A 140,677-nucleotide genomic window follows, 5' to 3' on the forward strand; every position below is an offset into this window, starting at 1 on the left:
CATCACCCCTATGTCACAGAATAGACGTAACCCGCAATGACTAGAAACCAGCCGGCATCAGATAAGCTGCCCAGAGTGAATACTTTCAATGTTAGCGTGTAGTGCATCGGGTTGGGGAGAATGCTATTTTGTGACATTCCTTCTCTCTTTCATCAATATATAATGCTCCCTTGGGTTCCTTCTAAGGGATCAGTCTTGCTCGCTCTGTCTCTCTCCCATTTCCTTCTGCAGAGGAACACACTGGGGTAAGGAGGACTTAATATTTATTAGTGGCATACGTGGTTACATTTTTGTTCATTTGATTTACAAATATTTTGTTTGACTTTTTTTGCATGTTGGTGGGATGTCTATGATCATCAGAAACCTTCACCATGTCAACCAAAATGGTCGTTCAGCAGCCCAAGCCTGTGGTTATGACAGCAGGCTTGGACGAGTGGAGCAGCAGCATTTGTGAATGTGACAGTTTGAATGAATGTATGTGAATGAAAAATGAAGTGACCGAAAAGGATTTATTTTTATCTTTAAGCTATTTCAAATCACTTGCAGTTCTTAGTATACAAATTTCAGTTTAAAATGGCTTGATTAATCTATTCCAACTTGGCTCTTACACATCTGTAGGCTGCTTTTCGGTCTGGTGCTTCCCCTGTTTCGCCTGCATCACAGCCAGAGACCATGGCGAGTGCCTCTGTCTGCCTCTCCTGGACTCCTTTGGCTTCATCCCACCAATCACGCTGTCCATGAGAGTGTCCATGCGTAGGCGATACGGCATCACGGTAAGAACCATGCAGAAACCAACCATTTTGGTTATATAAACATATTTAATATATGTGTACATTTTAAGTTACACATAGGTGAAGCAAAAGTATGAGCACATAAGAAGTCCACACTTGCTTTTGTTCTTCTTCTCCAGGACACCATTTGCAATGATTGTGTATATGCCTGCTGCTGTGGACCCTGCTCCTGGTGCCAGATGCGGCGAGAGATGAAAGCACGTCTCCACCCTGTAACCTTGTTCTGCAACAAGGCCAACTAAAGGTCAACACTGCCTGGCCACAATCACCAACCACCATTATCATCATCATACTACATTATAATCATTGACAGCAACAAGTGAGGTCGGTTTACTCTGAGCTTTGAGCAAGCAAATTTCTGAACTGGAGCGCAGAGTTCGGCTTCTTGCCCATCTGCTCATGAATGAAGAGTGGAACCCTTTCAAACCTTGCATTCATGTGAAGGTCAGCCTTTTTCTGCCGGGTGTTAATTGACTCTCTTATGCTGATTACTGGATGGATTTCTTAGAAAATGGCTGAATTGTTTTATTTCAGAGGCTTGTCTCTATTTTGTTAAATTCATCTTTTAAATCATAAATTGAGTATATTACAGAACCATTATGACCATTATTCTTCTACATATAGATTTCACATGAATTCATTTGTATTTTTGGCTCAGTGCAATGGCACTGGAAGTGCTATATTTATTGTGAACATGATTAAAGGACAAATCTTTATTTTTTTTAAGTTTGTGTGCAATTTGAAGATTGTCATGGGTAGCAAGTTAGCTATTAATATAATATAATATAATATAACATTTATACATTATTTAACAGTCTGATAAATGTTTATGAAATTGCTGCAGAGTTTATTAACTAAAGTTAGTCAAACATCAGCCAAACATCAGCATTAAAGCCAACCCATGGGCTGAGAAATGAAAGCGATCATAATAATAACTGAGCTGCTATAAAGGTTTCAGTAGGATTTCACAATGCACCAAGGGACCAGACAGCCATAACATAAGGTGAGTAAATGAACTGAATCAGGCGCAAATGACAAATATAGGACGTGGCCTTTTTCCAATGCACAAACAGGGAGTAAAACCCAAAGTGAATGAAATGCATAGTACCTGTGAAAATGTGAAAAAAGTAGGATAAATAATAATATTGTTTTATAATGTACCACACTCAGTGCAGCAAATCTATCCATAAAGAATTCATTTGGGCAGTGGTGGCCTAGCGGTTAAGGAAGCGGCCCCGTAATCAGAAGGTTGCTGGTTCGAATCCCGATCCGCCAAGGTGCCACTGAGGTGTCACTGAGCAAAGCACCATCCCCACACGCTCCTGTCATGGCTGCCCACTGCTCACTAAGGGTGATGGGTTAAAAGCAGAGAAGCAATTTCCTAAAGAAAAAAAAAAGCATTACAACTCTGTACAAGATGTTCACGGTGTTGAGACAATCAATAGTACCAATAATAAAAGTTTAATAAAGTTTGGCCTGAAGACGTATAAACAACAGTGTGCATTATTCTTACCTAACTCAAAATTGTACAGCTGTTCCAGGAGACCAGAGAATTTCCTCACACACTTGCCAGTATTTGTATGAGTCTTGCCTAAAAACACATGTTTTCTGGACACCACTGGATAGACTGACATGTCAAAGTGTTCTATGAACCAGAGGTCATTTGGCTCACTTATCCACACATCAACAACATTCTGAGTTCAGGATGAACTGGTTGCTGATTAACAGCACAAAGAAAAAAAAAGTGTAAACCTAGAAATGAGAGCGTGGGAAAGACATCTTTGCAAGGTAACATGACTCTAGAACCATAAGACGATTGGTCCTCTGGGACATTGCATACAATGAGCAGCTGCCATTGCCCACTACACTTATTTAAGGGCTCTGCAGGGTTCATAAATTTACACTGAACACTATTGTAATATAGAACCATTCATTGCTAGTATTATAATTATGATTAGCAAAACTCTCATGGCTCATTAAACTACATGGAATTAGCTGTATTAACAAATGGAACAACCAAAGATTATCTGAGGCAGATCGCAGAAAGGCTCTGAGATTTTTTTCTAAATGTCATGGTAAGGGCCAGGGATATTTTCCAAAGAGGAAAATACTTTGTAAATGCTAGATCCACAGAGACATCACATTTCAACTTGCATCAAGTGTTACCTAATAGTTAGGTACAGCACACAAATGTCGCAATATTTGCCTTTGGCTTCGGAATCTTTGGAAAGAGATAATCAAGAGCAGGAGCTTCTGAAAAGTTGCCTATACCAGATGAGAAAATGGGACGTTTAATTGTTTCTGACAGCTTTTCTTTCATCCCTTCACTGCACGTTAAAATGATTTCACAAGCGCCCCTGCCTGAAACAAATACCGATTACAGTCTTGTATAAAAGCTGCAGCATTCTAACCATCGCACAGGATTACAAGTAAAAGACAAGTCAAATACTTAAGAGCACAGACTGCCCTATCAAACCAGAAACAGGAGGGAAAAGGCAACAGCATCGGGTGAGTTCATTCCAAGCAAACAAGAAACAACTGAATCCAAGAAAGCAATCAAAAACTACTATGTGTACACTATGTGCTATTTGGTATAGCGTGGTACAGTGTTGTCTGGAACTGAATGTGTTGTGCATTTTAACAGAATTCACAGCATTTTATCGCCTCTCAAAAGATCTGCTGGATCTGTTTGCTTGCTTTACCTACAATATGTGTGTTATTAGTAGTGATTTCAAGTCTGTTAATTGCTATTATGTGCTCATACAGTTGTAGGTTGTACAGCTGTACAGTTGAAAATTTGTGAATATGTTTCAATAACTCGCATCTGGATACTGTTGCATCAGCACTGCATGATGTCATAATCGTGAAAAAAAAAAAAAAAAAGCACAGATTGTGCAGATACAAAACATATTACATTTACATTTACATTTACAGCATTTATCAGACGCCCTTATCCAGAGCGACTTACAATCAGTATTACAGGGACAGTCTCCCTGGAGCAATTTAGGGTTAAGTGTCTTGCTCAGGGACACAATGGTAGTAAGTGGGATTCGAACCCGGATCTTCTGGTTCATAGGCGAGTGTGTTACCCACTAGGCTACTACCACCCTATGGTGGTAGTAGCATATTAATGTTCCAGTACTACTAATGCTTGAAATTGCAGAGTTGGAGCAACAATGGTTGATATAAAAAGTGAGACATGACTGCCTCCAGCATAATAACATTATATGTTATTCTTTCATGATTTAATTTTTTTCAAAGTGGGGGACAGAGGACCCAAGCAAAAGACATTTTTAGTAATAAACACTGAAAAACAAAAGGTGTATGCCTGACAGGCTGGATCAGATATAAGTTCTTCTATGGGGCCATCTTCTGGTGAAGCAGAAAAAGATTCACTTTTCACTGTTCCCTGCAGTGTTACAATTTCTTTCCCTGAACAGGATGTACAATTTAGACATAATTTGTCAGAGCAACACTGGTCAGAGCAACCAGACATACTAGCAATTAATGCTCTTCTTGGAATAAAAAGAACTATTTGTGCTGTCTCTGGCAAGAGAGTACTGACAGTAATGACCGATTATTTTCAATTAGAAATTAATGAATGCCCTGGAACCTCCAGCGGAACCTCCTGATGAATGTTTTGCTTTCTGATAGTCATACTAAACCTTGGACAAGTCTTTTGGCCCTTGTGTGCCTGTGTCATGCCAGTCAGCATATGGCTCTTGGGAATTTATTATGACCATTTGGGCTGAACTTTTTGATGCAGTTTTCTGCTCTGTGATTTGTATACAGGTCGTCTTGTTATGGCTCAGTCTGGTACAGAATATTTCTATTCTTTCTTATACTTTTGTCTCCTTTCTCCCCAGGTTGCAGGAAGATGGGTGTCCCTGGAAAATTGATTTTTGCTGTCGCTTGTTTATTTCTGGCTGACAGATTTTACTGTGGAGAAATCTTGGTATTTCCAGAAGATGGAAGTCATTGGGTGAACATGATGGTGATCCTGAAACAGCTTCATTCTAATGGCCATACCCTGACAGTGGTACGGTCTGCTAGGAGCTTGTACATCCAGGAGAGGTCTTCCTTTTATACATCCATCACCATCAACCCCAGTCAAATGGAAGATATTGGCTCTGGGTTATTTGATGCTCTTCTGATACGATCACTTGAGCTACGTACAATGTCTCCACTTTGGCGATTCATAGAGCAACAGAAAGACATTACTGCTATTTTAAAAACATTTCATGGTGTGGCTCACCAGATGATCTGTACAATTTTGGAGGACACTTTGTTAATTAATAGGTTGCACAGTGCCAAGTTTGACATGATGTTGACGGACCCTGCTTTCCCTGCAGGTGTACTTCTGGCCAACTATCTTCATCTTCCTTTGGTTTACAATGTGCGGTGGCTCAATGCAGGAGATGCTCATATGGCCATAGCCCCCTCTCCACCTTCGTATGTGCCAACATATAATTCTCTTTTTCATGACCGCATGGGATTCATAGAGAGGGCTGAGAACCTTCTACGTTACCTCGTCATCCGTTTCCAGGAGAACTTTGTCATCCTGCCAATATACAGTAATTTGCTTGCTCGTTATTTCCCATCTGACTTTGACCTTTTATCCATGCAGCAGTCAGCTGATATCTGGCTGCTGAGGGTAGACTTTGCCTTTGAGTTCCCACGGCCCACGATGCCAAATATAATCTATATAGGAGGCTTCCAGTGTCAGCCTCCACAGCCCCTGCCTGCAGATCTGGAATCATTCATGCAGAGCTCTGGGGAGCATGGTGTGGTGGTGATGTCCTTGGGTGTTATGGTGGCAGCACTTCCCATGGAGATCACAGAAATCATAGCTGATGCCTTTGCCCAGATTCCTCAAAAGGTTGTTTGGAGATACATGGGTGAACGGCCATCAACTCTAGGCAACAACACACTTCTGGTGGACTGGCTTCCTCAGAATGATCTCCTTGGACACCCCAAAACACATGCTTTCGTGTCCCATGGAGGTACAAATGGCATATATGAGGCCATCTACCATGGAGTGCCGGTCGTAGGCCTGCCCCTTATGTTTGACCAATTTGACAATATTCACCGCCTGGAGACGAGGGGAGCAGCACGGCTGGTGGAGGTGGCCACTCTCACCTCTGAAGGGTTTAAGGAGGCATTGCTAGACATACTGCAGAACCCATCTTATAGGCAGAGCATCCAGAAGCTTTCCCGCTTGCACAAGGACCAGCCCATTTCTCCACTCAACAATGCCATCTTCTGGATTGAGTACGTCATTAGGAATAAAGGAGCAGGACACTTGCGCTCTCAGGCAATTGGCCTTCCTTGGTATTCTTACTACTGCATGGATATATTTGTGTTTTTTCTGGCCTTGGCTTTTACCATTGTGTGGACTGCTTTTACTTTCTGCAGGCTAATCTGTTTCAGAGGCTCCCCAAAAAAGAAAGTGGAGTGAATGATCTGTCTCAATGATCTGTCAACTGTAGTCTTAGAAATGAACGTTTTGAATCTCATAGATGATTCATAGATTGTCAATATGCATCCATTTATCCATTTAGTGCAAAAATCGAATTAACATTAACGAAAATGTACAACCATAGTGGGGTCAAATAAAAACAAACATTCCGAGGAAGACTGTTCAATAAATCATCCAAAAATGGAGTTGGAAAAGTGTTGTGTGGGGAAACATAGCACTGCTCATCACCCTAAACACACCATCCCACTGTGAAACATGGTGGTAGGAGCATGGTGCTATGGGGATGCTTTTCTTCAGCAGGGACAGGGAAGCTGGTCAGAGTTGATGGGAAGATGGATTGAGCTTAACCAAGGGCAATCCTGGAAGAAAACTTGTTGGAGGCTGCAAAGGACTTGAAACTGGAAAGGAGATTCACCTTCCAGCAAGACAATGACCCTAAACATACAGAAAGAGCCACAATGGAATGGTTTTGATCAAAGAATATTCATTTGATAGAAGGGCCCAGTCAAAGTCCAGACCTAAATCCATTTTAGGGATTTCTGTGGAAATACTTGAAGATTCTGGTTCAAAATTGGCAAACAACTGATCACTTATACAGTGGTGGTGGTGGTGCAGGCCATTGCAGGAGAAGGATCAGGGTGGACATATGATGATTGAATTATTAAGTCAAAAGACAAGATATGGTGAATGAAGCAGACAGGCTGAGGATGTGACACACATTAAATCACAAAGGTCTTTATTGTGTGATGCATTTCCATATATGGTATTGAACTTAACAATAACCTTGATTAAATTGCATTGCATTTTATTTCATGAATTACTCCAAGTGTTTTTCTAACAAACAGAAATATAATTGATGCATTTCCACACTGCATGGTGGGATGGTAAAATGAATACGCATGGTGAAACCGATGTCATACACTGTTAAACAGTGTATGATGTCAACAATGTTAATTGAGAGTTGGAGTTGCTCTTTCTGGGCCACATTTTGTGTTCAATTTCTATTTTTTATGCTCTACTTAAATGTTCAAATGTACTTTGACACTTGTTCAACTCCAGTTATCAGAATTTCATTATTGCTGTGACACACACTCCTACAGTCTAGTTTTGTGATTATGTTTTTTGACCAGTTATCTGTGCTGTGTGCTGCCATAAGTCAACTGTAACAAGGGATGCTGGATGATGTTTTAAAACATGTCTACGGAATATAATATTATCCTTAATTGCAAAATAAAAAAAACAAGGCTTATATGCAAAAACAAATTCAAACTCAATGACTACAGTGTCCCTTTCCTACCACATAATGGTCATTCTCAGGGTGTTTTTGTTCTGTGGAGAGAAAGGCATTCTCTCGACCCAGGATGTGGCTCAAAGGCAGGAGAAATGGTTTCCTGCCACGGGAAGTGATCAAAAAGGCTGACAAGCCCTGCTCTGGACCAGGACGTTCTTGCAACTCACTGGCAGGTCAAAGAGCCAAGGGCTTCTCACTCAAAAGCAAGTAAGCGGTAAGTTAATCTTTCTTTTAAAGTGTTATTCTATAACTTCCACATTGCAAATCACAAGGTCTATGGGCTCCAATTTTTTTTGAATAAGCAATTTATGATAAACTATATGTGTTTTAGAAGCAAAATGGATTGTAGAAATGACAGACATTTAATGCTACATTTTCATCAGAAAGAGTTTTCAATGGGAGGATTACATAAATGAACATTATGCTGCTGAGTAAGTAAAATATTACATTGCACATTTATCTGAGAAAATATCTCTTTACATACTGGAAATAATATCTGTTTTTATTTTTAGATCTTACAAATGGAAGTTGCCACCTCCCCTTGGAGACTGACAGGGATGGCTTGACCTTCATCTACAGCCTAGCTTTATCTCTGGGTCTCCCATCCAATCTACTCTCAATATGGGGACTCTACCAACTTGGCCGCTCAGGAGGGGGTGGCTGTCAGCTGGTCTACATCCTTAACCTGTTGCTGTCAGATTTGCTGCAGCTTCTGACCTTGCCTCTGTGGATTCTCTACCTACAAAGAGCACACCACTGGCTTTATGGATCCACAGCCTGCCAGCTGGTGGCCTACGTTTTCTATGTAAATGTCTATGCCAGTGTGGTGTTCCTCTGCCTCATTGCCATGGACCGATTTCTGGCAATCGTGTACCCACTGAGCAGCCGCAGGGTGCGGTCAATGAAGGTGGCAGCACTCTCTGGCATATTGGTCTGGAGTCTGACTTTCCTCTTTTGCCTGAGTGGGCTCTACCCATCAGTGTTCGAGCCCAGCAGGGGTCTCTGCCTGGAGCAGTACCCAGTCAGCCCCAAATATGCCAGATTCAAAATTGTTTCAGTTGTGCTGGGGTTTCTGCTGCCCTGTTGCATTCTGGGGTAAGAGGGGCTACAAATGTTTTTGTACTGAGAGGTCATAAATAGCTTAAAAACAGAAAAAGATTACTTTTGCGAAGGGACCAGAAATTTGGCAAATGTCTTTGGTTTAAGCACAAGGAATGTTGAAGCACAAGGAATGCAAACCAATTTCATCATAAGCACAGACACAACATGATGTGAAACATTCCTAAATCAAAATAGAACTTTTCTTTTGAGATCATTAGTACAGATATAACTTCATTCTGTAAAGAATGTTTGTATTTTTTCTCTTCTTTCTTTGAACCTCCTCTTGCAGATATACCTCAGCCAGGATAGGGATCACCCTGCGCAAGTCACCCTCTGTGTCTAACCACGAACAACACAGAATCATGGGAACACTCATAGTAATCACCGTCATCTTCTTTGTCATCTTTGGCCCCTATCACCTTGTGGGCTGCTACCGGTTTGTGACACTGCTGTTAACCGATGACCCCTGTAGTCTGGAGCGCTCTGTGTACCTTGCATACCGCCTCTGCTATGGAATCACAAGTCTCAACACCCTGCTGGACCCGCTCTTCTACATTTTTCTGTGTCATGACGCTAGACACAAGCTGCGAAGATCTCTGTCCTGCCTGGGGAGAGATAAAACTGGCTCTAAGTCAGGCATTGTCATGGCCACTGTTTCTCCCAGAAGCCAGATTGACCAGGGTGACACTGTGTAGCAGGAAACGTGCAATTTATACACGTGCAAACGCTTATCTCAACATCTCGGTAAGTCTCCAATTGCTGAGGGTGAGGACCGAGTCTGAGAGCTTTTCCTTGTAGCTGTTGTTGTTTTAACCAAAACCTGGAGACATTTTGTCGTTAAACAGCTGGCTGTTATTTGTTAATTTTTCATGTATCAAATTTCCATTAAACTGCTTGACTAAATAATGAGGTAGAAATATTTTCAAATTTGTCATTATGTCATATTATTTCAATTTAATTGAAATTTTTGGCAAAAACAATCCCACCACCAGTCAGTACTGAAAGGATGTAGTCCATTATTATTAATGGCTACATTTCCACATTGTACATTACACATCTTACAAAATTAGTAAACTTTAGGCAAATTTTGCTATTTTTTAGTCCTGAAGCAAAATTAGAGTTACATGATTATTCAGGTTTTCAGATGATCTGGTATACACTCACTTTATTAGGTACACCTTGCTAGTACCAGGGTTGGGCCTTCTTTGCCTTCAGGATTGCTTTAATTCTTCATGGCATGGATTCAGCAAGGACAGATTTGGCTATATATTTGACATGACAGCATCACACAGTTGCTGCATAATGTGAATCTCCTGTTCCATGACCCCCCCAGAAGTCCTCTAATGAATTGAGATCTGGTGACTGTGGAAGCCTTTGGAGAACAGTGAACACACTGTTTGTCATAAAGGGATGGACATGGTCAGCAACAATACTCATGCTGTGTCTATTCTCAGTTGGTACAAAATAAGAATCACTAAACTAACATTTTGTGTTAACAAGCAATTGTGCCTAAGTGGTCAGTGATTGTATATCAAGCTAGTAATATTATATTAATGTAATTTTTGTTCCTAAAATAATCATCAAATTAACTGAACTAATGAATTCTAAATAAAAAAAAAAGAAAAGTATTAAATTTCAGGTTAAATTTCAGGTTAAAATGCCATTTAGGTTAATGAATTTTTATCAGTTCATTATTTTGTTTCATGTTGTCTAGATATATAAATATGAGTTATTGTGTGCAGTAGAATAATAGTCTGAAATCCCTGATTTGCATTAGATGAATTAGAAAGTAGATCAATGAAACATTATATTATCAAGATGATAACTTCATAATAAAGCTGGAAAATGACACAAGTTGTTACTGTATCTGATTTTTAACCTTGACACTGTTTTTTTCTTGTAAAAAATTAAGGTTAACAAAGTGAATAGTTTCCTGATCACTTAAGGTGACTCAGAGCTCTGTATCACATGTACTTCACAAAAAAAAAAAACCCAGAAGTATCCGAATAGTCCACCATGTATCTGCATCTGTCAAAACCAGATTATGAAGCAAATGCCACTCTTCAAGACTGAGTGTTAGTACAGTGGCAGGCATTCTGGGCAGTGATGGTTCAGTAATTGAGGAAGGTTCAAATTCTAACCCACCAAGGTTCCAATGAGGTCCCACTGAGCAAGGTACCTCCCCACAGGATTTCCCACTGCTCAGTAAGGGCAATGTGTTAAATATAACTAATGCAGCATCTCATGCTTCTCACTGCTGTACCTGAATTTTACCCATATGGCTAAAAAGAAAATTTATATTTACAAAATTATATTATTTTGTTCTTGATGAAGAAAACTAAAACAAGAGTGTAATTAACATGAGAATACGTTAAATTTGCCACCTTTCAAAATGTTAATGTTCAACTCAATGACTGATTTCCTAATGAAGGTATACTGATGCCCCCTTGTGTACATAAATGTAACAAGCTGCTTCTAACCTTTAACACTCAAAGAGCCATTTGGACAAGCACATGGAATTATTTTTCAAAAGAACATTTAAAATAAAGATAACACTGCATATATTGTTTTTGCTTTTATGCTATCTATAATTTTATTCATGCAAAGAAAGTATTTTGAACATTTAGAACTCTAAATTAATTAAATAAAAATATCTAAAGTATACATGGAACAAATTAAACTGTACTGTGTATAGTGAAGTTTGGTGGGGGTGGCCAATGACATTTCAAGGTTGGACATTGCTTTTTAATGTTATAATAATCTTCTATAATCTTCAAATTTTAAACCAAAATAATTTTGTGTTATAATCTCAGCAAGTTTTTTACTACTTTACTTTAAATGCAATTATCTTCACTTTTGCATGTTATACAACAGTTGTTTGTCCACATCGAGAAAAATGACAGATTTGCCCACACATTTAAAGATTTAAACTTTTTAGGCAGTAGATTTAAAACAAGGCAGTAAATGCATATAAATGCCAGAAAATAGAAATCTTTTTTGTTGTTTCACAGGAAAAAAGCAATTGGTTTAATTTCCTGGTTCAAAAAACTGTTGATTGTTGGATATTTAGGTCACTAATTGCAGTTTTATCAAGGCATGGGATAGGTGTAGCTTTTCCAAATAGGAAAAATCCTTTATGACAATGCTAGATAGCTTTCCACCAATAACCTTAATCTTGTTGTGCAGAGCAGACATTCCTTGGATAGTTTCTCGCTTATTAGCAAGATTCACGTTAACAAAATCCCGGTACCCATTACAGTAACACTGATTTCATTAATGTAATGAGCTGTTACCACCTTCTATGACATGGACATGGGTTGGAGGCAAAATATATTTACAGAACTTACCAATCAAATGCAACCAAACCAGAACTGCAATAAAAATATATTTTTACAAAGGGCTAATGTGAGGTCAAAACTAAACACTGCTCAAGTTTAACAGAAACATGTATAAAAGCCATAAGTTGTAAAGAGGAATAAGGAATTTCTGCATTATGTGCTTATGTGCGCCAGTTTATTATTGCGCCTGATGTTTTCTAGTGGACTTGCCTCCCCCCACATCAATATCGTGCTCCAGCAAATGAGACTGTGTCGGTGTATCATTGATAATACCAGGAAAAACTTTAATGAGCAACATCAAGTCTGTACGTGCCCGGGTACCAGATGGGCCAGGGTACTCCCCAAGTTCTCCAAAGCTTGAGAGATTTTTGTTGCCCTGACACAAATCACCTAATCAGGTGTCGCCAGGTCCTACCACGCCTTCCCTCTACCTACACGCCTTCCCTCTACCCGGCAGCGCGGCACTAGCGCCTGCTGTAGAGAACTTCCATCACCCTCCACGCCACACGGGCTAGTTTAAGTTCTCCCTTTGTTACCCCTGTTTTCGACCCATCGTGCCTGGTTTTGTTTCTGTTGTATTAAATAACTGTTTCCCACAATGCCTGCCTCTGCGGTTACTTCCCTTGCCAACTTGGCTTGGGTTCAGCCATAATAATATGCAACATTTGCTAAAGTATGGTTGAAACCTGCAAAGAACATGGCATCAACATGGTTTACAATGCAAATAAATTTGAGAGTAAATGCATAAGTGACTCCATCCCCCACCTGACAAATCTCACTTTGACCTCTGGCTGTGGCAATTTCATCCAGGGAATCAGCCAACCATGTTTACTCACCATTAGACATGGCTGAAAGATCCAGTTCTTAGAGTGAAGCCATGCCTTCTTTATTTTGTAAAATGGATACAGTAAATTGCATTTTAAAAACAATGGCCTTCAGCAACATGTGTGTTCTTTAGCCTAATGGCAATGTGTAAGTAAAGTAAGTGAGTTCTTGAGTCATTATTGCAGTCTTTGTTTGTATAGAAGAGTTCTTTGGATTGTCACTTTATAGTCCCTGCTTTTGTCTGTCTGGACTTCTGCCTTTTAAAACTCAGGTGTCTGAGTGCTTTATTTTTTGATGTTTCCTCATATCCCATAATATATGAAGTGATGTGAGCATTATTTTCCTTTTAGCTACATAAATGTAATTCAGTACCTAGTGAAACGACACAATGTTTCTCCAGATCCTGGTGCTACATGTAACATTTGAACAGGTTACATACTGACATAAAGTGCATATGTGTTACACAGACAAACGGGTAAGTCCGCTGTCTCCTGAAGTCAACAATAATCTCTTTCGTTTTGTCCACATTCAGAAATAGATTGTTGATCTTACACCAGTCCGTCAGTCATTGCACCTCCTCTCTTTTTGCTAAATCATTGTTCTTGCTGAAGAGACCCACCACGGTCATGTCATTGGCGAACTTGATGTGGTTGGAGCTGTGCATCGCTGCACAGTCGTGGGTCAGCAGGGTGAACAGCATTGGACTAAGCACACAGCCCTGAGGAGCTCCAGTGCTCAGTGTGGTGTTGCTGGAGATGGTTTGGCAGCATTTCCATGGGGTACCAGTACCCAGCAACACCAGAGCCTTGAGGCCTGCTCTCCACAGCAGTCCCAGAGCGTCCGGTTGTTCTCGTAAGTCATCCTGTAGGTGAGCAGGATGACGAAGCTGGAAGAGTTTTATTCAATTTTAGACATGACATAGTTTTCCCCTATTTCCATGTGTCTTTTCTGGTGTGCTGAAAAAAAGCAGCATTATGAAACTGGAGAGGCCGCTGTGAGCTACTGTTGCGGTGCCATCTTGGAACCGGCATAAAATCACAAGCTATTATAAACACTTCACATATGCCCACAGGCCAAACTATATCTACAACAGAAATAGAAACAGAAACTGACAGAAAACAACGGTGCAAACTTACCCCAAAGCATTTAAAGCTATTATTACAGCAAACGATTTCTGTATGAAGTATTAATGTGTGGGAGTTCTAAAAGGAGGCATTGTCAAATGTTAATCTACTTTATTTTTCTCACATACATTTTTAACCACTCAAACAACTTCACTTCAAAAGAGTGTCTAATTTTTCACACATTTTGCAAATTTATGGCTGTGTATTCAAAGATAGAAACTAAGGACTGGGTGACAAAATATCTATGATTGTGACCATCTGTTGGGGTTAAAGTTCACCCTTTCTAACAGCGGGCTGGGTTAAAGTAGAACCATTACATCCACACTGAAATGACCTTCGCAGGCGAGGCTGGACTCAACTAACATAATATCATAGCAATTTAACAAGACTATGAGTTTCACTAGCTTTTGACTATGCTTTTGATTGTGTGTGTGTGTGTGACAAAGATCCAAGAATGAAACACACTGTTTGTAGTGATCTATTCCTCTGTAGTTCTTTAGTCGAGCCCCTTATGCTGCCCTCGCTCTGGGTTTTCTAGTCTCCACCAGCTAGACAGCGAGATAACGATGCTCCAATAAACAGACTTGTGTTTGCTTTTCTGTGCTGATTTATTGAAGAATGGCCTCTGACCATTGCCTTCTCTTTGACCATCGTAAAACTGAAAAAATACAAATGTGACTATCAGCTAAATAACATAGCAAATTAGCTCATTACATGCACACAGCAAGCTAGAACAAAATGCACGTTTCTAACGCTACTAATATACAAATAATTATACAATTAACCAGAAGTGGGACAAAGTCATTGCTTTTCAAGTCACAAGTAAGTCTCAAGTCTTTGCCCTCAAGTCCCAAGTCAAGTGCCAAGTCAAGACAGGCAAGTGTTGAGTCAAGTCCAAAGTTAAGACTGATAAGTCTCAAGTCAAGTCCTAAGTCCTGCAGTTTGAGTTTCGAGTCCTTTCAAGTCTTTTCAACCGCAGAATAATAATATATTTTCACCGATCGTGTAAAATCTATTGTTTTATTAAAACTGCAGAAATAAATAGTGCTGACATTGCACTATTAACTTCATTTTTAACATTTAACTCATATTTTTTTATATTCTTAATTTTAAACCACTGCTTTACAGAATAAATGCATCTGAAAAAACAAGTGCAACTGTAATTATTTGAACAAAAAGTGCTAACATTGTATTTCCATGACATATTGCATTTCAATTAGTTCCACAGCAGTTTATCCTGTCCTGTAACAAATACATGAACATAACAGACTTAACCGCGGGAAGTGGAAAATAAGATGTACTTGTGTTTACCAACTGTTTATTCCATTAAATAGCTGCATCCATGTTACCACGTCACGTTTGATGTGGTAATTTCACAGTTCGAAGACTCGTTCTCGCCCCCTACAGTGCAATTCGGCTAGGTATACATCCGCGCTAAAATATCAAGGTGAAAGCCATCATGGTGTAGCGGTTCTTCTTCTGCGTTGTGTAACTTTTTGACTTCGTTTCTTGAACCACAAATCATGAGCTGACACCCAAGAGATTTTCTGTGCAAAGTGTATTCTATGCAAAAAGCAAGGTCGCGTCAGAACGTCGCGTCTTTCTGCACCTCTCTCTACAATATACAGTATTAAAAGAACATAAAAAATATTCACAAAGTAACACACATGCAAAAAATTAAAATGAAAGAAATAACCTTTTGCACACAAACCCGACGCACCTCACAACTCCCGCCATGTGTCCAAGAGAACTAAACCGGGTCTCAAAAACAAAATAAAAGTCTTTAGAAAATAAGAACATAAAAGACACAAGAAAGAAGAAATATACTTATAAATCTAACCATTTAACTCCGGCACAATAGCTTGCGTAGTATAGACCCAGTTCCCAACCCAACTTTGTGAATAGATTAACGGCGATATTTTTTTTATCGCCGATAAGAGTCTCACGTTAACGCAGCACGTTTTTATCGCCCGATAAAGAGTCACACACAGCACGTTAAGGCCGATAACGGCTCACCACACATATGTATGTATTGTATGTATCTTTGTAGGTGGCTACAATACACGTTGCTGCTGACCGCCGTCTACAGTGTGCGATACTGTACATTGGCTAATGTTATGTATAAGTACCTCATCCTACCAGGTTTAAAAAAACCTTCTACTGAAGCTTCTACTGAAAGTGCTATATATTATACATACATAAAAGTGTGTGTGTGTGTGTGTGTGTGTGTGTGTGTGTGTGTGTGTGTGGTCCAGGCTTTCAGCAAGCCAGTGATATGCAGCAGTTAGAATGATGGGGATTTAATTCAGGTATTTAGCAACACAGCACCATCTACCGGTGAAAGAGAGAGAAAGTGAAAGATATCTTAAGTGAATAAAGTGTAAACTGTTTAAATATTACAAATGGACAGGAAAACCAAAATCCCAGCGAAAACCAGTCTGCACAATTTATACTTCCTATAGAGACATTTAACCATCAGCCCAGTGATGGTTACAGTGATATCAAAATAAGGCTTAAAAATGCTCCAGACTTAACAAGCATAAAATCTGCATTTAAAGAACAAATACATTTACAAATAGCCTTTGTCTTATTTTGGACTAAACACCCAAGGACACAAAAGAAACATAAATAAGACCCAGATTTAAGAACAGAATCAGTGGCAAGAAAATGTCATTACACAACACTGCTATTTAATAACATAATTCTCAATTACAAAACAGGGGTCAGAAACAATTTGAGTAGTTGAGGGATTTTTTTTTATTATTCATAGCATAATGAGGTTAAAAAAGGCTCTAAAAATAATAAATAAATAAATAAATAAATAGATAAATAATAAAGGCTCTATGAACTATATACAGTATAAACATTTTTTACACACAACTGGACTCGAAAAATACTTGCTCTTTATTGCCTCAAGCTTGCTGTGAGAAGGTTTGGACAGCATGTGGTGAAGCTTCCGCACCACAGGAGCCAGGTCTCCCACAGCATAACTGGAATGGAACTGCAGGATGGGTGTCTGGATTGCAGCAGAAAGAACCAGTTATGCATTTATGTTTTGGACATAACATTCCCGGTTTAAGGTTTTTTAACATTTTTTGAGTCAAGGACCTTACCCATCCGCCTAAGTCTTTGGTCACCAGGGCAATCAGCAGACAGGCGGAGGCCAGTAGAGATCCTCTTACTGGTAAAAACACCATATCCTGCAGGCTCAGCTCGCAGAAATAGCGGGCCAGTGTCAGAGTCTCCATGTTACCACCAACACACTGTTCACAGAGAAAAGAATTCAGTTGTAAGCATGCACTTCTGGACACTCAGGCTACTTTTATAGACAGTGCTTTGCAGACTACACACACTTACAAGCCAGGATTTCATCACTGCAATGTATTAAAACACAACAATGTACTGTATAAGTCAGTCTTTAGGACCTGTTTTTTTTATCCAAAAATTGAGTCACACTTATGTCTAGACTGGTATAATCCTTTTGACTGTGAGCCACCCCTACAACTGACATGTTAAAATTTACAGCTCCAAATGCATCTCATGCACTAATACAATAATAAATGTGTTTGAATGTAATTTCAATGACTTTCAGATTTCCAAAACTTCTCAAGACCTGAAGTTCTCTTCAAATTCCATGACCTTTCCAGATTATTAATGACCAAGAACCCTGTGTAGCAATCTTATATCAATCAATAATGAGTTAATATATTTTTAAAAATAAATAATCATTGCAGCATTGCTATGTAATAAAATCCATTCTGCTATGGGGTAGAAACAAATGCAGAAGAATTCTTAGCACAGCCTAAAATAACAAAACCCCAATATAGTGCAGCCAGAAATGAACCTTTGCATATCTGCAAAGGAAATGGTAGGGCACAGGGATATTAATGTCAAAGTTCAGCACGTTTAGGATGCTGACTTCCATCGTAATGAGCTGTGAACGCTTGTAGGCGTCATCGCAGGAATGCAGGAAATCATCAATAGAGGGCGGAATTCGCTCCTGTGGGAAGAGGAGGAGGATGATGGGTAAGCAAATGGACAAACATTTTGATTAACAGCAAAAAAATAAAAAATACTAATATTAAACATTAGTTAAACAGTGAGTGGTCACTAATGCAAAGTGTTCAAATGATACAACCTAAAGGGTTTGCTTTTATATAGGTTTTAGTGGTCCCCTAATACTAAATCTGAAGTCTCTTTTGGAAATTCAACCTTTGTGAAGAATTACAGCCACTTTTAGCCATTCAAACAATGTGATTTTGCAGCTTTAAATAATAATAAGCAGGAGAGCAGCCAATAAGTGAGGGGGGTACGTTTTTTAGGGGAGGGGTGGGAAATGCATGAGAATCGTACACCTATCACCATTTCTAGCCACCACAGGACCACAGTCCTGCTGCAGAACTAGTAGTAATGTAAAATAATCTCACAAATTCTACTGACACAAAAGGTGATTGTGTTAATTAGTCTGGGGATCTAAGGAGGATCTGTGATGCTCCCATGAAAATGTGCAGAATTACATCCTAAGAAGAGTAATTAACTACTTATTATTTACAATAGAGTGATTGTCAGGGGTTTAACAGTCTAAAACTGAGCTCAAACAGTGATGGGTGGGGTGGTCTCTAGAAGAGGTTTCTAAAGACCATGACTGCCCGCCTCCCAAGCACTGCAGGCTGTTGAGCTGTTATTAGGTTACCAGTGTAATTTCACATGTAACAGCACTTAGTGGGGGCAAAACCATTCAGCTCAGGATGTGTAGTGCAGCAAATTGGTGCTTATTGCGATCAGGATAAACACAGATTATGAAAACTTCAAATCAAATCCACAAGAACTCATAACCCTAACACTTTTCCCTTGAGCACAAGATCTTCAAAGAAGGCTGCATTGATCTTGAATAAAGCAGTGATCCTCACCTCAAATTTTGAAGCGATGAGCATGGCTGCGCAGCCGACCAGCTGGAAGAACTCTTCGTTGGTTCCCATTCTAGACAGATAGTGGTCGGTCAACTTCACAGCCAGATAAAGTGTTTCATGACTGAGTTGGTAATTCTCCTGGAGTCAGGCATAACGAGAAGAGAGAAACTAATTTAAATTAAATAAAGCATTAAAAAGGGAAAATTCCTTGAAATATGAGAAAATGTGAAGTCTTTTTTTTTGTATTAAATTACTGAAATAAGATAATCATAATAAAATTAATTTATGATAACTTATTGACTAACTGTGTTTTATATCAAAACAGTCATTTTGACTCCAAGGAGCAAAACCCGGTTAAGTGTGGCTCAGCATCATATTAGCAAGAAGGACATCTTATCTCACCTTTAATACGAGAATAAAGTAGACCATGCTAATCACTAATTACCGATGGTTTTAAGAACAATTATAAAAAGAGAGTGTTGAACACTACATACCTGCATATTCTCCAATACCATGCCAAGCTATTTTATTTTCAAGCTATAAATCATTACAAGGCATCTAAACTATCCAAGGTGCAATAAACCAAAAGATAGTTTACACTTAAAGACAACTTGCGTTTTCTTACCTAAACCTCAACCAACCAGTCCAAATGGCCAAATGGCCCTCATGTTTTCATTCAGGAAAGGCTGAGTAGCCATGTAGTCATGAAGGATGAATGTGTCCTGGAAAGACGTCAACAAAACAACATTCACCAATGAACAGCAATGTTACACCAATAAACAGCAGCAATCAAAACCAAGCATAAAATGAACAGAAATTGGTACTATTATCAATATAGGTCCCTCACCTCTCTGCTTCTGATGTTGACATAAATCTCTTTGGCATAACCTGCACTAAAGATGCAGTCGCCTGCGTGCTCAGAATCAATGTCAAACTCTGGAGGAATCTGAAAGAGATTACATCGTTATAAGAATGGTTGACTGAATATTAACTGCAATCAGGGTTTCGGCAGGTTTAAGGAAGATCCCTAAGTCTTACATTTCCAGGAAACCCTGGCAATGGATAATTATACTTTTAAGCACATAAAACTACAATAATAACACTACAAAATATGCGGAAAGGGGCATATGCAAAGAATGTATAGGTTTGCACTATAATGGTTTTGAATAGAGAAATATAATTCAAATATCATGGCAGAAGGTGACCAGAGCAAGAGATGCCCACAAGAATCCATTGTTAAAAACTGAACAATAGTGTATCTGTGTGTACAATACTGAGCTTCCTTCATAATGCACACACACTCCACACATAATAAGGAGCCATAGAACATGTAACCAATATCATTACAGTGTAGTGGCAAGTCACAATATTCAAAGTGATATGAATGGTCATATTCCGATTATGTTTGTCAGAATATTACCTCAGGTGATTGCAGGTGTACAGGAAGAGGGTCTTTGCTTCGTCAGCCAAGGGTTCCCTTTTCTGCAACTCCTTTTCTTGTTCCTCAGAAGTTATTGACCTTGAAATAAGGCAAAAATAAATAAAGCAAGAACCAATCAAAGCACATTTCAATTATTGAACAAGTCTTGTCTCATGTAAACGGCTTAACAATCCGAGACAGGGACATTTTACCACTAACAAAGTAACATAATGAGAAGTCACACCATTTTAGTGCATGTACCACAAACACATAAATGCCGCACTGCTGTTATTACATACATACATACATACATATATATATAGAGAGAGAGAGTGTGGTGAGCCGTTATCGGCGTTAACGTGCTGTGTGAGACTCTTATCGCGCAATTAAAAACGTGCTGCGTTAACGTGAGACTTTTATCGCCGATAAAAAAAATATCGCCGTTAATCTATTCACAAAGTTGTGTTGGGAGCTGGGTCTATACTACGCAAGCTATTGTGCCGGAGTTAAATGGTTACACTAGATTCATAAGTATATTTCTTCTTTCTTGTGTCTTTTAGTTTCTTATTTCCTAAAGACTTTTATTTTGTTTTTAATACCCGGTTCAGGTCTCTTGGACACATGGCGTGAGCTGTGAGAGCTGCGTGGGGTTTGTGTGCAAAAAGTTATTTCTTTAATTTTAATTCATGTACATATTAGGAATATTTTGCATGTGTGTTATTTTGTGAATATTTTTTTATGTTCTTTTAATACTGTATATTGTAGAGAGAGGTGCAGAAAGACGCGATGTTCTGATGTGACCTTGCTTTTTGCATAGAATACACTTTGCACAGAAAATCTCTTGGGTGTCAGCTCATGATTTGTGGTTCAAGAAACGAAATCAAAAAGTTACACAACGCAGAAGAAGAACCGCTACACTATGATGACTTTCACCTTGATATTTTAGCGTGGATGTATACCTAGCCGAATTGCACTGTAGGGGGCGAGAACGTGACGTGGTAACATGGATGCAGCTATTTAATGGAATAAACAGTTGGTAAACACAAGTACATCTTATTGAACATAATTTATTTTCATCACCAATTATAATAGTAGAACAGCTTTCTCAAGCAGTTTGTGATGCATTTTGGAAACAGGAGATGAGCCCCTGGTTTAATGCGCCACCTGTCTTGAGAAACCCGTTCTCAAAGACTTACTTTTAGTCATTATTTGGGTAGCACACATATTCTGAATGCCTTCATCAGAATTCAAATGAGCCATTTTAATCTAGATTAATCTAGATTAATTTAAAATATAGATTACAGTGAGATTAATCTAGATAAATTCTAAGATTACAGTGAGATTAATCTAGATTAAGAAAATTAATCTATGCCCACCTCTAATATATATATATATTGCTTGCTTGTTTCTGGTATTAAATGTCAGGCGGCTGAGTTAGAAACGTGTGGGTGTTGCCTAGCAACGCTAAACAAAACAATCGAGCTTCATTAACACATGGCGTGGATATAACGTGAAAATCTTCCTACTGAAGCAAATGTTGGATTAAAAACCCCTGCAAATTCGATGCTGTTGTTCGTCTTGTACCGGGTTAAGGCGTGGGGTACACTGGGTTACTAATATATTGTGAGTTGTCTAATATATTTCTGCTGATTTAACATATTTCTGGCCCACAGAAAACGAATATGGCATCAGTTTTTGTAGATCAGGTCAGGTTTTTCAGCTAAGTTGATTTTATAATTGTGCGATTTTCTGTCTCGAAAAATGTTAATTTACCACAAAATTAACTTAATATATGCAAATTGTATGTTCAATCATCACTGTTCAAAACTTGGGGCTTAAAGTTCTGGAATGTCCAGCGGCAGGGATGTCTCCAGTCAGATTCCAACAGTAATCCGCCATCATTACTGCATCCCACCGACCTTGGTACCTGTTCTCCATCTCCTTCATCTCCTGATGGAAACGCTCGCCCTGTTTATCACTCATAGATCCAAGATTTTCCAGAAACCGATCCATATGTGAGTATAAGTAATGCATACAGAGGCATATAGGTTGCCATTGTGCAGCAAAACACATTTCAGTGATCTCTTGCTGCTGTCAATGAACAGTCTCCAATCTGTGGGTTCGTATTGTGGCACTCCAAGCTTGTGTAGAAGTTGTGCAATATCTGAACAGTACACCAAATCCTTCTCGATGTCTGTTGCGGTAGAATGTGATGCGAACGCTGTCTGAGAGTAAGTTTTTGTCCTTTAATCTGGATGGATAGTACACCCATAACATCAGAGAGGCAAGATTGCATTAGTTTGGACATATATATACACGAGAGACACCAATTATGTTGTAAGGAGGATGCTGAGGAAGGAGTTGCAAGGCAAGAAGAAATGAGGATTTATAGATGTGGTGATAGTTGGTTGGTGAGGACAGGGTTAAATTTAGAAAGTTGGTCCTTTGTTGCAACCCCTGCTGTGGCAGTAAAAAAAGTTTAAGATTATGTATCAACATGTTGTCAGGTGAGCTAGTCAGGTGACTGCGAGGAAGAGCGAGGATTGGTTAGGACAGGATATAAACAGGAAGTCCTGGCACCTGGTCCTCGTTCAGAAATCGTGTCTCCTTCATATTTTCAGATTATACTGATTTTGTTGGATATCGCCTCCTTCTCATTTTGGTGAATTTTTAATCATTGCTTTTACATTTACTTACATTTTTCTGTTCATATGTTCTTGAGTTAGGCCTCTTTTCCCACTTCTTCTGATATTTTTGGGTTGTACTTCACATGTTGTTCCTTGCTCCATTGCAATGTGTTTTTTGTCCACATTGTCCTAATGTCCATCATCTCCATCTCATTGAACTGGCTGACTAATTCATTGTTTGCCAGTCCTTGTTCCTGTGTCATTCCTTTTAACTTTTACAAACTGACAATTTACAAAATTAGTTGAACTGTATTTAACCATTGTTTTTTTTCATCTTAAATGACACAGAAAACATTATTATGAGTGCTGTGTCTACAACCAGCTATCACTCCATCAGTCACAGAACAACCTCCTGGATCCTAACCAGTCGGCGGTTACCGAGCAGCTACATGCAGCCAGATTGGCAAAACTGTCATCGGTTCTTATTCTCCTCGACCTCTCTGCAGCATTTGACACCGTTAACCACAAGACTCTCTTGTCAATCCTGAAGAGGCTTGGAATTCATGGCTCAGCACGGCAGTGGTTTGCTTCCTACCTTGATGAGCGATCTTACCAAGTGACTTGGAAAGGATCCACCTCTACCTCACGTAGACTCTCCACTGGTGTCCCTCAAGGCTCGGTGCTAGGTCCTCTCCTTTTCTCCCTCTACACGAGATCACTTGGTGAGGTCATTTCCTCACATGGATTATCCTACCACTGCTATGCTGACGACACACAACTCTTCTCCTTTCCTCCCTCTGACCTACATGCTGCTTCCAAAATCTCTGCATGTCTAACCGACATCTCGTCTTGGATGGCAGCCCATCACCTCCAACTCAATCCCATCAAAACTGAACTAATATTCATTCCAGCAGATTCTTCACCACATCAGGATCTTGCTATTTACCTAGACAACTCGCAGCTCTCTCCTTCTGCAACAGCCCGCAACCTTGGCGTAACAATAGACAACCAACTCTCCTTCTCATCTCACATCAGCAATCTTTCCCGCTCATGTAGATTCCTTCTCTACAATATCAGACGAATCCGCCCTTATCTGTCAACCCAGGCCACCCAACTACTGGTTCAGTGTTTAGTAATCTCACGACTGGATTACTGTAACTCCCTTCTAGCTGGTCTACCACTATGTACCATCCGACCTCTACAACTAATACAAAATGCAGCAGCACGACTAATCTTCAACCTTCCCAAATTCTCCCACACCACCCCTCTGCTACGCTCCCTCCACTGGCTCCCAGTAGCTGCACACATCAGGTTCAAAATACTGATGCTGGCCTACAAAGCCAAACATGGAGTAGCACCATCCTACCTCACAGCCCTTATTACACCTCGCACTGCACCTCGTTTACTCCGAGCCTCCAGTACTGCTCGCCTGGTCCCTCCATCTCTGAAGGTAAAAGGAAGACGTTCATCTAGACTCTTCTCCGTCTTGGCCCCTCGGTGGTGGAATGAACTTCCCCTCAAGGTCAGAACAGCTCAGTCACTGAGCACCTTCAAACGACAGCTCAAGACCTTCCTCTTTAAAGAATATTTAGATTAAATTGTAATTTTCTTGTTGTCGAACTTGTGTACAGAATCTACAACAGAGTGAATAAAATAGATGTATTCATTGTTGGGGTCCTAGTGAACCAGAATTGATCTCTTCATCGATGGTAACTTAAGCATGTTGTAAGTCGCTCTGGATAAGGGCGTCTGCCAAATGCCGTAAATGTAAATGTAAAATGTAAATGTGAAAATGTGCAATGCATCTGAGGGACATTGTTCAGGGGCTCTTGTGACCATTTTCCGCACTTCTCTGTCAGCATCTGACAAGGGTTAATTCCTCTGCTTAAATTGCAGTCTGTTCAACAGCTCAGCATAGGCCATGTCATCCTTCTGACGCATTATTTAAACTTTAAAACTGTCCTTCCAAAAGTCCAAAATATGAGGTTCAACAACACAGAGAGGTCTTGCCTTTCCAAGCGATGGTAACTGTAAGAAAATCACCCATGGCCAGTATAGAGATTCCACCATAAGGTCTTTTGCTCCCTTTGATCTGCTGTAGTCTCCAGTTCACATATGAAAACAAAGGTTTTGACGCCATAGAAATTTAATCCAAAGATTAAAGCAAAGAGACAGAAATGCTCGCATTTCATCCAAAGAATTTCCAAGACCCTGATTCAACTTCTGGCGAGGGGTGGTAGTAGCCTAGTGGGTAACACACTCGCCTATGAACCAGAAGACCCAGGTTCAAATCCCACTTACTACCATTGTGTCCCTGAGCAAGACACTTAACCCTAAGTTGCTCCAGGGAGACTGTCCCTGTAACTATTGATTGTAAGTCGCTCTGGATAAGGGCGTCTGATAAATGCCATAAATGTAAATGTAAAAATGTAAAAAAAACTTCTGGGGAGTTTTAAAAGGGAATGCAGTGTTTTTCCATTGATATTGAAAGCGGCTGTTAATAGAACTGTGGACTGTGACATGTCCATCTCCTCACTTATACTTGGCAGCTTTGATATGAGCTTTGTTGCTTCAGCATACACACATCAGGTGACTTTTGATCAGGTGACTTTTCCCAGTGCCTGCGGTTCCTGATACATACCAGAGGTTCTGGTACATTTTGCGCATCTGTGCCGAATTAAGCTCTGGACACGCAATTGCTAATGTAGCATGACAGCTACTATATTGAAATCAGGGATGTCATCCTGTTCCTTTTCAAAATCAGGACCAGTAGATTCAAGTTCCATCACACTTTCCAAATGGATGAGTTCACCTGACCATTTTGTTCAAATGCATGTGAGTCCCTCCAGTGAGGTAGATTGAACTTCAGAAGAGTTCCGTAGAACTTTTCTGCATTTCTTTCTGGTGAGAATCGTGCATATCGAAACTGTGTTGTTCACAAAGGAGATATGCAGTCAATCATACTGTACATGATCCCCTAGTCCAAGGCTTCTATACAGCAACCTGTCTATCATTTCATTTAAATCAGAAAATACCAGCATCACAAAAGAACCACTCTCATTGTCACCAGGTGGCAAGCCTTCAGGAGTTCTAAAGTGTGGATCAATGAATCCAAAATTGACATCACAATCTTTGAAAGCAACAATGCAGAGGCCGCCACATTTCAGTGTTGTTGCTAGATTCACACACTCATCCATTCCATCTGAGGGAGCATTTACCAAGCTCCCAATCTTAAAAGGAATGTCTCAGGATATTGTACGAGTGCACACCTGTGTGAATTACAGATGGCAGTTCATCAAAGTGAAGGTGGTCACTCATATTTTCCTTCAATCTGCAAGGCCAGTTTCACACCTGTGTAAAGGTTATCACCCTGCTTTAGAATGCTGTCAAGATCCAAACTTCATGGTGTCATGGTGTACAGCAAGAAATGTCAAAGCATTACATGTGCACTGCCGATTTCGAGAGAAACTGGCTATCACCCTGCCTATGTGAAGCAAGAACAGATTGGTATTTACGGTGTGGTCTTGCACTTACTTGCTCTGGGTGGCTGGTGGTAGCATTCAAATTTGTTCTACTTTTGTATTCTGTCTCCACAAATATCTGCTGGTTTTGAAGCTAAGCAGGATTTTCCTTTGACATGTCGGTAGTTTGCCTCCTGTGAGATGACTTCACAGTCTCACGCTGCTTTGCTGCTTGTGATCGTTTCCCTTTTACAGCGTAAATGTAAAGATCGTATCAGAAAAACGTATCTGTGATGATCCTTATGGGACACAGATTGCGTTTTTGGAGACAGGAATGTCTCAGACAAAAGGCATGTAAAACAGAGGTGCCGAATCTTCACGCACAACCACCGACACAGGAACGTCACACATCTTCTTGTAGACATCTGCTATGCAAGACAAAAGCATGGTCCTGTGACACCCAATCTTACATTGGTGACTAGTTTTAGCTGGTAAAGTGATTATTTTTCTTTCCACAATTGGCAATATGGGCTTTTAGCATACAGAAAACAGTTAAAGTCATTTGACAACACATATATTCAACCTAATTTAACCTCCTTCCACTCATTTACCTATCCTGAACTCTTCCTGAACCACAATTAGCTAAACTAATAATGAATGCTGTGCACCATTTCAACAGCCAGACCCTTTTCTACAGAACATGTGTGATGTTGCGCATGCGTGATCGATCACTCCCGAATCGACTTGTTTTCCATATGGAGTCACATTATTCAGATTCGATCGAAAGCAAGGCATCAGGATACAAAAGAGTTGAGGTACAAATTAAGCATTCTGAGCAAATAAAAAATATGAACTGTCATTGTGGTATGCTAGATTGTTTTTGTAAAGTTATCTCGAGTGTTGTGTTAGAAGAAATACATTTATAAAATCACTTATCATCATTTGACCATATGTCCTCTAGCTCCTGTAACTTATTTGCACGAGGTGCTTCATTTATATTCATTATACTCTTGTACAAGTATTTAAAGTTCACAAATTTCAAACTTGTCCTGTGTGGAAAAACAAGACTACTGTCATGGGGCAAATGCAAGTGTTCAGCTAATCAGCCTCTGAGCACGTGGTTAGCATTCATATTCAGCAATAACTGCTTACAACAAAAAGCAAAATATGCAATGTTTATGTTCCTTATATGATCTTTAAAAACAGTTTTATGTTTTGTGACACTTCATTTTATTTGAGCTAAGTGTTTCAGTTAACTAGAATGTGTAGATAAAGTTGGTGAAATTATTTATAATTCTAATCGTATAATATGAGAACCGATTCCATTTCACAAGTTAGTCCACACAATCATATCCTTTGGCAGTGAATTCTCCCCTTTAAACGTAAGGGCACAAACAAAATTTGCATTATGTTTGCCATTCTTGACGCGTTTCAAAGTCAAAAGTTTTTTCTTTCTCAAACCTCTGACAATGTCTGCTTTCGAGATTTTGTTCAAGAAATTGTTCTTGGCAATGAAATGATTACTTTTTGAAAGGCTTTTCGACCAGCAGGTTTGTGGGACTTCACAATTATTTTATGTGAATTAACTTCACAGCTGTATTAACGTATATAAATCCCGTAAATACAGTACATGTTAAAGTTTTGCAGCTTTTCAGACAGTTTGGAAAATAAAATCTCTCTACATACAAGCTTTAACAGTTCATGAATCAGTTTAAGATGAAGTGCAAACAGGTGAGCATGTTCACTTAGCAATCCACAGAGGCTACAAAAATTCCACTCATTTGCAAACAAATGCTTTATGAGGGTTAACCCTAACATAGATTTTAGCGTCTGATGAACCCTCACTAGAGCACCTTGTGAGGCACTGAACACCACATGCTTAATCTCCAACTGATTCAGTACCTGTTTAAATAAGCGGAAAATGAAATTGGTTCCCTGTTCAATTTGAACCATCTTTGGCAGCCCCAACATTGAAAAGAACTGCAACAGCGTTTAAGCGGAACAGCCTCCAGGAAGCATGTAGCTAAACACATTAGTGTTTACCAGAACTGTTGACCATCCTTGGTCTGAGGCATTAGTACCACACATTCAATAGTGACACGCTCAAGCGGCTTATCCAGCAGCAGAATTGGGTGCAGGAGGTTTTCCTGCAAGCTGACAGACATGACACACAGCAATACATAACCACATCAGCTTTCAGGCTGGGCCAAAAATTACATAATAAAATATGTAAAAATAAAAAACAACATTTAACACCTAAATGATCTGAAAAGTAATGATCATGATGCATGGTCAAGACCTGTCCCTGAAATTTCTCTGGAACTACTAATTGATGCACAGTATCACCCTGAGGGTGGGCCCATTTTTGTATCAATAACCCCTTATTCTAATAAAACCTTATTGACCAGTTTTCCTGAGCCTCGATTTCCGGCTGCCGCAGCACAACATGGCACGGGCACAGCTTTGCGGTGTTTCTAATGTACAATCTGTACTTTACGAACACCAATGGTTAGGCTTCAGGTGGCACGATGGACCTAAATTACGAGAGTACTCATTTAGAGAGCTGAAATTACAACTAAAAGGAGCTAAATTGCGGGCTGAATGCGAATGTCGGGTGTTTAAGGCTAAAGAGTTGGACAAGTAGATTTCAGCTTTGTACATTGGTGTCACAATGGCTGGACATGGCGAGGAAGAAGGACGCGTATGCACAACATCACAAGACAGGGGTTTTATACATGGTACACACAACAGGGGAAACCACCAGACAATGACCTGACGATGAACACACACAACAGGGCAGCTTTATACAATCATATAATTTATACAACAGGTGAACACGACCAGAGAACATTGCACATGACAAACATGAAACTCTGGTCCGAACTCCGGACCCGGAGTAACCCCTGCCGGACTGGATCATGACAGTTGGAGATCCAAAGAAGTTGGAGGCTTTGCTTAGTGAACATGAGTCACCATGAGCGTGAACTTGAGCTGGCCTCTCAGACCAACACATATCTGGTAGAGGTTTTGAAATTAATGGTATAATCAATGCATCGAAATGCAGACCTGCATCGATGCAGCGCAGAACATAATTGATCATATCATAATGACTTTGCTTGGTGATTTTCGCTGCTTTGGTTCGGAGTTTCATTCTGCACGGCGTGGCACCCGGCGGCCGTGACATATTTTTTGCATGACCAATAGAATCCAAGCAGGCGGGTTTTCTTTCTTCCACTTCGAAACACACACATACACAAAGTGGCAAAGGAGAAAAAATTATATTTCTATGAGTGTCCAGAGATTTACAACACGACAAAAACACACATTTCCACACTGAGCAAGCACAGCACATTCAGTCTCAAACAATCTGCGTTCAGTACGCCTTCAACTGAAGCCGTGGACGGTTTTTTCGACTAAACACAGACCATTTTTCTGCTCATTGTAGCAAATCAAAATGTCCACACAGCCGTACAGTTCTCACACGGTTGGATTTTTTCCCACTCAGTATTGCTGTTCACTGTTTATATTTGATAATGTCAGTTCAATTCTTTACCTTCTGTCACTGCAGTGAAATTATACAGTAAAAATTCTAACGCTAACTGCTATATGGAACTAGCGAGAACAAACTTCTGGCGGCAAACAAATTCATGGTATTGAATGTCTTTTTTCTGAAGTAAACTACATTTTTAGTTTTCTATTTACATTCTATCATTTATTTATGTCACAGAACAGAAAGGAAGAGGAGGACCCAGGCTCGGATTTAGTACAATAAGACTTTTACACTTTTAAACTGGACAAACAAATGTATGGTGCTCTATGCCTTTTACCCATTTTTTTTTTACCTTTTACAGAGACATGCCACTACATCTCACACTTAGACCATCTGAATGTTCACTGTTGTCTGTCTCATCACTACCATGCAATCTGTCACTGCTTAATAGTGTAGCAGTGCTTTTTAAATTATTTTGTTCCCTACAATAGTAAATGTCATCTCTCTTATTGGCTCTTTTTCCAAAATCAGGCATGATGACCAAACAAGGGAACAGAACATGCAAAAGGAATCTTGGGGTCCTTTCATTTTAAGTATCTGTACTTTCATAGTGCCAGCATGACCTGTGTGCTGTGAGGGTGCATCAGTTCCCTATAAACCCCAATCAGTAACATATCAGTAACAGCCTAAATATGCAGTAGTCCAACCTCTGAATAAAAAAATAATCTTTCAATCTGCTTTTCAATGACATAGTAACAGACTCTGGTGATCATATTATTCTAATGCTTTTAGAGTTAACAGCTGCCTGTGACACAGTGGATCACCAAAATTTAATTTCTCATTTAGAGTGAGCGTCAGTGGAATAACACTGGAGTGCTTTAGATCCTTCTTGGCAGAGGAAACTTTCTGTGTTAGCCTCAGCAATTATGTCAACCTATGCGCTGATCCCACAGGGTGCCATGAATCTTTGTACACCTCTTCATCTTAGGTCAACCTAAATTTCTCTTCCACCCACTCCCACAACCACGCATACATTTTTTCTCACCTCTGACCCACCCGTGAAGTACAGCCTATCTGTCATTTGTCATAGATAAGGCTTGTTGTCAGTGAAGCAGGGGATGGATGCATAAAATGGCAAAGGATTTCATATGGAACAATGTTACGTCCCATGGTCATGTGATGTGCTGTCTGTGTTCTCTGTCTTGTTTGTGTTTTCCTTTTTGTAGGAGGAGCCTGTAATTTACAGAACCATAGCTGACCGATTTGCACTCCCGTCGAGTGAGGCGGTTAAAGATGGTGTGGGTCTGCTGCAAAGAGGGGAAAGGAAAAGGGAGAATGGGAAATACGCCAGACAGATGCCCTGTTTCCAGTAGTCTTTTTCGTGGCCTGACTGTTTTCTTGTTTCAAGGCTGGAAATGTAAAGGTCTGCCCACATGTGGAAAAAGGGACTGAGCTTTCAAGCTCAGGGGTTTTTCCATCGGAAGCCGGACCTTTATACCCCTGGCCTACAGGAAGTTGTCACTGGCCTACAGGAAGTTGTCACTGACCAATCAGAACCTGTTGTTTCTGATGTCACGCCCCCGGTGCCTCCCATTTGGGGAAGACAAAGAGAGTGGCGGTCCTGACGGCTGACACTTCACACGTTGCCGTCAGACAAAAGGCATGTAAAACAGAGGTGTTGAATCTTCACGCACAACTATTGACACAGGAATGTCACATATCTTCTTGTAGACGGTCGTTATGCAAAACAAAAGCATGCTCCTGTGATGTCCATTCTTACAAGACTAAAATCTTTCGACACCCCTGTTATTTTAGCTAATGTATACTGTCCCAACTGGGACAACCCGTAATTTTTTTTTACATGTTATAGCTAAGCTGCCACAACTTATTTCTCACCATCTAATTATGGGAGGAGACTTTAACTGCGTTCTCAGCCCAGCACTGGACAGGTCTGGGGTCAAACCTAATAACAATGTTTTAAAGTCCAGGGAGGTCATTTAATCCTTCCTCAACAATTACAGACTGTGTGATCCCCGGGAGAAATGCTAATCCAACAGCTAGACAACATTTCTTCTACTCACAAGTTCACAGATCTTACCCAAAAATTGACTATTTTCTTTTGGACAACCTGTTTCTACCCTGTCACAAAATCTCAGTATCATAGTATTATCATCTCTGACCATAGTCCCCTCCTGCTGGACCTCCTTTTAACAAATAGTAGTGTAGTCTATCGCACTTGGCACCTTTTTTTAAATTTTTTTTATTAACTCCACCCCAGGTATGTCAAACAGTACAATCTGGGAGACTTTCAAAGCATACATCAAGGGGCAAATTCGCTTATATAGCCTATTCAAGATCAACACATACTAAAAACTCACCAATTTGTGAGTTCACCAAAGATTTAGATCAGCAGATTGCCTCAGACCCTGTTCCATCCTTATATAAAGAGTGTGTGATATTACAATCAGAATATCACTGCCTGTCCATCAAATAACAGCTACACACTGAATAACAGCAGGATCTTTCATATTCATCATAAATCTATGTGCACATGAGAAAGGTGGGGGCCATGCGATCATGATGTCAGGGCAGCATAGGCGCATGTGTGCGCAAAAAAAATTGCAGATGCCCGAGATGTTGCCCCCACCATGATGCCGCCCTGGGCAACCACCTATGTTGCCCGTAGCAAAAACCGTCACTGCTCTTGAGTGAGGCCTCTTGGCAGGTAAAAGCACATCACGTGGGTTGATGCATACTGCAAACAATGCTGTAGAAGCTGATGCAGGGCTTCCTGAGAAATCTTAGGGCTGTAACTTCATCTGCTCCAGTAATTTAGATCTGAAAGTCTTCAAATCTTATTTGAAACACCTTGTATGTAATGAGAAAAAGTAATTCTAAATTTTCCATATCTTCTTGGACAAAATATATATATATAAGGCAGACTTTGAAGTGGTTTTAGGGCTGATTCGGAGGAGTTTAACATCATCATCTAATTAGCCCATATGTGGGAATTAAAAAAAAAAACAAAAAAAAACACAGATAATCTTCCCATTAGAGCCTCTTTAATTAGCAGAATAATTTATAGTCAAATAATTTAGTGCAAAATGTGCTGTTTATTAGTTAAAAATGTTGTTGGCAGTCCTAATGTGATCCTAATTTCTTGAGGTATGAAAGTTTGTATTTTCTGACATTGGTTAAACTGCAAGATGCAAAAATCTCACCCTCATCACTTCTGAGGGTGCAAGGGGGAAGAAAGCCAGATTAATGTCCAGATTAATGGTTTGCTGCTTCAGTGTTTTAATATCTTTTTGTTAGTTGTTTTTGTTATCTTGCGTTTCCAGTCAGATTTGCAAATAATGTACCCGACGTCACTGATCTTGGCTTCGACTGAATACGGTCCAGAAAAATCAGCAGCCAAAGCAGAGCCAACAAGGGGTAACAAAACCAGACCCTGATCACCAGGCTGCCAGTGCGCAATGGATCCAATGTCATATAGCTGTTTCGTGTACGATTGGACCAATGTCAGGACTGTATGAGCTGCCTCACACCTGGCGTGAAAGAACTCGCAAAATGATCTAACATAATGTAAAATGTTATGCTGCACATCTTTCTTTCTTTCTTTTTTTTTAAACTTTGTTTATTGGAATTAGAGCATGAGCAATAACCCAGAAACAGAAGGGAAATTCTTATTCTTAACCAGATCAAGAAAAGGACCCCAAATCTTTTTAAATGTCTTAAGGGAACCCCTAAGTCAAAGTCTTATCCTTTCCAGTTTAACGAAATAAAGAATATCTCATATCCATTTGGGTGGGAGGTTCAGAGGATTTCCAGTTTGTCGTAATTAATCTTCTTGCCAGTAAGGTAGAAAAATCCAGCACGTTCCTTTGATGAGAAGACAATGAAATAGGTGAGGAGAAAACCTCAAACAATGCCCCAAGTGGGTTGGGCTCTATTCTTTCCCCCACAAATTCTGACAACATGTCAAATATTTCAGTCCAGTACTGGTGTAAAGAAGGGAAAGCCAGAACATATGAATAATATTGGCAGAGGACTGTGTGACATCGGTCACACAATGGACTGACGCCCTCATAGATTCGTGACAATCACACCTTAGTGTAATATGAACGGTGTAAGATCTTAAACTGTATGAGGCCAAGTCTTGCGCAAATGGATGATCCATTAACTCACAGCAGAACCTCCTCCCAAAACTCATCAGGAATTTCCTGTCCCAAATCCTCCTCAGAGGGTGAATTAGCGCATAAATTAAAAATCTGATTATAAATATAAATACAGATTGAGTGAAGCAACTGAGGTCTGAGTGTGTTCAGGTATGATCAATTTGCCTCCAAACATTCTGTCATTGTAATCAGTAATTGTTTTTGTATTTTAGAGGGTGATGGAGCTTGACGCTGATGAAAACCATCATAAATTCTTGTTTTTGGATGAGGCAGGCTTCAACCTAGCTAAGACAAGGAGGAGAAGTCGGAATTTAATTGGCCAGCGAGCAACCGTTGAAGTTCCTGGACAACGTGGAGCCAATATAACCATGTGTGCAGCTATATCAGAAGCTGGAGTGGTTGGACACAGACCTTGTGTTGGGTCATATAATGCAGCTCTCATCATAGCCTTCCTTGATGAGCTAATTCAGGTCTGTAGAGCTGATGGTGTGATCTATGTAATAATTTGGGATAATGTTCAGTTTCATAGTTCTCGAATGGTCCAAGCATGGTTTCAGGCCCATCCACAGTTTCTCGCACTGCATTTACCTCCATACTCCCCTTTCCTTAACCCAATTGAGGAGTTTTTCTCCACATGGAGGTGGAAGGTCTATGATAGGCACCCTCACGAACAAGTCACTTTTCTCCAGGCCATGGATGATGCTTGCAATGACATCACAGCAGATCAGTGTCAGGCCTGGATTCGCCATGCCAGAAGATTCTTTCCCAGATGTTTGGCGAATGAAAACATCCATTTACAGTATACAGTATTGTTTTCTGTTATTTTTGTTTTTTTAAGTAATCTACAAATCTTATGTTGTGATTTGATTTGATCAGTAAATTCCACATTGCAGGATTTCAATAATGCCACTGTGTCTGTACGATTCTCTCTAGTCTTCAATAAAATAATGAAACCTAAATCACCTATTTTGTACACCTATATTGAATGATTGTACTAACGAATACACAATGAAGCTATGGGTATCTTGTGTATGGGTGATCTAAAGTAATGTTCCTATGATATTTCATAAAATAAATGTGATTTTTAGAAACAATGCTTCTGCAAAAGCACACTACCATGCTGTATACACTAATTTCACTGCAACAGTTTGGAGTATCTTAAATTTGAGTAGATTCTAAAGACTTACCGGGTTTCGTTACGGAAATTTCTGATAATGGAGGCCACAGAAGATCTTCTGAGGTTTGGTTGAAACATTGTAGCTGCTGCTGTCATCGTCATGCCATGATTTATGACAGTCTACAACCATAGCCCTGATTTCATTCGACACCCTTTGCTGCTGCTGCTGCTGGTGTCTAGGTCTATGGTCTTGTCCTCTAACACGTTCACCCACACCTCTCAAATGAGACCCACGGCCAACTCTCTGGTGAGGCCTAAGCCCTCCTCTATGACGAGGCCCATGGCCACCTCTCAAAAGGGGTGCTTGTCCCCTTCTATTCCTTTGACCACTATGTATTTCTAGCCTTTCACCTTCCACTTCTGGTTCCATGTCCTCACTGTGTTGAGTAGGCTACTACAGTGGGATACCACTCATCTTACTTATATATACATACAAACATGTGAAATCAATCAGCAGTAATGAGTGGCCATTAACTCATTAAAACCACAAAAGCAATCATGTAAAAAAGTGACATCTTGCAAATAGTAATGTTGAATGTTGAATATGAAAATGTGTTCTGTAAAAGTGGTCTAAGAGAAAGTGAAGTGATTGTCACACGTGATACACAGCACACAGTGCACACAGTGAAATTTGTCCTCTGCATTTAACCCATCACCCTGAGTGAGCAGTGGGCAGCCATGACAGGCGCCCGGGAAGCAGTGTGTGGGGACGGTGCTTTGCTCAGTGGCACCTCAGTGGTAACTTGGCAGATCGGGATTCGAACCAGCAACCTTCTGATTACGGGGCCGCCTCCTTAACCACTAGGCCACCACTGCCCCATAGACACTATATCTGGTAAAGAAAGAAATATGACATTAATAGATAATGTAGTCCACCTGGGGTCATATTCTGTGCTAATTGGTATCAAATGATCCTTCCTGAAACTGCAATAATCTAAACATACACTATTATTAATACATTTTCATAAAAGCGGCCCAGTAATCAGAAGGTTGCCGGTTCGAATCCTGATCTGCCAAGGTGCCACTGAGGTGCCACTGAGCAAAGCACCGTCCCCACACACTGCTCCCCGGGCGCCTGTCATGGCTGTCCACTGCTCACCAAGGGTGATGGGTTAAATGCAGAGGACAAATTTCACTGTGTGCACCGTGTGCTGTGCTGCTGTGTGTCACAAAGACAATCACTTCACTTTATAAATATCACCTGAGGCGTTCGTCTTTACCGTGGTTGTCTAATGCATTTTTTTTCCTCCTAAAACAGTTTCCTATTTTTTTTTCTAACAATAGTGTAAAGAAACAAGAAAAAAAGGCAACAACAAAATGAAAATGTTTACACGCAACCTCACCACAACTGCGTGTCTGGAATATCACTTCTCTGCCCAGACGGTAGAACTGGATGCCCTCGCTAAAGCCTGCCGCCATGCAGTTTGCAACATCTACACCCATTCCAGGTATGCCTTTGGGGTGGTGCATGACTTTGGGGCACTATGGAAGTGTCGCACAGCTCATTCGGGCGGCCGCCACCTGGTTTCCCTCAGCAATGACCGTGCTAATAAAGCTGCACACACTGCCACCTTGCAGCCCCTCCCGTTGTCATGCACCCCCCTGTTGATTCCTGAACCATGTACTCATGGGCTTCCCAATATGTTTAAAGGGGGGATCTTATCTCAGCCTACAGCAGTATGGTTCACCAGAGGTTTTAGTGCTTTTGCCAATGCGTTTTGCAATAAATGTCTGGTGTGTGCAACGTCTAACGCAGGTTGGCCCATTCCCACCTCCCAGGCTGCTTCAAAAAACCCCACAGCAGCCCTTTGACCATGATTGATTTCATTGAACTGTCTCCGTCTGAAGGAAGACGAGACTGTCTAGTCATTGTAGACATGTTATCCAAGTGGGTTGAAGTGTTCTCAGCTAAGCATGCTGACAGCAATGCAGTCTCCAAAGCCCTGATCATGGAAATCATTCCCATTTGGGGCATTCCACTCAATCTTCAGCGATGATTCAACACACTTCGTGAACAAAGCATTAAAACACTTGAGCGACATGTTGGGGTTTCGGTTGAAAACACATTGTACCTACCACCCACAGTCTGGGGGTGCAGTAGAACAGAAAAATGGCACTCTGATAAACAAACTAATGAAGTGTTGTGATGTGCCCTGCCTCTCGTTCTGATGGCCATGCGCATGTGAAAATGACTATGACTAACAAGTCTCTCACAGGTACGTGCCGTAGTGAGCACTGCCCGGCCTGCAGACGGTCCCCTCCATCCCATCAAACCAGGTGACTGGGTGCTGGTGAAGGAGCTCCAACAAAAGAATTGACGCTCCAAGTGGTGCCGGGGTCCTTATCAAGTGCTACTGGTCACCCACACAGCAGTAAAGATAGCAGAAAGAGCGATGCCAGCCACTGCAAAAGATTCTACGGAGACCCTCCTGCAGGACCAGATGCAGATACTGGTGTCCCAGCCACAGGGCGGAATAATCCCTGAGACCAGTACCGTTGAAGGTAGTCCACCTTTCATGCGGCAGCAATAGCCCGTCTCACTGGACCCCAGTTCTGGGGCTGTGTCATGTTGGTGATGGCAGTCCGCTTGTTCTTCACTCCAGTCTTCTGGTCCCTGCAAGATCAACGACGGACGCACAACATCACTCGGCGCAGGTCCTCAAGAGTCCACACACGCCACCCACTGTAATCTCCATGGGTGCAGAACAATCTGTGGTACCAGTGGGCTAAAGGGAAAGAATGTATAATGTATTTTTTGTTTTTTGTCATCCCAAATTCCTTCTATGGTAGAGTCAGTCCCTAACAAGGATAATATCACTGAATGTATATCATCATGCATTCCATGTGTCCATGGTCTCATGGTCAAAGCTATCAAACGAGGCATCACAACTCAAATTGCGTATGTGTTAGCACCTCTGTTGAAGGCTAAGGGCTCAGATAGTGATGAGGATTTTGTGATGAGTCTGTCTCTTCTTTATATGTTTGTGATCATGTAATCTAAAGGGGGGAGTGTAATGGAAAATTATAATGTTTAATATGCTTGCTGGATTTTAGAAGAGTATAACAAAACGTGTTCCTTTTTTGTGCTTTTTTTCTATGCATGTACAAAGGTGTATTTTGATTTAGTATTTGCAGGAATCAGTTTGTGCTTTTGGAAGGTCAGCTTCGGTAAAAAAACAACAGTATGGAAAAACATGCTTATCAGGGTTTTGTCCCAGCTCTGTGAGCTGGCCACAGAAAGCGGGTTGGGGTGAGAGATAAATACATGTGTGTACATTAGTCAGACAGAGTTTTCCAGCTCTCGATAAAAAAATGTCCTTTCCTCTGCACCATTTGGCTGAGATTGTGTATCGCAATCACTTCATGTTCACTGATTGCCACATCTGGTGGAAATAGCCCACTTAGAAATCCCATTACTGAAAAAAATGCTGATGTGTGAAATACTTATTTTCCCCACTGTACTATCCAAGGATGAATTTTGGATCACTATTGGTTGTGTAGACATGTGTAGACTTTTTTTCTTGAAAAACCATCAATAATTCCATTAACATAGATTCCATATAGCTTTAATTTGTCACGCGAGTTCAGGTGCCAGATTAAGTTCTGGCCTTTTGAGAAGCATTTCCTTCGCCAAAGACCTCTCACTTCCCTTAATGAGAATCCTCTGGGATCCAACTCCTTCAGCAGCAAGCACACGTTCTCTTTTATTAACGTGTAGTCCATGCTCTCATCATTTGGTGTACATCCATTGATACCCGTGAAGTTGTCCAGAGAACTGCAACTCGAATCCCGAACCGCCAAGGTGCCACTGAGGTGCCACTGAGCAAAGCACCGTCCCCACACACTGCTCCCCGGGCGCTTGTCATGGCTCCCCACTGCTCACTCCGGGTGATGGGTTAAATGCAGAGGACAAATTTCACTGTGTGCACCGTGTGCTGTGCTGCTGTGTATCACATGTGACAATCACTTCACACTTCACTTCACTTTTGATGTATTCAGCCAGTTCAGTCTACACTTCAGTGTACCGTCTACACTGCGACAATGAGTGTGTACATTTGCGCTTAGATTTCTCTGAAGATCTTTTACAGTTTTTTTTGGATCGCTTAAGAACCATTTTCAAAACAGGGCCCAAGTTTTCAAAACAGTACGCATAATTAGCACAACCACACACCCAATTAGCAAAACACTACAGATCCTTTGCATAATTAAACACTCTTGTAAAAGCTATACACACATTTCACATTTACCATTCATCTTCACAAGTTACATACTCCACTGTGATAAATCTAAAACACTTTTTAGCACTTCTACTTCCCTATGATTAGCGTACGCTACCATCAACAAAGTACAAATATAAAGAAAATCCACCAAACACTACACAAGACCAATGTTGCACACTGAAGAAACTCATTTATTTCTCAACATGCCTAAAATGTTGACATGGACATTGTCTCTTCGCCTAGCTGGATCTGGCCATTTTTCATCAACATCGCAGGCAATGTTGTCATTAGCAAGACACCTTGGAAAGAAACGTTTTGAATGAAAAACCCATCCTTGTATTGCTGCTACCTCCATCTGGTCTCTGGCCTCCTCCATGGCTTGGATGAGGGGTACCTCCTGTGGCCAATGACGTTTCTTCCCCTTCTTCTCATCAGGTTGAAACCAGCCTCATCTACGTAAATGAACTCATGCTGGATCTACTCTATCCATTCGTAAAACTGCCTGAAGAACAGTGTCAGGTAAAATTGTGTAGTTCAGTGTCGATGTAGTATACATATTATAGTACAGTAAAAGATTATGAGACAGTATGCAAGATCACACTGCTAAAGCGAATACATACATCAGTCATTTCACACTTTTGGAATTGCGCTCGAAAGGCACTCGATAAATTTGCTTCATTTGAATGTTTTTTTTTTTAGGAATGCATGCAGTGTTGATATTGAGACCTGATGGATATCGTTGAAACTGGCATGATTATTGACAATGTTAACTTGGAGCTGTTTGAGTGTTATAGCATTGTTGGCCAAAACCATGTTTACTATGTCCCTGTCTTGCTGTTCTGTGAACATAGGAGGCCTTCCCCCGTGTCGTTCCTGACCCTCAACAGTAAACAATAGTACAGTAATTTCACAGGACAAGGTAACAGAAGAGCTGATACTGCACAGAATACAGTACTGTAAGCAGTTACTGAAACCGTGCAGATGTTTTTGATATGGTGATTTTTATACAATACCTATTTTCAAGCCGAAATGTTCTTATCACACTTGCCAGTGTGTATCGACATAGATTTAGCTGTACTCTCAGTCCAGCCTCCCTCAGCGTCAGGTTGTGGTCGACAACGTGGTCAACCAGTGTTGCGGGGGATCTCATTTGTCATATTCGGTCCTCTTTGAGCACCTTCTTGTCTTCGTCTTCCTCTTCTTCTACCTCCAGCATGGCCTCCATCTCTTCCTCTGTTGACTCCTCTTCCTCCTCGTCCTCCTCTTTCTGTGACTCTTTCCCGTCACAACCATGGTGGCATGGTTGTGTCGATTAATCGTAGACTCTGGAAAAAAAAAACAAGAAAAGCATTCCTTTCCAAACCTTTATTCAAAAACAGAACTAAAATCTTTAGAAAGTGCACAAACATGTTGCTCCTTGAGCTGTTATAATAATAATAAAATAAAATAAAAATGGACTAACACAAAAAACATACACATGTATGCTTTACATCTGCCAAATATATAGACTTTTTTAAAATAAAGTGCCACCTGAGCTGCACAGAATATACACTGCAAAAAATGCTTTTATAACTTAGTAGTTTTGTCCTGTTTTCAGTCCAAATATCTAAAAAATCTTAAATACAAGATACATTTACATGAAATAGCATGAGAAATGATGTCTCGTTTTCTGAAAAACACCTCAAAATTAAGTGATTGTTTGCTTAAAACAAGCAAAATAATCTGCCAATGGGGTAAGAAAACTAATCTTAATGAGATATAATCTCAAACAGAAGGTTTAAGCATCACTTAATTTTCTCATGCCATTTTCCTTGTCTAGTAATCTTGATTTAAGATTTTTTAGATATTTGGACTGGAAACGAGACAAAATTACTAGTGTAATTTTGCAGTGTAGCTCTACATGACAACAGATTTAAAAATGAATGGTCCAAAAAAGGCTAGTGAATAAAAACATGTCTTTTAGTCTTTTAATGCAAAGTGCAAAGTAACTAGTAAAAGTAAGTAAAGTGAAGTGATTGTCACATGTGATACACAGCAGCACAGCACACGGTGCACACAGTGAAATTTGTCCTCTGCATTTAACCCATCACCCTGAGTGAGCAGTGGGCAGCCATGACAGGCGCCCGGGGAGCAGTGTGTGGGGACGGTGCTTTGCTCGGTGGCACCTCAGTGGCACCTTGGCGGATCGGGAATCGAACCGGTGACCTTCTGATTACGGGGCCGCTTCCTTAACCGCTAGGCTACCACTGCACCCCTGCTTTACTACTGTTATTAACAAGCTAACGCTAACTTGTCATGCCTGTCAAGCTGGATAATGAGTAAACACCAGCACCAGGGACATTAACGTTCCTCACTTCAAAACGGAACAAAAGTAGGATTCTGTAGTGACTTCCCCTGCTGCTGAACTCCCTTCTTCCTCCTCAAACACTCCAACATGTTTGTGTTTCAGGTGCTGGATCATTGCCGTGATGCTACCGTGCCGTGCCATGTCGCTTTTGCATATTTTGCAGTTAACACATTTTTTCTGTTTATTTAGTGTGAAATGCTGCCACACCTTGGATGACTTGGGTCGCACAGATTTCTCTGCCTCCGCCATGTATCTGTCCTCTACCTCCGCTGTTTTTTTTTTTTTTTTTTTTTGCTCAGCGCTGTCTATGAGGCGCCAAACTCTGCTAGCATCTGTGCGCAAGAGAGATCCAGTGTGTTCACACTGCTCCGCGCTCAAATAAAGTTTTTTTGTTTTTTTAATAATGAAATGTCTCCGCGTCGCGCGACACAATGAATCGATTAGGAAATTCGATGCCAACTCTTTTAGTAATCGATTTTTATCGATTTAATCGATTCGTTGTTGCAGCCCTAATGTTAGACTTAAAAGTCGAGACGAGATCAATATCCGAGACCAATCTCAAAATAAAACTCAATGAAGCTCTTCATCTGATGTGTACTCTTGTGTGTTTCCATGCTATCCTGCAGAACTAACATGCATATTACCTTATAAAGAACTTTTGTGTAAAACAAAAAAAGGATTCGTTTTTCGAGATATCTCGATGTCATCTCCGGGGCTCAGTTGAAAATAGCAGTGTTGTATCTGGGTAAAATACAAGAACAACCAGTGAAAACGCATCCTGTAATTCTTCCATGTTTTTCTGATACTCGTAATGAAATCTTCTGAAAATTTTGTTGATCCCATGTATAGGAGCTCTGAGCATCCCTTCAAACACAAAGTAAGTCATCTTTTATGTTACAACAAATTCACAACTTGTTTGACACAAACAACTTGACTGCTGTTAGAGAATGTTGCCCACAGACTTAGTGTCTGTAGCCTAAACCTTTACACCCTGTTCACTTTAGAACACCCCTTTAGAACAAGTAGTCTAGGTCATATTTCAGTATCACAGGATGACTGTCATTCTGAAATTATAATAATATATGAAAAAAATTGTGAATAGTCTGTACCATGTATCAAATGTCACCCTGACCTGTCTTCAAAACCTGAGATCCATGCACTTCATATATACAACAATTTGTATATGGTAAGATGGCAAAGAAGTTCACTTTTAAGTTGACTTCATATAATTTTTTTCACCTATAATTTGCACTATTAGACCAAGGGGGCACAGCAAACAGTAAAAAGAAAAGGATACTGGTTAATCCAGAGTCTGCAACTATGAGGAGGTCATTGGTGATCAGTAAGAGCAGTTTCAATACTGTGATGTGTTCTGAATTCGCATTGTAAGGGTTCAAGCAGCTTATGTTAGGACATGTATCGCTGTAGTTGGATTGCCCTTTCCAGGAGTGGTAGACTGGAATATTCCGGGTCCAGTCCAGGGTTTTTTAGGATGGAGGAGACAGCAGCCATCTCGAGCACTTTGCACTGTCCATCTCCACCCCTCTGCTACGCTCCCTCCACTGGCTCCCAGTAGCTGCACGCATCAGGTTCAAAATACTGATGCTGGCCTACAAAGCCAAACATGGAGCAGCACCATCCTACCTCACAGCCCTCATTACACCTCACACTGCACCTCGTATACTCCGAGCCTCCAGTACTGCTCGCCTGGTCCCTCCATCTCTGAAGGTCAAAGGAAAACATTCATCTAGACTCTTCTCTGTCTTGGCCCCTCGGTGGTGGAATGAACTTCCCCTCGAGGTCAGAACAGCTCAGTCACTGAGCACCTTCAAACGGCAGCTCAAGACCTTCCTCTTTAAAGAATATTTAGTAATTGTGTACAGAAACAGAGTGAATAAAATAGATGTATTCATAGTTGGGGTCCTAGTGAACCGGAATTGATCTCTTCATCGATGGTAACTTAAGCACGTTGTAAGTCGCTCTGGATAAGGGCGTCTGCCAAATGCCGTAAATGTAAATGTAAATGTAATTATTAATTGCTTGTGTGTATGTTAATGGAAACTGTTCATTAATGCTTTCCCCCTCAACGAGAAGTGGTTCCATAAAAAAACATAGTTTGTTGAGATAAATTGAAACTGAAAAAAGCAAGAGAATCACATAACAGCGTGCAATTTGCTTGATAACAAATAACAATAATTACAAATTCTAGTTGAACATATGCGATCTCGCACTCCTATATAATGGCTTATTAACGTTGTTTTATCCTCAGATTAATGTCAATAACTTGATAGCCAAAAAGAAACGCATATAAATACACACTTTCAATAAAGTAACACTACGATATTTCCGGGTATAGAACTAATAACTTTACATACCGAAGATGCTGAGCGAAAGGGAGAGAACACCAGCAACTCCGCTTCCAGACTGAGCGGTGAAGAACTTCCGGAATCTCCGCACGCAGTACCCACAGCTGCCGGAAGGTGGAGACAAACCCAAAACAGAAACATCTCACTGCTCAGTGCAGGTCTGACTCTCACAGTTTTTTGGGATTGCTTACACACTAAAAGTAGTTCACTATTAGCAAACGCTTACACTCAAGAAGCAAAACTTCTGCCCATATTTGCACAACTATAAGCACATTGTCAACATCACACTTGTTGCAAAACTCTACACACGGTGATTTGCAAAACTCTAAACACACTTAACATACATTACACACAAAAATCTATCATGAAGTCACTTCCTTGCAATACCAAAGCACTGACTATCAAATTACAACACCATCCAACCAATTGGTTCAACACAATTATAAGGTGCTTAATTCTAGACACACCAATCAGGTGTGTAAGCACTGTAAAAAGCAGCAGGTGAGTTCATCGGTCTTCAAGCACAATGGAAAGTGTCAGAGAAAGAGCAGGATGACCGAGGAGGACAACGAGGAGGAGGACGACAAGAGGGAGGAGGAGGAAGGGGAGGAAGAGATGGAGGCCATGCTGGTGGTAGAAGAAGAGGAAGACGAAGACAAGAAGGTGCTCAAAGAGGACCGAATCTGACAAATGAGATTTGCACAACACTGGTTGATCACGTTGTCAACCACGGCCTGACGCTGAGGGACGCTAGACTGCGAGTACAGCCAAATCTAAGCTGATACACAGTGTGATAAGAACATTTCGGCTGGAAAATAGGTATTGTAAATATATCACCATTTCAAAAACATCTGCACGGTTTTAGTAACTGCATACAGTACTGTATTATGTGCAGTATCAGCTCTTCTGTTACCTTGTCCTGTGAAATTACTGTACTATTGTTTACTGTTGTTTTTCTACATAGGATTGAGGGTCAGGAACGACACAGGGGAAGGCCTCCTATGTTCACAGAACAGCAAGAGAGGGAGATTTTTTGGTTTTGGTTTTGGCCAACAATGCTACAACATTCAAATGAAGCAAATTTATCGACCAACTGCTCAACATAACAGCAGCAAATCAAATCGTTCATATGCAATACATTGTTCTCTGGGACAATGTGTCTTTCCACCGCTCTGCTCTGGTACAAAACTGGTTTCTATTGGATTAAATTGCGTAAATAAAAAAGCAATTTAACTAAAATGCAATTTTCTGTCACGTCCATGCGGGCATGACGCGGCGGGTGAACGGAGAGGATGATGAGGAGTGACGAGGAATGATGAGGAATGGAGGACGCTTTCACCTGACATCACGAAACCGGGGTTTAATTGTGAATCACAGGACAGGGGAGACATCCGAGACGTAGACACTGGTGAACACGGAACATAACTTTAAAGACCTGACAGCAGACAGAAACGAACAGGGCAGCTTTATACATTTGACACAGGTGAAAACGATAAGGGAACATTTCACAGGACAATGAAACTCCGGTCCGGATCCTGGACCGGAGTAACCCCCATTTCGGACCGGATCCTGACATTTTCCACAATTTTCCACATTTCACCGTCCAATATCTTCCACCATACTCTCCATTCCTCAACATTATAGCAGAGTTTTTCTTGGCATGGCGGTGGAAGGTATATGATCTCCATCTCCAGGCTGAGGTACCCTTCATCCAAGCCATGGAGGAGGCCAGAGACCAGATGGAGGTAGCAGCAATACAAGGATGTATTTGTCATTCAAATGTTTCTTTCCAAGGTGTCGATGTTGATGAAAAATGGCCAGATCCAGCTAGGCGAAGAGACAATGTCTAGTGTTTTTTTTTTTTTTTTTTTTTTTTTTTTTGCAACAGTAAACTTACAGTCCATGTCAACATTTTAGGCATGTTGAGAAATAAATGAGTTTCTTCAGTGTGCAACATTGGTCTTGTGTAGTGTTCGGTGGATTTACTTTATATTTGTACTTTGTTGATGGTAGCCTACTCTAATCATAGGGAAGTAGAAGTGCTAAAAGTGTTTTAGATTTATCACAGCAGAGTGTAACTCATGCAACCAGGGTATGGTAAATGTGAAACGTGTGTTTCTTATGGTAAGTGTGGTTTTTAAACATAAGTGTATAGTTTTTTACAAGAGTGTTTAATCTGTAGTGTTTTGCTAATTGGGTGTGTGGTTGTGCTAATTGTGTGTACTTTTTTTGAAAACACAGGCCCTATTTTGAAAATCGTGTTTAAGCGATCCAAAAAAAATGTAAGTTCCCACATCTGTGACAGCTACATTCATCTAGCAGCACTCCTGCGTTATTTTGGTGTCGTTACTGATCTTGCTGAGTTGTCACAGCAGATCAACTGGTCTGGTTGTCTGCACAACTAACATGGCAAAAGCCTGATGCCCTTGATGACGTAACACATTCATCCACAGCGGCTGGTTTAGGTGCCATTACCAATGAACAGTCAAATTTAGTTGTACAGTCAACACCTACAACACCTTCTTCCCATTATATTTTAATAGGATTCAATAGGATTCACATCAGGGCTCACAGTTTGTGCATGGTCTGTGATAAAATGCATGGACCACAAAAAAACTGCAGTGAATTCTTCAGTGCTTGTATGTCCCCACTGCTGCCTTCCTCTTTGACAGGAATCTCGAATCTGAGCATTCTAGTCGTATTTTAGTCAGAATTATCCATGACTATTTAAGTCTAGTTTAAGTCAACAAAATTGATGAGATTTTAGTCTAGTTTTAGTCAATGAAAATTGCATTTTAGTTTAATTGCTTTTTTATTTACGCAATTTAATCCAGTCAATATAGTAGAAGTACCTATTAGAACAAACAACAAAAACAACTTATAGTCAAACCCATTTCACAAATAAAACAATGTTATCTTATTATTATATTATTGTTACCTTATAGACTCAAGAAAATACCAATGATATTACATGATATATTTTGTTATCGCCACATGATCATCTTGTTTGTCATGTCAAAAAGGTTTGTTGACAAAGATATTTTATCATAACTTTTGTTGACAAAAACAACACTAAGTGCAATGAAGATGGCAATAGTGAGGATATGATGTTGTCTTCTGGTGGTGGTGTGATGGAACTAAGGAAACCAAATAGAATGAATTGTCAGCAAATTTACAGATTTTCCATGATTGTAATTTCATGTTCAGTTTTTGTACAGATGGTCTATTTATAAGTATTGTAGACTTTTACTAATACACACACACACACACACTGTAGTATGTTTTTTTAATTAAAATATACTTGGAAGCTTTATGAATGATGAAGTTTTGGAAGATGACTGGCAACATCAACAGTTTAATTTTCTATGTTGACCGGTGCTGATTGTTTTTCATCCATTATTTTAAAACTCGGAATTTTTGGGCCAAGATTATGTAAAATAACTGATCAGTTTTTTAAAGCTGAAACCATTTGTTGACAGCTTGCTCCCCCCACCTCCAAAATCTCTGCTGTGTCCCTGTACTCATAAAGCTTCATCAACGCAAAAGAGCTGTGGATGTGTGTATGAATCTACAAATGATGTAGTTTTAGAATCCTCTAAAAGTACTTTTCTTTTGCTTGTTTGTAATCCAAAACTAAGTGCAAAAATATCCCAATCTTAAAGTCTAAAAACGCCTGAAATCACCTAAACGCAATGGATGATGTCCACAACGGTTAAGACAGCTTTGGGGCATAAGCAGAACGTTGGAGAGCCACTAAAATTGAACACGCATGTAACAGACAGGCGACCGCTCCAATAAAGGCAGTCGTCGTAGCCACTTGTGCAGTCATTGGTCACTTGCTGACCAGCCTTGATATTTAGAGGCAATGGGGAAAGGCGGCGGGTTTGAGTGGCGCGCATTTGATCCAATGAGAGGCGCGTATCTTTCTGTGGGCGGAGCGTGCGCGCTTGAGGGGTGGGGTTCCGGGGGGGTCATTCACACTCTCGCCGTTTCACTCTGACGGCGTGCGTTTGAGGGGACGGGCAGTCGGGGATGTGAGGAGTTGCCGGGCGTTAGCATAGCATATAGCCCAGCGCGGCAGACACACACGCATCTGGGAGGGAGTGTTTTCACGTTGGTCGCCGTTTGAAACGCCAGAGAGAGTCGCCGTGACCGTCTCCTCTTTAGAAATCGCGCCGACCGGAGTGTTCCGCCAGCTCCCTGGTTCCACCCGCCGGTACCTGTGGTTGAAATAAGGTGTCGATGATTAGCGACGGAGCTAGCTGCTGGCTAACACCTCTTTCTTGCCATCCTCATTAGCGAACAGTCCTGTCTGGGAACCAGGCGTGAGGCTCCGGCGCCAGCGCTCTGTCCTCGCCGGCCTGACGACCGTCCACGTTTTCTCCAGGAAACATTTGCGGCTTCACCTGGCGTTGTCTGGCTACTCCAGGGCTCCCATCACCCATCACTCCCTAACCCCTCCTCGTCACCTCTGCCCCTTTCCCTTCCATCCGAAACACTGGAAGTCCACGAGAGGCCGGAGAACGGCGACGGGCCAGCGAAGCTGGGGCTGGGGGTGCTAGCCGACCCGCGCGTCGTCGCAGCGCCTGCCGAGGGGCACAGTCGTGGGGACGCAGCGGCTACCATGGACGGGCTGGCGGTGGAAGTGCGCGGCTCCAACGGGGCCTTCTACAAGGTAAAGAGGGAAGAAGACATGCAGTATTTCAGCAACTGAGTGACGTGTGCACGGTAGAGCAACGAAGTTCGTGGAGCGATTATGTTTGAGATTTCTGGGCCGCCATGAACACAGGAAAATGCCTAGAGGACTGTGTTTAGCTTTTTTCTCTTGAATAGGTTCAATTCATGCCACTGTGATGGAGTCCACGCTTGTTTTGTCCTGGTGGGACACATGTCTGAGACACTGGTCGACTTGTGTTGTTGGCGTGTTTGACTGGTTAAGTGACAAGATCAAGCCAACCAATAAGAGGTGCAATAAACACTTCATGGGGATGGCAAGCCTTCTTTTGCGAGCTTTACAGTAACTTGAATGAGATGCGCGACCGACCGTGTGTGTGTGTGTGTTCCCAGGCTGAGGAGCAGCAGCGTTTTCCTGCTCATAGCACATGTGGGGCAGCCAGTGTTCGGTGCAGAAATCGGGTCAGTTCAGTTGAATTAATGCTTTCGGGAAGTTGCTTGTAGCCCACGGTCACATGGTGGGTTGGCCCCATGCTCTACCTGGGTATTATCCAAAACACTACCAGTCAGATCTGACCCAACCCTGTTTATTTGTCCCAACTCTTTACAGAACGTGCATTTTTTTGGCTGTTAAATTGGCAGTGGCATTTTATTAGGAGCAAAATGATCAATGCAAGTAAACATAATTAACGGCTATTCATGGAATATAACACAATGTTTAACTGATTAAAATGATCTTTTGCGGCCCAATCTCAATAGTAATACAGATCTTCTGATGTAACCAGGGTCTCCACATGGCTTTCACAGTAAGACGCCATTAGGGTGGGTGTCAGCTTCTTGCTGTGGGGTCTAGAAAATCCTGAGTAGCAAGAGCAGGTGTGTGTGAGCAACAGGTGATCCTAATCTTGACTCTCCTAACACTTGACACCCAAACCTCACACATGTTCTCATCTCCCCGTCTCTCACACACCCACCCATTTCTAGCACCATTTCTTTTTTCATCTTTTTTTCTCGAACCCAACCCGCCATCTCATCCTTTACTCCTTTCATAACCCATTCATGTGGCATCACCTTGTCATTGTTGATGCAGATTGTATGTGGTTGGGTAACAATTTTAGGTTGGTCCATCCTTCTCTTGGTTTCGTGGACCACATGGTCCACTTAATCCTTTAGATTAAGATATGGACAACTGGAAAAAGTTGGAGCTTGTCTAACATTAGCATGAACTTATGACTGTGTGACACTTTTAGGAGAGCAATTATGGCCTTTGACCAAATGACAGCCAATTTGCTCTCTGATCACTGGATATTTATTTACATGTCTTTAAACCATTGAATATTGGTTTATTTGAGCTTGAGCTTTTTCTATCTGCCAAATGTTACCCTGTAGGGTTCAAACCACATGGTCAACCAAGGAGTGATGTCACCAAGAGGTCGTCGGCATTAATTGGTTTCCCCTTGGTGCTGTCATGCCTAAAACAGCACTGCTTACGTCTTTAGCAATGGGGAAAGTCCACTGGAAGATGAGATGTGATACCCACACTGGTTTGTTACCTCACTGCTGCCTCAGTCCCTACTGCTTATCATTGCTGTGCACATATTTGACAGTTTAGATGCTCTTGGGCGTGGTTTCAAAGATTTGTGAATGGCCTCTGGTACTTTGATCATGTGTGTCAGGGCCTGTGATCAGCAGACTTTCCAAGCAGGTGAGATCCTGGAGTTCCTGCGTTGCAGTCCTGCTCATGAACCACCCCCAAAACCCTAGTCCCAAATAAGGAAGTGTCACCCAGCCAGTGCTGTCATTCGCTGTGCCTTTCCTGGAGTCAGGGCGTCTGCATAGGAGGTTTTGCGGGACGTTGTGCTGGGTTTGTGGATCCTTTGATTGACTAGGAACAGCTTTTGAGGAGGGGGGTTCTCAGAGACAGCCTGTCTGTCTTATAATGACCGCCATCAGCACCCCTTGTACCTCATGTATGTGTCTTTCACAGACAGTTGTGTGTACTGGTCATGTTTTGCACAGACATCCCTGGTTTTGGTGTTTTTCGAAGTTTAGTTGGCTCATGGCTCGTTCGAAACCACCTGATAAACAAAGAGACAAAGATGCTCTTTCTGTCTCACCATGAGTTAGTGAGAGTACCATGTTAAGATTTAGTCTTATTTTGGGGTTGTGTGCACGCGTGTGTGTGGCCAGGGGAAGACTTTGCCTTTACTGCCTGCACTGTCTTTCGAGAGGAGCTTGTCACATTCCCTCAGGGTCTCCCGACTCGCAGCCAGAAAGTGAGGAGGACGTGTCTGTAATATCTGCTCCACTGACCCCAAAAGTGACTCCAGTTTCTTTTTGTTTTTTTCTTTCTTGTCTTTGAATAGAGAAAAGACTCAAAATCTTTCAGATCTCATTTAGCCATGTGACCAATCGGCTTTTTTCAAAAGAGCAATTTTGGATTTTAGGGCAATTCATGATTCTCCTTTCTATCTTCTTTCCTTTCCAGGGTTTTGTAAAGGATGTTCATGAAGACTCCCTTACAATAGTGTTTGAAAACAAGTAAGTTCTTTATTTTTCACCAATGTATCTTATGCCGCATACATCTCAGACCGTGTGAGCTTGTATTAATAAAAAATCTTTTTTTTGTTAAAAAAAAAATTTGCAACAACCTCACAGCCGTGCCTGTGCAAAAAAAAAAAACGTTACTCATTTCCTTTAAAATCATTCCCCCAGTAATCATCCTGGTCCCCCCCCCCCTCAATCCTCCACTTTCCCTCTATCAGTTCTCCCCTGAACCAGAATGTCCTAAATATAGTCACACAAGATATGCAGGCAACAAGCCACGGTGGTTGGTGGATGGAGCGGCGGTGCCCTCTGCCATTCTTGGAATGGTTGTCCACCCACTCCAAAGCGTCTACTTTTCTTTTGCTCTATAATGTACTCATGTACATTACAGTTCACCTACAGTTGCTGACTGGTGCCACTTGAGTTTGTTTGCTTTGACTTCAAGAAGGAATCCTTGGTTACTAGCCTGCTTCTCCAAGGATACTTTCCTTTAACATTTGGCCAAGACACATTAACCTTGATCTAGACCTGTTCCTGGCTGTCAAATCTAAACTGTAAAACGTCTCTACACTCAAATAAACCCCTTTTCCCAAACATTAATGTAAACTATGAATTATGTCATGGGGTACGTTACAGTGACATACCAACTGATTCTACAGCAGATTCCTTTTAAAGAGGAAGTCAGAAAATGTGTCAGAGTTGGATGTGGATTGGGGGTCATGACAACGATTATCTATGTTTGGCTTGAAGAACAAATGCCTGCGTAAAGGGTCTAGAAGTAGCACTGCTTCAAAAGAACAGGACTGTTGAAATGATAATGTGTGTGTTTTGGTTCCTATTTTTAATGTGGTGATACACACCTTCTGTTGTGACCTGCTCTGTTAAAGGTCCTGTGGTCAATGGTACAGGGTCCTGGTTGTGTTTTTGGATTTCTGGTTATGACTTTTTAATTTTGCATCATCAATACCTAGATGCCAGCCATTGCTTTCTTTCAAATACTTGATAATATTTATTTTATGGTGACGAACGGAAACATTGTTTAATAGTCACAGATGTTTCTTTTCTCCCCTGCATACCTTGTTGTACAAAAGCTGACTGACAGCCACGTCTGTGATTCCCTCTCTCTGTCTCTTGTTGTTCCCTCCCTCAAAGCTGGCAGCCCGAGAGACAGCTGCCGTTCTGTGATGTGCGACTGCCACCTCCAGCCGACTACCACAAGGACATTGGCGAGGGAGAGGAAGTGGAGGTTGGGCATTCCAACCCAGATATACCTCAGTTTATAACACACACACACTAACAAACACGTTCCACCTGTATGAAGTAGTTGTAAACACTATTATACCATTGTTATACATTTACCCCCACATCCCTCTGTTGTCTTTAAGGTCTACTCTAGGGCGAATGAGCAGGAGCCTTGTGGCTGGTGGTTGGCTCGGGTCCGAATGATGAAGGGAGAGGTGAGTAAAGAGCAGAGACAGTAAGAAACACATTTCAAACAAACTTTTTGCGTAGCCATAATGTGTTTTTGGGGGGGGGTCTGTGACAACCCAAACAGCAGTAACCTGAATGCCTTTTAGAAATAGACCCTGGTATTATCCAACAGATCTTTTTCCCCTATGCAGTGACTATTGAAATGTCTTAATATAATGGGAGGATGTAGTCCTGCTGGGTGGGTGGGGGTTGAGTAGCTGCACCAGGGGTAGAACCCAGTCTCTAGCTGTCAGAGAATTGAACTTTGTCTCTCAAACCAATGTCACATTTAAAGTACTGGTAATATATGTGATTTGCCTAAATGCTGCAGCTAACAAAACTGTTTTATCGTACTCTTAATAATTGTACAGAATCAATTTTACATCCTTGGGTAGTTTGCCAGCAGCTAAATTTGTGATAAATGTCAAATTCATCTACGCATCAGTTGCCTGTCCATATAATTTCCCATAGTTTCTGTTAAAAGAAATCTCTTTAGTTTTGAAGTACTGTACCTAAGGACTAAAGCAGAAGCAAAACGCTTATATTCAATGTATATATATTTGAGTCAGCCGTGTGTGTTTGAAGATGTTTTCTCAGAATGGCATATGACGCTTGCATTGTTGTAAGGTTTGTTGTATTAAACTCCAACTGAACATCAGTGTTATGGGGTGTGTCCCATTGCGGTTGGTTCAGATTTACTTGCCATTAGTTAAATTAGAGGTGCTTGTACTTTTAAATGGAAACGTTTCATCGCTGTGTCTCTCCACCTCAGTTCTACGTGATTGAGTATGCTGCATGTGATGCCACATACAATGAGATAGTCACGTCAGAGCGCATCCGACCTGTTAACCCAAACAGCCCTGCGACACGCAACACCTTCCACAAAATCCCTATCGCCGTTCCTGAAGACTTGAGAGACATGTGAGTGTGAGGTGCACAGTATCATCCACATGTTCATATATGACATGCACGGCTTGGTGGTTATAATTGACACATGTATTAAAATAACTATATGCATTTCAGTAAAATGTGAGCAACCTTTCTGACCTTGTGACTTTCTTTTGTGCAGCTGCTTTAATGACAATATACACAAAGACTTCAGGAAAGCTATCGGAGCCAACTGCATCTCGTACAACGCCCCCACACATGAATTGATTGTATTGGTAAGTGCCCTTAGCCAACATCTTTCCGTAAACAGTAACAAAACAGTTATAAAATAAAACATTTTTTTCCCCCCATAGTCCACAAATGAGTCAACGGTGAAACGTGCCACGCTGCTGAGCGACATGCATTTCCGCAGCATCCGCACCAAACTCATGCTTATGTCTCGTAACGAAGAAGCAACCAAGCATCTGGAGGTATATTGTGCAATAAAATACATGCATTGTAATTTGACCCTCTGTGTCAACAATATCAAGTTTGTATTTACAACAAGAAAAATGCTTATGTATAAGTATCCAGACAAATATAACCTCAGATCTGTTAATTATGCTGTCATGGTTTATTTCTTCCTCATCTCCAGACCAGTAAGCAGCTGGCATCGGCGTACCAGGAGGAGGTACGTGTGAGGGAAGACCTGATGGGTCTGGCCATTGGCTCCCATGGTGCCAACATCCAGCAGGCACGCAAGGTTCCCGGAGTAACTGCCATTGAGCTGGAGGAGGAGAGCTGCACCTTCAGGATCTATGGAGAGGTGATTTGAGGGTTAAATGTGAAGGAGTCAATTTATTTAGATTGAAGTTAACAATTATTTAACACACATACAATTCTCAAATTCAGACACCTGAAGCAGTGAAGCAGGCCCGCGTTTATCTAGAGTTTAAAGAGGACTCCTTCCAGGTTCCCAGAAACCTAGTTGGTGAGTGTACTAACTTGTCTGTATGTGGTGACTTGTATACCAATATCATCTAAATTTCTTGTCATTTCAATTTGAAGAATTAGTAATCACAACAGTTTTTCATAGTTCAGTGGTGACCTGGGTTAGATAATTATTTTTGTGCAAGCTGTGCACTTTCAAATAGTTTTCTTGTAGGAGGTTTACAGATAAATCTCTTAACTGTAAAAAGGGCACCACTGCCTGATGTAGAGATGCTGGTTTGCATCACGCTAAATGGTTGAATTACATATAGCATATAGCTAAACTGAACAATGTTTAACTGGTATCAATTTCCTTTGTATTCCACATAGGCAAAGTTATTGGAAAAAGTGGCAAAATTATTCAGGAGATTGTGGACAAATCTGGCGTTGTACGAGTTCGGATAGAGGGAGACAATGACAAAAAGTTTCCCCGTGAGGAGGTATGGATACATACATACCTATAACCCACCCTAAAACATGCTTATAGTCAGTAACATAACAAAACATTGAATGGAAAAGTAAAAACTTTTCTCCTTCTCTCACTCTTTCTCGCTCTCTCTTTCCAGGGGATGGTTCCATTTGTTTTTGTTGGCACCAAGGAGAACATTAGTAATGCTCAAGCTCTGCTTGAGTATCACGTCTCATACCTACAGGTACTGTCAGTGGCACACTCAGTCACATATTAGGTTTCACCAATAGAGAGCAGTGATTTGTTCTGTGCACCATTTAATAGCCCCAAAACCATGCTGTCATCCAGTCTCAAGCGATATTACTTGAATCATTACTATGAATCATAACCGAAGTATTTTCCGGACTCTAGAGTTCAACCAGTTTGGTCACTCATGCGACCTGATTTCTCAGTGGTGCAACCAACTGTTCAGTGAAAATAAAATCCCTGTAAACTCCATGGTTCACTCAACAAACGCATATTAGGACTATCGTATTCTAAACCAATCAGAGATCACAATGGGCGGAATTTGCTTCTGATGGGCCATGGTCCAGGTATTTCCTGTATGTTTGGTGGTGCGCATGCTGCAGTCAGAGGTGAGATCCTGGACCTGTCAGATAGGCAGAGCAAATGAAGTCACGGCGTAGGGCTTTAATCAAACCTTAAAGGTTCGATCCAAACCCGATAAGTACAGCTTTTCATAAAGCTCAAACCAGACACTATTGTTGCAGCAGATGTGGGCCAACTTGACTGTACCAACGGTCAAGTTTTATCCCCAGACTTTGCTTTCGTAATTGGCAGAAGCTGGCCTATGTTTCTCCGCCTCAGCTTGCATTTTAGCACTAGTTGAAACTAATCACGTGAACTCATCACGTTTTCAGTAAGTTACCTTTCTCTAGAAAGGTAAAGTGAAGTGATTGTCATTGTGATACACAGCACAGTACACGGTGACTCAACAAAATGTGTCCTCTGCTTTTGGTGAGCAGTGGGCAGACATGAAAGGCACCTGGGGTGCAGTGTGTGGAGATGGTGCTTTGTTCAGTGGCACCTTGGCATTCAGGATTCGAATAGGCAACCTTCCTTAACCGCTAGGCCACTACTGCCCCATCTTTGTTAACAAAATTGGCTTGGAAATAACAATACTGCTTGCAATTTAAGCAATTTAATAAAATTTAGATAAAGAACCTGTAAAATGTCGGAAATTGAAGTTGAAAATTTGGTGCACCTAAATTTTGTGCTTGTGCAAAAATTTAGGCAAACCAGTGCAAAGTTAGGCTGGAGCATTGATTTTGGAACTGGCCTGTACTGCAGAGGATGGCTGCAGCTGAGTCAATGAAATGTTCATGACTGATCCATCTGACCCTCAACCTCCAGTAGAGCTTCTGAACAAATTGCTCTTTCCCTTGTGTCTTACATTTGAAAATAGCCATGGGGGGGTGGGTGCATCGTGGGTGTGGATTACAAGGCTAAACGCCCCTGAAGTCTCCAAAAATAAACCAGCCTACTACCTCCTACCCTCCAGCGCTCCCCAACAGCTTCAGCTGTTGTTAAGGGCTCACAGCTGTCACATTTTGAAGTCCCACCTAGCCAAAGACCACCTCACTAAGTGCTGTCAGTCTGCTTTAAACTCCAAGCCCAGTTCCTTTACTGGAGCCTCCTTTACTGTTTCAGTAGACTAGTCACGCTGTGAAGGAAATTAAATTAGTAGTAACGTTCACCCAATCAAAATACTTCCAAATAATACCATAACCGTTTGCTCAAAGCTATTTAAGGTATACATTGTCACCTTGTCAATTATTCCCATGTACAGTGTGCTATGAAGTTGCTTAAGTTTTATTGTCTAACAATAATTTGCAACATCAGGCAATCAAGGCAGATTGGAATTAATGCTGGTCTCCAGCAAACACTGGATGTGCTCAATGTTTGAAGTGGCTGCTGTCACCTCAAGTAATTAGGCTGTTGTATCAATGTTTTAATGTTTGAAGCTGCCACACAGGACTGACTCTGCATTTCCTCTCTCTCGTGACAGGAGGTGGAGCAGCTACGTTTGGAGCGGCTGCAGATTGATGAGCAGCTTCGGCAGATCGGAGTGGGCTACCGAGCCCCACCAAGCAGGGCAGCACCAGCGGGAGGAGGTGACCGTGAGAGGGGCTACTTGACAGATGAGAGTTCCAACTCCCTTCACACTTCACGCACCTATGGTGGACGTGGTCGTGGTCGGAGACCCTCCAACAGTCAGTACTCCGGATATGGTAAGAGATTGCCTTGCTCGTCCTTTACGTCACTCGCCTACCAACCCTTAGGTGTTCTGATAATCCAAATCTGACTCTCAAAAATGAAAAAGTAGATTAGAAGAAGCAAAAACATCTGCATTCCAATAGCTTACTGCTTCCTTTTGAAGTTCACAGTGGAATTATGAGACAGGATGTGCCACTGTTAGTAGTTTTGCATGCTATTGTCAATACATACCATTGCAACACAATTCATACTCTTATTTGAATTTTGGGACAAAGAACCTCACTCAAATGCAGTCATCAGGGTTTCAGAGTTTTCTTGGGGAGAATATTATGGCTTGGATGACAGCTTCTCTAATCACGGCAGCTACAACTGGTAGGCCAGTTTCTCCTAAACTGGTGGGGCGCCCCCTGAGGAAGCACAGAGGTATTTCAGACCATACAAATGGGATATGCAGCACAAAACTAGCCCACAGGGGGGCGCAGAAATGTTTATTTTCTATAAAAGGGAAGTGCTATGTTTGAGAACCACTGGGTAAAAAAAGTCTCTTTTTGAAGTTTTAAATAGAATTTTCGAAAATTCTAAGGCCTTAAATATCTAGTAAAATGACTAATAATACTTAAATACAGAGTTAAATGTCTTCAAAACACTGCATACCCAATGAATGTGTTTACTTGTATTATCAAAATAGCTTGGCGAATTTGCCTAGTGAGGAGGGAAAAGTATGTTCATTCATCTTAATCAAATGAAACAAGTCTTCAAGCCAAGCCTGTCAGTAATCAGCACTCAATGTACAGTGTGCACTTCTGTATTCACATGTGCAGCGCCGCGCAATCACAATGTCAGATCATGGGGTTACATGAATGCAAAATTATGCAGTTTAAAGTATGAGAGCACAGACTGAAGTGATGTTGTAAATGTATTAAATGTTTTTTCATAAAATATTAGTTTTGTTTGCAAATCTCGCTCACCAACATCAGGTGATTGTGACCACATACATCTCTGGGGCTAAACATACTGTTCTTCTGTGCCAGGTGGTGAGAGTATTTATTACTGCAGGGGGCTTAATACTTGGAAAAATGCAGTTTTTTGCAAAAGGCTGTTTTACTCTTAGCTGTCTCTCTTCTGTGTTCGCTTAGGTTCACCTGCGTGCTTGAGCAACTCTTGGTGTATGGAATCAGATTTGTGCCAATTTTGAAACAAAACTTTCCTAATATACGACGTTGAAATGTAAAATATGAGGATGGAATTTTGAATTTTTATAACTGTTTTACTGCTGGCTTTTCAGTCGCTCTGCCCCTTTTTACGTTAACGCTTCCTGAGGATTCGGTTGGACTTCTGGCACAATGTTCTTGTGTGGGCGGGGCTTCGCCTCATTGGCCAGCAGGTATTTGAGTGACCGCTCCATTCCTCGGAACAGAGTAAAAATGAGCAGCATAGTCTCTTAAGCCAAAATGAAAAAGAGCAAGATGTAAGCAAAAATGCATGTCAAAATTCGTTTTTTGTATGGTATTAGGAAAGTTTTGTTTAAAAACTGATTCTGATTCCATATTGCTGCAGCTTTACAAATGTGCCACAAAATTAACCAATCACTGACCAGAACAGAAAATCGGCACTCATATTTAACTACTTCTGGTCAGTGATTGGTTTTTGTGTCAAAAGCAGCATTTTTTCAGAGATAAAATGTATAAAATGCTCAGAATAAATTTTTGTTTGCTCTGATTACATTTTCTGTGCATTTGGCACAAATAGAAGTAAAAAAAAACACACCACCCCGTACATTTTACAAGTCGTATGTATGATGTCACAACGACAGCTCAGGTAGGAATGTTTTTTTTTTTTTTTTTTTTTTGATGGGCAAGCAAGTGCCATTTATAAATCACATTTCCCCCCCAAATTGTACAGCCCTCAAATATTACAGTTGCCCCCTAGTGGCTTGCTGCAGTGCAGGTAATGTGAGTCTGAATATGAGTCTTGGAAGGAAAATTAGTATATCAAATAATAATATATTTCTCAAGATAAAATACTATTAATATTTTATTTCAAAAGAGCATCTGGCCCTCAGTTTCTGCCGAGGAAAAACGGACCCTTGGACAAATGTTTTTTATGACCCTAATGAAGGGTCTTAAATTTGATGAAAGTGGCCTTTAAAAAAAGTCTTAAATTCAGCTTCTCGTCCATATCTCCTTAACCTAATATGCATTTATCTGCTCTAGGAACAAACTCCGAGCTGTCCAACGCTTCAGAATCTGAAGAATTCAATGAGAGGGACTCTCGACCCAGGGGGGTTGGACCAGATGAGCGGGGATCTAAGAGGGGTGGACGAGGAAGAGGCTCTAGCACGGGAAGGGGGCGTGGAGGTCCAGGTGCTCGTCCCACCAACACAATCAGCTCAGGTACAAGAAGGTTTGATTTGATTTTATAATTATATGTCATATTTTTGAACTCTTTCTGACATTCTCAAATTCTTCAGTCCTCAGAGACCCTGACAGCAATCCGTTTTCCCTGCTGGAGGGTGACGGTGAGGTTGGGGCTGACACTGATGCTAGTGAGGGAATGGGGCCTGGCAGCGAACGACGGAGACGTTCACGCCGTCGCCGTAACGACCAGGAACCTAGTGTGATTGATGCTGCTGCTGAGTCAGACAGCCAGGCCGCAGCAAGTGAGAATGGACTTGGTGAGTTCAGAGGTCATGACTACATCCTCATTTTGTTCTGTTATGTTTTGAAATGTTTGCTTCAGTAAAAGAGGTTATTGTTATCCCTGGTACTCTGACTTTAATATTTTTACATTCTATTAGAGGATGAAGGCAGGCCTCAGCGTCGCAATAGGAGCCGGCGTCGCCGTAACCGTGGTACCCGTCCTGAAGGGGGCTCTACCAGTCGTGACAGACAGTCAGGTCAGAGCTTGTGGATGGCAAATGGAAGGAGTTACAAAGTAAGCTGTAAATGTATGATCTAATTTTTCTCTCCTCTGCAGTGACCGTGGCAGACCTCTTCTCTCGTGCCGACTCCCAGAGCCGACAGAATCCCCCTCAAAAAGAGGCAGAGACCCAACCGACTGCACATCCCAAGGTATGTTGTTCCTTCTCCATTTCATCATTTACCTTAGTAGTTTTATCAGCAGCACCTTTCATCTTATGCTTAATTTAGTGTGTATTTTAGTGTTCATCAAGCAAATAAAACAATTGCAAAATGGGGAGGGGAAGTGTGTGTGTGTGTGTGTGTGTGTGTGTTCGTGTTCGTGTTCGTGTTCGGGGGGGGGGCATGGAAAAAATGTGGTCAGAAAAAAACAAATCACTCAAACATTTGGTGAAGTAAAATTGTACCTAATGGACAGATTTAAAGGAATGGGAATAAGGTAAAAGTGATTATTGTTGTCATTGTTTTGAAATGTTTGCTTCAGTAAAAGAGGTTATTGTTGCACAGCAGAGCACATATAAAAAAAAATAAAGATTCCAATAACAATAACCATAACCCTTGGGTTCATGGCTGCAGTGGGCAGCCTGGATGTACTGATTTAGTGTGCTTTTTACTTCAATGGATAGCAGCACCAGGATTGAAAATCATTGAAATGAGAGTGAGAATGCTGTAGACAGACAAAAATGTTGCTTAAGTTTATCAAAACATTATCAGTGCATGCTGTAATAAAATCTGAATGAAACCATGTATTTTAAGTAGTAGTAAAAATGAAAGGGGTTTACAAGAGTAACTCAATAGTTTAGTTTACAGCACAAATTATAAATATTACAAGTGGCTATTACATTTGATTTCATAAAAGCTGTTGCTTTCTTTAGATTCGTTATAAGAACTTGGGGAACTCTTACAAGCAAAAGTCTACAAATGGAAGACAATATTGTGTTGCTGCATAGAGAACTATATAACAGAATCTTTCACTGAACAAAATGTCATTATTTAATTAAGAACAAAGGAAACTCTGCAATAAATGGATTAGGTAAATCAATATTTGATCATAATGGATGGTTTTGTTACGTTAACAAATTACTTTAGTTGGTTTTGTGGTTTTGGTGTACATTGGCTTGCACAGTACTTGTTTGTGTGAATGGGTGTAAATGGTGAAGAAACAAAAAAGCATTTTCCAAAATTATTGTTACAAACCCATTGCAATTAATTTTCGATTCAGACACAAACTAATGCAGTCTAAGCTTTTGAAATTTTGCATTTTCTTTCACTGTTCTTAGGAGAATGGGACTGATGCCCAGAAGGATGAACACACGTCCTCCAAGCGCTCCCCTAGCAATGGCGTGGCTGAGCCCGGAGAGACCCTGACTCTGGTCAATGGCGTCTCATAAAAAATGAGCCATGCCATGGCCAAGACCCTCGTCTAGAGCAAGACATCACAGCAAAAATCGGTTCCTGCTTGCATTTACGTAAAAAAAAAAAAAAAACCTTTAATCAGATGAGTGAAAATCGACTTAAAAACCTGAAACCATGCAAGAGATATAAAAAAGTTACAAAAAAAAGACAACAGCATCTTCTTAAACACGTTAACGGTGTATGTTTATCCTATCTATCAGTACTTAGTGCTTATTTAAGACTAGCTTGCCAAATAAGAGCTGGTGGATATGACTTTGAAGACTTAATGAAACACAGAAACAGGACGTGACTTTCTTTTTTTTTTTTTTTTATTATTATTATAATTTATTATTGTTTTTTTTTTTGTTTTTTTTGTTATTTCACTGGTCTAGGCTTGTGATCTCACTCCCAGTCAACACAGGCGCATCTCCTGAACAGTATTAAAACTCGGAAGGGAAGATAACAAACACGCGTTCACCCGGGCTGATGTGTGGCGGGCTTGGCCTTTCGAGGTGACGTTGGCAGGCGTTGTGGGTGCTCTTGAGATTAGAATGGTGGTAGCCAGTGAGACGTCCGATAATGGAAAGACAATTGTGCCTTGAATTTGGGAGAATTCGTTTTTTTTCTCCATTTGATTTTGTTCACAGATGGTTGGTGTTCTACTTCGGTATGTTTGTGTTTTTGTTTTTGTCTTCGGGGATGGGAGGAGGAAGGGTGTAAACAATTAAACTACTAAATTCACTGAACAAAGGTTTCAGATGCCAAAAGAGAAATTAACAAGTGCTCCTCCTTTGGGACGATGCGTAGAAAGGAAAGACTGTGTTCGCAGCGTGTGCGTGTGTATGTGTGTGTTTATAGTGGAGACATGACTGCACAAGACACTGTTTGTGAGGCTGATTCCGCAGATTCGTGAAGTGGTGGGCCCAGACTAGTCTGATTGGTGGGTTTAGAGACCCCGCCTTCACACTGCCCCACCGTCACCAGATCTTGATTCTGATTCTGAACGATGTACAGGACATGGCCACGATCCACACAAGCAACCCGAACTTGTGCCTGTACACCCACGACACCTCCCCCTAGGCCCGCGAATGTGGCTGAAGTAGCATGGGGTGGGTCAGTGTGTGTGCGCGCGGTGGTGTGTACGAAAAAAGGGGCTCACTGGCAGCTCACTGTTCAAGCTTCCTGCGTTGTTAACGTCTTTGATAACCACTGCGGCTTAGTCAGTTTTCAAAGTGTATACATGCCAACCAAAGCGGACCAGTGCCTACGGCAAGTTTGAGTTGGCACACCAGACCATCTGAACCAGTCTATGAGGTGAGGCAGGAGTTGGTAGCCCATGGCTATGGAGCAGAGCAAGAGAGAGCAGACAAGCACTAAGCACACGTGCAGAGACGGGCATAAGCAGCCATGGGCGTAGAATACAGACACTCTGACTAACGTGATCCTGTACGAAGAGCTGGTTGGCCCAGAGCCTTAAACGCGCCTTATAGGGGACAGCCGACCGTGTCAGGAGGGCTAAAAGCGAGTGGTTGTCGCCGTTTCATCATGGGAACGCCAGGGAGCCGCGTTGGGCTCACTTTAATACTTGTTCATCTTGGATTCCACTCAACTCTTTTTGTTGGTTGTTCTTTCCACATCATTGGAAAAAAAGTGAATAAAACGGAAGTGAAAATAAATGACCCTGAATTGTCTTTGTTTGTGTCACATTTCTTGTTCTTTTAGATTCACTTACTAGAACTTACTGAAGAGGCTACTTTCTTGTTTTTTATATGCATGTGCTTCAGTATACCTTCTTACTTCCTACCACTGATTCTGCAGGTTATAAGGGTGTTTAATTGAATCATTCTTTTTAAAGAACAGTCCTCTAGAAGTATTCCAGAAAGTGGACAAACACAAACGTTCACATTGTAATTTCATTAAAAGGTCTTGTGCACTTCATTTCAAAAGGGGCCTTGGTCATTTGCAAAAAAAAAAGTGGTTAATAATACACAGATTAAGTGAACCATAATGTGAATAGCTTTCTTTCCATTTGTGTAGTGAGTTCTTCAAATGGGCTGAACAGGACCAAGTGTGAATACACCCGATCGTACAGTTGATTCATGTTTGCTTTTAGAGTTTATAGTCAGCTGAAAGCTGTAATAAGCGGGTTCTATTCCTGGAATGGTATTGCATCAGAAACATTTAAACCTGCTGGTTTCAAAGTTTTCTTTTCTAATATTCGATTCCAGTGATCTAATACACCAACCTCCCTCTCATGACATTTCTGACTTTGACCTGTAGTGCCCTTTTGCCGTGTATCTGGGACAATGGAGCAACTTGTGGAATGCTGATGGCTCCCCTTAGTGGATATAATGACAAAGACTTACAGCATGTCAGTGCTGCATAAGATCACACAGTGACTAAATATTTTATTGCCTGTGGACCAGATAAGGAGCTGATAAAAACTGGTTTTGTCATATATTTTGCACTCATCCTGGCAGATACCAGCCCTTTCCCCAGCTGAATGATTCACATATTCTCAGAACGGTTCAATGAGGATGTGAGTTGTTTCAGCGTGCCCATAGGCAAGAATCCCTGACATAAATGTGTGATGTGTTTATATTAACGCTGGGTTAAGAGCGAAGGATATTTAATATTATATGATATATATATGATATATACGTGTCAGCGGTACGTGAAAAAATGTGTTTTTGTTTTTTTTATTGTCCCCCTCAGGAATTACTCCTGAAATTTTTACTGTCCAACATCCCCCCAGCAATGATGAGGGATTTTGTGCCTATAAAACAAGCTCTGTTGAAAGAGCAGAATTAGAAGGAAATATAATCCTTGTTATGCATAAAAACAAGATGGTTACACGAAAGCATACAGAGTATTGCCACGTATTTATCATAACTTCCACTTAAAACATAAATCTAGCAGAACAATTAATATTTTTGTAATAACAAAAAAGTTTGCGTGTCCGACGACAATTTAATGAGCAGGAGGTAACTTTAATTCAGCAAAACAGTTCAAAATATGAATCTTATCAAAACTAATGTGAAAATACACCAAATATAAATAGTAAATAATCGGAAAGAACGCTTAATAGCAGTTATGGAGCTTCACAGTATAAAAAGTGAACAGTAAGATATAATCAACGCCTCTTGCTGATTAAACCGACCGAACGAAATCCGCTTCCTCGGGAAAGGCTCCCCGGCCTAGTCGGCGGAAATCTGCTCGGCCTCGTCCGTCTCCGACGGTTCCTGGCTGGGGCTTTTGAAGAGGCCGGGGAGCCCGCTCTCCATGACCGGGGTCCCGCTTCCCTCCCCCTGGCCCATCTCCAGCGAGGGCGACGCGTCCCGGCGCTGGAACAGCACGTCGAACTTGGCTTTCGCGTCGCCGGGCTCTCGCAGGACGAGCAGCTCGTAGAAGCCGAACCTGAGGAGCGCCTTGTCGGGCAGCTCCGTGGCCTCCAGGTAGCCCAGCGCCGTGCCGTTCACCGTCACGCGGCCCCGCTGGCTCAGGTTCTGCGCGGTGAAGCGCAGCTCGGGGTCACCGGGGGCGCGGAAGGCCTGCAGGGCCAGCTGCTTGCGGGAGACCCGGAGGTCGTTCAGGAGGAACTTGCAGGCTTGGCCGTCGCGGCCCACCCTCACCGGGTCCTCCGCGTCCTGCGTCTGGCGTCTGTTCATGGGCAGCAGGTCGTATAGGTGGTGGGAGAAGCCGGGGGGATGGTAGATCTGGATTCGGAGGCACGTCATCAGCTCCTCCGTGTCGGCCGCCTGGGACACGGCCATGGTGGCGACGCCGACCCTCCTGGAGATACAACACATGCGCAGTACATCGCGCGTTTTAATGGACGCGTCCTGTAAAGTTTGATCACCGACGACTCTCGACTTACTACACACCGTAGATAGGGTACACACTTACCGTACACACTTACTACACAAAACAAACGCCGAAGTCCGACCCAACCCCCCCCCCCGCATTATCATCCGTGAGATGCACGTACCCGTCCGATCAGGCGGCGCCCGACGCGATCCGACTTGGCTCCGGGTTTCGCTCGGTATCGATCCGCCTCTCTGGCGGTCTGGCGTGAAAGTGCCTCGGCCAGTGTGCTGAGCTGCAGGAAACGCTTGCGTCACCCCGCGAACCCCCCCACCCAAGTCCCCTGATGCCGGGAAACCCCCGGATTGCGACAGCGTGGCATCACGAGGCGACGGCGACCTTGCTTTCGCTATCTCTTCGTGTGCTTGGTCTGTGCCGCATCCAGACTTCCGCCTCAAGATGTCGTGTGTTTGGTGAGATTCTTGTAAATAATAAGCGGCATTCCACGTCATGTTAGTTACAGATTAACGTTGCCTTAAAACGACTGGCCCACGATTCCAGTCGAATTTCACAAAGTTGGTGTAATATACATTTGTATAGGCACAAGCGTGTTCTTATTATATAATGTTGTCATTCATTTATTTCCCACAATTGAAACCATCCAATCGTAGACAAGCAGACCAACAATGTCAGAGATTTGACTTTTGTGGCAAGAACCATTCAACTAATTAAAAAGAAAATGACAGTCCATCATTACTTTAAGACATGAAGGTCAGTCAATGCAAAAAAAAGTTGTCAGCTTCAGAACATTCTGCGCATTAACAGCACCTCAGATTTGAGCCTACGTAAATGCATCAGGCACATCTTCACATCAACTGTTCAGAGAAAGTTGCATACATCAGACCTTCATGGTTGGATTGATGCAAAGAGCCACTTCTGATGAAGAACAACAACAAGAAGAAAGTCACTTGTGGTAATAAACATAAGGAACAGATGTAAGATCAATGGAAATTTTCAGATTGTTGGTTCCACCCACCATGAGCAGATGGTATATCCCGGCGAGGGAAGGCAAAGCAGCCAACAAATGTTCAGCACCTCTGGAAAAACCTTCATGAATGTTGGAAAACCATTCCAGGGGTCAACCTGATGAGGCTGACTACATGATTTCATGTAGTCATAATACTACACAATTCCAAGTGTTCCTTCATATGCGTGGATGTCTTCTGTATTAATCAACAACGATGTAAATCAGCCTCTCCCAAAATGAATCCATTCTTTTCTCCAGCATCCACTTGAGATAAGCATGTTTTCCTGATCCTGTTAATACCTGTATAATATGGGTCCTTTTCACTAACCAATGGTTTCGTAGACCATAATTGGTGGAATTTATTCTTTTATTCTGCCTTTAATTTTTTTATTTTTTATGTGAATGTTATATTACTAAAATAAAACTAGAACTAGCTGTTATTTTCTCAATAATAAAGATCAGCCCAAATTGATTGCATAGTTACATTCTCCTAAAGCTACACTGGCACAAAAATAATACAGCATAATACACTGCTAAATGTTACTGAAACAGAAGATTTGCGTCAGTCAGTCACTAAGCAGCGCGCACTCCTCGATGCATTTTTAATGACGCTTGTTGCTTCTGGTTTACCGTCTGGAAATGCTTTTGAACCAATCAAAATTTGCTACGCGCTTTCTCTGCATATTGATTAGCTGAGCTCCTTCAACGGGTGCCGATTGGCTGGTTTTCAGGCGCTGGGCGGGATCTGGAGGAGTTCATGAGTAGTTGATGGAAAACGACTGGAGCCATTTTGCCGTGGTGTGTGCGTTTCGGAGAAGGTGAGTTGTGTCCCGTCTATTGGTAAAATCGGGATTTATATCTCGATTATAAGGATCGTGATTCATTCTAAATTTATTAAGCTCTCTAGCATTTGCTTGCATGTTAATCGATTTGAACTTCAGTTAGAATTCGGTAAAACTATCCAGGCTAAGCTAAGTTGCTAGCTTCCGTAGTGTGTAGCCCGCTAATGCTATGCTAGCGTCCTCGAAATTTCGGCGGCAACACCACTTTATAAATGTAGATTTTTATTGATTAAAATTGAACTAGCTGGCTTCATTTTGGGACTTTTTAATATATTTGTAACCTTGATTTAATTGTCAATCCGCACTCCTTTTCCGATGATATGCTAGTTTCGAATCCTGTATTAAACAAAATCGGCTTGTTGTAAAATGGCGAATTAGCTCTACGTTTTTTGTTATGTCCTTGGATACTTTACAGAAGGGCATCTAATTGTACGTCAATGATTTTTCATTGCTTGTACTAATATCTTTTTTCATAATCTGCTAGCTAAGGCGTTTTGTTTTCCTGTTAACATGGGGATGTAACCCTGTGTGGTTCTCCTTACTTGAAGTTAACTTTCTTACATGATTTGCAGTGGTAGACCTAACAGCCATGTTTTTTCTACCCATCTTGTTTTGGTGCATATTTGTAAACCAAATAAGCTGGAGTGAATTTAGGCGGAAGTTAATTTGGCCTTGGCAGCTCATGCGGTCTTTCTGGGCGTAGTATGGTCATTGTGTTCGGTATTATATTTCCTTCACTTCAGTGTTATGAGTGTATAGTTTTCAAGATTGTTTACTACAATTGTGGTGTTTGTTTTTTTTTTTTGCTTAGAGTTCAAGGAACTTGCACCAAAGATGGTGAAAATCTTCGTTGGGAACCTTCCGCCTCAGGCAGAGACAGAAGAGATCCAGGCCCTTTTTTCTCAATATGGTACAGTGACAGAATGTGCCATCATCAAGAACTTTGCATTTGTTCATATGGATGATCGCAAGTGTGCTACCAAAGCTATACGCAACCTGCACTTGTACAAGATGCACGGTGTGCCTATAAATGTAGAAGCTAGCCACGGCAAGAACCAGGGCCCTGTAAAACTACATGTTGCAAATGTGGAGAAAGGCGCAGCTGATGAACTCCGAGCTCTGTTTGAGGAATATGGCACAGTTTCTGAATGTTCAGTTGTTAAAAACTTTGCATTTGTTCATATGCCTAACTCTGAAGAGGCAATGGATGCCATGAAAGGCTTGACCAATACAGAATTCCAAGGTAATGATCAGTTTCATTGAAATGTCTCTGCTTTTAGAGGAATATGTGTAATTTTTTATTTTGTTCCTTTTTTGTTTAAAAAGGCAAACGGATTCATGTGCAGATCTCAAAGAGCCGTCCCCGCGGTGGGGAAGATGAAGGTTATGGGCCTCCAGACGGACCTGGATATTGGCCACCACGTTTCCCTGGTGACAGGCCTGAACCTGGTCCTCCTGGGTTTCCCAGAGGTCGATTTGGTCCCCCACCTGGGCCACACGGGTATCCACCTGCCCCTCCACCACCCCCTCCACCTCCCCTTAGACGTGCTCCCTCATCATTTGAGCGAGATGGCTATGGGGTAGTTGACTACTATGAGAAATATCGCGCCCGGCCATTTGGAATGGCCGCCCCCTTCGAGGACCGTCGAGTCAATCCAGTGCCCCCTCCCCCACCAGCCCCTTCCGCAGGCATCATGAGGGAGCGTCTGGGGGGTTCCAATCTTGACCCCTATGAGCGTCGTCCTCTCCCTCCACATCCGCCGTCCGCATACTTCCCCCGTGATCGCAGCCCCATCCGGCGGCCGCCACAGGCTGCAGCGGCACCCGCAGGCAATGGCTACTCGTATGAGCGCTCCCGTCTATCGCCCCTATCCATGTCCCGGCCCCCGTTTGGAATGCCACGGCCCAGGGATCCCTATGCAGACAGGGCGCCACCCCCGCCTCCTGCTGCACCTCGCTACACGTACTAAAGCTAATGACCGGCGCTCGTGTACTCAAGGTGAGAATAGGCTTTCGATGCGGTAGCGTTGAAATGCGGTGGACACCTGCACCATGTTCAGGCGCGTCTTGTTTCGTTCAGGTTAGGCTGTGCCTAAACCTCGCGGAAGGTCGCAGACAACGGGGGTTAATTCCTCAATGCCAAAGTGCAAAGTGACCAAAAGATGGCAAAGCTAAATAGTGCCATAGAAAACATGTTTAACCTCTGTGGTTGGTCGTGCTTGCGAAACTAAAACTTGACAAAAAATTCAGTTACTTATATGTCGAGTAATAGATAGTGAAAGACGCTTGACTCATGTGATTTGCTCTCTTTTCAGGTTTAAATTATTCGACAAGATCGTCGTCGTCTCCTGATGCACACGGCACATAACACCCCTCTCGTCTGACGGATTGCGTTATGTTCGGCAGCGCCTCATAGTGGAAGAGTTTCTAAAACGGATCTCCCGTCCTTTAAATACGCTTTTAGTCTCGTCACGTTTCGTCCTCTGCCTAAAACTGTTCAGAATTGCTTTTTGTTCTGCTTGTTTTGTTCTTTCTTTTTTTCCCCCCCTACTAGTCAGGAGAGGCTGAGTTCTTTTAGTCCATACACTATGGAAGTCATGCTAAAAGGCTTAAAAGCTGAAGGCGTTTCTATTTTATCATTATCATGGAAGTTATATATAATGTATGACTATAAACAGAATTCAGCTTAAAAAAGGAAGCGGCATACATTTATGTAATGGATTAAACCTGATTTTAATTTCAGATATAATCGTGACTGTACATTCGAGTAAAAATAAATCACACCTTTGTTTTATCCAACCTTTTCGTTTTGTCTAACTAATTTTACAGCGTTTTTAATTTAAATCATAAATAGGGCTTCATCCTGTCAGTACAAGCAATAAAATCTGGTTGACAAGAATGACTTGAGTGTGTTGTAGTTTGGAAATAAACTGTAGGCAATTCAAAAATGTTCGCCTTTCATCTAAGCTTCTTGTCCCACCCCACAAATACTTTCTAGTTATTTTTAATAAACTGGCTTGAACTACAGCGTCGTATGAGTTTGTTGCTCGTCCCATGTTGCTTAGCCCTTACGTGTGTCGTGCATCTTTAACGTTGCTCTCTGTACATTTAAAGTGAAAGTCAAAACCGGTCATGGAGCTTTCCATATGATTTTATTCGTTCTGCGTGAGATACCTTTGTCTTTGCGGCGTCCCTTATTCGACATCGCATTGGGCCTCAGCATCTCAAAACGCCCAATTGTTATGCCGCTCTGTTGCAAGTTTCAATTTACCTTCAAAATTTATGCTAGGTACATCTCTCCCCTTTAAGGTTTATTGCAGGATTATGCATACAGCAGGTAAGTTTGGTAAGCCTCATTTTCCATGTTGCCTTGTTAAAGTGACCATGTGGTGCAGTCTAGGTTTAATAACTTTTAATTTAATAATAAATGCATTTATACATAGGTTTCTTGATTATATAGATAATATGTTTGGATTTAGGGCTTTTTTTCCACCTTTGTTTTTACTCTGTTATATACAAAGTAAGTAACAGCAACTTAGCCCTCTAGGTTCATTTCTGGACGCAGAGAAAATGGAATATTTTCTTAATCATTTTCTCCTATGTTTTAGGTGAACCTGAATTATTGCATTCATTTTTGTACAATAAAATACATATAAAAGAATGATGCGTTTTTGTTTTTCTTTATTTTGACCATTTATTTATCTGAGTACTGCCATGTAAGAGGAAGATTTCTGGTGATTATTGGGTTACTTTTTGTCCAACGTGGTCGAAGATGGGAACCAGGAGGCTTCACGTGACATTTTAACGTTTGGGAATGAAATCAAAAATCGAAATAAAGTAACCAGTTTAGCTTTTCAGCTGGTTATTCGCTACCACGAATGTAATTATATAAGTCAGGATCCGGAAGTGCGAACGCCTCGACAGCGGCGCCATTTCGGGCTTCATTCATTAGTCCGCGTTGGAGTCTTGCGCATTTCGGGTAAGCGATGTACCACAGCGCTGATTTCTGCTGTAGACGATAAGAAACGTGTGTTTTACGCGAGAACGTAAAGGTTGGGCCCTAGTTTAAGTCTAAAGACGAAAGCGACCTCGCCATCACACCCGAGGTTTGGGTTTACGAGCCTAGCCAATAGCATTTAGCCTAGCTGCGCTAGCTTCCCGTGACGCTAGTGCTAACGTTCCGCGTGCAGGCCGAACAGAAGCGCTGACGGAAATAGAACTCGTTATTTGAAGACGGTAGACGGTTCCCGTTTCCGGTGGTTTGTCGTACCGCGGTAAGTTGGACCGTTTTTGCTGGGCCCGACAATACACGCAGACACAGACGCGTTGTAAAATTAACGTCAAGCGTCGGTAATCCGTAGCGCGTCCGCGACTAACCGAGCTTAGCGATCCCTCGTTAGCTTTGAGATCGACGTGAGGTAAGCCGCTCTTGTAAACGATAGAAATTCTGTACTTTTTTTGGTGATTTACTTGATCGTGCATCGTGTGATATGGATAGTAATACACGCTTTATCTTTTTGTCCCCATGGCAGAAAGACACGTTCGAAAATGGTGAAGATATTCGTCGGCAACCTGTCCCAAAGCACCACTACGGACGAGCTTCGCTCGCTTTTCTCGCAGTATGGCAAAATATCCGAGTGCGATATAGTGAAGAATTATGGCTTTGTGCACATGACCGAAAAGGAGGAAGCCGAGGAGGCTATTCGCAATCTCAACCAACATGTCCTGAACGGCCTTCCCATGAATGTGGAGATGAGCAAAGGCAAACCCAGAGGTTCTACCAAGCTCCACGTGAGCAACATCAGTAGCACCTGCACCAACCAAGAGCTGCGCTCCAAGTTTGAGGAGTTTGGGCCTGTGATGGAATGTGACATTGTGAAGGACTACGCGTTTGTACACATGGAGCATGAGGAGGATGCCATGGAAGCCATCCGTACGCTGGACAACTCTGCCTTCCAAGGTGAACTTCCAGTGTGGCGAGTGAAGTTGTTATGTAGCAGGAAGAACATGTGTTTAGCTTTCAGGTTCTTCGGCAGAGTAGAACAATTTGTAGTGAGGTCTTGTTATTCCTTATATGGATGCATTATCTTCTACTTAAGAAAAGGTGAACAACTCTGGCATCATAAATGTGTGTGATGAAGTTTTGAACGCGTTAGGGTAGCATGTTATTTGGGCGGGAAGTCGATGGAATGGGCAGGCATAAAGAACCAGAAAATCCAACCCTTTCTTGCATGTCTTCTTTCCTTTTCAAAAGGCAAGCTGATGAATGTACAGCTGTCCACCAGTCGTCTGCGTACCGTACCAGGAATGGGAGACCAAACTGGCTGTTACGTCTGTGGGAAACAGGGCCACTGGTCCAAACACTGCAATCGCGGTCAGAATGGTAGCTATGGTGATGATCCTGGCTTCCATGCGGGTCAGGGGTTTCCAAGGGGCCCCCCAGGTTTTGGGACTGGACCAGGATTTGGTGGTCCTGGGATGCCCGGGGCTCCCACTGATTACGGTGCCAATCCAATGTATGGGCGAATGCCAGGCTTCCCCAGAGCGCCGCTCCTGCCTCCAATGGCCCGCTATCCCAGCTATGGTCTTGCACGTGATTTTAGTGGTGATCAGTATGGCGGTAGGTCATCTTACGAGGGAGTCCGTTACGGCTCTGTCGACTTCTATGAGAAGTATCGGGCTTACCCGTACACCGCCAGCTATGGTCCGGAGCGCGGTCTCTCTGTCCCACCTCCCACCCCCCTTCCCTCCTCTTCCTCTGTTTCAAGGATGCAGCCGTCTTCCTCTTCTGGCCTAGATGCATTCGAACATCGCCCACTTCCTGCTGCTCCATCCTCCACCTCATCATATTTTTCGCGGGACCGTAGCCCAATCAGACGTGTGGACACCAGCTCAGAAAGCTACTCATACGAGCGTACTCGTCTCTCCCCGGTCTCCAAGACTCCTGCGTACCCTATGACAAGGACAAAAGACACCTACACTGATCGGGCGGGTTTTACTTACTAGACCGAACACACATGCTAAGGTGAGCGCATTAGACTGTGGGTGGTTTTGTTCTGAACTGGGGAATGTCACAGCGTATTTCTTTCAGTGTTCCTGGAGAAATCAGCAATACTGTGCGTGGGAACGTAGGGCAAGGTGCTGTTGTGTTCAGTAACCGGAAGCACAGAGAGAAACATAATTACAACTCACACGAACAATGCTCTGCTCTTTTCTAGGTTTAATGAATCTGCAGGATTTTCCTATGCGAGCCATCCCACAACCCGTTGGCGTGCTTCAAAAGTTTCCAGTTTTTTGGAAAAGTGTTTTGAGGGAGATTTGGGCTTTGTCTGGCCGATGTGTTTCTATTGTGTATGTAGTAGTCTGCAGGAACGGCATCCATGTAATCAGTTAATTCATCGTACGTGCATTTACCAGTTAAAGATGGCTCTTTATTTGTGTGTGTGTGTGTGGTTTTTCAAACACCAGGATCTTCAACAGTCAAATTTTGTTATTTTTTCAAAAGTATTTTGTGCCCCGCCTTCAAATTAGGAGGAAGTTTTTTTTATTTTATTTTTTATTTTAAATGTTGAAATTCCTAAACATACTCATCGAAAATATATATTTGTGTAATTAACATGAAAGTGGCTTGCAACATTTCTCCCCATTACGTATTTTAGTTTTGGATTACATTAGTTACTTCATTGGACTTGTGAAGACAATCAATATGCAATATATTAGTCTTGATGAAAAAAGCTTTGCTACTTCTTTGTTGCGAATTGAGAGCATACCCCCTGTCGCATATATTTCATTTTTAAAGGAGCAGCACATTGTGTATTTGTGTGTACAAAATGGCAAATTAGTTTGCTGCTTATCTGACTCTAGCATCCAGAGGAGTTTTGTTAAATGAATTATTTACATTATTCAAAACATTGTGGCTGAACAGGATTTTTGTTGTTGTTGTTGTTGTTGTGGGGACCACTTGTAAATATTGCTTATAAACTGCAGATATGTGAACTGTGACCAAGTGGTAGGCATCCCCTCTGTCCCCACTCAATCATGTGTGGATGTACATGAAAGGTGGTGATGAGGATTATTTGTGTCATATGAGCAAATTCATAACAGCAATATCCATGTTCTGATCGGCTCTTACTCAGGATCCTGCAGCAATGGCCTTTGTGTGACATTTCTTTTTGGGTGCCTTGGTTTCTCCTTTGCAGTGGTTTCTGTTTGAGTATTTTCTGCAAATGTCAGAACACGTACTTTTTGTAATAAACCAAATATTTTGGTGAGAATAACGACTAAGATATTTATTGTCCAAAGACTGATGAACAGTCTACAAAAGTACATTTCTATGATCACATCGTCGGTATAGTAGACAAAATATCAAAGGACCGACTTATGTCGGCTTATTAAACTAAAATACCTTGCTGGAAGGAAAGTGTTGCGTGGGCTGTCGCTTTAAGATGACGCAACGCGCTGCCGCCCTCGTATTGGGCGGGGCGCAGCTGATAGCACGCTGTTCTGGACCGTGGCGCAGCCGCCGCCATTTTAGCCTCCCAGGCCCGCGGAAACCATTGTGAGAGGTACGGCGTGGAACGGTTGCTTCTTCTTTTCTGTTTCTCTTTTTTACGTTTAATTGTGCATTGTGGCGTACAACATCGTGAATGTACGATATGTCGGGTGGCGAATGAAGTTGTTTTCGCTCGTCACCTTGTGTGTAAAATAATGTACTTCTTAAAGATTAGGCTGATGCTAACTATGTAGCTTGTTATCCATCCAAACGAAATACGACTGGTCGGTAAATTTGACTGTTTGGTCGCCACTTATAATTAACTTGTGTTTAGTATGCTATGTACATTATGTAATACTTCGGTACTAGCGTTTTGTTTTTAGTAATCTGATTTAGTTGATTTGATTTATCATGCATTAGCGCTTCGATTCAAGTAGCAACGATTACTCTGTTTGCTGTAAAGTCAATTTTTTTCGTGGGTAAGTAATAGCTAATGATGCAAGTTAGGCTGTATCGTCTCTGTAACATGCTTGTGTTGGATTTTGAAATGTCGTTAAATCCGAGAATTTATGTGGTTGTGTGTTGCAGGGAAAACCAACTTGGCCAGCAAAATGGTGAAAATCTTCATCGGCAACCTGTCCCTCAAAACAACAACGGATGAACTCCGTGCCCTGTTCTCGCAGTATGGCAAAATCTCTGAGTGTGATATCGTAAAGAACTTCGGGTTCGTTCACATGGACGACAAGGCGGAGGCCGAAGAAGCCATTCGCAATCTCCACCACTATGAGCTCAACGGCCAGCCGATGAATGTGGAGATGAGCCGAGGCAAACCCAAAGCGTCCACCAAGCTGCACGTCGGAAACATCGACAGCAGTTGTACAAACCAAGAGCTGCGGGCCAAGTTCGAAGAGTATGGTCCGGTAGTAGAGTGTGACATAGTTAAAGACTATGCTTTTGTTCACATGGAGCGTGTGGAGGATGCCATGGAGGCTATCAGAGGGTTGGATAACACCGCTTTTCAAGGTGAACCCCCAGACAGGCCAGACCGGTGTATAAAAAGTTTAGGACTACGTTGTAGATAGGAACCTATTGTTTATAGAGTTACTTTAGGTGGGCTGCATACCTGGTTGGTAAGTAAATTAACATGGTAAGTGAAGATAAGTCTTCGAGGATTTCCCAGCAAATGTTCTCAGACTGTTTGGAAGGTCTGAAGCATTAAGAGGTAACTGTAGTTAAGTGAAGTTGGTGATTTTGTGGGGGGGTTATATTAATAATACTGCAAAACCTTTTACAGGACTGCTACATAATGAAACATGTTTACATGAATAGGGTGTTAAATACATGTATTTAAATAGTTTTAATACATTGTTTTTTCATATCCAGTCATGTTCTAAAGCCAACTAATAACATTGGTCACTATTGGGTGTTTTACAGTTCATGTCGATCTTACTGTACAAGCTTAAACATTTAATACCTGTGAATGTTTTCATTTCTGGCTGTTCAAGTTTGCTTCGTGCTTCTTTGTTTTGAATTGATTTTGAGGTAGACTGGCAATATCTGTTTTGCGTCTTTTTGTTTCTAAGGGAAACTGATGAGCGTGAAGCTTTCAACTAGCCGTCTGCGTACAGCGCCGGGAATGGGAGAGAGGACAGGTTGTTATCGATGTGGGCAGGAAGGTCACTGGTCTAAAGAGTGCCCCTTGGACCAGAACGGCTCCTACCGCAATGGAGCTATGGGGCCCGACGGTTCGGACGGATTCGGTTCCCCCAGGTTCAGTGGGGGCGGTCGCGGACGGGGTTTCCATCGTGGCTTCGATGGCAGTGACCCAGGCTTTGCTGGCAACTTCGGTGCGCCCGCACACGGCTTTGCGAGGGGTGCGGGTTATGCCGGTGGACCTGGGTTTGGCAGGGGCGCGGGCTACGAGAATGCAATGGGTTATGGTGTACCACCGGGTTACGGCATGGGCGCGGAACATAGCATGCCCAGAGCGTTCGGAACCGATGCCGCGTTTGGGAGTGGGGCCGCGGGATATGGCAACACAATGCCTGCTTACCCTACGCGCCGGTCGTCCTACGATGAACCGTACAACGTGGTGGACTTCTACGAAAAGTACCGGGCGCGTCCGTACGGAACCAATTATTTCGAGGATCGGCGTGCCGTCCCTATGCCCACTCCTCCTCCTCCTCCACCTCCTCCACCTCCTTCTACCACCATCATGAGAGACCGCATGCCGTCCACTAGCCTCGACCCGTATGAGCGACGCCCTCAACCCCCTCCACCTGCTGGTGGAGTCTCTACATACTTCGCCCGTGACCGGAGCCCAATTCGCCGAGTTCCCACTGAAGGAGAGGGGTTCTCTTATGAGCGTTCGCGCCTCTCTCCCGTCTCCTCGGTGCCCAGGACCACTACTTTCGAGATGCCGCGGGACCCCTTTGCTGACCGGGCGCGCTATGCTTACTAACCTTATACCCTACAGTTTAAAAAGGTGAGAGGTTTATCTATGCTTAGGTGAGAACAGAAATACAGTTGGTGAACAAATTAATGGAAATTAGCACACCAAAAAAGTCATGAAGTAAGTTTTAACCTAATTTAATAGTTTTCAAACAATTTTTTTTTTTTTTTTTTTTCTCTCTCTTTCATGAAGTGCGCAGTTTACATTTATATGCACACTAATGGAAGAAAACACCACAAAGGAGAATAAAGCTCTGGCTTGATCATGTGATCATTTCCATTATTTTTTTCACCACCTGTAGAACATACTTTGAAATGTAATTTCCTGTACATAAGTAATTTAATTACTTTTTTTTTTAAACATACATTTTTTGGACACTGTCCTACTGCTTCAGGAATTTATTAATCATGTTCCCAGTTGCTTGGCTCATTGTAAAATGAGCTGCATGCTTACTGGTCTCTTGATGCTGGTTTTTCATCTCGTATGCTCTGTTTTCAGGTGTGGCTTCGCCATGCTTCAATATTATGATCGGTCAACAATTTGTTCTTTCATTTTTATCTTTCAGCTCGGGATGCGTTTCAAGCTTCGGTGCGATCGCGGGACGGTGATATGACAGACGTGTCGCTTCGATGTTCGCCATATGTTTCGTGTTTTGTCTTCATCGGTTTTATTGCAGTGTTGCTTAGCTCTTCACTTTTATCATACAGTATTTCCGGTGTTAAAAGTAGGTGTAATAATTAAATGAATTGTTAGATTACAACTGAAGAATCCTTAGTTGAGTCTTGTTTCACACCAGACCTCACCTGCTACTGTTTATACTCCTTTATGGTGTAGTAGCTGTATTTCTAGTATATATATGAATATCTAAGTTTGAGGGTCTATTGAGGTCTGTCTTTATGTAATGGAACATCATATGAGCACCCTGACCCAAAATAGTTTTAAGTACATTATGATAGCCTTCTTCACACTTTCCATTTATGTTTTTTTTTTGTTTGTTTTTTTTTTTTTTTTCTATTCGTTGCATGATTATCTCGAAGATTTTGTAAAAACTAAAAGGTTTAATATGAAAACAGAACTTTAGTTTAGAGGATATCGCATGGTTTTTGGGCCAGTTCTGACGACAAATCCAAACAAAAGAATTATGCTATTATGTTTGATTACAGCATTCAAGTTATTTACTTTTCTTTTTTTTACTCTTCAATAAAACTACTTACATTTGCCATTTGTCTTTGTGTTTTATATTATATAGGTCAGTGACCACTTTGTGTGAAAAACGAATGTATAGGAAAATATATTTTCTTATAAGGAAATTAACCAAAACAATGAATAAAACTGAATATATCAATTATTTTATTAGCATATGAAAAATACATCATTCTACTCATATAAATGAAGTATTGTAGACATTTCATGGATTCATGGTGCTTTTCAATCAAGCTAGCTTTAGTGAAATAAGATATGTAATTCAACTTAAAGAAGAAAAAAAAAGTGGTTAAGGAAGCAGCCCTGCAATCAGAAGGTTGCTGGTTCGATTCCCGATCCACCAAGGTGCCACTGAGCAAAGCACCGTCTCCACACACTGCTCCCTGCTCTGGGCGCCTGGCATGGCTGCCCACTCAGGGTGATGGGTTAAATGCAGAGGACAAATTTCACCACGCACCGTGTACTGTGCTGCTGTGTCTCACGTGACAATCACTTCACTTTCAGATAAAGGCCAAAACTGGTCTGTTGAATTATTTTACCTAATATTATTTTACCTAAATGACAAAAAAAAACAACTTTTTTTTTTTAGAATTTTGCGAAAAACGGGGAGCCCCGAGTCTGATTAAAATAAGAGGAAGGCCGTAGCACTGCGGGGCTGATGTAGTGACTAATCCCTGACAAGGACGTTGTTCCAATCACAGTTGAGGGAATGGTGGGCGGATTCCTTCTCGAAGCCAATCCACTTCAGAGATTTTTTATTGGCAGATACTGTACCCAATAGGAATGCGTAGCGCAGAGGGTAATCATCCTTTGTCAAGATCTGTGCGCCATCTTGGACCGATGCGTTTCGGCGGACCGCAGAAGCTTCTCGACACGTTTTTAGCAAACGCAGGGTGCTGGCGTAAACGAATAATTGGTTATAACGGTTCTTAAAAAAGAGCTTAATAATTAATTTTAGATATGGCGACGGGAGCAAATGCAACCCCTTTGGGGAAGCTGCACCCGAGTATAGGCGCGAAGCGGGGTTTTGAGGCCGGGCCTGGTACGGGGCTAATGGCTCCGTCGGGTCCTCCGGTGTCGTTTCCCCCTCTTCAAAACTTCCAGCAGCCGCAGATGCCCAGCGTGGCCTTTCCACAGACCCACCAGTTTGTCACCGCCGGGACAGCGTTTCCAGTGCCACCGCCACAGCCTCAACAGGCAGCCGTGATGCAGGGTGGAGGTAAGAGCTTAGCATCGTGGCCGGGCCTGCCCGCCGCCGCCGGCCACGGGGGCCTAGAGTCTGCACCAGTGTTCGTTAGCGGTAGTCCTGCGCTGTGGCCTTATGTGGCTCATCCATGTGAATTAGAATTAGTTAATTAAGTCAGTACTTTCTTATACTTTGTTTACCCGGCGCCACTGACCACAGCCTTCACAGCTCGTGACGTTTTAACCGTATTTCTACGTCCAGATGTTGTGCTGGCGTCTTAATAATAAGCTGCGGGCTGTTCATGGCGACGTAGCTTTTTATAGCTTTTATCGAGGTCGTTTTTTTTTCTTTCTTTTGATCCAGACTTCGGTCAGAAGAAAGGCAGGAAGAGAAGCCGGTGGAGCAGTGAGACTCCTGATCAGAAGACGGTCATCCCTGGAATGCCGACGGTTATCCCACCGGGGCTGACTCGTGAGCAGGAGAGAGCTTATATAGGTAATTATTGATCTTTATTTGTGACTGACTTGTATATTGGGTTGTCTATGGTGTTATCTGTAATCTGCCCTTTGAGCTGATTGAAAGTGTACAAATATTTTGCAGGACTGTAAGAAACGTTGTCATTATGGCATTCAGTAGCCTTGGTGTTTGGTCACACAAATCACGTTGCTGAATTCCATTAGTCTTGAGTGTTGTCGTGGTGTACCATGCCACGCAAACATTTTCTTCTCATCTGGGTGGGCCATTTCGCACCAAGAAGGCCGAATCAGGCTCACCTCACATTTTTCACTGCCTGTAAAAATGTGAGCTCAAACTGTTCTGTGCAGACACTCCTCAATGAAATTCAGCGGCTGCCCCCTTCCCTTGTGAAATCTCCTCACCTCAGATTCACCGGTGATTTATTTTTTTTTCAAAATGACATTTGTACATAACGTTCTGGCCATTTGCCCTGGCTAGTAGGCACTGTCTTTTTCCTACAGTGTTACACGTGTACATATCATTGGGCATCCGTTAGCAACGATCACCTGCTGTGAATCCTCTCTTCATGCGTCCATGAATAACTGGTTTTATTTATTTATTTACAAATGTGCAAGTGCGGTGTATATTTGACATTACCAACTTTTATCTTCACCCCCTTGTTTTTATGTTTAAATCAAGTGACTGCTCTTTTTCTTTTTGGCCTTTTCACTATTTAATGAGACGCAATGTGCTTCTATCATAGAAACCGTTGCTAAAAGCATGCTGCTTTTATTTGATGCCCTGATTTGCATGTTTCTTCAGCAATTTATTGTATTACATTGGGAAGTTCAATTAAACACACGCTAATCTACTTATTTTCCGGTAGAATATTTAGCAGAATATACATGTCAAATTTTTGCCAATAACAAATGTTATTGATTCACCCTTTTTGATAATTAGTGTTGCTCTAATATGTATATTCATGTGTGCTGTTGACCCACCACTTTGTTGCCGTTCTTTACGTATGCTTTGTTAGCTGCCAAATGAAGTGTTAGCACGTTTTTCCACCGCTCCCCCCTCCTCCTCGTTCACTTTATGGAACTGTATTTAGGTTTATCTTCGTTTCAGTTTACCTTTATGGTCTCAGAGAGCACTGCAGAGTAAGGAGGACAGGAGATTATGCATCTTTGTGTTTATACCATAGGTAATTGTGAACATTTGTCAGGTCTCCATTTCTGCCATGCAGCAATGATTTACCCACTCGTGGTTTCTTTCAGTATGTTAATGATCAGTACTTTCCTGCAGAGTGCTTGGGTGAACAGATGTTTTTTTTATTATTTCCCCTTGGAGAAACTGCAGTCTTAGGCATGTAAATATATGTTTATATTGGGCATGTTATGGAAACCTGATTTCCTGGTAAACATTTTTTACTTTGAGCAAACCCTTCTATCTTATTGGGGATTGGATTATTGGATGTTATGTTACTGCTCATACATCTTGTACCTTTTGCTTCTATAATATATTTAAATTAGTTAAAGATTTAAGCTTTCATTCCCCAGAAAAGAGGAATGGTTTTCCAGATTGTAGAATAATTTTTTGCTGCTCATTTTAACCATGTTTATGTTCTTTCTTGATCTCAACTGAATTAAGGTCTATGGTCTGAAATGTTTCGCCATGTTTGTTTCTTTTTGAACTGGTAACCACAACTTCTTTCCATCCTTGTTTTTCTTTCCTAACCTGACTTCTTCCAGTCCAACTGCAGATTGAAGACCTGACTCGTAAACTGCGTACAGGAGACCTGGGAATCCCTGTAAACCCTGAGGACAGGTCTGGATAAAGTTTTAACCCCCATGAACAGTAACAATTTCTTTAACTTTTTCTAAAGTAATCATTGAAAGCAAATGTTCATAAACGAGTTTAATAACATGGCTCTTTAGTGTGGGATCTGTTGAACTAGGACTAACTATTGTCTAAGAGTAGGTTAGTTTAAGTTTGAGACTAATTTCTTTACTTCTCCACCTTAGATATTCTATTAATCCTTTCATGATGTAACACATCATGTGGATTACACACCAATAGTGATTTTTGACTCAATATGCCAGCTTAATCTTTTATTGGTTTATTTGTCTAGAATGTCTTGCATACACACAGGGTCATTTATTTTTTTATGACTATAAATTATCATTCTAAACATCTTAGCACAATAGCATTGCACAATACTTATTAATACTATGCTGCAGTGTTTCCTGAAAGGTCATGAGCCAAAATGTCGCAAAACAGACTTTCACCATGTCCCTAATGAAGATGGGCTTGGTGTAGAAAGAAGTAAGATCTTGATTTGGTGACTCTTCAAGACCACAATTGGGAAGCATTGTTGTATGTGGATAGCTTTGAAAAAATAAATTGACATGGTATTGCCCAGCCCTACTGACAGAGCTGAAATATTTAAGCATGCTTCTTTTGCTTGTCATTCAGTCAGTGGCACTTGAGATTCTTTTGTGGTGTTCTACTGCAGTGACAGAAGCAGCATCCTAATCAGAAAAAGTTTTCACTGTGTGGTAGGAAGTTTAGTACAAAGGGGATAAATTCTCCCATTACTACCTAGAGAAAGTTGGAGAAGTAAAGAAACGAGCATTACAAAGGGCTCTGATGGCTTATTTACACTTGGTCACTTAATGTGGGTTATATATTTAAATACATAATCTCTAAATTGGTGCGCACTGGTGACTCTTCTGGTCACAAAAAATGGCTGCAGCTTTTTTCCCCTAAACATTGTGTAAATGGTCACTGAATTATTTGCAGCTTGCATTTTGTGTCAAGTCGAGTTGTACAGTTTTGTCAAACCGCCTAGCATGGCTGCCTAAAATCCATTAAACGGATAAAGTGTAAACCAGCCAAAGAAGTACCTAGGCAGAAGTGAGCGTTTTCTTGCCTCAATTTACTCTGTCATTTTCTCAGCAAAGTGCCATTTGAAATCATTGTCACTTTGCAGAGAAACGACTTCAACAATTTGAAAGGTTTAAAGTCAACTGGTCCTCAATTCCAGGGCATTGGGTTAGATGGGCAGGCTTAGGACTCTAAAGTTGAGAGTAGATTTTCTGTCATTTTAGAATTAATGGTTCAGAGCCATCTCCTTCAAAACTATTTTCCAATAATCTTCTACAGTGTTTATTCATGTTTGAGATCACAATTGTAAAATTGTTTATGTGCATTTATTTAGAGCTTAATTTCATAGTTTTGCTAGATATGTACATATTGTTAGTTTATTACTAAAGAATACAGTTTAGCTTTTCATAGTGTTTTACATATTTAATTATTTTAATTTGCCTTTTCTACCTTAATAGTGTAAGTGTTGTAAAGTTTGCCTGAAGACTGACTTAACCCTCTGATTGTCAGATGTTTTTTCTATGGTCACTAATGGTTTTCCATAATTAGGGCTGCACCAGCCCTTTCGTCTAGGGGATTTCCACTGTATTCCAGATTTGTGCACTGGAAGAGTTCTAGGTGGAGAAACCTGGTCCTGTCTCACCCTCAATTGACTATAACAGTGTTAATGGCTCACTCTTAACTTTAGTCTATATAAGCAGTTTGTCTCCTTTTCAATGACCCCCACTCCCAAGCAGGACATGGTCATGTTTCATGGCAGTGTGAGTGTGTCGCTGATAGCCTCAGCCTCAGTTCTTCTTGACTGATTTAGCTTTTCAATAATCTTAATTCAGTGTTTTTACAGCAAAGCAAAAACAAAAGCTCATCCTGGGAACCGTGCCTTTAACGCCCCCTAACTTCCCCAGGGGAAAGTATATGGTTTTCATATACTTTTCATATACTATATGGTTTTTATTTTAAAGTCCTCTAGGATATACATAATTTTTTTTTTTTCCTCACTCTCCTGTCTGGGTGGTTAGCTTTGGGCCTGGCAAAACTGATGCAGTTCTCATACAAGAGCATTGGGGTGGGAGGAAAGAGGTTAATGTCTAATCATGATTTGATTCTCTCTAACCCAGAAATTCCCCTTTTGGTGATTCTTTAACCTTTTTTTAAACGCAGAGACTCCATAACTTCGTAACAGGTTTTCAGCATCGCGGACCGGGCTCTAAATCAACTTTGAGATGCCCACGCCACCCACTGAGCTCCCCTCTGCAAGCTAGCAGCCGGCAGTCCTCTTCGCTCCCTATTTCAATGGATTTTTAGCCCAAGTTTTTAAGGGATCATCACTGTTTTAGTTGCCCAGGTCGCAGAAACCTTTCTCAGGACTTTTTCTTTGGCATACCTCTTTCCCATTTTGGGATATGGATGTGGAACTGGTCTCTCAGCCCACCAGTCACCTTGCCTAATGCAAATTTGAGATACAGATTGAATGCATTACTACCCCACCTCCCGCCCAACTTGACCTGACCATTGAGCTCCAAAACGTTTTACCTGCCCTGCCCTTTTTTTCCCTTCTGGGGCATGTTATGTGCTCTTGAAATAACAAGTGACCTTGAAATAACAGAAATTACTCCAGGGTTTAGTCAGAAAAAGGGAAACTAATGGCAGTTCTGTGACTGGTGTTTTGCTGCTCTTTTAAATTTGAAAGTGGGACTGTTTCTGATGTCTGTGATCTGTCCTGTGCTCTTCCCTTGATAGGTCCCCTTCTCCAGAGCCCATCTACAACAGTGAAGGCAAACGGCTGAACACACGTGAGTACCGCACACGCAAGAAGCTGGAAGAGGAACGACATGCGCTTATTACTGAGATGGTGGCCCTCAATCCTGAATTTAAGCCACCTGCTGACTACAAGTAAGTAAAGTTTTGACTGTTGAATTTTACAAAAGCGCATTATTGGCCTAGTTTTGATCAATTGTCTTTGTGTTTAGTCAGATCGGATCTACGTTTACTAAACCCATGTTTGCTGTCCCTCAATATTAGTGTCCGTGTTGTCAGCAATTTTCGTGGGACTATTGTGTCTAGTTTCAGTCATGCATCTCTACTGGCGTGCTTCCAGATTTTTTTCCGTTAACTGCTTGAATCGTGTTAAGGTTTGGGACTTAGGGTGTGAATTGTTGACTGTGGTTTCTTCAGGCCTCCTGCCACTAGAGTCAGTGACAAGGTCATGATCCCACAAGATGAGTATCCAGAGATCAACTTTGTCGGCTTGCTGATTGGGCCACGGTGAGTGCCTGTCTGTAGGTTTTACTTTAACATGACTGTTTCTGTAGTTTAGACAAAATGTATGCAAACAAGTATGCATGACTAATAATATATATAACAATGTTTTTTTTTTTTTTGCAGTGGTAATACCCTCAAAAACATTGAGAAGGAGTGCTGTGCAAAGATTATGATTCGTGGGAAAGGCTCTGTGAAGGAGGGGAAGGTGGGCCGTAAGGACGGACAGATGCTACCTGGAGAGGATGAGCCCCTCCATGCACTGGTAACAGCGAACACCATGGAGAATGTGAAGAAGGCAGTCGAGCAGGTGAAGCCAGACACAGGCCAGAGTAGTAGCTGGCTAATACGTCTTTAACACTGTTTTGAGAGATACTTTATGCTGCTGTCTTCAGCGAGTGTTTCGTTATGTTGGTTTTTAGATTCGAAACATCCTAAAGCAGGGAATTGAGACACCAGAGGACCAGAATGACCTTCGCAAAATGCAGCTGCGTGAACTGGCCCGTCTTAATGGTACTTTGAGAGAGGATGACAACAGGTGAAATTTTTTTTTTTTTTTTTTTTTTTTTTTTGTTAAACTAATTCTAAATCAATTATAATTTGTTTTTGCTAGCATAGGATTTATTAGATCTGTGTGTACCTGTAGTTCTGTAGTTGGGGTTCTTCTTGGTACCCTATAGTGCTTCAGCTGGGCAGCTCAGACGTACAGGACACACAGTTGATCAGTAACTCTATTAGCCTTGTTTTAACGTGCTTAATGTTTTTTGCACCTAAAGGATCCTTCGCCCTTGGCAGAACTCTGAGCCTCGTAGCATCACAAATACCACTCTTTGCACCAAATGTGGTGGAGCCGGTCACATTTCCTCGGACTGCAAGTTCTCTAGGTAATTCTCCCATCTGGGAAAAATGAAATACTTTGCTGAAACAAATCTTTTAAAGATGTACATGTTTGTTTATCTAACTGTTGCAACATTATTACCACCCTCTCTTTTGTAGCTCTTTTGCCCCTAGAGCTGGAGAACCTCCCCAATCTGCACAAGATAAAGCTCGTATGGATAAGGAGTACCTGTCCCTAATGGCAGAGCTTGGCGAGGCTCCCATTCCCTCCTCCGGTGCGGGTCACAGCAGTAACCCCAACAGTGGCCCCCGTGGGTCTGGGCCCAGTAACAACCAGCCACCACCAGTATGTGCCCCAAAACATTCTCTACAGTCTCATTTTTATCTTTTTTTTATATATGAAAAATATTGTTCATATATTTAAAAAAACTGGTTTTAAATATTTTCAACCAAGTCTTTAATTTATCCCCTTGTAAATCAGTCTTTAACTGCTTAATTTGGTTAGTCAACATGTAATTGTCATTCTTGTGAAGCAGTTTGGACTTCTTTTTGCACTGTGAAATGGTTGAGAATAGCTTGTTTTCTTTGTCATGTTTGGCATGGTTAACTTAGCCTGTGCTCTGTTTTAGCAGAATCGCCCTCCCTGGATGAATTCTGGCCCTTCGGACAACAGAAACTTCCACAACATGTATGGAGGTTCCCCAGGTGGTCCAAGTGGTCACCACAACTTCCCGCCACCCATGCCAAACATGGGAGGCCCACCAATGCCACCCAACCCTAATGGCATGCCCCCACCATGGATGCAGCCTCCACCTCCACCAATGGGCCAGGGTCCTTCTCCTCATGGACACCCAGTTGGTGAGTTTCATCTGCTGGTCCTAAGAAATTCTTTATATTATTCCTACTGGTCCTCTAATATTGTATCTGAAGTCTCTTTCTGAAATTAAGCCGTGGTGTGGAATTACAGCCAGTTTTAGCTAGTCACTCAATGTGATTTCCCCAGGAAGCGCTGCCTTGGTGTGTGTAGCTTTAAATGCAAACGAGGAGGAGAACGGGCATTAGAAATTACTTAATCAACACTTCCTGTTTGGTGGGAAATTCTCTGGACGGACAAAGCATGACCAAGGGGAGCTAACCTGTCCCCTTATGACTACATAAGGGGAGACGTTCCAGATTCGACCGTTTGAACAGAATGGCCAAAGCACGCTTTACACCAGTCAGCATTTCTAGCCACTGCTGGACCATAGACAGGCTAGAGGAACTTGTATCACTGTTAAATAATCTCGCAGTGAAATTTGCATAATAGCCAACATTTTACTGGAAATGCTGGTATCAATTTTATTTTATTTATTTTTAAATAAGGCTTGCTACCTCCACCCATGGGCATGATGCCACCACCACCTCCACCTCCAAACAGCCAGCCCCCACCCCCACCATCTGGACCCCTGCCACCATGGCAGCAGCAGGCTCCACCACCACCACCTGCCAGCAGTATGGCTACTAGCGCACCTCTACCGTGGCAGCAGAGTGAGTATGAGGCAGGGTTGTGTCTGTGATGTTAGTCTGATGGTACAAAATCTGTTTTGCTTCGATGGTCACCGCTTGCTTAAATTCAATGTATAATGTTATGATGTACATTTTGACTGCTCTTATTTAAATTTTCTTCAGATACCACCACTACATCCTCCCCTGGCACCGGCAACCTGCCACCCTGGCAACAGCCCCAGCAGTCAGCAGGCGCTGCTGCTCAGCCCCCTCCCCCAATGGGCACACAATCTATGGTGCCGCCGCCCCCCCGGTGTTCAGCCGCCTCTGCCCCCTGGTGCTCCTCCACCCCCTCCCCCGCCACCTCCTGGCTCTGCAGGCATGATGTATGCCCCTCCACCTCCACCACCCCCCATGGACCCCTCCAACTTTGTTACCATGATGGGCATGGGTGTCCCAGGGATGCCACCATTTGGCATGCCTCCTGCGCCGCCTCCCCCTCCTCCTCAGAATTAAAACGCTCCCTCAGCACCATGCCCTGCTACCTTCTTCAAAGTTGCTGTGCCAGCCTCAGGATGACCCATCTGACAGACTCTTAACCCACAACATCATTCATCCTGCCAACTACTATTATGTTTTGTTTCTTTGCTCCCCTTGTTACAGCGTTGCTTCCAGGAAGTTTCATGATTGACTGTAAATTTGCTCAATTTAATTTCAAGTATTTTTTTTTTATTTGTATAGTGTGTAGTGTATTGTAGAGGCACAATTGTGTTTAGCTTTGTGGTTGCTGTGCATAGACAGAATTGTATGCTTCTGTTTGCAGGGTTTGGTTCTTTTTTTCCCAGCCCCAAAGATGTCATAAAAAGCAACATTCCAACTGAAAACCAATCTGTTTTCTCCAAGTTGCTGTTATGTTGTGTTTGCTTAATTGCAAAACTTCTAAATGGGCTCCAACAGACCTAATGGCTCATTTATTATTGTTAAACCCTTCCTGTAGTGTGCTGGGGACCTGATGGTCTTAAAGAATAATCTTCACTTTAGTTCAAGGGTTAGTGAGGGTTTTAAATTTAAATTACATGTGGACGAACCTACAGAGAACATTAATGTCTGAGGGTGCCTGAGTGCAGAAATTTTCAGGGCTGTGTATCCAATCCCTCAACCCCCCCAACTCTCATAGCGTCATCTTTGCCACAGTCCCTGATTCTTTTGAGATTTTATTTGCTATTTTTGTAAAGAGGTTAAATAAAAAAGTTCTAAACCTTCTTGCAAATGCAAACATTTAGCATTGTTTCTTCAGTATACCTCCCAAGTTGATTACTTTTATTTTTTTTTTAATTGCCCACGTTTTTTTAACTTTTGTCTGAAAACAGATAAGCTGCAGAACATTAATTTTTTTTGGCATTTTCCCGTGACCCTTTGTCTGGCCTGCGACCTCTGACTAGCCGTTTCCTCATTTTCCCAGTTTTGATGTGTAAAAGATCATTTCTATGGCCAAATGAGTTATATTGTGCTGCACATTGCTGTTTGTCAGCCTTAAAAGACATTTATTCTAGTTTGGGGATATGGCAAATCTGATGTTGCTTTGTAAAACCTATCTTACAACTGATTGTGGGCACTTGTTATCTGACATGCTTGCGTTAAATTAATAAATATGCCCAGCTCTGTTTGCCATTAAATGTACCTAATCCAGAGCACACATCTCGTGTGATTTTTATTTTGTCCAGAGGGGTTATTGGTGGTCTTGTTTGCGGGTAGTATTTAGTGCTGTATACTGAAACCAGCTTGTAAGGGTTCCTTCTGACTATAATGTTCAACCTCTTGCGAATGTGCTCTATTGAACAGAGAACTGGACAGTTTGCGGGTGCTCAGAGTTTGATGTTTTGGGGACTAAAGTACATAGGGCTGGGTTAAAGCTAGTAGCACATTTTTCACATCAATTCACAACATTGTTTTAACATCCACTGTCTCAATAACGGTCATGTAGATATTCTCCATTAAAACAAGTCACAGTGAACAAAGTTTGGTGATTCCTGTAACCAAAAGACGCACACACACATACACAAAAAGAAAAAAGGCAAAGAATGAATACACTCAGCAAACTGTTGAAATGCCCCGTAATTTGTGGTATCTGGCATTACGGCCGTATGGCATGACCACTTTTCGTGTTTGTTCCTCTTATTAAAAACTGGATTGTTCTGGTTTTAATCTGTCCAGCATGGCCTCAGACTCCTCGTCTGTGTTCCAAAAGGTGCTGTGCTCAGGTGTCTCAGCTGTCCTCGGGTCACTTTACACACCTGGGGTCACTGTTCACATCGACTTAGGGGAACGTGGCGTGGAAACTGATCGCTCGTGGCGGTAAAGAGAGAATCTTTTTCACAGAAAGTGAAGAAAGGAAAAAAAAAAAAAACAGCCACAACACAACCATCGGCGTCTAGGTCTAGATTCAAGCCTTCATTGTCCAAGCAGCTAAGAATATCTTCCCACTGTCACTGGCAACTGTTTTCCTGTGTACGTCGGCTGTCATGGTCTTGGCAGAAGACAAACTGCTTTATTTAGCTCGCAAGGTCAGAGGCCTGACATTACAGGCCAGGACGTCGGAGAAACAAAGCACAAACGTATAGATGCATTTGCTCCAGTGGATGTTTTAGTGTTAATGTAAGTCAAAACAACATATTAAGTTATATCTGATGTACCATCAAACATTCCAGAATTAGTAGGACGTACGAGTATATGAACAAGCGCATATCAGCATTATCATGGTCAACTGGGTATTTGTTTATTCCGTTTTTTTATGATTCTCTACTTTAGTTTATAGAACCTCTCAGTTATTCTGACTATATTTCCACGACATGTTTTAGAAATTCGCAGGGGGCGTGGTCAGCTCAGCCGCTCTCCTTTAGCCCCGCCCCCTCGTCCAAAATAAATGACGGACGCATCGGCCGCAGGGAGGGAGGGGGATCCGACGCGCCCTGCGACCGACCGCATCTCGCAGCCCGCCGCACGTACATCTCCACGACCACCGCGAACCACACGGGCCACGATGCCGAAGCCCCTGACGGACCAGGAGAAGCGGAAGCAGATTTCCGTGCGCGGACTCGCCGGGGTGGAGAACGTCGCCGACCTCAAGACCAATTTCAACCGACACCTCCACTTCACGCTCGTCAAAGACCGGAATGTGGCGACCAGGCGGGACTACTACTTCGCCCTGGCCCACACCGTCCGAGACCACCTGGTGGGCAGGTGGATCCGCACGCAGCAGCACTACTACGAGAAGGACCCGAAAGTAAGTGCGGCCGCGGATCGACGCAGCATCCCTCAGTCTGCACGTACGCCAGCGTCCGCGGGGGTGGGGGTGGGGGTGGGGGCGGGGACACCGATGACAGGCGACAGGCGATCTGTCAGCAGCGGTCGACAAGTCCTCTCCACAATCTTTAATATCATACCGATACGACAGCATGACGAGGGCGGCCGTATGGACGTAGAGGCGAAGTGGGCCTTTAATCTGGATTAAGGGTGGAAATGCATCAGTGCGCCAGTTAAAGGAAAAGGAGGCGCTGATACGTCAGCATTTCGACACCAAGGGTTTTGGGGGGTTTTATGAGACAGTGTCCAGAGAATTCTGCTTGCAGCACCACCACATGCTTCGGAATTCTGACCTTATTTACAGACAATATAGACAAGTGCAAATTAGAAGAATAAAATACCGTGTTCGCTTTATATATGTTTATATAGTGTTTTAATAATAAACAATAGCTTAGTTTATTACCGTAATCTGCTCCAATGACACCCCTTAAAAAAAGCAGAGCACTGTATGAATTTTGCTTTGTGATCCTTGACTCTGCCACTATCTAACCTTTACAAGACTCCACCTATCCATTCTATTTATACTAAAGCACAAATGCCAGCGCCACTCACAGTCCCCTGCACTCGAGCCATCTTGCACGTTGCTCCTCCATTGTTTTAACTTGGGAGAGAGGAAGAGAGGGATTTGATGCAATTTGAAAAGCAAGGATGAAACTGGTCAATTCCCTGACTGTTTCTTGGGGCATCTGAAAATGCAAAGAGGATCTCCCTGTGTGGCTATCATTCTGCACACACATACACACCCCTCCCCCATGCTATATTGGTCCTGCATGCATGACGTCTTTTTTCCAATGTTCAGCCACAAATATGGAAGTCTAATTAGGTGCATGGAATGTAATTTTTAAAAAGCATTAATAATGTTCCATATGCAAATGTAATGCTTTTACAATGCCATACACAGATAATAAACTACAGATTTGCTAGGATATATATCATTAACAATTAGCAATTGTGCATGTTACATTAAACAATAGATGCAACATAAATCTGTGGTCTCACTGAAAGCTCATATCCATATATGGTCCTGTACTGCTTGTGATGTGGCATCAGAAGGCTAAACAGTGAGGTTGCTTCTCTGTCTGCAGCGTGTGTACTACCTGTCCCTGGAGTTCTACATGGGCCGTACACTGCAGAACACAATGGTGAACCTGGCTTTGGAAAATGCCTGCGATGAGGCACTGTACCAGGTGAGCAAGCAGATAGCAGATCACTCTGTAATAATAAACTAGGGATGGCAATAATGAAACAAAAAAAATGAAAAGAGTGCTCATAAACGCTCTTGTGTTCAGGGTTCATTAGGAAAGACTGCAAGCGTCACATTCGTTGACACAGCAATTCAGAGATGAAAATATTCATGGTTTAAATCCCCATCATAACCCCATTTAATCAAATGGGGGGCTTAAAATTGATCCAACTTAACATTTAGCAAACACTAAGCAAAGGTTTCTTTATATTTAAAATGTATTCTATTCTTCTCAGTTCTTTTATACGTAGCAAATTATGGTTTGCAGTGCAACATATCATTCAACCTTTTCTACACAGCTGGGTCTGGACATGGAAGAACTTCAGGACATTGAGGAGGACGCTGGGTTGGGAAATGGAGGCCTTGGGCGTCTCGCAGGTAGCGCTGTTTTTCAAAATCTCCTTCCTGATCACTTAAAGCGCATTCATCTTCAGCTCGATTTTTATGTGTCAAAATTGTTTGATTTATTCTTTCTTATGTCAATCGTCCCCTGTCTGGACATCAGCCTGCTTTCTAGACTCCATGGCGTCTCTTGGCCTGGCTGCCTATGGCTACGGAATCCGTTATGAGTTTGGGATCTTCAACCAGAAGATTGTGAAGGGTTGGCAGGTATGTTCTATCCAGGGTGACATTTGAATGAGTATTAATATTTAAATGTAAATTCACCACTGCATTGACGCATGTGTTGCCCCAGGTTGAAGAGGCTGATGATTGGCTGCGATACGGGAACCCCTGGGAGAAAGCCCGCCCTGAGTACATGCGTCCTGTGCACTTTTATGGCCGTGTGGAGCACCATCCTGATGGAGTGAAATGGGTGGACACTCAGGTAAGAGAAATGACCATTCTTGTACTTACGGATACTGTCAACAAAATGGTGTAAGTATGTACGTTTTTGATCAGGTGGTCCTGGCACTTCCATATGACACCCCAGTCCCAGGATACAGGAACAATGTAGTGAACACAATGAGGCTGTGGTCTGCTAAAGCTCCCTGTGAATTCAACCTGAAGGATTGTGAGTACATGCGTGCATGCAACTATGAACTTACAACTGTTTTTATTGGACTACTGATTATGTCAGGGGATCGTGTGCAAAGCAGTAACACATGCGTCCTGCATGTAAACATCGTAGCAGGGATAAGTAATGATTTGGAGCAGAACTGAAACTATGAAACTTTTCAAAATGTGCAACCAAAAACAGGAATAGTAAATGTAACATCATCCAGCAGTTCCATGATGCAAATAAGAACCCGACATTATTGATCTTTTAAAAAATGTGAAACTGGTGCCATTTCTGTTTTGAAAGAACCGACACAGTTAACACTAGCTGCACAGGCTGATTCCAGACAGGATTAAACAGTGTAAACATTATAAGTGTGTATACACTGCAGTGAGACGCAGTGACGGGAAACTTGACTCCATTTTCCGTGTTTTGCTTTTGGACAGTTAATGTTGGTGGCTACATTCAAGCTGTGCTGGACAGGAACTTGGCTGAGAACATCTCCCGTGTCCTCTATCCCAATGACAATGTGAGTCCCAAATCGGCTAAAGCGGCAGAAATCAACAGGCTAGCTGAACTGTGAGCTCATGTGAGGACTTCTTTTGCTTTTCTTGTGAAGTTTTTCGAGGGCAAGGAGCTGCGCTTAAAGCAGGAGTACTTTGTTGTCGCTGCTACTCTTCAAGACATCATTCGCCGCTTCAAGGCATCAAAGTTTGGCTCCACAGAGGTGGTACGCATGGACCTGACCAAGCTGCCTGAAAAGGTGAGACTTCATTATTTTCTTGTTTCTTTTCACATTCACTCACTCACTTTCCATAACCGCTTAGTCCTACTCAGGGTCTCAGAGGGCAGAGCCCATCCCAGGAAGCTCAAAGGCACACCCATAACTGGGCACACACACACGTACACAGCATTCCTTCACACTCTCACACATCTGGACTATTTAGAATCACCAGTTCACCTAGTGTTACATGCCTTTGGATGGCGGGAGGAAAGCGGAGAACCTGAAGGAAACACACACCAACACAGGGAGAGCATGCAAAAAAATCGGACCCGGGATTCTAAGTCACAACATTGGATGGTTTGAAGCCATGTCACAAACTGGTGCGCCACTGTGTCACGGTGCGGCCCCAAGGCAAAATATGGCTTTACTTTCTTTTACTTTTGTTCTAATATGTTCACCCCCACCACCCATAGGTAGCAATACAGCTGAATGACACCCACCCTGCAATGGCCATTCCTGAGCTGATGAGGATTCTGGTGGATGATGAGAAACTGTCTTGGGAAACGGTGAGTCTGACCATGCATGCTCTACCTACCCATGTCAAAATAGCCTTCCTTTCATTTTGCCACATGGGTGATTGGGAGCTGGAGCACCTTTAAAATGGTTAAACTCCTCCAATTATAATGCCTTTGTTTGTCTCTGTCTCTGCTTCAGGCTTGGGATATCTGTGTGCGCACGTGTGCCTACACTAACCACACTGTGCTCCCCGAAGCTCTGGAGCGCTGGCCCATCGACCTGTTCCAGAATCTTCTGCCTCGCCACTTGGAGATCATCTATGAGATTAATCGGCGCCATTTAGAGGTCAGGGGGTTTTATCTAAATCTTGGTATAGAGTTTCAGAATATTATGTGTTTTGCTCATTATAAGTCTAAATTCATTCTCCTTTGCCTTTCCTCCATTCAGCGCATTGGCAGCCTGTACCCAGGGGACTTTGATCGGCTGCGGCGTATGTCTCTGATTGAAGAGGGTGATCAGAAGAAGATCAATATGGCTCACCTGTGCATTGTTGGCTCACACGCTGTGAATGGGGTGGCACGAATTCACTCTGACATTCTGAAAGCTTCTGTGTAAGAACCCCTCTTCACACTCAACATGCTGTTGATTCTGTGAACTATTTGTTGTCATTCAAGGGATGTTGTCTTATATTGGTTGGCTCAGGTAAGCTGTGATAAATAATATCAGGTCATTCTAATTTCGCAAAGTTAAATAATAAAGCAGTTTTTTATTTCAATAACAACAATTAAAATACATTGTTTGGTAAATGGACAGTTTCAGAATTGCTGTTTGGTAGCTGAAAACACTTTCACTTCACTACTCAACAATATCAACAAAATCCACAATATGTTAACAATTATACATAAAAGCAAACCTGGTCATAACCAGTATTGTTGTCTTGTGGTGGTGTACAGGGTGATCAAGAGGCAATATCATATGCAGAACACAGATCATCAAATCAAGTTAATCCTGAAAAAAATCAGACATCTTCTGATTGAACTGAATTGAACAGTCAACTGTCACTTCTTCTCATTCAGCCAGGAAATGTTGTTCCTCTGTTGTTGAATCAGTGTCCTTAATGCAGCCATGTCATCTGTTGGCACATATTTGTACTCACTTGGTGAATCTTAAAAGAGCTGCGGTGTAATAACAACAGGCATTGATGGACCAGAACTGACCATTTTATGAAAGTGTGCTTAGGACCACAGTTTATGTTAAGTACCGTCTTTTTGGTTTTGTGGTGTTGGTTTTTAATATATGCAGGTTTAAGGACTTCTATGAGGTAGACCCGCAAAAGTTCCAAAACAAGACCAATGGCATCACCCCTCGTCGCTGGCTCGTCATGAGCAACCCTGGACTGGCTGAAGTCATTGCCGAGGTGTGTTGGAAAAATAATGAAATGCCACATTTCTAATGACGTACATATATAACACACTGTCTGGACATGACTACAGTTAAACTGTAACTCTTGTTATAGAGGATTGGTGAGGACTTTATCCGAGACCTGGACCAGCTGAAGAAACTTCTCAAGTTTGTGGATGATGAGGCTTTCCTACGAGATGTTGCTAAAATTAAGCAGGTAAGATTAGATCTGGTAAAGTTGCTGCCCAGTTATGTTGGTTCCTCCTGAGCAAGCACAATCTCTTTTGTGCAGGAGAATAAGATGAAGTTTGCTGCCCATCTGGAGGAACATTACAAAGTCAAGATCAACCCCAACTCCATGTTTGACCTGCAAGTCAAAAGGATTCACGAATATAAGAGACAGCTGCTCAACTGTTTACACATCATCACCATGTACAACCGTGAGTGTGGCTTATTCTCCACGCTCATTGTGTGCCGAGGTGATTTGTCCTAACAATCACTAAAACATTCTTTCTGGACAGGCATTAAAAAGGAACCCAACAAGTTCTGGACCCCCAGAACAATCATGATTGGAGGAAAGGTGAGTTGATCATTACTGAATAAGAATGAACAGGAGGTCTATCTCTAATCTAGCTTTTAGTATGATTGCTAATAAACAAATGCATAGCTGTGTTGGTTGTTCTCTTAACGTTCACCATCTGTTTAATGACCACTGCCTGGAAAAAATCCCAAATCATTTCGTTAAATTAAAAACAGAAACCAAGTGGTCTCTTTCAGCATTCTTTCGCTCTTTTTGACCAAAGGCTGCTCCTGGATACCACACAGCAAAGATGATCATTAAGCTCATCACATCTATTGGCGAAGTGGTGAACAATGATCCTGTGATTGGTGACCGGCTTAAGGTCATTTTTCTGGAGAATTATCGGGTCACTTTGGCTGAGAAAGGTACGACTGCAGAGCACCCTGACCTTTTGTATAACAATGGTATAGCAAGAGTTTTTCCTCAATTGCAAAGCCATTTTCTTTCGTTCTCATAGCTATCCCTGCTGCCGATCTCTCGGAGCAGATCTCCACAGCTGGAACTGAGGCGTCAGGCACAGGCAACATGAAGTTCATGCTGAATGGTGCCCTCACCATTGGTACTATGGATGGTGCCAATGTGGAGATGGCTGAAGAAGCCGGGGAGGGGAACCTATTCATCTTTGGAATGAGGGTAGATGATGTGGAGGCCATGGATAAAAAAGGGTAAGGCTTGGGACCTCCAACTGTTGCTATATCTCAAGTGAGCTTTATTGTCATTTCAGCTACATCGTGCTTTCAGTGCTTAGTGAAACGAAACAATGATTCATTTTGATGCCTCTAGTGCAACAAGAAGGTCAGAGATTTGTGCAGATTGGTTTGAGATTCTACAGGTCTGGGACTCAGCCACTCTACAGGGTGGGCCATTTATATGGATACACCTTAATAAAATGGGAATGGTTGGTGATATTAACGTCCTGTTTGTGGCACATTAGTATATGTGAGGGGAAAACTTTTCAAGATGGGCGATGACCATAGTGGCCATTTTGAAGTCGGTCATCTTGGATCCAACTTTTGTTTTTTCAATCGGAAGAGGGTCATGTGACATCAAATTGAATGGTAATTTCACAAGAAAAACAATGGTGAAAGTGAAAGTGAAGTGATTGTCACGTGTGATACACAGCAGCACAGCACATGGTGCACACAGTGAAATTTGTCCTCTGTATTTAACCCATCACCCTGAGTGAGCAGTGGGCAGCCATGACAGGCGCCCGGGGAGCAGTGTGTGGGGACGGTACTTTGCTCAGTAGCACCTCAGTAGCACCTTGGCGGATCGGGATTCGAACCGGCAACCTTCTGATTACGGGTCCGCTTCCTTAACCGCTAGGCCACCACTGCCCCTACCACTGTTCTTGGATTTAACGTAACTTTATTCTTTCATGAGTTATTTACAAGTCTCTGACCACTTATAAAACACATTCAATGTCACCAACCATTCCCATTTTATTAAGGTGTATCCCTATAAATAGCCCACCCTGTATATTTCCTTCCCCATCAGATACAATGCAAATGAATACTACAACCGCATACCTGAGCTGAAACAGGCAGTTGATCAAGTCTCTGGGGGGTACTTCAGCCCAAATGAACCAGGGCTCTTTAAGGACATAGTGAACATGCTCATGAACCATGACAGGTATGACCTAGACTCTCATTATTTAAAATAACCTGGAATAAATGGAAATCAAGTTTGTGCAATAGATTTTTTATTTCTGTAGGTTTAAGGTGTTTGCAGACTATGAAGAATATATCAAATGCCAGGAGCATGTCAGTGAACTGTACAAGGTCGGTATCCATTACACATACAATGGGGAAATTAGTCTTATTGAGGTATTAATTACTACATGACCTGATATTGTTTCAATAGAGCAGTAGCAAATGTTGAAAATTAGTCAAAGAAAAGTGACAGTGGGTGATGCAATATAAACAACCATGAAAAGAAGAACATTAAATAAAACTATTTCAGACAGACAAAATATGCAAATAATTCCTCATGCAGAATATTTTATTATAACTATACAATGAAAAAAGTGAACATTGGCGTAATGTAAATTAACATGTTACAGCCGTTTTGATTGATTGATTTGATTGAGCGAAGTCCTGATTTTAATGTTGACAGAACACCAAAGAGTGGACCAAGAAGGTGGTCCATAACATTGCAGCTTGTGGGAAGTTCTCTAGTGATCGAACCATCTCCCAGTATGCACGTGAGATCTGGGGCATGGAGCCAACCCTGGAAAAGATCCCTGCCCCTGATGACTAATGTGCTACAGAAATTTCAAATGGTGTTCATTGAAGTAGTAATTGTCACATAGTACTGTCATTTTGTGTGTCATACATGTATAACTGTGTCGCTATAGCTTGCCCCTCCTCTACTTGCCACTATCCCCGTTCTTTGGTTTGGTTAGTAGCCTTGTAGCATTTTCATTACCCTGAATATCCAAAGACTAAAGAGCCAGTATGTTTCAGCGACTTCAGCCTAGAAATGACCATAGACCCATTCAGCATACCTTAAATGAAAAAATAGCTTTTTATTTTATTGTTGGCCATGAATTTGGCAATTGTTCTCATGTGATTCACCAACTCATAGACAGATTAATGGTACAATGTCTTCCTTTTAGAAAGAGAATCTGTTAAAGGCTATAAAATATGTATTTCCAAATACACTGTGAGGTTAGCAACCTGTATTTCAAGAACAGGCTGTTATACACCTGGCTGCAAACACTAAATGACTGTGGGACTGTGGGGGATACAATGAAGGTTAAAGGTCAAAAAACCCTGGCGCTCACCTATGATATGTGTGCTCAGTGTTGATCACATCAGGCAGTCGTTCTGTTGTGCGTGGTAGCTCCTGCTGTAGTCTGCTGCTTTCGATCGATCTCCTCCCAACTCTAAGCCACGAAATCCCGAATACTGCCTTCTCCCACCCCTCTGCGTCATGGACCTCTGCTAGAACGGTTACATTTTGCCTTAATAGTTGCGTCCGAGTGTGTGTGTGTGTTCTGTGGGACTGAGTACTCACTCATGTCTGTTTCCCTTAACATATGCCCGTAGAGATAAGAGCTGGCATAGGTTTGATGTTCTCTATTGTAAAGCATGTCTGCCGTACTGTGTCATGTCTGTAAACACAAAGGTGAATTTCTTAATGGAAGTGTGAAATCTGAAGAAAGGGTCAAATATAACCAGTTATGGAGGATCTGACTGTTTATGAATGTTATGTCAGCAAAACACTGAGTCTTGCCGATACCACTTGGAATAGAAATCTAAGCCAATAAAGAACTAGAAAAGGAGTTTGCTCTGGCTGTCTTTTTTTTTTTTTTTTACTTTACAATTTGAGTTTAGGTGGAACTGATTACTACATTTCGTTGCCCTGTACTTGTACATGTGTAATGACAATAAAGTTGAATCTAATCTAATCTAAAACTGATTTCTATACTCCATAATATAATGACATTTATTCTTCGCGACAAAACATTCCCTCTCTGTTGTTAACTTCCATTCACTGAGTTATCTGTTAACAAGACTGGAATACATTCTACTTCTATCATAGAGCTGTAATTTTTTACAGAAAAGCAGCTACACAGTTACAGTTAAAATTTGGACTTCTTGCTGATTCTTGTTTTTTTATGTGCAATATGTTTATATATATATATATATATATGTACAAACACACACACACACACACATAGAAATACAAAGTTCACTATACAAATTATATATATACATATAGTGAACTTTTTGTTATATGGTTGTTATATGGTTGTTAGCAGCGGAATTACACACAAAGAAAGTTAGTTGGTGCATCTCGTGACTTTAGTAGAACGTCGCTTAGCAGAATGCTGTGAAGAGGAGGGCGTCGCAGCGGCTCGACGCTCTCCGAACCAGCAGGGGGCGCCGTCGCTGCAGACCTGCGGCCGCTGACGGAGACACCGGCTGTTTCCAGAAGTCGGAGGAGCGACATCAGTTCGGCAGACAGAAAGCGCTTCAGAAAGTTTTTTCCTCCCCTTAATCTCGAATTGGAATTTTAGCGCCGTCGCCGAGGTGCGGAGCTAAAAGTGAGAGAATGCCTTTTTACACCGAGCATCTCCACAAAAATCCGTAAGCGGGGTTTTCGTGTCAGTCGGCGCGGCCAACTGATTAAAATCTCCGCCACAAGACCAGCGGTAAGAACCCCGACGGCTCAGGTGCGAAGTCTCCTAAATGTGTCTTTTCTACGCCTGTCTGCGCCGTTCAGTCTGAGTTTGTTTTAAACGGTGACAGTTCGGACAGACCTCCCGTCAGTACCGAAACAGAAAGCGCCACGAGAGAAACGCGCTGGACTGTTCGGTGTCTGCCCGTAGTTTGTAAACCGGTGTAACTGGTGCGTGGCGTGGGGCGGACTTCCCTCCGTGTGTCCGGACTGAAGCATCACGGAAATATGTCACGTGCTTTCTTTTCCTTCGGAAAACACGGCGAGTCGTCGCTTATCCATCTTTTCATCAATGTCGTGAGTGCTGTGAAACCCAGAAAAACAGGCCAAACACAGAAGTGTGAGTGGTTTTCTTTTTATTCTTCTTCTTCCAGGAGCTGTCATGGATGGCGCTGGCTTCTGCAATGACCACTACAGCGGCGGGGCCAGCGACGATGACCTGGTGGATATCGGTGGCCCCCATGTGGACTTCGCAGATGACGTCCCCCCTCTGGACCGCGACTATTACGGCTCAGGTAAGGGGGACTCCCCTGTCGCGGTGAGCCCCCATGCCGCATTGGGGCAGCTGCTAAAATTTCCTGCTCTTCTGTTTTTTTCTTGTCTGGTTTCAGAGTTGGGAGACCTCGCCATGCCCCCACTAACATTAATAGTTTTTTTGTACCTTTATTATGCTGGTTTCTGTTAATATTTCTCTGCTGTGCCCAACTGGTCACAGAGGACGTCCTGTTTACGGCCGGCTGAAGACAGTCACTCGGCAGCGTTGATGATTTTCCAAAATGCCGTTAAAACAGTAACCAAGTTTATAGACTTGTGAAGAGCTGCACAGACCGTTTCATAAATCTACGGGTTCCGTTGAATTAACACAGAGAGGAGGGCTGGTATGGAAATGTCTGGTGTTTGAGGTTGGGGTATCTCACCTGGATGCAGAAATTCACAGAAAAGTGAAATGTTGAGTGTTTACTCATCTAGGTCAAATTTCAGCACGTTCAGCGCATTCTGGATCCGGGATATTTCCCATGTCACAGGAATGCGGTTGCATTTGATTGTGTCTAATGGTGTGCAGGCATAATTATTTATAAGAACAAATGATGACACACTGGGAGAATTAAAAACCATCACAACCACGGCAATGCAGTGAAACAGACTTTTGACACTTTTTAAAAATTACATCTCAATTTAATGTAAATAACTAACAATTAGTGCAACATAACAACAATTATATTGTTGTGTTCATGCACCTTGATGAATCAAAACATATAATACTAAATATTACACTATTTTCCCATGATATCTAGATTTGTCGTGATGGCGGTGCGTAGGTCCCTTATGGATAAATTTGATACAAACTTGCTGTGTGTTATACTCTTAGAACAAATTACTTGTAGAGTCATGTGATTTTTAACATGCTCTTAATAACATCTGACATCAAATCAAAAATGTTTTATAAACCACAATTTATTGAAATGCAAGGCATGCAAGAAAAGAATACTCACAAAGAGGTAAAATAAATGGATAAAGTGTTTTATGTGTACATTTGAAGGTTTGAGCTGATGGTGCTTACCTGATTTGTAAAGGTAATGTTCATGCCAGTCATGGTTAATTCTGAGCACAGCCAGTCCCACGGCTCATCTCTTGCAGTCGGATTGCAACATTTCCGGCAGTTAGCTCTGATTCATATCTCCCAAGCCCAGAGAGACTGCTGATGCAGCTCCCCAGACTCACTTTCACAGCCTTAACCCTGTACATCATAACATGGGCCAGAGGTCAGGGCACTGTGTCTCCTCAGTCACTTTTGTGCAAGAAGTTCCAGGTAAAGCTTGGGTTGTTATCATGGTGATCTTGACCTCCAGTGAAAGAAAAACCTTGATTTTATTCAAATTTACACTAATACACTAATCAGGCCTGACCATGCCTAATATTAAAAAGGTCCCAGTTTTGCTGCAAACAGCTCTTACCTGTCAAGACATGGACTCCACTAGACCTCTGAATCTGTCAGCAGCACCTTTTAAGTCCTGTCAATTGTGAGGTGGGACCTGTGGGGATCCGACTTAATTGTCCAGCATGATTGTATTTAGATATTGAGAATTTGGAGGCCAAGTCAACACCTCAAAATCAGTTGGAATACTGGAATCCATGGAATACTGTTTCCATGAAGGCATGTACTTTGTCAGCAGGAAATTTTAGCTAGGTGGTGTATGTCAAAGCAACATCCACATGAATGCAGGATCCAAGCTTTTAAAGTAGAACTTGTTTTCACATGGTCTTTGCCGGCCAACCGAGAATATCTATATCACTTTGCCTGTCAGTGGTCATAATGTTATCGCTGATAAATGTATGTATAGCTTTGAAAGAATTGCCATATTCTGTCCATAGTCCTCGCTGGAGCTGCCTGAAGCTTAAATTAATAGAAGCTTAGTTTAAGCTTGTTATGATTCCTCCTTCCTCAGATAATGTCAGACACTGTAAAAGTCATGTGATGACACTGATACCTCTGGGGCTATCGGTTAACCAGTCAGGGCGACTTGAAAAGAAGAGTTTAGCATTTATTTTCTTATGTGAATCATGCTGCTGCTCCTATATATTTTTCCATATATATGCTCAGATCTAAATGATGGTCATCTCCTGCCTTTTCATCATTTAATATCCTTATTCACAATATATTCATATATTATGTTACAGAGATGTCACTGTATGCATTGTTACCAGCTCATGTTTGATTTGCCCTGTTCGTTTATGTTTTGATTAGTTTTATTTTTCATATTGTTGACACGGCGAATCCAGAACTTTCACCTTTTCATCTCTCTGTATACTTGTACATGGTGAGATGATAATAAAAAATAATAGAAATAATAGATAATAATAGAAAGTGGGGTTTGAACTTGTGACTTTGTGATCTTATGGTAGTGTTGTAGTCAAGATCGCCTAAACCGAGACAAAGACGTTGACGAGACTTGAGGGTACCAAGGCCGAGACCAAGTCACACTATGTCGAGACCAAGACCAAGGCTGGCTGATATTGAGACCAAGACCGAAGACAGACTAAGGCTAGAATCAACATCACATCACTCAGATCAACTGTAGAAAAAAGGCGTTGCTGTAAAGTGTCATTACATGTTAAATCTAATTCATTTTTCTTTTCAATTCTATTTTCCATTTGTCTCTCATTTAAAATCTCCCAGACTTGTCATAGTTACAAGGCCTGATAGAAATGATAAAAACAGTATTCTCAGCAGTCCTCTCATATAAGCATTTTATCATCAAGGGAAAGAGATTGGATCTATCAGAAAGATGTTCATAGAGGCCTTGGGTAAGTGTTCACTTGACACTATTAAATACATGTTCTTCTAGTGAATTTGTCAAATTAACATTATTAAGAATTTACTTTGCAGACGCTTTTATCCACTGCTGGTCTACAGACTTGGGGTAGTGTACAGAGCCCCCAAAGTCCCATGAACTGCGCACAAATGATTGAAAATAATTTACTCTAAATTCTCTGAATACTGAAAAATCAGCCGATGGAAGAACTACAAAGACTAAGGTCGTGTTATAGACTTCATCCAGGAACAATTAGTAGGACTGGGGAAAACACATGGTTATAGATGGATGTTCACAAAGTGCAGAGAAAATGGCCTTAAAGCAAAAAAGAAGTTAGATTCATATAAGCTGAGTTTGATTCTGAGGGGTCAACTTAAAAATATTAAATAACGGGTCTAAACTTGTGCCCGCAGAACGTGGTACAGAAAATTATTATATCCCAAACCGCTACCACTGAGCAAGGCACCGTCACACTGCTACCCGGGCACCTTTCATGGCTGCCCACTGCCATGATGGGTTAATGCAGAAGACACATTTTGTTGTGTGCACCGAGCAAAAAAAAAAAAAAAAAATTTCCTCCCGAACAGATGACTACTATGCGTGCATACTCAACATTCCTTGTCAGATTTTGGAGTTTTGCTCATAGTCTGATAAGAAACTGGAAATGCACAATGCCTCCCATGTTAAAAACTTTTTAATTTTTCTGACATTTTGACTTCGCTGAGACCAAATAGAGTCGAGACCACATCACTATGTTCTGGTTCATAGGCAAGTGTCTTACCCACCACGCTGCTACCACGCCTTAATAAAGCCTGATTGATTGATTGATATATGTGAAAATATTTCATACATGACTTTCTTTCCCAATAATTGTGGAAAATTATGGATTGACTCCTAGCAGGCCTTGTTAAAGTCTTGTTGCATTCTGTGCAATGATTCACCAGCATCAGAACTACTCTTGCTACCCAATTAAATGAAAAGTCCATCTTATATGTGATATATAAGACAGAAAACCATAATGCACAAGGGCTATCCTGCAATCAAACGCTCTTGACACATCAAAAGATGCTTCTACAAAGTTCAAGATAGGGGTTAAGTAGCGGTGTTTGAAAATATCGATACAGCAATCGTGATCTTTTAACGTGGTGATATTGTATCAATACAGGGACATCAAACATCGATATTTTTTAATACAAATTTAGCCCAGAATTCAGTTCTGAGTTATGTTGTTTTAACTGAATTATTAATGTAATGTGATCCACACAGATCGTACACAGCATCTTCTATAACAGCTTTGTTTTTATGTTTTTATATATAAACGTATCATTCTTGCCAATACACATCCCTAATTTAAGGATATGCACACTTACGCAACCAGCGTAGCAATTTTTCACTAACCAGATATTTTAGTTTTTCAGTTGACATGACCAGGTTATAGTGGCTGTCTTAAGTATTCAGGTGCTGAACAAGTCATGCTTTAGTTGCAGCAATGTCAGGGATTCGTTGTATTCTCAGTTCCTCGAATGATGACAATATGGTAGGGTGTTGGCTTTAAACTGGTTTGGAGCAGGCCTTGTCACTTTGTTTTCCACGTAAGACAGACTATTTTACCTGTCAACTTGTGGCCTGTGACCTTATTTTATTTGCCAACCAGACCATCTAGCTAAGAACTTGTTTAGTTGTTAAGAGATGCCTTTGTGTTTTTGTGTCATTTCCTGTAATTTGTTTTGTATATTTTTTTGTTGCATCTTTGCTTCAGTTTCTTTCTGTTTGACTTTTGTTACAAATTTATCAGCTGTACTTAAACAGATTTTAGTCCAGATCACAGTAAACATTTCCTTGAAAGAAAAGCCATTGCCCAATAGCTAGTACAATGGCAATTAATGGCAATCTGTGGCTGGGAACTGTGCTCAACGCGTTGCTTTTGTCCTTCGCAGGCTATGGCAGTGGGAGTGGGGAGGTGGGAACCTCTAATGGGCACATGAAGTTGCTGGACCTGCTGGATGAGGCTGTGCCAGGGGTGGGCACATACGAGGACTTCAACACAATCGACTGGGTCCGGGAGAAGTCCAAGGACCGTGACCGGCACAGAGAGGTGAGCCAAGAACCTGGATAGAATCCACAAACCAGACTGTGGTGTTTGTAGTTCCAGACATTTAAGACTGTGCATACCCTGGTGTTCCGTTTCACTCACTTTTCAGTATGATACACAATATAATTAGATATTTGACCTTATAAGTACTTGCTAATTAATCTGTTGTGTAATAATGAATTTATTTCTGGGACGGTTGGCATCACTGTCTTTGCTTCAACTCCTATGCTCTACTGACCCCCTCAGATCACCAGTAAAAGCAAACTGTCCACCTGGGCTCTGCTGCAGAGCGTCAGTGATGCCTTCTCTGGCTGGCTTCTGATGCTCCTTGTAGGCCTCTCCTCAGGTCAGTTCTCCACAGGCAGCTTTTCTAATGAACTGTCCTCAGTAACCTGTCCAATACCTTTAATGCGATTGATTTCATATGAAGATACCCCCTAGCAAATGACCAGTGTCATTTTCCAAAACATTTTTTTTTCTGAACAGCAGTTAAAATGTAACACGTTAAACAGGCAGCACCAACAAATAGTGCAACAAACCACAGCCAGGCGGCTCGAAGGCTAGATGTTAAAATTGCATGTCTTTAACACTTTCCGTTTAATCTAACCTTTTAACCTTTTATGTGTTTGTTTTTGCATTAGAAAATGTTTTTTTTATTTTATCAGTATTGTTTGGAAAAACAATAATTCTATTTTATTATTTAGTTGCAGTGAAGGACCAGCATTGATATGAGGCATTGATTTCCTTACTGTAAAAAATGTGTTTGAAAGAGTTCTTGGCCATACTGAAACAACAGGCTAGTGCTTGTGGTAAAAGCTTAGAACTAGTTCTGGTTTTTAATGAACAAAGTAAATGAGATGAATGAGCCTACATTTTCTGCACACAAAAGCTAGACAAATTATTGCATAACACTTCTTTAAACTATTCCATTGCCTTGTGGAGTCAGCAGTCCAACATATAACATATAACGGCAGTTTCACTTAACAAGAAAAGCTGTTGAAAACAGAATTGAGGGCAAAATGGCATAAAATGTCTTTCTCATCCCAAAAAACAATTGTTGCTCCGTACTGTTATGTGAGAATTGAACTCGGCTGCGCTCTGTCAGGTGCCCTGGCTGGACTGATTGATATCACAGCGCACTGGATGACAGATCTAAAAGAAGGGGTGTGTCTGAGCGGTTTCTGGTTCAACCATGAACACTGCTGCTGGACCTCCAATGAAACCACCTTCCAGGAGCGTGACCGCTGCCCAGAGTGGAAAAGTTGGGCAGAACTTATGGTGGGAACACCTGAGGTAAGAGTGCTTCTTGGGGCAGAGGTTGACCTAGCGGCTAAGAAAACAGAGCTGTAACCGGAAGGTTTGAATCCCACTGAGCAAAGTACCGTCCCCACACACTGCTCCCCGGGCTGCCCACTGCTCACCAAGGTTGATGGATTAAATGTAGAGGACACAATTCACTGTGTGCACTGGGTGCTGTGCAGTCAGCGGTTTGCATTTATGGCATTTAGTTGATACCCTTATCCACGGCATCTTACAATCTGTAGGTACAGGGACAGTCCCCCTGGAGACACTCAGGGGTTAAAAGTCTTGCTCAGGGACACAATGGTAGTAAGTGGGGTTTGAACCTGTGACTGTGTTGTGCATTTGTGTGTTCCATGTGACAACTAATCACAACAAGGTATTTTGGTAAAATCTTTAGCTTAGTGTTAACTACTCACACCTCCAAGGTTGTGTTTTCAAATCCCCGTTCGGACCTTGTGCGTGGGGAGTTTGCATGCTCTCCCTGTCTGGGTCTGGAGTTTTGGGTTTCTTCTCGCTGCCCAAGTCCATGCACACTAGGCGTGTGCATGGACTCTGAATTGGGAGTGTGTGAGTGAATGGCATCTGCGATCCAGAGTAGGACTAAGTGGTTAAGTGAGTGCGAGTGAGTAAATACTAGACAATCATGTCATACTGCTGACAATCATGTGATAGTGGCCATATGATTTATTGTCTGACTGAATTTTGAACTCATTGTAAGCAATGAATGTGGCCTTTGGATGAAGAGACTGCAACAAATACAGCAAAGCACTTTCCCATTTGAACTCTATCCCTGCTTCCAGCTGACAAAACACTGATCTAAACCTGTAGACCAAAAACAGAATGAGGGCAGTTTCCTTTGGCTTGGATCTGGCAGTCGGATGTACCACATTTGTTTCAGAGGTTCTTGTGTTCTGACTTTGGTCCTAATTCTGTGTCCCGCATGCTGGCAACCATCTAATTGTCAGCGACCTTTCTAAATTGAATAAAGGTTCTGGTGAATATCTTCACAATTATTAAAGACACACAACAAAAGCTGACATTAATAACTTTTTTTTCCTGTAAAGTCCTGTATGTTTAGAATTGCCTGGATGATCAAATGTGGCCATTCATTCTGGAATTACCCCAGGCTTTATCTTATTCAAGGATGAACAGATGTGCTATGTGATATGTGCTGACATTACGTGCTCTATGCACATATGAGGGATTCAGCTTTTTTGTTTGGGTAGGGAGGGCTGCTTCTACATTCATGGTAAAAGGGGAAGTTCCACAAGGAACCAGAGAGTTTTGTGTTCCCAAGATGAAAATCACAGATCTTGTGTCAGGTCCCAAGAAACAATTCAGAAAGGGTTTCAGAAATGTCAGTCCTGGATTTACTCAGTAGTGTCCGATAAAGACAGCAAATGTGGGCCTGTGAGCAATCTTGAACCCCTCCAGTCTCCCCCCACCAACACCACCACCACCATCACAGCTGCAGCTGATTAGTTTTAGCCAGTCACTTCCTGTAACCAGTGCTTAATTTTGAGCCAAGATAACCACAACACCCCTCTGCTGGATGTTACAGACATTACAACAGGCATTTTTTTTTTGGATGTTTATTATTATTATTAGTTCAAGTTCAAGTTGAGCTTTATTTTAATTTAATCTAAATACAGTACACAGTGAAATGAAACAACGTGGATTCAGGTACAACATTTAAACAAATTTACGTACTGACATAAAGTGCAAACAGGGGACACAGGCAGTGCAAGAGTAGCTTTTAACATGCAGATAACAAGAAGACAGACAGCACTTATCTAGTGAAATGAATAATGAAGTAAAAATAGTGCAAACAGTGCTGTGCAAATTGGAACAGTGCGATAATAGATCATATTTACTCAACGTAACAGAGGTGGTGTGGAAAGAAGCTATTTCACACTCTTGCAGTGAGGGCCCGAATGCTTCTGTACCTTTGTGTGGATGATGAAGAGTACATGTGAGGGGTGTGTAGAGTCCTTCACAATGCTGGTGACTTTCCAGATGCAGCATGTTTGGAAAATATTATTATTAAGAAGCAGGTGAAAACCCTCTTGTTCAAAAAGTATTACAGACAAATCTAACACTTACACAGGCACATGCATACACATTGCACAAAACAACAAAACAGTAAAAAAATGTATATATACATTATAATTTTTTCTTCGTCTAGCACCTAACAATCTCTGAGCATGCTCTTCGCTGACAAGTTGAGCCTTATCAGGGCTCTTAGTTTGTAAACTCAATATTCTATAGAAATTGAACGAGAATTGCTGGTGTCTTCCTCTTGTAAGTCGCTTTGGATAAAAGCGTCTGCTAAATAAAATAAAGTAAAGTAAAGTAAAGTAAAGTAAAGTATTATCCGGTGCATATTATCCAGTTGTTTCCAGAATTCTGGGACTTGCCTGAAGATTGTCAGGAAGAGTTTCAGAAACTCATACCTACTCAATAATCAAGCATTTTTACCCTGAAACAAACAAGAGCAAACAGTACAGATACATTTACATTTATGGCATTTATCAGACGCCCTTATCCAGAGCGACTTACAATCAGTAGTCGCAGGGTATGTTAAAATACCTCAAAATGGCCATAATTATAATTATCATATAAAATTGCAACGGACTGATTATTGGTCATGTTTACTGTATGTATCTGTCTGTTTTGTCCTGCAGGGGGCATCAGCGTACATTATCAACTACCTGCTGTACGTCTGCTGGGCTCTGCTCTTCTCCTTACTGGCTGTCTTTCTGGTCCGAGCCTTCGCCCCCTATGCTTGTGGCTCTGGCATTCCTGAGGTACGATGCGGCACCTTCCTCCAGATCTCACTCCACTTTCCAACCATCCTGCATATTTACACTAATTACAGTATTTATTATGGATTTTGACTCCAGGCTATTATACAATTCTCTCTTGGCCACTCAGCTGCCAAGGCCAGCATGCTCAATGTCCCCTTTCATTCCCACCACTGCTGTACATTTACAGACCCTGTACTTCCCCTCCCGCCATCCCTCTCGGGTTGTCTCTCACATTTCATTTATGTCATTGCTGTGGTAGATATTGTTATTTGCTGAGAAGAGGAAGGAGACTTTTATCCCCCCTTTTTTAACAGTGCCGGTTTTCCTCATCCTTCTATAACGCCTGCTGTCAGTTCGACTGAAGACCATGAGTGTTAACAGATGTTTAACCACAGTGATTCAGTGTATCAGCTCTGGCAGGCAACAGAGCTGTGGGATTCATCTGTGTTTTGTCTTGAGGATCCACATTTATTAGTTTTTTTTTTCATGAATGCCCTGTAGATTACATTTACTGATGATATCAAAGAGGCATTTGAACTGTTTTAACCTTTGCAGCTTCTATTTGTAGCACCATTAACATAAATTGAAAAGGCAAAAAAGTTTAAATTACCAGACTCTGTCACATTTGAATTAGATATTTTTTTAAATCATCCAGTGAAAGACTTGCCAAAGCATGTGAAGCATGTGTTAAAATTATTGGTCTTCTTTGGAAGGCATAAATACAAGTCCTGTCTAATCCCATTAGCTATGGATTTCAGTGGCGTGGGAGTTGTAATGAACAACTGGCCTTGTGGAAGCGTGGTTGATTTGTGGTTAGAAATGGGATGATCACTGACAGATTTGATAAGAAGCACACGCTCATGCAGAATGTTTAACTCCTGTAGATTAAGACGATACTCAGTGGATTCATCATCCGGGGATACCTGGGAAAGTGGACGCTCTTGATCAAGACCATCACCCTGGTGCTGGCTGTGTCGTCCGGGCTGAGCCTGGGCAAAGAGGGCCCGATGGTACATGTATCATGTTGCTGTGCCAACATCCTGTGTCACCTCTTCACCAAATACAGGAAGAATGAAGCAAAGAGGCGAGAGGTACAATTTTTAGATTCGGAGTGGGAGTTACATGGGTTTGGAATATGCTAGAAAGTGCCATAACTATTCATTTATGCAATGTTTTTGAAAATATACATATATCATGTGCGACAACAAATTTAGGCTTTTACTTTCATCAAATCATAATCAAGCTGTTTCTTTGCTGGATCAGAGAGGCTGCTGAGCAGCGGACATGAGTTGTAAAGAATATTATAGATTATTGTAGTAGATTATTATTAACAATGCATTTGAATATCTTTTGCATATTATGAATTGGTCATATCTTTATTTATTAATGCATTCATTAATTTGTATTGTGTAAACCTTCTTTGCGCTGCAGCCTGAGGACTTTAGCTTGTTATCAGCATGGGTCTGTGACCTGGAGTCACAGATCAGAATAAACTGTCTTTCTAGGCTACATAAGTAACCTAGAAAGGTGAACATTGATTCAGTGTTGCTCTGTAGCTCTGAATATAGCTTTGTGTCCCAATCCAAGGTTCTGTCGGCAGCAGCTGCGGTGGGCGTCTCTGTGGCATTTGGTGCCCCAATAGGTGGAGTGCTGTTCAGTTTGGAAGAGGTATGTTTTAATCACATCAAAGCATAGTTAACAATGGTCTTTACAGGAATCTGTTTGGAGCGCTTCTAAGCTTTATGTGTTTTATTTTGGTTTGTTCAGAGCAAGAATGTCCTTTAAAAAACTCCCAGTATTTTGAAGTAATATAGTTAATTTGATAACTAATTTACATAATTGATTGAATTTATACTCGACTGGTCAATTATTCCACATTTTTATTCAAGCAGCTCAATTCCAATGAATAGCTTGAAATAGTACAAAGTACAATAGTACAATGAACATCCAGCTGGGGGAAAAAAGGCGTTACATTATTTTGTAAAAGCTGTAGGGAGTGTCATTTTTATGTGAGCCAGCATCCCTTGGTGGCATGTCTTGGGCAATGTGGATATATGTGGAGAGTCTGGCGAAATCTATGTTAATGAGCTATGACATGGTTTAGAGGCACCCAGCAAAGTGCTCAGTTTTTTTTTTTTGAACATTCCTTTCTTCAACAGCACTGTTGGCAGGGCAGTCAGAGCTCATTTTGTCTTGTTCTTGTCTTCTGTCTTCAGACTCCTTGGTAAAAGTTGCACATAATCCCCAAGAAAGGGAACAAAAGCTCCCTGTTTTGAAGCCAAAAATAACATTAATAGAGCATGGCATCATGACCATGTTATACTTATTTGCATGTAGACCAGAAGAGGCTATTTAGTGTGTATGAACCAATATTTTTTCCATGCACTCTGAGTGTGAATACACACATCTGCTAAATGAATCAAAATGTGTCCTTCCTCTCATGGGAGAAGATGTCATTACATTATAATGTTGAGGAAAGTGGAGCCAATCGTTCAACAAAGGCCAGGCTGGTCTGGTTCTTGTTGTCTCTAATGAAAAGAATTAACAATATCTCACTGCCGTTTTGCCAATGCTAAGAAGCTGATTGGTCGCTCATGCTTCCATCATTTCTTCTTTAAAATGTGTTTATTCTGTCATTTTGTTTTCCTCTTCTTTGATTCTGTTTTACATCCCACTCTGCTTTAACATTTTTGTTCCATTCTCTCACCTCCTTGTTTTATTTGAAATCTTTAAGAACAGCATTGGAAGAGTAGATTAAAAGTTTCTTTTTTTTTTTTGCTCAGGTCAGCTACTACTTTCCTCTGAAGACCCTGTGGCGTTCATTCTTCGCAGCCCTTGTGGGGGCGTTCACTCTGCGCTCCATTAACCCCTTTGGCAACAGTCGTCTGGTGCTCTTCTATGTGGAGTTTCACGCGCCCTGGCACCTTCTAGAGCTGGTGCCCTTTGTAATGCTGGGCATATTCGGGGGCCTGTGGGGAGCCCTCTTCATTCGAACCAACATTGCCTGGTGCCGCCGGCGCAAAACCACCCGTCTGGGTCGCTTTCCTGTCGTGGAGGTGCTGCTGGTGACCCTTGCCACGGCCGTGCTGGCCTTCCCCAACGAATACACACGCATGAGTGGCAGCGAGCTCATCTCTGAGCTCTTCAACGACTGCAGCCTGTTGGACTCGTCTAAACTATGTGACTACGCTGAGAGGGATCCAGCGATCAATGGCAGCGAGAGTGGAAATGAGTTGCCAGACCGACCAGCCGGCAGTGGACTCTACACTGCACTTTGGCAGCTGGTCCTCGCACTGATCTTCAAAGTGGTCATCACCATCTTCACATTTGGCATAAAGGTGAGGATATGTGAGGGAAGATATTCTATAACAAAATGTGTCCTCTGCTTTTACCCCATCACCCTTGGTGAACAGTGGGCAGCCATGACAGGCACCCGGGAAGCATTGTGAGGGGATGGTGCTTTGCTCAGTGGCACCTTGGCGGATTGGGATTCGAACCAGCAACCTTCTTGATTATGGCCATAAAAAGATGTCATTGTGTCTGTGTAATCTCATTGTCACTAAACGTGAATCTCATTGCTACTAAACAAACGCGTTGGCACTCAGAAGGGAAGCGGTTAATGACTTAGCCATCAGGTGGGTGGCGGAGTGGAGCGGAGTTCAGAAGGTTGGTGCGAAGGTGAGTAGAGCTGAATCGGTGTTCAGCACGAGATAAGTATAGCTGAGTGAACTCAATGACCGAGTGCTGGATGGCTGGTAGTGACCACCTACTTTTACGTCTTGACAAAAGCGCAAGAGAGAACAAATTTGTAGTTGTCAGTATGATAGAACAGAAACTTTTTGTTGGTGTGTATTTATTTTTGTCACCCCACCTGTCAATATTACATATGAACACCAGAGTCAAAAATCCTACAATCCTTTCTTGATTTATCAATCCCCACGATGCCTTTCACCTTAGCGGTTAGTGGTTAGCACTAGTTTGAAAATAGTGCCTTAAACCTTGGGGCTTTTTGCCCTGCCTAGGTACCATCAGGTCTGTTCATCCCCAGCATGGCAGTGGGTGCCATTGCTGGCCGCCTGCTTGGAGTGGGCATGGAACAGTTGGCATATTACCACCCTGAGTGGAGCATGCTGAAGGGCTGGTGCACCCCTGGGGCTGACTGCATCACTCCTGGCCTCTACGCAATGGTCGGAGCTACAGCCTGCTTAGGTACTGATGCCCACATGACAGAAAACGTTTCTAATTTTGTCATCTAGTTATGTCATCTCCCTTTTTTCTTCTCATTTTCCTCTCATCTGTCACCTGGTGGCTTTGCTTGGCATTGATCTTTCTGATGTTTATCACTTACAGAGCTCACTAAAGTTTTTCATTAATATTTGGAGTACCCACCATTTACTACAGTTTTTTTAAGCACTTTTTGTCATCTTTACTCTGTTGTCTCATTTATCTCTTTATTGTCTTTTTAACTGTTTCTTGTGTAGCCTTAGGAAGACTTCATATGTTTTTTTTCTTAATCAATCACCTGTGTGCCCTCAGGTGGAGTGACCCGTATGACTGTGTCTCTGGTGGTGATCATGTTCGAGCTGACGGGGGGGCTGGAGTACATTGTTCCACTTATGGCCGCTACTATGACCAGCAAGTGGGTGGCAGATGCTCTGGGTCGGGAGGGGATTTACGAAGCTCACATCCGGCTCAATGGCTACCCTTTCTTGGAGGCCAAGGAGGAGTACGCCCATCAGACCCTGGCTATGGATGTGATGCGTCCGCGTCGAAGTGACCCCGCACTGGCTGTGCTGACACAGGACGACATGACTGTCGGTCAAGTAGAGGAGCTGGTTGCAGCTACAGAATACAGCGGCTACCCTGTGGTGGTTTCTCATGACTCCCTGCGCCTGGTGGGCTTTGTGCTGCGAAGGGATCTCCTCATTTTCATAGGTGACTTGTAAATCTCCTTGATCTGTTTTTTTGTAGCGCTAAAGTTGTTATTGCTGTTGAGGTAATTGTTAATTAAAAATGATCTTCATGATTTTTCTCAATTTTGACCACTTATGTATTTTTCTTATTAGAAAATGCCCGTAAGCACCAGGAGGGAGTGGTCAGTGCATCATTGGTTCTGTTTGGGGACCACCCGCCTCCACAGCCAGCAAACGGACCCCCGCCAGTCAAACTTCGATCCATCCTGGACCTCTGCCCATTCACTGTTACTGACCATACCCCCATGGAGATTGTAGTGGACATCTTTCGAAAGATGGGGCTCCGACAGTCTTTGGTCACACACAATGGGTTAGTCACTTATATTTTGTGGTTCATTCAGAATACACTGATGGTAAGGGTGAAATCTCACTAGCAGCTGTAGTCCAAGAGTGTTATACCAATACATGCTCATCAGTGGGACTGTTTAAGTTAAAATGAGAGGGCTGTTATTGATATTAGGGCTGAACCCTTTTGCATTCACCAGCCACCTAATGTTGCAGTACTCGGGGTCTAGTGCTGTGACCCACTTTTCCTCAGTGTTTTATGTTTTCATGCTCGCAAAGATATTCATAATGATCAGAAATATGGAAAGAGGGGGAGATTCAAACATGTCATGATTGTGGGATCATCGAGGGAAGACCAGAGGCCTGCTTTAAAACAGTTTGATTATTAAAGTAATAAGATTTAAAACCAAAGACTGATTGAGACATCAGCAGTGGTTCTAAATCATGGGCTTTAATCAAGAAATATTGCAAAACCAGAATTTGCACAGGTCATTCGGTCTCTTAAGACCTGGTGTGTTGTAATACTATTAAAGCACTGTTTAAGTTCTTTGAATAGTTTGCACATTATATTTTTACAATAAATGGCCCAGATCTAAGTATGGGACTGATTTACTAGTGTAAGATCAAAGGCGTCCTCAGGATTTACATGAATAAATAAGAATAAATGTTCTTCTGAGCCAGAATGTGATTGCAGAGGGCTACATTTACCCTCTGAAACCCTTATACAGTCATAAACCCTTATACTTTGTCCTGCTTTTTGCATGAATATTCTGTTGAAACACACTTTGGCCCAACTGGCCTAAGGATTTTAACACGTTCGTGGCCTGCATGTTTGTCCATGTGCCTATGATGTTTAACCAGTTCATGATGTCAGAAGGGGTCAAATCTTCTCCTCTCCTGATGTCTCTTCCCCAGGCATTTTCTGTGAGAATGATACACAAAGCTACAACACATTGCTCTGAAGATGTCATGTTTTTCATTAGACATTTTTTTGTATGTGGAACACATGAGGTTTTGAAAACCTGACTATATTCACCAAGTAAATCTCTCTCTCTCTCCTTCTCCATGTCTCTTTCACAGCCGTTTGTTAGGAATCATCACTAAGAAGGACATTCTCAAGCACATGGCACAGATGGCCAACAGGGACCCAGACTCCATACTCTTCAACTGAAGCACTCTCCCAGTCGACACCCATACCACAGACACAGACACTCCTGGGAACCAGGATGATGTTTAAATGTCTCTGTGCGCGTGTGTGTGTGTGTGTGTGTGTGTGTGTGTGTGTGTGTGTGAGTATGTGTGTGTTAATGACACCAAACGCTAACGGCAATTAAACTGGCCAAGCTGGGGCAGAAGGTTTTTTCTTAGCTGGATGTTCTGTGCCTTGAGGTGAAAAGGACTGATTGTGGGAAAGCAGATTGACAAACGCAAACAGACTATTTCAGTAGCGTACAGGGAATTGTCTTACATATCCAGGATGTCCATACGTAGCTCACATGACTTTCAGTGTCAAGAAATGAAAATTGAGGGCAGTGTTGATTTTTTTAAATGTAGCGTTTGTTTGTAATTTTCACACACTGTAATTTTAGCGAGGGATATATTACTTGGTTCATTCCTTGATCCTTGTCTGGGCTTGTCGGGAAGTGAAATATAAGTGTGGGAAGGCCCTTGTGTCTTCCCGAGAAGCTGGGCCTGGTTGAATGCGAGCGCAGTATGAAATGAAACTGTGGCGTGTAATTCTGAACCTGAGCCGTGAGAGATACCATCAGCGCACCCTCCAGCCATCTCAGCCACCCCAGTCATGCTGTTTTCCCCCCTTAATGTCTCTCTCTCTCTCTCTCTCTCTCTCTCTCTTGTTTTCTGTGTTTTTCCCTTCATCTGATTTGTACTTAGTTCTTGGTCTTGAATTGTGTGAGTAATAATGACTGCAGCAAAGCCAGAGAAAACAAAAAGTCCACGTTTTCCAAAGAGCTGTGCCTCCCGCTGCACCTACGGGACCTCCATGATGGAATGTGGCAGTGAGATTGAACTGGTTAATTGCTATATAAATCTTCGCCATCTGTCTGTACAAAGTCTTGTAGTTTTCTGCTTTTTGTCCTATATGTATAAATAATTTATACATATAGGTATATGTATGGATTTATATGTATACCGTGGAGAGAGCAATCACCACTTTCTGTCATGACTGTTGCCAAGCTGGAAATTAAATAATCACAGGGCCTTAATTGTTACATTTACAATGTTTTGGGCACTTATAATATATTACACGTTCGTGTGATTATCAGTAATTTCCATCAAATAAGCTTATTTCTTTATAATGAGGAAATATGACCTTTGTCCTCCAGTGTTCCTACTGTTTGTCTGGGGAAGGTGTTGCATCACACTGACTTGCTCCACTGTTGCTTCCCTGGCTGCAGCTCAGCCATCCTGCCACTAAGTGGCTCTGTTTTACACACTGCAGCAAGCAGTTGAGGACTTTTGTTGGCTGACGTTCTCAGAGCTGCGGCGATAATAAGAACCCGGGGGGCCTGCCGCTCACGCCCTGCTCCTCTTCAGCATGGGGTTGCACCCAGCACCTGCTCCAAATTTCAAAACTCAAGTACAATCACTTGTGTAAGAATTTCTACATTTTCCCCAATTCCAGTTACACCATGCTGCCTTCCAGATTTCCTCAGAAGAGCTCTTTCTGAATGTTTCTCTCTTCCCCCATCTTTCAAATGTTAAGATGGTCCAAAGATGACCTAATTGAGTGTCCATTTTTTCTGCCATTAGTGGGGAGCTCTGAGCCACAAGCCAAAGCCCTGGCTCCACTTTTAATCGTGTTTATTTGCCAAAGGCTCTCCCTTTCCTCTCCATGCTCCATCTGACCTTTCAGACCTCTTTTGTAAGAAGTCCTTTCTCCGTTCATCCAGTTTGGTATTTGAATTGTTTACTGGCTTTTGAAGGAACTCGGGCCCCTTCACACACACTCACGCAAGGACTTGCTGACCTTAGATACACACGTTCATACACACACATGCACACACTCTATATCTCCTGCTTTCCCTTTTTCATTGAAATTCCCAGGAGTCTGGGCTGGGAGGCTGGAATGCCTATTGTTCCCTTTCGGGTCCTGGGCGTCTGGACCGCCGCCGGTCGCCAGGATGTTTCCCGTTTCCACTGGTCAGGCTGTGCTTGTGGGCGGGTTAAGCTTCCACTCTTAGAAAGTCAATTTCCTGGACCTGCTTTGTAACAACAGTGAATTCTAAATGATAATAATGGGACCAAAAAAAAGGGGGCATTCCTAATTGAATATAGCGGGGTGGTGTTTTTTTGTGTACAAAGGTGTCGGAATGAGGGGTTCTAAAAACTCTTTGTATTTCATCCTTTAAGACAAATAGCAGCCAGGGAGGGTTGTGAGGTTACCCAAACACCATATTGGGTTTTGTGGGGGAGTCAGGGGAGGTGACACACACACACACACACACTCTGTGGCCTTCTCACTTAAAGCTGTATTTCTGTGAGAGACAACATCAACAAACATCAACGACCTGGAGCCAGACGGAGCACTGTGGCTCTTCTCCAACATTTTATACCATGATTATCACTCACTGACACTCAACCCTCATGTCTGTTTGTGATTGGACCCTAAGAATATGGCGGCATTGTTCTATAGTTCTTGTGTATGTCTTATAACCTAATATTAATTTATTTTTCGCATGAATTGAATCAGTTTTTTTTTCTGGATGGATCGGAATAAATATGTTGGAGTGAAGTTGGAGTGTTGGTGTTTATGTATTCATTACTTCAAATATTTAAGAAATGCATGAATAATCTTTTTATGATTTTATGGTAATGGTGTAAAAATACTATTGTAATAATTTTTGATATAGAAGATTCTTGTTAATTCCTTTAAAAACCACAATTTGAAACAGTTAAACTTTAGATATATCATGAGCACCCCTGCCTTATTGAAGCGGTTGTTTATGTCCTTGTGACAAACAGCAAGCACAGTAAACAACAAAATGTGTCCTTAACCATCACCCTGAGAAGTGGGCAGCCATGAAAGGCGCCTGGGGAGCAGTATGTAGGGATGGTGGTTTCCTCAAGAAGACGTCAGTGGCACCTTGACTGTTCGGGATTTGAACCCACAACCCTCCAGGAACAAGTCTGCTTCCTTACCGCCTAGGCCACCATGTGGCATTAAAAAACCTGAAATGCTGCTTTAGTTTATGAAATGGTATTCAATAAGTAGTAATAAGTAAACACTGTAGCCCTTCTGAAACAACACAACATTAGAATTCTACCCAATTTTTTGGTATTCTGAAATGCTTTAGGAGAACACTAGCAAATAACAAGAATGAAAAAAGCATATTGTCTATGCTGACATGGTCAACTCTTTCTCAAGATGGATTTATACATTTGCTATAATATCGGATATGATTTTTAAAAACTGTTCTGGAATTTAAGTACATCCCATATCTTCAACCACAACCAATACGCCATGGACAAGATGAACGTCTGTTAGAGCAAACAGAATTTCTTTGGCTGACAAAGATGTTGATGAAGTTGCCAGACTCACTGGGACCTATTTAACAGTAGGTGCAGAAAGCCCACAAGTTCTGAATTTTTTAAAAAATATTTTTTTCAGCTGATTATGGGAATTGCAAGCATATTTGGTGTTTCTGCTATTTATTTTATTGGTGGCAATTGGTTTGTTTTGAACAGTTTACCATAATCTTCACAAAGATTCAGTCATAGTGTCGCCCACCCACACACACGAGGAGACACAGCAGATACTCTACTGAATGCAGAGACTGAGGCCAGAACTGAGACTTCCTTCCAAGATGTGGCGGTGATGTCATACCTGGGTGTACGCTGGAATCTGGGACTTTTTCAGAGGAAAGGGATCCATCCCAGGATCCCCCACACATTCACAGCGAGGCCTCGAAGTGGAGCGGACTGCGGGGCGGTCCGGCCGGGTGATTTGTAGGCTGCCTGTGGGGGGGCGTAGTGTAGGGGTTGGGGAGGGGGTGGGTACATCAGTCACCCTCCTCAGGCATTGTGATGCGTCACTGTCAGTCTGTCTGAGTGGTGGCTTGAATGGCTGGTTTTGGGGGGGGGGCTGCTGGGGCCCTGGGTACGGGTTATTTAAAGACGTCCCTTTGCAGGGACTGTGGGGGGTGGTCATGATGTATATCAACCAGATGTGGTGAGCAGAGTCAGTCTAGACGTTCTAAAGCACAATACAGTCACCAGTCGGACCTCCTCTGGAAACAAACTCTTTAATTGTTACGTGTGAAGTCATAGAAAACACTCTGACCACATCCTCTGTGAACTAGTGGTGAACAATACAAAGCACATATACATTCTTACAACAACAAAAAAGAACAGAAAGAACCAAAACATTCAGTGCACATGATTTCGATAATTCAAGACAGAGACAGATTCTGAAACAAAGATATTACAAATTTTCAGGAGGGTGGAAAAGGGACAATTAGACACAGGAAAAAAAAAACACACGAAACAATGGACTTTTTTGTTTCGTATGGCTCTGCTCGTAAGTCCCTGGTGTGTTCTGTGTGGTTCCGCACCAGCACAACTCCAACAGTTTCACGATTACAGGAACGTAATACCCCCCCCCCCTTTTTATGAGTTTTTTTAAGTTCATACGCAAGTCTTTAAATCCACCTGACAGGAAACATTCAAACACAATCATACCACAGTCTTCTTAACATATTTTTACATTTTTATTCTCTCCCACGTTCACATTTAATTCTTGGCATAGTAGGGGCAATCCCACTGGGAACCCACAGACCTCCACTGGAAACAAACACTGGAATTTTGTTCTCCCTTGGCTTGCAGTACCTCTCTGGACCCCCTATAGTCTATATGCTGGCCTATAGGCCCGCTGATGGGCCTGACCCAATAATACCTGGAACTAGGGCAAAAGAAAGAGTAGCATTTCTGGAGTCTGAAGAATATTGATACTTGTGGCAAACTGAAGCACTGAGAAACGTTCCTATATTCGGGGCAGAAGGAGCTGGAGTTCTTTGAAAAGTCTTTACTGTGACCAGAATAGCTTCTCTGTTTATACTGGCCTGGAGGAGCCTCATACTCAAGAGAACACTTTAATGGTTTGAATGATGAGGGTGTCAGGGAAGAGGGACACTTTGAGCTGGGACAGAATTTCTACACCACCTCAGTTATTAGAAAGGTCAGGACTGCTCTTTCTTTCTTGTACTGGATGCTGATTGGTTCATCTCTCATTATCAAAAAATAACTTTGTTTGTTTGTTACCTTGATATTGGCATAATTTTGCTGATGCAGGAAGTGTATTAGTCTTAATAAGACATTTTACATTCTGATGCATTACCAATACTTAAATCCTGAATTTTAATATTGATATGAGATAATATTGGTATGTTTTTTTATTACTTTTCATATAGTCAAAAATTAGATTTTAATGCTAAAATATCATGGCCAAATGTACCGTGATGTATTCAGTAATGAATCTATGGTCACTGATATTGTGAAAGCATCATACCATGGTAGACGTTGTGTATCACATTCCCTATAAAGTCCAAAGTAATATATTTTGCACAACTTGCAGTTGGGACGGTTGCATGGGGCTGTTACTCCACAACACAAACCAGCCAGCATTGAAAAAAACCTCATGTAGCTCAAAGTGAACTTCTCCCCCCACACCAAGACGGATTGCCAGGTCACACTTCAACTAAAGTCATATCACGTAGCTGTTCTGCATGGGGTCAGGATTAAGCTTTAACAATGCTCACTCGTTCCTTTTGCTTATCTTTAATCTTGCACGCCGCGAGGAGCGGATAAATGTCGACAATATGTGATTAATCACAGTATCGCATGAAACCCCAAGTCATTCCAGAGGAAAGCAAAACAACAACAATAAAAAGTGCTAAGGTTTCATGCTTTTATAGTCTTGGCTCGTGCAGCCTCACACACAACGTCTGCCTGACAGGTACCGTGAAGTAATGGCAATTCTTTTAGGTCCAGAGTCCAGTGCGACACCATTTACAACCTTTACAATGAACAGTCCGTTCTGAGAACAAAATAATAGGCCCGCCCCTTATAAACATTCTTCTTCTTTTTTTTTTTGAATAGACACAGTATATGTATTTAAATTACAATATGTACACAGGTTTAAACCCAGAACAAGTGTGATTGGTGAGTTTATGATTGATGCAACATTTAGGCATGACAAAACAGTGACAATAATTAAAAAAAAAAAAAAATCCAAAACAACCTCATTGATCACGGCAGAAATTTAGAAAAGGAGGCAGCATGCATGTGGGGTTCTCCTGTCACGCCTCTCGTTATTCAGGAGATGACTGATTCTAGCCGAGTGTATGGACATTGCAAGACCTTTGGTTTAGGAGAACAGAAAAAGGCTTTGAAGGCGTGACTGTTGCGTTGCTAAGACTGGGTGTTTAACCTCCTCATCTGCTCAGAAAACATGTGAGGTGGCCCACACGTTGCTTTTTTTGCTTCCTGGAGGAGCAAAGAGCAAACAGCAGACATGGATGGTGCGTGTGCGTTTGTCTGGTGGGACTCTCCAGCTAAACTTGTTGCATTTATGCTTTATCGAATCAATTAACCCAGCAGGGTTTTTGTGTTGACTAGTGAATTCACTCATGGACTTTACTGCACAATTTCACAGAGTCCAAAATGCCTGTCACTGCTATAATAACAATGCAGGCCTCTCCGAGTTTCATGGAGCTTTTTTTGTCCAGTTTCACTCCCTGGAATAGACTGGCCAGGGTTGCTCCTGCAGGAACCTGTAGATGCTCTGGGACTGGCTCCAACCCCTCCTCATAACCCTGTACGGAATAAACTAGTATGGAAAACGGATGGGTGGGTGAATGCAGCTTTCTGAGTCAATTATGGCAATCAGATGTGTGCTCGTCGACAGTCTGCTGATTACTCAGCGCCCGTCCGCTGGGACGAAGCGTTTAGAGTTACCTAATGTAATAGGCAACATGTGTTGTTAGGAGGAATATGGAATATATCTGATTTATGGCATGGAACAGATGATGCCTGTGAGTGACTGACAGTTACTGCTCCTTGCTCACGGTGGGCTCAACAAAAGGCGTGGGCTGCACCAGCTATTACACAACAGGTCAGAGGTTTGGACCAACAAATAAACAAAAACAGCATTTTATACTTAAAATAATATTCCAAAAGCGACTTTAACTGATGGGTTTTCAGTATTGTATAGCCTGTTGTGATTTTGCCTCAACCTGTTGGTTGTTGAACAAGATGTATTAGGTGTGTGATGAAAAGGTGCTGGAAGTTTCTTCCAAAATATGCTGGAAAGGATCTGGACTGAATCTGTGATGAAGGTGGTTATGAAACTCGCATATGAATTTTCACATCCTTTAAACTGCACTTACAGTGCATGTTAAATTTACACCTCAAAAACCATCCACTTCCGTTCGTTTTTAAAATTTTTTATATATATGAGAATGGGCCCAGACTGCCAGCCTGTGGAGTATATCCACAAGCAAGAATACTGAGCAGAATTTCATTCAAGTTCAAACTAACCTTATGTCCTCTGCTGCATTAAATAACCTTGAATCCCCCATAAAATGTTGATTATCGATAATATAAAATCAAATTAGTTCAGACTGAAGAAATACCATATTCACCGCGGTTTGTGCTATTGTATGAAATGAACTCATTGTTAAAAAGTTCAAAAGAAATGAAAGCAAGTTAGTTTCAACTTGAAAATAAGTAAAATGTTAAGGCACTATTCAAGGCTTCAGAAAATAAGTTATTATGCTTTACTGCCCCATTTGTGCAAAGCTCCTGGCCCTCCGTGTACGGTGCTCAGCATATGTACAAGGTGTGTGTGTGTGTGTGTGTGTGTGTGTGTGTGTATTATGTGCAGTCTGCTTTCGACTCCGCTTTCATCCTTGGCAAGCTGCTCCACAGGTCCGACGGGTGTGGGTAAATTCTTTCGTAGCGCGATTGTGAGAGTCCACCTCCGAGCCCCCACAGGACCGCATACCTTGCTGTGCTTTGTGAGGCATTGCGGCATTCCGCGAGTCCCTGTCCTTCACCAACCTGATATTCCTCCCGCTATTCCACGGCCTGCTTTAACCGTGGCCTTTGTCCAGTTACATTCCGAGGAAGGCATTAGACAGGCATTAACTCCATTAGACAGCTTCAGCCTCACAGAAGCATACTTGGTCGTCGGAAATCCTATTCCATTCTTTTTTACCGCATCCCTATTTCAGACCTCTGATGTGGCTTAAAATACATTCATTCTTCTGTCTTTTGTAAAAAAAAAAGAAAAAAGTTCAGAATTCTTATGAAAGTCGCCTCCTTCACGTCAGAGTGCACCTCAGAACCCCCCCCACCCCAACCACAGCGACCACCTGTCACCTTCGAGCCTCTCCCTGGAGCAGCGATGTCGTCTCACAGGTCCAAACGGAAGGCCCCGAAGTAGCTGGCCGATTCCTCGGCGTGCACCATGTTTGGCGAGGACACGGAGACGAAAACCTCGTCGCCCGCGCGCAGCTCAAACAGCCCTCCCTGGTACACGGAGTGCAGGGCGTACTCGGCGTCGGGCGCCCAGCACTTGGTGCCCACGCCCTTCAGCAGCTGGATGGGCCGCAGGTAGGTGGTCTTCTTGTATATGCACTGCACCAGCTGGTGGCTGGCGCTGCGCTGGTCCGCCTCGCTGCTGGGGGCCGGGTAGCGGAAGTACACCTGGGCGTACAGGTAGTAGCGGCCGTCCTGCGGGACGCGCAGGCGCCCCGTGGGCAGCAGGGTCATGTTGTGGAGGTGAGCGCCGAAGCTGCCGTTGGCCCAGGAGCGAACCGGGTGCCGGCAGGACTGGTGGAGGTCGGGCTCGGGGGTCGGATATGGGCCTGAGGGATGAAAGCAAGGGTCCGGTTATAGAGGGTCAGAGAGAGCGCCGTGATGGCAAATAATGACGGAACGGTGCAAGAGGAAAAAAGACAGAACTCCACAAGGAAAAAAGGAGGAAAACACTGGGGGAAGTGTGGGGGAGACTGAGGGATAAAGGAAGGGAGAGAAATGTGACAGGGAGAGGGAAGAAGGGAGGGGGAAGCGAATAGAAAGACATTCAGGAAAGAAAAGGAGACAGAAATATTGGGTTCAGGGCAAAGTTCAGAAGAAAGGATGAGTTTAAGAGATGAAAAAGATAAAGCTGCGGAGATGAAAAAAGAGGAGAAAGAAGAAATGCAAAGTGACAAAAAGAGGGCAGAGAAGAGTTACCTAAACAACATTAGACACATTTCTCAATGGAAATCACAGGAACCCTGATGCGCTGCTCTCACAGTATGGAGGGAGAGATCAGAAAAAATAAAAATGGAGAGCAGATGTCGAGCCCTCCCTGCTCAAAGCTCCTGTCCGGTAATAAAGCTGTTCTCAGCGCAGGCCTTGGCACATCAAAAGGCATGAGGATTGTGTTTTGACACTCGTGTAAATACTCTATTATGATGAACTGTGCTGTTCTCTCTCTCTCTCTCTCTCTCTCTAGTTTTGGTGCAACTCAAGGATAAATCAGCCCGTGTTGTAACCAATAAGAGGCTGTTTCTCTCAATGTGGGTTTAGTTTTAAATCCCCCACCCCTCAAATTCCTCTGCCTCGAATCAGAAGACTGTGCTTCATCTGTGACCATATTCAGGTTAAGAAAAGACTGGAATCGTCGTTTAAATGCATAATTCTATCAAGCCAATAACACGTTTGCACTCAGCTGACTCTGTACAGTTTCAGTCGTCATAAAACGTGTGAAATGAACATTACGAACACTGACAGATGAAGCGAATCCACATTCATCATCTCATTACAGTGGTACCTGGCAGCGGGTGGTACATATCAGGCAGCGAGGGACCATTTCATCCTTGTGGTGTAGCCCCTGCCTCTGAATTCACCAGAAATGCTGAAAAGCAGGACTTAAAGGATCAGCTGATGGCAGCTTGGCACCATTCACCAACAGCCCAGAGGGCTAGCTGAGCCCATGCTTTTGACCTCCTCAACATAAGGCCTCATCATTTTATGGCTGATCGTTATTTACTTTTTGTAAAATTAATGCCAAAGGATCCTTTAAGCCTCTCACGTCCGAGGATCTGGTGTATTATTTCAGAATTGTGTCAAGAACTGCTGAGAACTGCGGGTTGAAGAGGGTTTTTAGGCCTGCGCTTTAGTGTTTTACTCTACAAGGTCATTATTAGTGTCAGCAAGTCACTGAAATCAACCAATGCAAAAAAACAGAGTCACACACCCACGCACACAAGCAACTTGAGTCAAGCGTCATTTGACGTGGACATTCTTATCTTTATCGTTATCATGCCATTCTGAAACACTTCCCAATTTTCTGAGGCAACTGGACACCGCCAGTCTGAGTGTACTGCACAGGATGTTTATATTTAACACCATTGCTTTGCATGAATGAACCATTCCGAGGTACAGATGATACTTTCCAAAGTCTCTGCAGCAGCCATAAGCTGTCCCCTGGCTGCTGCATGTATACGCCGCATCAATTCACTCTGAAGGTCAACACACTCACCTTGCAGACTAACGTCTCGGAGCGTGAGGTGAGCCGATGGCCTCTGCGTCAGCGAGGTCACAAACTTGGACCCCGACGTGTTGAAAGTGCGCGGCAGCGTTCGGGGCTCTTTCGGCAGGGGAAGGAAGAACAGGTTAAACCCGGTTCGTGGGTACCGCGCGAAGTGCTGAGGCCATGCGTGGGACTCACCTTGAAGGGGGTATTTGGAGAGGATGTTTTCTGTTACCTGCGGAACGTGGAAAGAAAGTTCCCATGAGAGCCAGAAAGTGCCTGACAATGACTCACGGCTTTGTTGATTCATTTTTCACGACACCTTATCCATTCACATGACGAGTCGCTGTCTCAGAAGCTGTCCACTTTGGAAACACAATACAGAGACTTTTATTTTACCGGCTTCCTTTTCCACCAGGCTCTGTTTCATGTCAGCGTCACTCAGCCCCTGCTTTTGCATAGAGGAGGTATGCGGCATGCGATTGTGCGGATACATGTTCTTTCTTCTGTAAGATGGAATGCTACCTCCCTCCTCCTCCTGTCTCTGTCTCGTTTCCTTATTCTTGCCCAACCACCCCCATTTTTTATTCACCCTTTTTTTTTGCGCCCCTTTTAACACCCTCTCCCAGACCAGCATTCCCTCAAAACACTTCTCACTTGATACGGCCGCTCTGTGTTTCTTGGCCCTGTTTCCGCGCTCCATCCATCATGGCTCTGTAACGTGACATCATCGCTCACCCTCCCATCTGCCTTTAGCTCAGCTTTAAGCCGACGCCTCCGCCACTCCAACCTCCACTCCAGCAGACCTTCTATTTACCTGTAGCAGCTAGAGAAGCAGAGTCCCTCCCTTGTCTCTCTTTTAACATGGAGATGGTATTTTACCTGTGATTTCTTTTTCTCTTTTAATTATTCTTGTTTTACTCATTTTTCTTGTATTATGTATTTGTATTATGATTACTATTTGTTGCTTATTATTAATACTATTTTTGACTTTATCTAGAATCTAAAAGCACCTGTATGTCTTCTTATTTCATGCTTGTCCTAATCTTACTTTACTTTTTCCTTAGGTCGATGGTTCAATTCCGGCTCGAAGGACTTCTTTTGGGTGCAGTGGTGGCCTAGCGGCTAAAGAAAACGGCCCCGTAATCAGAAAGTTGCCGGTTCAAATCCAGATCCGCCCCACACACTGCTCCCCGGGCGCCTGTCATGGCTGCCCACTGCTCACTCAGGGTGATTGGTTAAATGCAGAGGACACATTTCGTTGTGTCACCACGTGCTGTGCTGCAGTGTTTCACAATGAGAATCCCCTCACTTTCACTTCACCTCATGACTTGCTATCTTATGTAGTTAGTAACATTACTCACTATTTTATTATATTTGATGCTCCCGCCCACCAATCAAAACTGATTACATCTGACATTAGAGTAAATGTGTTAATTACACTAGCTGATTTAACTTGATTGAAAATTCATGTGTGATTTCCGACTTTGTGTAACTTTTAACTCCTCCTCCTCCCCTCTCTCCACTCCTCGTCTTAATTTATTGAACTATTTTACAATTTTACCCCCTCACATAGACAGGCGCACGCTCCAAAAACCAACTAGGCAATTTGGCATGTGTTTTACATCAAGGCCCTGCCCACACGACCTTCAGCCGCGGTCACGCCAACCGCTGGGGGCGTCTGTAATAAGGACATACCTGAGATAAGGTACTCGTCTGTTTCTCATTACACGTCCCTTCTGTTTTGGTCTGAGTATTGTGGTGAAAGCAGGCTTAGCCTGATGTCCTACAGTACTACAGGAAATTTACGGCGCTTGGTGCGTGCCGCGAGTGGCACCGCGGTTTACCCCCCCTCATTAAAAAAAGAGGAACGGCTTGTATGACGTCCGCTTCGGACTTGAATTCTTTTGCTTTAATTGAATGAAACAGACGATAAAGGCTTCCAGAAAGTACAAGCAGGACAAGCAGGCATCTATGAAGGGCCGTGCTCTTTACGGCACGTTGAATAAAGCACAAGGCCTCCTGCTGAGAAAAGAATGGGGAAATATATATATATATATATATATATATATTCCTTCTTCCTTGAGGTGGCTCATTAACCACTTGCCTCCTGGAGGTGCCGAGAAAGGAACAAACACGCCGAGGACTTTGTTCACTGGAAGACAAATGACTAACTTGCGTTTTTGCTCTGCGTGTGTGTTTGCGTGTGCGCCTGTCTACGGCGACAGTGCGAATCAGGGGCAGCGTTTGTGATCGTGTGTGCATGAGACGTGCTTTCGGCTGTTATGCGTGTGTCTGTGCTCGGCCAATCAGAGCGAAGCGTCCGTGCCTCCGGTCTCTGCTCGCCACTGCCGCCCAAAGTAAACTTGCTGTGAGGTCACTGCTTCTCACTCAAGCGACAAGACTATTTCAGATATCAAACAAGCAGAAAAAGAAAAAGAAAAAGAGAGGGAGAACGAGAGAAAGCTTAATGGCTTTAACTCTGTCAGACTTGAGCAGTGAAGGAGGAGAGGGACGCTGCCTCTCGCTCCAGAGCCATTGTGTGAAATCCGACTCTAAGTAATACCAGCTCCGAGCGCCGAGCACATTTTTGGCTGCGCTGCCCCGGCGCACTAGCGCAACATGAGATCGTCCGTTGGATCGGGCTCTGCGGTTTTATTAACTTCTCTCTCTCTCTCTCTCTCTCGCTCGCCTTCTTGCCCCCTCCCCTCTCTCTCTCTCTCTCTCTTTGCCTTTTTTTTTCCTCCTGTTTTTGTTCTTTTGCTCCTTCACCACTGTTTACATATTAGAAAGCAGAGCCCTCGCATGCTCCACGAAGCCTCCCCGGCTCCTCCTTTGAAAAAGACCAGAACAAACTACACGCATTTCACCCACCACGACAGCACGACCCCTCTCACCGCGCCGGAAAAGTTTTACTCCTTACAGTTGGTGGCTCACCAAGGCCCCCCAGGCCTTCCTTTCCCACCCACACCCTGCCAAGTGTCCCTGTCCTCGCCACCCGACGCATACATCCATGGGGGCGGCAGGGGCTCAATACAAATCCCTTTGCCTGGAGAGATGGGACGCTTCCCGAATTTAATAAGTCATTAGGAGAATCTGAGACGCTTGAGAGGGGAGGAGGGGGGGGTTGGGGGTTTAGAGGCAGCGGAGGGAGGGGACACAAAACGTCCCATTGAGCAGAGTCAGAAAATGAGCTGGGATTTAAGGATTTTTGTTGGGGTGGGGGGTGGGGGGGGTTTGACCCGACCTGTTCTGGGACTGGCCCGAATTCTCAACGAGAACCGATCGGCCCCGGGGAGCGTTGCTTTTATTGCAGGTGATGTTATGTCGGATACGTCCATAGCGTGTTACACGAAGCCCCGTCTGTTACTACTTGTCTGTAATGATATAATTACGTCCATTTACTGTATTACATTTGCATGTGTAGTTTTGCTTTCTTAGCTCGATGAACAATTTACTACAGAAGTGGCTTCAACACGCCTACTGTATGGAGGCTATTCGCAAGAATCTAATACAGGAAACATATTTTACCAGAATAAAACAAAGCGTTTTTTGGCGTATCAGATTGTTCATCGTCTCCTTCATGACTGATCATGGCGACCAACTTCCTGACATACTCATTAACACGAAAAAGCCGAGAACGTGAGATGTTGTCATCATAACACCACTTGGCTGATTTAAACAGCTTAAAATCATGTTAAAAATCATTATTCTTCGTTTGGACTACATCACATTTGTGCTATTTCCTCAATTAGTGAATCTGTGTTCACGGTGTGTTCATTTTTTTGTCCAACTGCGTCTGCAGGCATATATTGACGTGATTGATGTCTCACTCAAGCATGCAGACATCACGACGTCCAGCCCACACCTCAATTCTGGCTCCAGATCACAGGCCGTGAGACAAGAGACAGAAACAATAGCCGTGGCGTGTCCAGGGGACATTACACAAACACTTTCCTGCCGCCCCTCGACATCCTTCTCCAGCTCCACCAAAGTCAAAAGTCCCCCGTCCTCTGCAGCCAGGACTCTTGAATACGTAGCGGTGCGGTCTTGACGTTTCTTTTGTTGGACGTAATAACAACCAGGTGCGCTGGACGCCGGCTGCGTCCTGGCCGCCTCGTACTTTCCCCTCCCGCGGAGCCGCGGAACCTGTTCCTTCAGCTCTGTCCCCCGGTTTGATTACGCCGCTCGCGTCCTTGCCCTCCTTCTCGCCACGCACACTCTCCCATTCTCTCCCTCTCGCGCGTGCGACCTTTTACTGGATCCGGGGGTTCCGCGGGGTCCCGTAATTGCACCCCCGTCTCCCAGGAGTGGCCCATGTGTTTGAAATTACGGGCCCGTAACGCCGTGGCTTCGTAGGGCCGGTAAATCGCTCGCAGCTGAGGCGTTTGAGAGAGGGAGGGGACGCGGCGGGACATCAGCGGCGATAAGCGCCCGAGTGATTTATACAGAGTGCAATCTGACTGGAATCCGATCACTGCACTGCGATCTTCAAAGCCATCCGCGATCCAAACTCTTCTTTTCACACTCGCTCTTCTTCTTCTTTTTTTACGTTATTCGCTGTGGGAATTGTGGCGGGCGGGATTAAAAAGGGAGGAAATGTCCAGTCGGGAATTCATGCCAGTCGCTTGCTGGGCTTTTTCGGGTCCGGTTCACATGAAGGACAAGGCTGTGACTCATGATGGTTAGCCGCCGAGAAACGTATAGAAGGGGGAATTAAAACGGCATGAGTCAGGGACTAATCCCATATTGTATTTTCCTCCATTTAGGGTTTTTTTTTTTTGGTCACTGCTCCCCTGTTTGAATGGTGTCTGGTGGTACAGGCTAGACATTAAGACTTCCTGAACCAAAGGGGATCGAATAAAACCGCAGCATTTTACACTTCCAAATGAGACCACAAACACTTACTCCAGAACAGCGAAGGGCACGGCACGATTGCGAGATATGGCAGTGCGCGGTGAAGCATTTTAACCGCTGCCAGATGTTTCTCTCACCTTCGAGATGTAGGTCTTGATGCCCTCGGCCAGCCTAATGCAGGGCTCCCCGAACAGCTGGGCCAGATTGTCCGGGATGTCCTGGTCCTTGTCCAGGGCGTTGAGCAGGCCCAGGCAGCGCAGCTCCTCACTCACGCCCTGGCTCTTCACCTGCCAATGGAAACAGAGTTGGTCAGGGTCGACCCTGCTCCACGCGTGGCTGCCGCTGTTTTACTACCCGTCCCTTGCCAGCTGACCACGGTAAAAAAAAATAATGTCAGCTTGATGCCAAGTCACAAGGTTAATATGTGTGGAGTGCGTTCTCACATAATTGTGCCTTTAAAGGATTTAACTGAAGGCGGTGGAGGTGCAGTTTTTATGCAACGTTCCAGTTCCGTTCCAGGCTTTACAGCAGGCAACTGGAGAGAGTTTCCACGGCACGTTATATGTTCAGAGGAAAAAGAACTTCTTCTCCGCTTCTGCAGCTTATCATTCTTTTTCTGCATTCGGTCAACTCGAAAGGCCAGACTCACAAATGATTGCAAACAATTTACATCTTAAATTAAAGAGCTGCGTGCAATTTAGTGCACCGAGTCCCAAATTGCGCAAAGTCACGGTTCATGACTGCTCTTAATGATTCTTGCTGGTCCGTGACACTGCAGCCTAATGAGTCTGTTGTTCTTTCTCATTGGGGGATGTTGTTGCTTGCAAGGCGGATCGGGGCGCTGACAGCAGGAAACTGGGGCTCACGATGAAGGGTTGCACTTTGAAAGACAGAATACACGCACGCACCCACATATATAGATACAGTACAGGCCAAAAGTTTGGACGCACCTTCTCATTCAATGTGTTTTCTTTATTTTCATGACCATTTACGTTGGTAGATTCTCACTGAAGGCATCAAAACTATGAATGAACACATGTGGAGTTATGTACTTAACAAAAAAAGGTGAAATAACTTAAAACATGTTTTATATTCTAGTTTCTTTGCTCTGATTACTGCTTTGCACACTCTTGGCATTCTCTCGATGAGCTTCAAGAGGTCGTCACCTGAAATAGTTTTCCAACAGTCTTGATGGAGTTCCCAGAGGTGTTTAGCACTTGTTTGGCCCCTTTGCCTTCACTCTGTGGTCCAGCTCACCCCAAACCATCTCGATTGGGTTCAGGTCCGGTGACTGTGGAGGCCAGGTCTCCACTTTTTGTTAAGTACATAACTCCACATGTGTTCATTCATAGTTTTGATGCCTTCAGTGAAAATCTACCAACGTAAATGGTCATGAAAATAAAGAAAGCCCATTGAATGAGAAGGTGTGTCCAAACTTTTGGCCTGTACTATATAGAGATATATTAAATAATAGTGAAGCTTGATTGTCACACTGATGGATGGGCTCAGTTGGGCTTGTGAGTACATGCACGAAAGTCCCTGCAGGCTGAAAAACACTCGTTTGGGACCATGAACGAGTCGCTCTCAGTGATTCTAATGAAACCGACGTGGGCGCCAGAAATCAGACATGATGTCACAGATTTTTTAAACGAAGAACAGCTACAGCATAAACACGTCCGGCGCATAATCCATCACGGGGCATTTGAGGGCCCACACGTTGCCAAATTTACATGTGGTACCAGAAACACAGACTCACTCCCTGGAACACTGACATGAACTCGTAAACTGAGGCCTTATCCAGGTGGCTGCGGGTAGGCAGACAGGAGTTAAGTCCAGAAGGGGCTGACTAAGCCTGCCTGATCTGAGGGAGACCTACAGGAAGTGTGGAACAATGCGCCAGTGTTACGCCTGGCTTCTGGAGAGAGAGAGAGAGAGAGAGAGAGAGAGAGAGATGGACAGAGAGCGCTCCTCCAGCCACGGCCTGACTTTTCCACTCCCCATCCCCCGGTCTTAGGAAGAGGATTTAAAAAAGAAAGAAGAAGAAGAAACCAGGCATGTCAAATAAATCCATGCCAGAATCCATGTGTGTGTTTGTGTGTAAGAGAGAGTTCTGACTCTCCCCGTGGTGTCAAAGAAAGAAAAATAGAGCCAAGGGTTCAGGCGGTTCCTGGTCAGGGGGTTCTGGTCGGCATTTGCCTGCTGTTACTGTGACTCAGAGAGGTTTACACGGAACTAAGATGACTTTATCGGACACAACACGTAACTTTTATCCGAAGCTGTCAACCGTAAGACCTTCTCTTCCTTGTGAGAAGCGCAACAGTTCTGCTTCCTGGTGTTCCCTTCGAACGCACCTGTGCACACACGCCCCAGCCAGGATGGCCAGTTTGGATGCTGCTGTTTACAACTTCTGGGAAGTTGCGTCATCGGCACACATTCCCGTTCTGTTTGGCTCGTAAACCCTCGGTGAATGGCGGGTGGAATCTGGGACCGTTGTCACGGGCGCTGCGGTGATTGTGACTCCCTTTCAATAGGCCAGGGGTCGTTCGGACAGTTCCTCGAGCGAAATGTCCGAGACTCCAGACTGTCATAGGAACCAGGGAATCTCCCAGAGAGCCACAGCTCACCACGAAATTCCAGGACGGACAGGGAATTCTCCGCATTAATTAATACAGAAACTGGATTTGACAAGAAGCAGCCGGTTCTAATTAGAGAGTGCATTTGTTTTAAATGTCTGACATGAAACGTTAAGATTAAAAGTAGATTTCTGAGCATTCTCACAGTCACTTCCTCTATCTGCAGGATCTGCTGATTTCCACTCAGAAACGTCCTGAGGATTTACATAAATCCCTCAAATCCTTGTAATTAGATGTGGCACCAGAACATGTTTGGGAGGGGCATTGGGAGGTGACTGACAGTGACAATGTCAATAAGTCACAGGCGCACCATCAATAAAACAGAATTTATTCCTAAACTTTTTTTTACAAAATCGAAATTTGTTCTTATTTTGAGACTTCAAAGCAGTGAACTTCTCTGTGATGACAGCATTTCACAATTTTGGCTTCTCTCGGCCACTTTAAATTAGACAATGAGAACAGTTTTCCGACAGTTATGAAACTAGTTTTGCCCTTGGCTGACTTTTGTTCATCACATGAAGCTGTTATGATGATTAAAATAGTGTGCAAAGCAGTCAAGAGCATAAAGAGGCTCAACTCTGACTCATTCCCTGAACAATCTGCCAATAATATAAATGTGCGCACAACAGAGAGAGCGCCTCTCCCGGCGTCCTTTCCCGTTTTATGCGGCAGCTCTAGGTGTCTCACGCGGCGTCCTCCGCCGCTAATAACCTTTGATTCAACCCGCCGTCTTATTAGCAAGGCCTGCCCGGCTTCAGCCGGGTTTATTAGTGTTAGAAAACCCCCCCGGAGCTATGCGGGGTCCTGCCCCCCCCCCACACACTGGACTGCAGCTGCGTGCTCCAGCTCCGGATTTAATTCAATTAGCCCGCCTTCCCCGCGATCGCCCCCGAGATCAGACGCGGAACAGGGGTGGTTCTGGGATGCCAGGGTGGCCGATCCCTCCTGTGGGCCTTTAGGCCCTCCGCCGATCCCTCCTTTGTTTGCCCTCACACTTTTTCATTAGGGGGGTCTGTTGGATAAAGCCCAGCGTTTTTCCTTCCCCTGCCACGTTACTCCATTGATGTGCGTGAGCACGAGACATTTACGCCGCTGCGGAGGAACGCTCATTAGCGCGTTCTTCTGGCGCACGCTCGCATAATCAATCTCAGGCCCTCGCGTTCTTTTTTTATGTCCCGTACCTTTCCATTCTGCTGTTTAGTCCCCCACAAAATAACCTGCTGCTGTCTAGCCTGTGGAAATAGTTTTGTTTCTGCATATTTGTCGAAGCGCGGCCATTTATGGTTAGTGCCGCACCGTTTCTTGATGGAAAGGGCTGTGTTTGTTTGCATAAGGCGGGACATGGAGGGACAAGTTGGGGCGTCTCAGCTTTATTTAGAAACGAAAAGACAACAAGGCCTCTTCTATCCGCTCATCAATTATCGCAAAAGAGCTGCGAGCATCGTCCTCGGTGATAAGGGACAAGGAAGTCATTCAGATGGCCCACACTCGTTCGGTGCCCGTGTCACTCTGGAAGAAGTCACGGCTGACACGATGGAGGGCAGGCGAGGGGACCGACCCCCATGACAAAGGGGGCAAAGCGGCTAACGTTTATCTTTTAAGAAAAGAGAAAGAGGTGAGAATGTGTGTGTTTTGGCACGGGGAGTGGAAGGGGACTGGACGTGTCCCTCGTCCGTCCACAGGGCAGACACTGAAGTGCCAGCTCGCTGTCTGGCCGGAATAAAAACTTTACTTTACTTTACTTTACTTTACTTGGCAGACGTGACTTACAAGGAGAAGATAAATTTTGAGTTACAAAACTAGGAGCCCTGATGAGGCCTAACTTGTCAGGAAGAAGAACCTGCTCGGGAACTGTTAAGTGCTACACGAGGGACAGATGCCTTTTGTGCGTGTGTGTGACTTGCTTGAAAAGGCGCTCCTTTCGCTCCCGTCTTCTTATCGGCTCGTGGCGTTACGAGCACGCCTGAACCATGACCTCTGGTGAACGCCAACACCCTGTTTTGAAGAACAACAACACAGGTACACAAAGCGAAAGCGATTTGCCCGTGGCACGGATGGAAGCGGTGGCAGGGCCAACTCGAGGATTTGCTGCCAGATATGGAGAAAAGGACGAGCTGCCATGCCGTGTTGTGCCGTGTTGTGCCGTGTTTGTCTGGACTTGTCAGGGTGAATTCAGCAGCACGGAAAAGTGCGTTTCACCTCAGGGACGTATGGATTCTTTTTTTTTTATAAAAAAAAGGTTCCGGAGCCCTGCTGCTCCTGGAAACTCCCCGAAACCTTGCTGAGAGTCTGAAGCCCCACTCCCACCAGGAACTCAACACTGGACACTGCACTTCCATTTCATAGGTCTCTTAATTAAGGTTTCCTTTTCATTTCGACCCTTCGCACACCATGCATGTCCATCTTGGACTCTTTCACGATCCACGTAAATGTGTGCAGCTTTAACCAAGACGATTTCAACCTCGCAGGCAGCAACTGCCGAGTGGAATGCCGTCAAACACGAAAAGCCCACGGCCGATTATTACCGGCATGCATGCAGTTGTAAATATTAATAACGCAGGTACAACTGTGGTCTCCATCGTCCGTAACGAGTCCTCGCAGGAAACCGATCAGGAAAAAACCGGGCCAGCAACGTGGGGAGGTCGCGCAACAAGAGCCAGCACGTCCCCACCTTCCCCCGGTTGCGCAAAGACGCCACAAACATGCACACGTTTACCTGAGAGAGGGACATGTTTAAGTAGACGAAGAGTCCCGTGGTGGAGGCGATCTGCAGCACCACCACGACGATCACGACCATCGCGACCCACAGCTTGGACGGCGCGTCCCGGCGCCGCGTCCCGTTCGCCGGGACCATCATGTATGTGGTGGACTCGCTGCTGACGGACCTGTAGTATTCCTGGTTGTTCTGAGTGGCCATGGCATTCCTGTCTCATGTGTAAAAAAAAAAAAATTAAAGCAACGAATTTAAAAAAAAAAAAGAGAGAGGGAGAGAGAGAGGGAGAAGAGAGCCGCGGCGGAGTCGCGCGTCCACGCGGGACCGTGGATGAAGCCCGGTGAGAAGAGTCCGGGACTCGGGCAGGCGGGGAAGGAGGGACGGGAGGAGGGGAGGAGGAGGCAGGCAGGGCTCAGGGCGCAGATTCGCCTGAAGTAAAAGGTGCTGCTTTAACAGACTGGACTAGCAGGACTGTGGAGTTTGGGCAGGAATCTAACCCCACATAGCACCATTACAAGAACACGCTTCGTAAAATGTATCTCGTGTGTGTGTGTGTTTATTCCTTTATTCCATTAGCTATATGCTAAAATATTAATTCTCTGACGTGAAAGTGAAGTGATCCTCTGCTTTTAACCATAACCCTGAGTGAGCAGTGGGCAGCCATGACAGGGGACCAGGGAGCAGTGTGTGGGGACAGTGCTTTGCTCGGTGGCACCTCAGTGGCACCATGGCAGATCGTGATTCGAACCGACAACCTTCCGATTACAGGGTCCGCTTCCTCACCCGCTAGGCCACCACTGGCCCTGAATGCATGCGTATGCAATCTTTACATCTTTTAGTAAAAGTGGTATAAACAATTTAACATGCGATCATTTCACCTGAAAAGATAAAAGGTTTATTCTACGTTACTCTCTTGCTCAGCCCCAAATGTAAATGTGTAGCTAGATCTGTTGTGGCCCCAACAAACAGATGGGCCTTCGTGTGCGAGCTGCTGTTTGTCTTCTCCATCTCCGCTGAAGATGATAAACAGATGGCCAACTAACGCATGATATAGGCTCCGGCCCACCACACTTTTTCTGCACGTTAGAACCGACCGGGCCTTGGTCTGACCGTGCGCCCGCAGTTCATGTGTATGTGAAACATCATCAGAATTATCGCCCTCTTCTGAACCACAGAAGACTGGGGGGTTTCCCTCTGTCTTTTTCGCTTTTGCTCCGGATCCTTTGTCACTTCTCAAATGAAACTAGTCTGACAGAGTTGCACGAGTTATGACCTCATCACATATTCAGTTGCATTCTACTCTGCAGAAGATGTTGTGGGTAGTGGCTGAGCTGCACATGAACATTGTCAGCTGCACATGAACTTGTCTTCTGCACTCTTCTAACCTGATATCTTCTCAGTGGGTTCATCACCCCTTGTGTGGGGTTCATTTTTGCTGTGTACAGTGTGAAGTTGTCATATAAAATGTGTTATGTGTTCTTCAGAGAAAATGAGCCAATGTCAAGGAATTTCTTATTTAAATCTTAATCATATCATCCATCATCCAGTCCAGGGGACCCAGGAAGCTGGAGCCAATCCTAGCAATGTTTAGGAAAACATACAAATATTAAACTGTTCTGTCCTGTAAATGTGCAAAGTTTATTGTCTTGCATAATTTTTCTACATACCGTTTTAGAAACTATGGCAGACTTGGCAGAATAGAACTCTTTACTTTACTTTACTTTACTTTACTTTACTTTATTTAGCAGACACTTTTATCCAAAGCGACTTACAAGAGGAAGACACCAGCAATTCTCGTTCGATTTCTATAGAATATTGAGTTTACAAACTAAGAGCCCTGATAAGGCTCAAACTTGTCAGTGAAGAGCATGCTCAGAGATTGTTAGGTGCTAGACGAAGAAAAATTATAATGTATTTATATATTTTTGTATTGTTTGTGCAATGTGTACGCATGTGCGTGTGTAAGAACTCTGATATCATACCTTTACATAAAGTAAACTTTACATAAGTTGAAATTTGCTGTTCAGCATCAGACACAAGTACCTGACTTGACACGGTTAAAGGGCTGCTGGAAAGGCCTTCTGGGCGGGAACATATTTCACTCATGATTCAGTGCAACGTCCAATGGTTGCTGGGAGTTCTTAGCGTACGTCTGTTTAGATTTAGGGGATATACGGGTGATCGATTGATCAATGGCTGGTGGTAGTTTGTCCAGGAAGTTCTTTGTAATTCTTCCAAGACCTGAACACTCTATATATCCCAGATCTGTTGCAATCACCCCATTTAACCGCCTCCACCCTCTTCTTCCCCTCTGTTCCCTCATATCTCTGTCTCATTGTCTCCCTCTCTTTTTGGCAGCCACCTTTTTTGTAATGGGGACAAATGATTCTCCAGATGTGTGGAACAGGGACCCGGCTCAAAACCCACCGTGTCTTGCCTGATATTGCAGCTGCACTGTCAGCTCCTCATCTGCGTGCTGCACAGGCCAGGACGTGTGTGATGGTCGTTTCAGGAACAGTTGCCAAGAGTGGGAGGCAAAAGTTCACAAAAGCGCATTCCTGCCATGTTAGGTATCAGTCCTTTAGGAGCATTAGTGCAGAGGAGTAAAAAAATGCTGCACTTTTAAAACCGTTTCCAAAGAACGTTGCAAGTGCTTTTTTACGACATCATTTCAGTCATGGAAGAAGTTTACAAGGGGTCACATACAATTGCCTTTATTTGAGAAAAGGATCTCAGACTTCATGCAACACATACGCAATGCTGTAAATCTTTGGTTCAAAGCCAATACACTTTATTCACCAATGTCCGTCCATCCATCTTGAAAGTCTGATCGTAAGAAAATCTCGCTTTTCTCTTTGCATATGTGTTGTGTCAGATGGGACGCTCAATTGAAAAGTTTTTGAAACTCTTTGTCTTGTGGTCAGTGTTCCACCCCCGTCTGCTCCTGCAGAAATCCCAGTAGACTAATTCCACTGGCGTGGCTCCCTCTACTGGCATCTTGTGCCAATTGCGCACAGTACTGACAGACCAAGGTCACCAGGTCCCCAACTGTCCAGCCAGTAAGGTGAGCTCTGCTGGCCACACTGCAAAACTGGGACACAAGTTTAAAATTGTTAGACTCATTTAGCACAATAAGCTCCAGTATTATTTTCATCCGGGATGAATTTTTACATAGGACATCTTTACTCTAATATCAGACATATGTTTCAGGGGAAGAATTAACAGTCCCATGAGTATCTTGGTGTTGTATGTTCATGTAATTTACAACCATATGGATTACCTGTTTCAGTGACAGTGACCAAATCTGTGTGTTGTGTAGTGAACTACCTGGACTTGAAGGCGTGCATCTGGGAGAAGGAGCTGAAGCATGGAGGCCTGCTGCTGTGATGTTGCGGCCCAGAGCAGTAGCCCCTGCAGTTCTGTCACAGTGCTACAAGTCTTTACTAGTAACAACTTGTGCAGGTTCTGTTTCATTTCACCTGCAGGAATGAGAGAATTGTCCCCCTTCTTGTTCCTACTGAGTAGATGC

General features: G+C 42.7%; 11 protein-coding genes, 1 long non-coding RNA gene and 1 pseudogene across 25 annotated transcripts; 9 read left to right on the forward strand and 4 right to left on the reverse strand.

Annotated features, from left to right (window-relative positions):
- Positions 1-198: 198 nt before the first annotated feature.
- On the forward strand, positions 199-1,521 carry LOC114788178 (cornifelin homolog B-like). Its single transcript, XM_028976468.1, has 4 exons — positions 199-245; positions 361-474; positions 619-773; positions 911-1,521. Exons 2-4 carry the CDS (start codon positions 372-374, stop codon positions 1,031-1,033), a joined length of 381 nt encoding a protein of 126 aa, XP_028832301.1. The 5' UTR covers positions 199-245; positions 361-371; the 3' UTR covers positions 1,034-1,521.
- Positions 1,522-1,542: 21 nt separating this feature from the next.
- On the forward strand, positions 1,543-7,539 carry LOC114788160 (UDP-glucuronosyltransferase 2C1). Of its 2 annotated transcripts, none has more exons than XM_074933621.1 (2): positions 1,543-1,794; positions 4,658-7,539. In XM_074933621.1, exon 2 carries the CDS (start codon positions 4,669-4,671, stop codon positions 6,247-6,249), a length of 1,581 nt encoding a protein of 526 aa, XP_074789722.1. In that variant the 5' UTR covers positions 1,543-1,794; positions 4,658-4,668; the 3' UTR covers positions 6,250-7,539. The 2 variants fall into 2 exon arrangements, with proteins under 2 accessions (XP_074789722.1, XP_074789721.1); XM_074933620.1 differs by lacking the exon at positions 1,543-1,794 and adding an exon at positions 2,708-3,299.
- A 111-nt stretch (positions 7,540-7,650) lies between these two features.
- On the forward strand, positions 7,651-9,565 carry LOC114788168 (G-protein coupled receptor 4). 2 transcript variants are annotated; one of them, XM_028976447.1, is made up of 4 exons: positions 7,651-7,775; positions 7,893-7,992; positions 8,074-8,656; positions 8,952-9,565. In XM_028976447.1, exons 2-4 carry the CDS (start codon positions 7,974-7,976, stop codon positions 9,355-9,357), a joined length of 1,008 nt encoding a protein of 335 aa, XP_028832280.1. In that variant the 5' UTR covers positions 7,651-7,775; positions 7,893-7,973; the 3' UTR covers positions 9,358-9,565. The 2 variants fall into 2 exon arrangements, with proteins under 2 accessions (XP_028832280.1, XP_028832289.1); XM_028976456.1 differs by having other exon boundaries at positions 7,666-7,775; positions 7,945-7,992.
- A 3,995-nt stretch (positions 9,566-13,560) lies between these two features.
- On the reverse strand, positions 13,561-22,262 carry LOC114799817 (G2/mitotic-specific cyclin-B3-like; annotated as a pseudogene).
- Positions 22,263-40,514: 18,252 nt separating this feature from the next.
- On the reverse strand, positions 40,515-44,204 carry LOC114802330 (uncharacterized). The gene is made up of 3 exons (XR_003751710.1): positions 44,155-44,204; positions 42,424-42,520; positions 40,515-40,757 (listed from the first exon to the last, which is right to left on the reverse strand). It is a non-coding gene; the product is annotated as an uncharacterized LOC114802330 (long non-coding RNA).
- Positions 44,205-48,144: 3,940 nt separating this feature from the next.
- On the forward strand, positions 48,145-63,368 carry fxr2 (FMR1 autosomal homolog 2). Its single transcript, XM_028993842.1, has 18 exons — positions 48,145-48,361; positions 48,445-48,820; positions 51,308-51,360; positions 52,519-52,612; positions 52,752-52,823; positions 53,609-53,757; positions 53,906-53,999; positions 54,078-54,194; positions 54,359-54,529; positions 54,616-54,694; positions 55,024-55,133; positions 55,260-55,346; positions 57,171-57,393; positions 59,593-59,772; positions 59,850-60,053; positions 60,177-60,275; positions 60,356-60,450; positions 61,578-63,368. The coding sequence occupies exons 2-18, from the start codon at positions 48,770-48,772 to the stop codon at positions 61,686-61,688; spliced, it is 1,989 nt and encodes a 662-aa protein (XP_028849675.1). The 5' UTR covers positions 48,145-48,361; positions 48,445-48,769; the 3' UTR covers positions 61,689-63,368.
- Positions 63,369-64,292: 924 nt separating this feature from the next.
- On the reverse strand, positions 64,293-65,856 carry tifa (TRAF interacting protein with forkhead associated domain). Its single transcript, XM_028994224.1, has 2 exons — positions 65,681-65,856; positions 64,293-65,484 (listed from the first exon to the last, which is right to left on the reverse strand). The coding sequence occupies exon 2, from the start codon at positions 65,463-65,465 to the stop codon at positions 64,890-64,892; it is 576 nt and encodes a 191-aa protein (XP_028850057.1). The 5' UTR covers positions 65,466-65,484; positions 65,681-65,856; the 3' UTR covers positions 64,293-64,889.
- A 1,410-nt stretch (positions 65,857-67,266) lies between these two features.
- rbm4.3 (RNA binding motif protein 4.3) lies at positions 67,267-70,164 on the forward strand. Of its 2 annotated transcripts, XM_028979361.1 has the most exons (4): positions 67,267-67,341; positions 68,177-68,608; positions 68,692-69,364; positions 69,681-70,164. In XM_028979361.1, exons 2-3 carry the CDS (start codon positions 68,200-68,202, stop codon positions 69,333-69,335), a joined length of 1,053 nt encoding a protein of 350 aa, XP_028835194.1. In that variant the 5' UTR covers positions 67,267-67,341; positions 68,177-68,199; the 3' UTR covers positions 69,336-69,364; positions 69,681-70,164. The 2 variants fall into 2 exon arrangements, with proteins under 2 accessions (XP_028835194.1, XP_028835184.1); XM_028979351.1 differs by having other exon boundaries at positions 68,692-70,164.
- A 958-nt stretch (positions 70,165-71,122) lies between these two features.
- Positions 71,123-78,529, forward strand: rbm4.1 (RNA binding motif protein 4.1). 9 transcript variants are annotated; one of them, XM_029002798.1, is made up of 5 exons: positions 71,138-71,344; positions 71,898-72,325; positions 75,446-75,880; positions 76,441-77,342; positions 77,875-78,011. In XM_029002798.1, the coding sequence occupies exons 2-4, from the start codon at positions 71,914-71,916 to the stop codon at positions 77,316-77,318; spliced, it is 1,725 nt and encodes a 574-aa protein (XP_028858631.1). In that variant the 5' UTR covers positions 71,138-71,344; positions 71,898-71,913; the 3' UTR covers positions 77,319-77,342; positions 77,875-78,011. The 9 variants fall into 9 exon arrangements, with proteins under 9 accessions (XP_028808955.1, XP_028808875.1, XP_028809036.1 ...); XM_028953122.1 differs by lacking the exons at positions 76,441-77,342; positions 77,875-78,011 and adding an exon at positions 72,620-73,390 and having other exon boundaries at positions 71,123-71,344; positions 75,446-75,582; XM_028953042.1 differs by lacking the exons at positions 75,446-75,880; positions 76,441-77,342; positions 77,875-78,011 and adding exons at positions 72,620-73,390; positions 73,584-74,639 and having other exon boundaries at positions 71,123-71,344.
- An 806-nt stretch (positions 78,530-79,335) lies between these two features.
- sf1 (splicing factor 1) lies at positions 79,336-89,319 on the forward strand. The gene is given in 13 exon segments (XM_029002515.1): positions 79,336-79,731; positions 80,062-80,193; positions 81,906-81,981; positions 84,781-84,933; positions 85,216-85,305; positions 85,426-85,609; positions 85,722-85,837; positions 86,076-86,183; positions 86,296-86,482; positions 86,766-86,994; positions 87,499-87,663; positions 87,805-87,923; positions 87,925-89,319. Coding segments are annotated over 13 exon segments (2,031 nt in total). The 5' UTR covers positions 79,336-79,472; the 3' UTR covers positions 88,138-89,319.
- Positions 89,320-90,539: 1,220 nt separating this feature from the next.
- pygmb (phosphorylase, glycogen, muscle b) lies at positions 90,540-99,731 on the forward strand. Its single transcript, XM_028974351.1, has 20 exons — positions 90,540-90,904; positions 92,070-92,171; positions 92,527-92,605; positions 92,733-92,836; positions 92,922-93,053; positions 93,128-93,239; positions 93,671-93,753; positions 93,844-93,987; positions 94,422-94,514; positions 94,663-94,809; positions 94,912-95,075; positions 95,767-95,881; positions 95,981-96,082; positions 96,158-96,305; positions 96,387-96,445; positions 96,669-96,810; positions 96,903-97,110; positions 97,943-98,077; positions 98,160-98,226; positions 98,561-99,731. The coding sequence occupies exons 1-20, from the start codon at positions 90,545-90,547 to the stop codon at positions 98,702-98,704; spliced, it is 2,640 nt and encodes an 879-aa protein (XP_028830184.1). The 5' UTR covers positions 90,540-90,544; the 3' UTR covers positions 98,705-99,731.
- Positions 99,732-100,362: 631 nt separating this feature from the next.
- Positions 100,363-119,163, forward strand: clcn5b (chloride channel, voltage-sensitive 5b). Of its 3 annotated transcripts, none has more exons than XM_028978733.1 (13): positions 100,363-100,625; positions 101,005-101,145; positions 105,882-106,039; positions 106,283-106,382; positions 107,142-107,329; positions 110,023-110,145; positions 111,030-111,236; positions 111,733-111,813; positions 112,929-113,483; positions 114,168-114,354; positions 114,682-115,080; positions 115,212-115,428; positions 116,484-119,163. In XM_028978733.1, the coding sequence occupies exons 2-13, from the start codon at positions 101,013-101,015 to the stop codon at positions 116,572-116,574; spliced, it is 2,439 nt and encodes an 812-aa protein (XP_028834566.1). In that variant the 5' UTR covers positions 100,363-100,625; positions 101,005-101,012; the 3' UTR covers positions 116,575-119,163. The 3 variants fall into 3 exon arrangements, with proteins under 3 accessions (XP_028834566.1, XP_028834567.1, XP_028834568.1); XM_028978734.1 differs by having other exon boundaries at positions 100,363-100,604; XM_028978735.1 differs by lacking the exon at positions 100,363-100,625 and adding an exon at positions 100,893-100,927.
- A 1,487-nt stretch (positions 119,164-120,650) lies between these two features.
- tnfsf10l (TNF superfamily member 10, like) lies at positions 120,651-137,530 on the reverse strand. The gene is made up of 5 exons (XM_028987816.1): positions 137,152-137,530; positions 131,940-132,089; positions 127,144-127,180; positions 126,955-127,062; positions 120,651-125,290 (listed from the first exon to the last, which is right to left on the reverse strand). The coding sequence occupies exons 1-5, from the start codon at positions 137,350-137,352 to the stop codon at positions 124,836-124,838; spliced, it is 951 nt and encodes a 316-aa protein (XP_028843649.1). The 5' UTR covers positions 137,353-137,530; the 3' UTR covers positions 120,651-124,835.
- Positions 137,531-140,677: the final 3,147 nt, after the last annotated feature.

The sequence above is a fragment of the Denticeps clupeoides genome, chromosome 1 (genome assembly GCF_900700375.1).
Source record: "Denticeps clupeoides chromosome 1, fDenClu1.1, whole genome shotgun sequence".
In the NCBI taxonomy this organism is placed as follows: Eukaryota; Metazoa; Chordata; class Actinopteri; order Clupeiformes; family Denticipitidae; genus Denticeps; species Denticeps clupeoides.

Coding starts and splice junctions, on each gene's coding strand:
- LOC114788178 (XM_028976468.1), top strand. CDS start 372: ATGTCAACCAAAATGGTCGTTCAGCAGCCCAAGCCTGTGGTTATGACA. Junction 475..618: donor ATGTGACAGTTTGAATGAAT/GTATGTGAATGA, acceptor ACACATCTGTAG/GCTGCTTTTCGGTCTGGTGC. Junction 774..910: donor GTAGGCGATACGGCATCACG/GTAAGAACCATG, acceptor CTTCTTCTCCAG/GACACCATTTGCAATGATTG.
- LOC114788160 (XM_074933621.1), top strand. CDS start 4,669: ATGGGTGTCCCTGGAAAATTGATTTTTGCTGTCGCTTGTTTATTTCTG.
- LOC114788168 (XM_028976447.1), top strand. Junction 8,657..8,951: donor CTGCCCTGTTGCATTCTGGG/GTAAGAGGGGCT, acceptor CTCCTCTTGCAG/ATATACCTCAGCCAGGATAG.
- fxr2 (XM_028993842.1), top strand. CDS start 48,770: ATGGACGGGCTGGCGGTGGAAGTGCGCGGCTCCAACGGGGCCTTCTAC. Junction 52,613..52,751: donor GCGAGGGAGAGGAAGTGGAG/GTTGGGCATTCC, acceptor GTTGTCTTTAAG/GTCTACTCTAGGGCGAATGA. Junction 60,276..60,355: donor CAGTCGTGACAGACAGTCAG/GTCAGAGCTTGT, acceptor TCTCCTCTGCAG/TGACCGTGGCAGACCTCTTC.
- tifa (XM_028994224.1), bottom strand. CDS start 65,465: ATGGCCGTGTCCCAGGCGGCCGACACGGAGGAGCTGATGACGTGCCTC.
- rbm4.3 (XM_028979351.1), top strand. CDS start 68,200: ATGGTGAAAATCTTCGTTGGGAACCTTCCGCCTCAGGCAGAGACAGAA. Junction 68,609..68,691: donor GACCAATACAGAATTCCAAG/GTAATGATCAGT, acceptor TTGTTTAAAAAG/GCAAACGGATTCATGTGCAG.
- rbm4.1 (XM_029002798.1), top strand. CDS start 71,914: ATGGTGAAGATATTCGTCGGCAACCTGTCCCAAAGCACCACTACGGAC. Junction 72,326..75,445: donor GGACAACTCTGCCTTCCAAG/GTGAACTTCCAG, acceptor TGTGTGTTGCAG/GGAAAACCAACTTGGCCAGC. Junction 75,881..76,440: donor GGATAACACCGCTTTTCAAG/GTGAACCCCCAG, acceptor TTTGTTTCTAAG/GGAAACTGATGAGCGTGAAG.
- pygmb (XM_028974351.1), top strand. CDS start 90,545: ATGACGGACGCATCGGCCGCAGGGAGGGAGGGGGATCCGACGCGCCCT. Junction 92,837..92,921: donor AGATTGTGAAGGGTTGGCAG/GTATGTTCTATC, acceptor GTGTTGCCCCAG/GTTGAAGAGGCTGATGATTG. Junction 93,054..93,127: donor TGAAATGGGTGGACACTCAG/GTAAGAGAAATG, acceptor GTTTTTGATCAG/GTGGTCCTGGCACTTCCATA.
- clcn5b (XM_028978733.1), top strand. CDS start 101,013: ATGGATGGCGCTGGCTTCTGCAATGACCACTACAGCGGCGGGGCCAGC. Junction 110,146..111,029: donor GTGGCTCTGGCATTCCTGAG/GTACGATGCGGC, acceptor TAACTCCTGTAG/ATTAAGACGATACTCAGTGG. Junction 113,484..114,167: donor TCTTCACATTTGGCATAAAG/GTGAGGATATGT, acceptor TGCCCTGCCTAG/GTACCATCAGGTCTGTTCAT.
- tnfsf10l (XM_028987816.1), bottom strand. CDS start 137,352: ATGGCCACTCAGAACAACCAGGAATACTACAGGTCCGTCAGCAGCGAG. Junction 127,181..131,939: donor TCAAGACCTACATCTCGAAG/GTGAGAGAAACA, acceptor CACGTTCCGCAG/GTAACAGAAAACATCCTCTC. Junction 127,063..127,143: donor CTCCAAATACCCCCTTCAAG/GTGAGTCCCACG, acceptor CCCTGCCGAAAG/AGCCCCGAACGCTGCCGCGC.